Genomic DNA, 144,179 nt, shown 5'->3' with positions numbered 1-144,179 from the left:
CTTCCTTGCGGGATTTCAGGCAAGATGACCATACCCTCGAAATCACTTCTATCTTTGCTTGCTAGTTGCTCGCTCTATTGCTATGATGCGATACCTACCACTTGCTATATCATGCCTCCCATATTGCCATGTCAAGCCTCTAGCCCACCTTTCCTAGCAAACCGTTGTTTGGCTATGTTACCGCTTTGCTCAGCCACTCTTATAGCGTTGCTAGTTGCAGGTGAAGATTAAGTTTGTTCCATGTTGGAACATGGATATGTTGGGATATCACAATATCTCTTATTTAATTAATGCATCTATATACTTGGTAAAGGGTGGAAGGCTCGGCCTTATGCCTGGTGTTTTGTTCCACTCTTGTCGCCCTAGTTTTCGTCATACCGGTGTTATGTTCCTTGATTTTGCGTTCCTCACACGGTTGGGTGTTATGGGGACCCCTTGACAGTTCACTTTGAATAAAACTCCTCCAGCAAGGCCCAACCTTGGTTTTACCATTTGCCTCACCACCACCTACTTTTCCCTTGGGAGTCGCTCTCCCGAGGGTCATCTTTATTTTAACCCCCCGTCAGTGCTTGTCTAAATGTTGGTACGAACCGAGCTGCCTGCGGGGCCACCTCGGGGAAACTTGAGGTTTGGTTTTACTCGTATCTAGTCTCATCCGGTGTTGCCCTGAGAACGAGATACGTGCGACTCCTATCGGGATTGTCGGCACATCGGGTGGCTTTGCTGGTCTTGTTTTACCATTGTCGAAATGTCTTGTAACCGGGATTCCGAGTCTAATCGGGTCTTCTTGGGAGAAGAAATATCCTTCATTGACCGTGAGAGCTTGTGATGGGCTAAGTTGGGAAAACCTTGCAGGGTTTGAACTTTCGAAAGCCATGCCCACGGTTATGGGTAGATGGGAATTTGTTAATGCCCGGTTGTAGAGAACCTGACACTTTACTTAATTAAAATGCATCAACCGCGTGTGTAGCCGTGATGTTCTGTTTTCGGCGGAGTCCGGGAAGTGAACACGGTTCTTGTGTTATGCTTGAACGTAAGTAGTTTCAGGATCACTTCTTGATCACTTCTAGTTCATGACCGATGCATTGAAACTCTTCTCGCTCTTATTTGTGTATGTTAGCCACCATATATGCTAGTGCTTGCTGCAGCTCCACCTCACTACCCTTTCCTACCCATAAGCTTAAATAGTCTTGATCTCGCGGTTGTGAGTTTGCTGAGTCCTCGTGGCTCACAGATACTTCCAAACAGTTGCAGGTGCCGATGATACCAATGCACATGACACAACTGAGCTCAAGTGGGAGCTCGATGAAGATCTTGATCATTGTATTATTTCGTTTCCTGTTGATCAGTAGTGGAGCCCAGTTGGGACGATCGGGGATCTAGCATTTGGGGTTGTCTTCTTTTGTTTTGGTTCCGTAGTCGGACCTTGTTTGTAATTTGGATGATGTATGTTTAACTTGTATTTGTGTGAAGTGGCGATTGTAAGCCAACTCTTTATCCCTTTCTTATTCAGTACATGGGATGTGTGAAGATTACCCCTCTTGCGACAAGCCTACCATGCGGCCATGCCTCTAAGTCGTGCCCCGACATATGGGAGATATAGCCTCATTGTGGGTGTTACAAGTTGGTAATCAGAGCCTTCCCCGACTTAGGACCCCCCTACTTGATCGAATCGCCAGCGTTGTTGAGTCTAGAACAAAATGTTTTGAGTCTTAGGATTATATATATCGAAGGGTAGGATTCTTTTTACTCCTCAGTCCCTTCGTCGCTCTGGTGAGGCCTCCTGATGTAGAGTTTTGACTCTTCTCTCCTCAAATTTCATGAATTTTTTTTACGATCACGCGGGTATCTTGGAATCGTTCCAATGGTTTTGTGACGAGAACATTTTTCTTGGTGCCTCCTGACATTTAGGGGTTGTGGCAGTGTCCCGGGGAGTTGAGCTCCGAGGTGTTGTCGTCACAATTTTATCGTTGCAGTTCTAGAATACCTGAGTTCGTCGACATCGAAAATCTCTTTTCTGCAGTTGTTGGTGAGATAACCTCGACGCTACCCAGTACTGGGGAGGGAGTTCGGGAGTATTGCCATAACTCGTATAACGGATGCTTTTCGAAGATTGAGGTAAATGATTTCCGAAGGTTTCTTGGTTATGTGTTGAAGGATGGATACAGTTGGATGTAGGAATTGTTAGTTTGGGTGAGATATTATGCTTCCCCTGTATCCCCAACACCTGATTGCATAACCAGAAAGTTTCGGGAGTTTATAAGTGGAAATTCAAGTATATCGTAGGATATCCTCCCAATAGACACATGATACGACATGGGGTCTATCTTATGTTTGTTTCCGGCTTATTTTGCAAGCCAATCCTTTGTTTTGTTTTTCAGTTGTGGTATTCGAGTTTCTTCGAAGTCAAATGTGGATTCCATACCTTCTCTAAGCGGTGTTCTCATATTCCTATGTGAATACAGATCCTTCTTGTTCTTCGAGTTTGCCATCTCAATTTCTTCTGAACCGGTGTGTCTCTCTTCAATTGGATCCGATCTTTTTTCAACATCCGCAAGATCAACTCAAGTCTTCTGAACGTTGTTTGTTTGATCCGTTGCAAGTTGCCTTTGTTTTCCTGCCCTCCCACCCTTTTCCTTCAAGGACTAAGATTTCTTAATCAACTATCTATTTTATTCACACAAAGTCTCTTCATTCTTTTCCGTCAATGTTCTTACCCGGTGATTCTCACGAAGATACTAACGGAGCTTCAAGTTTATCATTCTTCATTATTTTCTTCTTTGGTGGATTCAAGTCAAGCTTTCTTGATCATTTACCTTCCTCATTTCAAATGTTTTCTCATGTCGGTGCATCTATTAATCATCCACCTCTTGCTATTCATGTTATCTGGAGTGCTGAAGACATCTCAGGAGACTCGTCTTTTCATTCAAGATCCTTTAACCTATTTCGGGGTTGTTATCTCATTCAAGCCATTTAATTCAACCAGCGCAATCTCTCTTTTAAATCGTTCAACGGTGTTTCCCTTGAGTGGGCCCTAACCCACAGGTCTTTTCCCAAGATCTTACCTGACTCTTCTATTTTCTCGGAGCTATTCTCAAATCTTCTAAAGTTTGATGTAAGAATGAATTATCGTCAGTCATATGTATTTCTCTAAGATCTGTCAAATTCTTTTCATCATTGGCTCAACCTCTTTGCTTTTGATTCTTCCGGAGTGTCTAAATAATTCATGGTGGTGTTTTTTTGACTATAAACAGTAGGGTAAAACCCCACTACAACTTTTATTAAAAAATAAAGGGAAAGAGCACAATGTCTTAAGGGCTTGAGGTAAGCCCAGAAAAGAGAAAGAAAGAAAGAAGGAAAGAAGAGAAAGAAGAGAGAAAAATAAGAACTAAAAAAACAGAAGAAAAAAAAGAGAGAAACTATCAAAAAAATCTATACTACCCCTATAATTACAAGATGGACTCTAACCAAGCTGAAAATTGTGGCAGTAACTTATTCTTCATCCTGAATTTCAATAACTTGAGCTCTTCCAAATAGATGTGTTTCCAACCCTGAAAAGAGGGATTAATATGTTCAAAGATCTTGTTGTTTCTAGATATCCAAATAGCCTAAGAACCTAGTATAATGATCTCCATGAAGAAAGGAAGCTGCAGTTTGTCTTTAAGGTCTTGAAATGCTTCCAACACTGACAGGTTGCTTGTTCTGGTTGGGCAAATGTAATCCCAACATTGTGCAGCAAAAGGGCAACTCCAAAAAAGATGATGTAAAGTCTCCTCCTGATGACAATTTCGAACAACACAGTTATAATCATCCAGCTCAAAGTTCTTTCTTCTTAGTAGATTCCTAGTATTAACTCTATCATGCAACAGTTGCCAGAAGAAAATTTTGTGTTTAGGTTGACATGAGCTTTTCCATATCCAACTGAAATGAGGTGGGGTTATCTTATATCCAATTAACACCTTATATGCTTTGATTGAGGAGTAAAATTCATTGCCCCATATGTAGCTCCATGTGTCCCTCAAATGCAAGTGCTCTGAGTTTCTCAAAGAGATGCAAATAGTTTCCATTTCAAGGAATTCCTCATATGCTTGGGTGGTCAGTGGTAGGTGAAATAACTCCTGGAGATACTCAATATGGATGACTTGATTGACAGTAATAGAGGTATTTCTGGCAAAAGTAATGAGGTGGTGAAATTTGTGTTTCATGACAAAGTCATGCCAACAATCAACCCAAAATAGAGAACTTTGACCATCTCCTACATTACATCCAGCAATTGCTTTGTATTGATCAATAAGAGCTAAATTTGACTTCCACCAGAAGGACCCCTCTTTGTTGTTGCCTGGCAAATTCCCAGTACTGTAGTATGTCTCCCAAACAAGATTTACCCAGGGAATATCATGTCTGTTGAAAAACTTATGAAGATTTTTCATGAGCAATGTCTTGTTGTGAGTGAAAATATCCATGACTCCTAAACTTCCTTGACTCTTGGGTCTACAAACAGTTTTCCATGCCACAAGTGCTGGTCTACGATCCCCCAAATCCGGGCTCCTCCATAGGCAATGTCTCAAATATTTAATGATCTGCTGCTTGATAGTAACAGGAACATCTAGGCAGCACATGAAGAAAATGGTTAATGAAGCAAGCACTGATTTTACCAATAGTAGTTTTCCTGCTTGTGTCATGAATGTAGATAATCCAACAAGTCTTTTGGCAATTCTTTGAACTAGTGGCAAACATTGCTCCACAGTTGGTTTGTAAATTCCTAGAGGTAATCCCAAGTATGTGAAAGGGAAGTGACCTCTGGAGCACTGCAATGTGTTTGTGAATATATCCACTCTGTCCTCTGCAACATTTATGGGCACCATGACTAACTTACCATAATTTACCTTTAAACCAGTGGCTGCAGCAAAAGTGTTGAGGAGTGCCTTAATACAAATGAGCTCTCTGGCATTAGCTTTCATAAAGACCAGGGTATCATCAGCATATTGCACTATTGGAAAATCAGGGCAAGAATTAACTTGAAGAGGGGGAGTTATAATCCCCAATCTCATAGCCTTATTAAAGATGGAATGAAGGAGGTCAACAGCCAGAACAAAAATCAAAGGTGAGTAAGGATCACCTTGTCTGACCCCTCTTTTGCAATAAAATTTCTTCCCAGGAACTCCATTGAGCATAACATCAGAAGAAGCAGATGTGAATATAAGATTCATCCAAGAAATCCATTTTCCCCCCAAACCTTTTGCTCTGAATATGTCAATGATGGCCTGATGTTCAATTGTATCAAAAGCTTTTTCAAAATCTAACTTGATCACCAACATCTCCTCTCTAGATTTGATGGTGGTGTTTCTCACCATCATTCTCGGATTTTGAAGACCGAAGAAGGATTTCTCCTAAATCTTATCCGTTCTCTCAAAGAGTCATGATTCTAGCTTGATGCCATCCTCTCATAATTGTTTTTGATTGTGAGAATTCTTTTCACCCATCTGAAGCATTTCATGAGTTGTTTCCAGTTCTTTCCTTCGAAGGCCATCTTTTCAAATGTTATTCATTCCAGCTTTTAGCTCTAGTTCTCCAAATCTTATCGGTGCATCGTTCAATTATTCTCTAATCAATTCAGGATCTCTTCGTTCACTTGCATCTAAATTCTCTCAAGTATCTTCGCTCATTTTCCAATTCCTCCTACTGATGTGTTTGTTTTCTTCGTTCATTTTCAATTCTTACGGTGGTTCGTTCAAGAGTTCTCTTCCTTCCTTATCATATCAATTCCTTCGTTCTTTCCAAATCCTACCAGTGGTTTGTTGAAGACCTTCCCAAGGTTGCGCTATATCTCTCTTAATATTTTCTACGAGAATAAGTAGTATGCCAAATCCGTTGCTTGTCATCAATTTAAATTGATGAAGGATACGCATAACATAATTCTTATTCTTGCTTCATCCAAATGATGGATTCTTTCTTCCGGAGTTTGTTCACGATGAGTAAAATTCTCGGTTCAAGTGCTTCATACTTTTCCCGGAGTTCCAAGATCTCTCAACTATATCACCACGAAGATCCATCTAAATCATTGCAAGGTTTCACCTTGTGTTTTCAACTTCTCTTTCTTTCTATCATCCTTGTTTACCGGAGTTCTTCATGGAGGCTCTACATGGTGGTTCATCAAGGATTCTTTTCAGTCTCCAATTGTTCTTCAAGATTTCTCTTGGAGCTAAGATCCGCCAAGCTTTACTCTAAAATAAACATGATGTTCAACACATGTCTTGTTTTGAGGAGTTCAAGTATTCTTCATCTTGCATTCCGAAGTGCAATTCGTTATACCTTATCATTTGAGGTGGTGTTATGTCACTCTTGACAATTTCCCTTCGCGTATCATGATTCAACAGTTGTCAAGAATGAGATAGTTAAACCCATCAATTTCTTCGAGCATGAGCTCTTCTCAATCCATCAATCTCTTCGTTGGAGTATTTTGGTTTAGATTTCACCAAAAGCCTTCCATTGGGAATGTTGCTATTGTGATGCTTATCAGTGATCCAATCTTCTCCTTCCTATCCCGGTGAAATAAGCTTCTTGTCTCCTTGTTGATATCAATCCAATCTTTTGTTTCCGTAGTAGCAGAATTTCGCCTCAATCTTGAGAAGTTCTCCATAAGCCCACTACAAGTTTATTCGTTTCGTTGTTGATTTTTTTCCAACAACTCCGTTATAACCTTCTTTGCAGGGATGCCTTCCAAGCTCAATTGTGGCAGAAGTTGTCATTTTCTTCTCCATTCTATTATTCCAATGATCTATCTTCTATTATTTTCTTCCGGAGGCTTTGTGATGTTCCTATTTTCAATCATCATCTCGAATTGCGAGGGTCGTGTTCTTTTCGTGCTTATCGTTTCAACCGGAGTGTCGTGTCCTCTTTTCAAGTATCCTCTCATCTTGCCTAGTTCATGTTCAATTCCTTCCATTTACAGTCGGAGTGTTGTCCAAATTATATCAATTTTATTCCTTCGCTATCTTGTTTTAACCGGAGTGGTTTCAATATCTATCTTGTCACTTAACCTCAAGGTTCTCGTGATGTTCCTTGTTCCACTTTCCTAACGGAGTGTTTTCAACTTCGTTCATCTTCATTGTATTCTTTCTTTCAATTTGTTCAACCTCACAAGGTTCTTTGGTTTCACTCATTGGTCAAAGAAGCAACTTAATTTCACCTCTTCCTTTTTCCGTTTCTCTCCAGTGCCATCCCTAGGATCTCGGGTCGAGATCCTCTTTTAGTGGTGGAGTGTTGTGACGCCCCGAGACCGTTGCGCCAGGTGTCTCCCGGTTGTTCGCCGTCGTTGCCATGTCATTTTCTCGCGTGTTGCATCTTGTCATGTCATCATGTGCATTGCATCATCATGTTTTCAAAACTTGCATCCGTCCGGGTTTCCCTAGTTCCGTCCGTTGTCCGTTCTGAGCCCAGACACACTCGCACGCGCCCGCGGCACGCCCAAAATATTATTTTATAAGTGGCCAGAAAATGTTCTCGGAATGGGTTGAAAGTTGGCATGCGGTGTTGTTATGTTGTCAGTAGGCCGCCTGCCAAGTTTCATCGCATTCGGAGTCCGTTTGACGCCCCAACGGATAACTATTGCGGCATTATAGTCGGTCTATCGTCGGACGTTTTCGGTCTCCGGAAACAGTCGTCGGGCCTCTCTCTCTTCTCTTATCTCAGCTCAATACCGTCTACACAGTCCGCTATCAATTGCCAGGCCCCGAAACCCGTCTTTGCACAGTGCATCGACCCCTCGCGTGTGTCCGAAACTTACCCGAACCCAACCCGGGTTGTCGGTACCGATGGATCCGGATCATCCCCAAACATCCCCTAATTATATTCGGTTTCTCTTTTGGACTCCCTAATCCATTTATTCCGGACCGCCCGATCGCAATCGGAGGATCCAAATCATCCCCCTTTCGTATATATATAGACCCCTACTCCATTTTTAGACCCAAACCCTAATTTCTAGGAGTTTTGTCCACATCGCCGCCGCCACCCGGTCTCGATCCACCTCAGGATCCCCTTCTCCTCGTTTTCCTCCACCCACCAACAAGAGCCCGAGCTCCTTCTCCCCGACCCCGAGCACCCAATCCACCCCCTCGCCGAACCTCCATGCAGCAGCCGCCTCCCCGTGCGCGTCTCCTGCATCTTCATCATCCAGCAGGCTCCTCCGCGTCTCCTACCCTCCTCTTGTGCCGCGATCCAGGGTGGATCGAGAGCAGCGCCGCCCGGCCCAGACCACCGTGCCGTCGGCTCGCTGTCAGCTCCTCCAGGCGCAGCCCCAAGCTCCTCCAGGCCGGCCCCTTCCCGCACTATCTTTATCCTTTTCCTTCCTTCCCTTTGTTTCTTCACTCTCTCTGACCTCCCCGCTCTCCCTCTCTTGTCCTGGATAGGAACGACGACGCCATGGTGCCCGGAGCCCGAGCTCGTCCGGCCCCACCGCCCAGATCCATCTCCTGCACCATGCAGCTCGGCGTCCCCATGCTCCTTGTCACAGGAACCCCCGTCAAGTCCCAAACCGCGCCATGGGCGCCTCTCCTGCTTCGGCCTCCAAGTCCCGTCGCGCCAAGTTCCGCTACCGACACCTCTTGCATCGCGCCTGTAGCCACAGTCTCCCTGCGCCTCGCCCTGCATCCCTGCTGCCGGAGCCTTGCCAAGTCCCCGCGTTGCTGACCCTACCGCTGCGCCGCCGTCAGACAGCAAGACCTGCCTATGCTTCGCTCGAACAGGGAGGAGGACGCCCCTGCCTCCGCTCGCTTGGTTCGCCCGCGCGTTGACCATGCCATCGCCTCATCATGCCGCCCCATCTAAGCCTTGCGCGTGGCCCAGATCTGTGCTGCTTCCCCCCGTCGGCCCAACACGCCTCCTCACCCAGTCGCGACCTGCCAGCTCCCCCACCGACCGGGCCTTGGCCATGGTGAGGCCCCAACGCCTCCTTTGTTTGTTTTTTCTCTTTTCTGTTGGCCCAACATGCAGCAGGTTCAGCACACCATGCGTTTTTTCTGTTCTGTGAATTTGCCTATTAATCCTGAGGAGAGCAATTTTGCAGAAAACCCCCTGCTGTTCATGCATATAATAACTCTCAAACCGTGCATCGGATTAAAATAAGTTATATATGAAAAATGCTTAGAATTTTGTCTAGTTTCATAATATCCAACTTTCATCCATGTTTAAAATGTTTAAACTTGCTGTTTGCATTAATTTGCCTATTGCCATGTTAAAATGCTTTATTCCATAACTAAATAACCGTAGCTCGGTTTTAAATAAACTTTATATGTAAATGGGGTAGAAAAATGCCTAGTTTAACTTGGTGCATTCATCTTGCATGTTTAACAACTCTAAAATATGGTTTAGGGCAGAACAGTACCAAACCTAAAATATGCACATGAGGAGTTTCCACACTTGTTGTTTGTTGTTCCGGCCTCATTTAAACTTGCCTAGATAGGTAGTTTTCATTTGCTTCACCTCTTGCCATGCTTAACAACATTTAATATTGTTGGGGTACCTAAATGGGAGAGAACTAAATAATTGATGTGGTGTTTCGTTAATATGCAACTCGTTGCATATTGAGATTGAGCTCCACTTAATTTGTAGTGTTGGTTGTGCATTTTGCCATGTCATGCCTCATTAAACCGGACATGCATCCTACTTGGTTGTGCATCATGCCATGTTTATGTGATGGTTGTTTACTATGTTGCTTGCTTCTTTCCGGGTTGCTTCTCTCGTTAGCTTCGGTTCCGTTCCGGAGTTGTGAGGATGTGTTCGACTACGTCCGTTTGTCTTCTTCATGGACTCGTTCTTCTTCCTTGCGGGATTTCAGGCAAGATGACCATACCCTCGAAATCACTTCTATCTTTGCTTGCTAGTTGCTCGCTCTATTGCTATGATGCAATACCTACCACTTGCTATATCATGCCTCCCATATTGCCATGTCAAGCCTCTAACCCGCCTTTCCTAGCAAACCGTTGTTTGGCTATGTTACCGCTTTGCCCAGCCACTCTTATAGCGTTGCTAGTTGCAGGTGAAGATTAAGTTTGTTCCATGTTGGAACATGGATATGTTGGGATATCACAATATCTCTTATTTAATTAATGCATCTATATACTTGGTAAAGGGTGGAAGGCTTGGCCTTATGCCTAGTGTTTTGTTCCACTCTTGCCGCCCTAGTTTCCGTCATACCGGTGTTATGTTCCTTGATTTTGCGTTCCTTACACGGTTGGGTGTTATGGGGACCCCTTGACAGTTCACTTTGAATAAAACTCCTCCAGCAAGGCCCAACCTTGGTTTTACCATTTGCCTCACCACCACCTACTTTTCCCTTGGGAGTCGCTCTCCCGAGGGTCATCTTTATTTTAACCCCCCCGACAGTGCTTGTCTAAGTGTTGGTCCGAACCGAGCTGCCTGCGGGGCCACCTCGGGGAAACTTGAGGTTTGGTTTTACTCGTAGCTAGTCTCATCTAGTGTTGCCCTGAGAACGAGATACGTGCGACTCCTATCAGGATTGTTGGCACATCGGGTGGCTTTGCTGGTCTTGTTTTACCATTGTCGAAATGTCTTGTAACCGGGATTCCGAGTCTGATCGGGTCTTCCTAGGAGAAGGAATATCCTTCGTTGACCGTGAGAGCTTGTGATGGGCTAAGTTGGGACACCCCTGTAGGGTTTGAACTTTCGAAAGTTGTGCCCGCGGTTATGGGCAGATGTGAATTTGTTAATGTCCGGTGGTAGAGAACTTGACTCTTGACTAAATTAAAATGCATCAACCGCATGTGTAGCCGTGACGGTCTCTTTCCGGCGGAGTCCGGGAAGTGAACACGGTTCTTGTGTTATGCTTGAACGTAAGTAGTTTCAGGATCACTTCTAGTTCACGACCGCTGTGTTGCTTCTCTTCTCGCTTTTATTTGCATATGTTAGCCACCATATATGCTAGTGCTTGCTGTAGCTCCACCACACTACCCTTTCCTACCCATAAGCTTAAATAGTCTTGATCTCGCGGGTGTGAGATTGCTGAGTCCTCGTGGCTCACAGATACTTCCAAACAGTTGCAAGTGCCGATGATACTAGTGCACATGACGCAACTGAGCTCAAGTGGGAGCTCGATGAAGATCTTGATCGTTGTATTATTTCGTTTCCTGTTGATCAGTAGTGGAGCCCAGTTGGGACAATCGGAGATCTAGCATTGGGGGTTGTCTTCTTTTGTTTTGGTTCCGTAGTCGGACCTTGTTTGTAATTTGGATGATGTATGTTTAACTTGTATTTGTGTGAAGTAGCGATTGTAAGCCTACTCTTTATCCCTTCCTTATTCAGTACATGGGATGTGTGAAGATTACCCCTCTTGCGACAAGCCTACCATGCGGCTATGCCTCTAAGTCGTGCCCCGACACGTGGGAGATATAGCCGCATTGTGGGTGTTACAAGACCGCACTCATCACACCATTCGGAGCCTTCTGTTACCTGACGATGACGTTCGACTTGAGGAATGCTGGCGGCACCTTTCAGCTTAGCATGCAGAAGTGCCTCCTCAAGCAACTCGGCAGGAACGCCCACGTCTATGTGGACAATATTGTGGTGAAGACGGAGAAGCGTGGTACCCTATTGGAAGATCTCAAGGAGACCTTTGAAAATCTGAGCCGGTTTCAGATCAAGCTCAACCTAGAGAAATGTGTGTTCGGAGTACCAGCCGGACAGCTCCTTGGCTTCTTGGTATCATAACGCGACATTGAGTGCAACCCTACTAAGATCAAAGCCATCGAGAGGATGGAAGTACCCACCCAACTATGAGATGTCCAAAAATTCACCGGCTACCTGGCATCCATCAGCCGCTTCATCAGTTGGTTGGGCGAGAAAGGCCTTCCCCTGTAGCAGCTCCTGAAGAAAACCACTCATTTCGAGTGGAATGACAAGGCAGATGAGGCCTTTCTCCAGCTCAAGAAGAAGCTGACCACGCCGCCTGTCCTGGCCGCGCCGGCTGCTAAGGAGCCCATGCTCCTCTACACCGCCGCCACCAGCCGGGTAGTCAGCACGGTCATGGTGGTCGAATGCAAGGAAGACGGCAAGGTTCTGCCGGTCCAGAGACCGGTATATTATTTGAGTGAAGTAATGTCGGCTTCCAAGCAGCACTACCCCCACTACGAGAAGATGTGCTACGATGTACACTTTACCGCCAAAAAATTAAAGCCATATTTTTCAAGAGCACCCTATAACGGTTGTCTGCACTGCTCCGCTTGCCAAGATCATAGGCAGCCGAGATGCTTCAGGCCGAGTGGAAAAATGGGCCATAGAGTTGGCCCCCACACCATCTTCTACCAGCCTCGCACCACCATCAAGTCCCAAGCACTAGCCGACTTCCTTGTCAACTGGGCCGAGACCCAGCACCTACCGCCAGCGCCGGACTCCACCCATTGGCGGATGCACTTTGACAGTTCGAAGATGCGCACCGGTTTGGGAGCCGACATCGTCCTCACCTCTCCCAAAGGCGACAAGCTCAGATACACATTGCAAATCCAGTTTGCCGCCTCCAACAATGTGGACGAGTATGAGGCACTAATACACGGACTCCGGCTTGCCAAAGAACTCGGCATTCACCGGATTCTGTGTTACGGTGACTCTGACTTGGTGGTCCAGCAGTCGTCTGGTGACTGGGACGCCAAGGATGCAAATATGGCAAGCTACCGCTTCCTCGTCCAGCAACTCATTGGATATTTTGAAGGGTGCGAATTCCTCCATGTGCCACAAAGCGATAACGAGCAAGCAGATGCTCTAGCGCGGATCGGCTCCACCCGGCAAGCCATACCAGCCGGCGTATCCCTCCAGCGACTCCTCAAGCCGTCAATCAAGCCCTCGCCAGAATCAGATTATATCTTCGTGTCGGCTTCTCCTGAAATAGTCGGATCCGGCTCCAAAATTTCAGCAGTCGGCCCAGGGACTTTGGCAGGCGGCCCGGGGACTGCAGCAGTCGCAACTGGCCCGGGGACTTTGGCAGTCAGCCCGGGGACTTCAACACCGCAGCAAGCGGCGGCCAATTCTAGCCCGCCACCTCCCAACCCAGCCGCCCCAGTGCAAGTGGTAGTATTCACAATGAAGGAAGTCTCAGCACCATCATGGGCTCAGCCCATCCTCAACTTTTTGGTGAACAAGGACATGCCAACCGATGAGATCTCGGCCCGATAGGTGCAACATCGGGCAGCAGCATACATCATCATCAACAGGGAATTCGTAAGGCGCAACGTCACTGGTGTATACCAGCGCTGCGTAGAGCCGGAAGAGGGCCAAGCAATCCTCAAAGATATCCACCAACGCGAGTGCGGCCACCACGCGGCCTCAAGATCACTTGTGGCCAAAGCCTTTCGCCATGGTTTCTTCTGGCGACTGCTTTAGAAGATGCCAAAGACTTGGTCAAGAAATGTAAGGGATGCCAGAAATTCAGTTCCAAGCAACACTTGCCGGCTTCTGCACTCAAGACTATTCCCCTTGCTTGGCCCTTTGCCGTCTAGGGACTGGACATCGCGGCGGCATGACTCATCTGCTTGTTGTCGTGGATAAATTTACCAAGTGGATAGAGGCAAAGCCAATCAAGAAGTTGAATGGTCCGACTGTTGTGACTTTCATTGCAGACATCACCACTCGGTACGGCATACCTCACAGCATCATCACCGACAATGGCACAAATTTTGCCAAGGGCACCTTGGCTCGTCTCTGTGCGACACAGGGCATCCGACTGGACTTAGCGTCCGTTGCCCACCCATAGTCAAACGGCCAAGTCGAACAAGCAAACAACCTCATCTTGACCGGAATCAAGCCCCGACTGGTCGAGCCTTTGTAGCGTTCGGCCGGCTGCTGGATCGATGAGCTGCCGGTCATCCTCTAGAGTCTGTGCACCACTCCGAACAAGTCAACCGGCTTCACCCCCTTCTTCCTCGTGTATGGTGCCGAGGCGGTCATCCCAACCGACATCGAGTTCGACTCACCTCGTGTCACCATGTACACCGAGGCGGAGGCCAAAGAAGCACGAGAAGACGGCGTCGACCTGCTGGAAGAGGGTCGGCTGTTGGCACTCAGCCGGTCCGCCATCTACCAGCAGGGTCTATGCTGCTACCACCGTCGGAAGGTCAAGCCGAGATCCTTCCAAGAGGGAGACCTTGTGCTCCGGCTGATCCAGCGAATAGCCGGCCAGCACAAGCTTTCGGCTCCTTGGGAGGGCCCTTTCATCATCAGTAAAGCCTTGGGCAATAACTCCTACTACCTGATCGATGCCCAGAAGCCCAGGCGCGCAAGAGGGACGATTCCGGCAAGGAAATAGAGCGCCCATGGAATGCAAACCTCCTTCGAAGATTTGACAGTTGAATGCAGTATGTGCCATGCTATCTTTTGTATTAAGTATGAAGATTTCGGGTCCCTCAAGGAGCACTCGGGGACTACCCTCTCCTTTATATATATGATAAGTATTATGCCTACAAAATGTGTTATTCCATTTTTTCGCTGAGGGAGTCCTGGACTAAGGGGTCCTCGGGCGTCCGACCTGTTAGCCATGGGCCGGACTGATGGGCTGTGAAGATACGAAGACCGAAGACTGCACCTGTGTCCGGATGGGACTCTCCTTGGCGTGGAAGGCAAGCTTGACTACCGGATATGTAGATTCCTTTCTTTGGAACCGACCTTATGTAACCCTAGATCCTCCCGGTGCCTATATAAACCGGAGGACTTAGTCCGAAGGAGGAGACTCATTATCATAGCCATACAAGCTAGACCTCTAGGGTTTAGCCATTACGATCTCGAGGTAGATCAACTCTTGTAATACTCGTATTCATCAATATCAATCAAGCAGGACGTAGGGTATTACCTCCATAGAGAGGGCCCAAACCTGGGTAAACATCGTGTCCCTTGTCTCCTGTTACCATCGACCTTAGACGCACAGTTCGGGACCCCCTACCCGAGATCCGCCGGTTTTGACACCGACATTGGTGCTTTCATTGAGAGTTCCACCGTGCCGTCGATAACAAGATCGATGTCTCATCTTGTTCTCAAGGATAATATCGCCACCGGAGGAACGCTGGCTCCAGGCCAAACCCTCCGGCTGGGCGGCTTTACCATGACCGCACGTTCGGTCATTAAGCCGACGATGACCTCTCGGGTCATCGAAAAACCCCTTCGTATTGACTTCGAACACTCCAAGCAGATGGATCCGGCGGAGCTTTCGTCCTTAAACGAGCTCCTAGATCGCATCACCGCCCTAGGGGTCGCTACAGACTACGATCAAATTGGGCTTAAACCCGACCAGAGAGAAATCAAATCTCCACCGATCACCCACCAGATAGTGGTAGTCGAGGAGCAAGTCGACAACTCTTCCTCCATTTTAAGGACAAACTATGTCCGGATCTCCAGTCGCTAAGAGCCGGACACATACCCGCGAGGTGAAGCGTCATGCCCTCCGAACATAGAATCGGACGACGGGCCTAAGAAATTAGTGGACATCCCGGAGCCCGATTTGCTAAGTTCAGAAGACTTCAGACTCCGGATCCAAAATTGGGGCAGGTAAATCCACCCACCCACCTGAATACAAGCACTCTCATGAGCATAAAATAGCAGTCTGAGGAAACGCTCCACCACTTCTGGGCCAGATTCCTTATCAAAAACAAGATTAAAGATTGCCACGACAAGGAAGCGATCTTAGTGTTCCGCAACAATTGCAGGGACGAAGGAATCCTCAACGCCATCAACCGCCGTCATATCCTACACTTCGCTGACTTGGCAACTATCGTACAGTAGTACAGTGCAATGGGAAGCGCCTGGAAAACTCAAGCAGCTCGTTGGGAATCATCAGTCCCCACTCAACCCCTTATTCAGGTGAAAAGGGCGCACCTTTGCAACATGACCGGTTCAATAGTAAAGAAATACAAGTCTAGTATGGGGTGCGGAACCGTTCTAGAAGGATGGCTCAATGGGCCATGCAAAAAACACGCAACACCGGATAACATACCAACACATAGCCTTAGAGCATGTTGGATACTCCGGCAAGTGTCCAAGAGCGGCAAGGATATCCTCACCAAGAATAACCCAGAACAACACCCCCAGAGGACAATGACCCCAAAGTACTGACGGTCTTCGAGACATTCGCCTCAAACAATAGGCGCAAAAGAGCGCTACGCGGGCTCGCCAAAGTCTGTCACATAGCAGCGATAAACCCTTGGAATGACAAGGCTATAACTTTTAATGCCTGCGATGAACCAAAATACAGGACAGTCCGAGCACCAGCCGCCTTGGTCCTCAGTCCAATCGTGGACGGCTTTCGGCTCATGAAGGTCCTCATGGACGGCGGCAGTGGACTAAACCTCATCTACGAAGATACACTCCACAAAATGGAAATGGACATGAGCCGCATTGAGCAAAGCAGCAAGACCTTCCGAGGAATTATTCCCAGTCGGGAGGCACGGTGTGCGGGAAAAATAACACTCGACATGGTATTCGGCACGCCAGAGAATTATCGTCTGAAGAAATAACCTTCCAAGTGGCCCCTTTCAACAGCGGATATCACGCCCTCTTAGGGCGAGATGCATTTACGCCCTTCCAAGCGGTACCCCATAGAGAATAAAATGGTATAATCACTCTAGTTAGTGATCCGGACATAGCACTCCGCGTCGAGAATAAACCGCGGCCGAAGAATTAACAGCGCTGCGCTCCATGGTGGACAGGGATGATGTGGTCCTACACAAATGACCCAAATCCACATCCTTCAAACCAGCAGAAGAAATAGTCAAATTCCAAGTCCATCCAATGGACCCCAAGAAGACAGCGTCCATCGGAGCACAATTAGACCCAATGGTTGACGCCGCGCTACGAGAGTTCCTGCGCGAGAATTGGGATATATTCGCCTGGCACCCTTCTCATATGCCAGGAATCCCACACGAGTTGGCCGAACACAGCCTCAATATATTAAAGGGATATAAACCGGTCAAGCAAACACTGCGGCGCTTTTCCAAACCCAAACATCAAGCTATGGGGGAGGAGCTAGCCAAGCTAATTGAGGCCAGATTCATCAGAGAAATAAAGCATCTGGACTGGCTGGCAAACCTGGTGATGGTACCGAAGAAGGACAAATCCTGGCGGTTGTGCGTCGATTTTAAAGACCTCAATAAAGCTTGCCCTAAGGATCCCTTCCCCCTCCCCCGCATTGATCAAATCATTGATGCTACCGCAGGACACGACTCACTGTGTTTCCTTGATGCATATTTCGGATACCATCAAATCAAAATGAAGGAGTCCGATCAAGCTGCAACAGCATTCATTACCCCATATGGGCCATTCTGCTTCAACACCATGCCCTTCGGGCTCAAGAACGTCGGCGCCACGTACCAATGCATGATTCAAACATGCATGGAGAAACAAATCGGCAAGACAGTTGAAGCTTATGTGGACGATGTCGTCATAAAAACTAGGCGCATCGAAACATTAATAGACGATTTACGTCTCACATTTGATAACCTCCGTGCGTATAACATTAAGCTCAATCCTGAAAAGTGCGTTTTTGGCGTCCCCACCGGAAAACTGCTGGGCTTCATCGTTTCCAACAGAGGAATTAAAGCAAATCCAGCCAAAATCCGAGCTCTGTCACAATTGGCTAAGCCAACAGACCTTAAACAAGTCCAAAAGCTCGCGGGTTGCGTGGCAGCTCTAAGCCGCTTTATCTTCAGATTGGGAGAAGAGGCACTGCCACTCTATCGCCTTCTACGGAGAACCGATCACTTCGAGTGGACGGATGCGGCAACAGCCGTACTGGAGAAAATAAAAACCCTTCTTGCGAGCAACCCAATCCTGGCCGCGCCAAACGTTGGTGAACCGATGTTGTTATACATATCGGCAACACATCAGGTGGTGAGCGTCATGCTCGTCGTTGAACGAGAACAGGACAGACACAAATTCCCGCTTCAGAAGCCAGTATACTACGTATCCACTGTCCTTACACCATGCAAATCCCGGTACCCCCATTATCAAAAGATAGCATACGCGGTCTTCATGGCATCCCGAAAGCTCCATCACTACTTCCAGGAGTGTTCGATCATGGTGGCTTCCGAAGTACCACTCAACGACATCATAAACAACCGCGATGCCATGGGCCGGATTGCCAAATGGGCCATTGAGCTCCTTCCATTTGATATTACATACAAACCACGTCGAGCTATTAAATCCCAAGTACTGGCTGACTTTGTCGCTGAATGGACGGAGGCCGAACTCCCTAAAGAGTACGGCGCATATTCCAATTGGGTTATGTATTTCGATGGCTCCAAAATGCTAGCAGGGCTAGGGGCGGGCGTCGTCTTAACGTCACCAACTGGAGACGTCATTCAGTACGTACTCCAAATACTATACACAGACTCGAACAATGCAGCCGAATACGAGGCCTTATTGCATGGTCTCCGGATGGCTGTCTCCATGGGCATACAACGCCTAGAAGTGCGTGGGGACTCAAACCTTGCAATATCTCAAATAAATGGAGACTTCGACGCCAAAGAACCAAAGGTGGTAGATTACCGTAATGCCGTCATAAAAATGCCGGCCCGGTTCGAGGGGCTCGAGTTCCACCATGTGGCTCGAGAAAGTAATCAGGAGGCGGACGTCCTTGCTTGTACCGGCGCTAAGCGTGACCCCGTTCCACCTAATATCTTTCTGGAAAGGCTTTTTAAGCCATTTGTGGTGTGGCAGGGGGAAAACGGCAACACTAGTCCGGATCCGAACATAACCCCAGATTCCGAAAACACCGACATCATCGGAGGCTCAGCCACCGAAATAACACCGTCGGCACATCTCATCATGGCAGTCATTGCCCCATGGACCGAACCCTTCCTGGCCTACCTTAATAGGAAGGAGCTTCCTAAGGACCAGAATGAGGCCCGCTGCATTGTCCGGCGTTCGAAGGCCTACAAGGTTCATGACGGAGATCTCTAAGAAAAGCGCTACCGGAGTTCTCCAAAGATGTATTTCCGAGGAAGAGGGGCGACAGCTCTTGGCCGAGATTCACGCCGGACTCGACGGTCACCACGCTGCATCTCGGGCCCTTGTTAGCAAGGCCTTCCATACAGGGTTTTATTGGCCAACGGCCCGAGCAGATGCACAGGACCTTGTCCAACATTGCGTCGGATGCCAACTCTTCGCCAACCAAAGCCATATGCCCCCACTGCCTTACAAATAATCCCCATCACTTGGCCTTTTGCGGTCTAGGGGCTCAATATGGTCAGACCCCTTAAAGGAGGAAGCCATAAGAGAAAGTATTTCCTGGTCATGGTGGATAAATTCACTAAGTGGATAGAGGCCAAACTAGTTAAAACGGCCGAAGCGGGTCCGGTAATAGATTTCATATCCGGTGTGGTACACCGTTATGGTGTCCCACACAGCATAATCACCGATAATGGCTCTAATTTCATAGCCGATGAAGTAAAAACCTAGTGCGCTAATCTAGGCATTAAGCTCGATTACGTCTCTGTCTATCACCCGCAGACAAAACGGTCAAGTCGAACGGGCTAATGGTCTTATTATGAGCATCATCAAACCTAGATAGTGCGTTCTTTAAAAGAATCAGACAAGCACTGGGTGGAGGAACTTGACTCCATACTCTGGGGGCTGCGGACCACACCCAACCACACTACTGTTTATACACCTTTCTTCATGGTGTACGGTGCAGAAGTAGTGTTACCCTGCGATATTATTCATGACTCACCTCGAGTGCGCATGTATGAAGAGAGAGAAGCCGAGCTTGATCGGCAGGACAGCTTAGATGCCCTGGAGGAGGAGCGCGACGTCGCAAAGCCCGTTCCGCATTTTATCAACAGCGGGCTTGCAGGTATCAAAGCAGAGAAGTACGGGCCAAGACTTATAACGTTGGTGAACTCGTTCTACGCCTGCCGGAGAAGAAAAAGGACAAACTCAAGCCCAAGTGGGAGGGTCCCTTCATCATTGATGAAGTCCTCACCGGAGGAGTGTACCGCCTGCGTGATGTGTCAGACAATCACCTGGAGCTGAACCCCTGGAAAACGGTTGGACTCCGACGATTTTATGCCTAGCGCCGAACTCTGTGTTCGTCTCCTTCCTCCTGTTATTAACGTTATTTTTTTCTCTCTCTTTTCATTTTTTATCTTTTTTCGTTTTGCTCTTTAGCCCTATGACTTTAGTACGGCTAGACCGTCCTCCCCTGATGCGTACATCTCCACATATGTACGTTCATTATACCTGGGGGCTTCTTGTGCAGAAGCTTGCTATTATCCTTTAAGCATCAAGCTCACCACATATGCGTTTTCCCATATGTACCTTTTCTTCGCCATTATATGCATCGATATGACTTAAGTTTTGGCCAAGCTGGGTTGCCTGGCTCCTGTGCTTATGCCCTACATTCCCGTTAGTTCGGCTAGGGCATAAAGGGAGCACCTCTGCGATTGTTACTGTTGGGTCATCCGGATGTGTACCTCAGACTGGGTGAAGCCGAAAGCTAGCGTTCTTAAGGGAATATTCGACCGGCGAATTAAAGATGTTTCCGCATTCACTCCATTGTGAAACCCCAGAAGTTACTTACTCTGCGATTTTTTCAATCACAGTTCGGACATGCACATTAAACGCATGCACACCCAGGGAAAGGAACCCTTAACGAAACTATTCTCTCTAGAAGATGTTTCTTACATAATGTAATATAACATAACTAGCCGGATACACATTGTCTGTTCAAGCAACTATGACCCCTACGCCTGGTTCCCATGCATATCCCGGTATATTCTACCGTTAGGGTATTCGGAAACACTCCGCACCTTCGGGTCCAGAGGTCGAAGCGAAAAGGTCAGCCATGACAATTGTTTTTATTATCCAGCTAGAAGGAAAGTACATAGTCACTCATGACTCAAAAACTTCCTCCTCTATACCGTCCAACAGGCGGTCTGATTTACAATCCTGTTGGCAGTATCTAGCAGCCACCTCTACTTGGCCATATACTAAACTAACGGGAATTTCTTCCCCATTTGACCCCAGCGGTCTGACCCGGGCCATTGATTCAGATCCAGCTTGGTATATCGTGTTTTTACCATGGCCCAGGCTTCTCGTGCACCCTCTCGGTAGGTTGATATCTTCCACAGTTGGATACGCCACCGCGCTCCCTTGAACAGCTCTAGAAGCTTATCCATACTCCCTGAAGGGGAGTCGGATGGCCATAAGGCCTTGGCTACACTCCGCATTGCCTGCCGAGCTTGCTCGTGCAACTGCGACAACCCTTGTAGAAGATCACTTGATGATCCGGACACCTCCTCTTCGGGACGGCCCGTTAATATACCTGCAATCACAGCTATATTAGCTACTTTTACTTCCAAACTGTTCTACGGTAAATACGACCACATACTGAATATGTCGCCTCGCAGTTTTTTGTTCTCCTTCACAGGGTATGCCAGCTGGGCCCGCACATCCTTAAGCTCTTCGCCCAGCTGGGTGTTTGCATCTTGGAGTTTGTTTTTCTCCTGTCTGACATGGGTCAAAACCCGCTCGCCTGCGGCCTGCAGTCTTTTCGACTCTTTTTCCTCCAATTGATCCAATGATCCTGTTATGAGATAAAACCACAGTGTTAACACAGTCGCTATGCAACAAATGTTTCTCGATGGAGGGAAATATCACCGGAGGACGCCGCTTTGGATTTTTCCAGTTCGACGGTCACTGCGTTCAACTACGTCTGACACTTTTCTAGCTCTTGGGCTAGCACGTCATTCTTCTTTGTCAGAACCTGGTCATGCAGCGATCCTCAAATCAGTTGTCCCAACTACTTTAAGTCTCGGGGGCTACTGGCATATGGTTATCATAGTCAGACGAAGTAAACTTACTTGCACATCTTTTAAATGTTGCTTTATGGCTCTGTTAAGCCCATCTCAAGCAGCTTGGATATATGCATCAGCCGAGCTGAAGGCGTTAAATGACTCTTCTAAAAAGCCAGGGTCTTGTAAAACGGCCCTGCGGCACAGATGATTCATGGCGCTCCCCACTTCCGAGTTGGTGACGGATACGTCATCTGAATCCTCGATCGAAGGACAGTCCGACGTCACCCCCGCATCAGACCCCGTCTTCACGGTAGGATCTGGATCCTTGCTGCGGGAAGTATGGCCGGTCGGACCCTCGGATATTGTCCGGCACACCTTTTTCCCGATACATGATAAACGGAAAGGTCACAGTTGGATGTGACTGCCAAGGTGCATATTTGCAAATTCATACCTCTTTGATGAAGGCTCGGCCGTATCTTCGTTTGCCTTCCTCTTCGAAGGCTTGCCTGGTGTGGGGGATGTTCTCTTCGGAGATGCCCCCGAGGCTGCATGGCGCGCCGAGTGCCTCCCCTTTTGAGCACATGACAGTGCGGTGGGTAAGGAGGAATGAGAAAACTATCTTGGAAAAGGTATCTCCAGATTACTTACATGTGAAGCAGGAAGGAGGCCGGGGTAATCGATGATGATGGGTACATATGTACCGTCATAGCTCATCTGATAGAATATTCCATCCTCGAGCTCCACAAATATGTCTGGATCTTCCTCATATCCGGGGTCAAGATCTCGGTTGCGATTCTCCGGCTGAGGGGTAGGGTCATGGATCCCCTCGACAGCCTTTCGCCATTCCTGTTATAAGCAGATAATATACTGCCTGTCAAGAATGATTCAGGGACAGGAGTAAAATAGTGGAGCTGAAGCTTACCTAGTTGGGAGGATTATACATGGAAAATCCGTCTCGATGTTGGAGATGGGTGAACTCCTCTTTCTCCCCTTTATACAGCTCGGCTAGTATTTTGGCCAGGGCGGCGGGGGTCTTCGGGCCCTTCCGACCATAGCGTGAGGCGCCGTCTTCCCCGTTATAATGCCACATGGGCATCCCTTTGTATTGGAGTGGCTGGACCCCCCGCTCTATAGAGGTTGCCATTACCTCGAATATTGACAATCCGGACTGGGCAAGCGTCTTAATCTTGCCCACCAGTAGGCTGATCTCTGCACTATCCTCTTCCTCAAGGCTTCGAGGATGCCAGCTATGGAGTTTATTCAGCAGGGCACTTGAAAACTCGGGGAGGCCCATACGGACTGGGTCGGGTAGAGCGACGTCGTCGATGTAGAACCATTCAGAAGGCCACTCTTCGGAAGATTTCTTCGGGGTGCCGGACATGAAGGAAATATGCCCTAGAGGCAATAATAAAGTTATTATTTATTTCCTTATATCATGATAAATGTTTATTATTCATGCTAGAATTGTATTAACCGGAAACATAATACATGTGTGAATACATAGTCAAACTTAGTGTCACTTGTATGCCTCTACTTGACTAGCTCGTTAATCAAAGATGGTTATGTTTCCTAACCATGAACAAGGTGTTGTTATTTGATTAACGAGGTCACATCATTAGTTGAATGATCTGATTGACATGACCCATTTCATTAGCTTAGCACCCGATCATTTAGTATGTTGCTATTGCTTTCTTCATGACTTATACATGTTCCTATGACTATGAGATTATGCAACTCCCGTTTACCGGAGGAACACTTTGTGTGCTACCAAACGTCACAACGTAACTGGGTGATTATAAAGGAGCTCTACAGGTGTCTCCAAAGGTAGATGTTGGGTTGGCGTATTTCGAGATTAGGATTTGTCACTCCGATTGTCGGAGAGGTATCTCTGGGCCCTCTCGGTAATGCACATCACATAAGCCTTGCAAGCATTGCAGCCAATGAGTTACTTGCAAGATGATGTATTACGGAGCGAGTAAAGAGACTTGCCGGTAACGAGATTGAACTAGGTATTGGATACTGACGATCGAATCTCGGGCAAGTAACATACCGATGACAAAGGGAACAACGTATGTTGTTATGCGGTCTGACCGATAAAGATCTTCGTAGAATATGTAGGAGCCAATATGGGCATCCAGGTCCCGCTATTGGTTATTGACCGGAGATGTGTCTCAGTCATGTCTGCATTATTCTCGAACCATAGGGTCCGCATGCTTAACGTAACAATGATAGTTATTATGATTTTATGCATTTTGATGTACCGAAGTTAGTTCGGAGTCTCGGATGTGATCACGGACATGACGAGGAGTCTCAAAATGGTCGAGACATAAAGATTGATATATTGGAAGCCTATGTTTGGATATCGGAAGTGTTCTGGGTGAAATCGGTATTTTATCGGAGTACCGGGAGGTTACCGGAACCCCCCGGGAGCTGTATGGGCCTTAATGGGCTTTAGTGGAAAGGAAAAGGGGCAGCCCAAGATGGGCCGCGCGCCTCCCCCCTCCCCTAGTCCTATTAGGACAAGGAGAGGTGGCCGGCCCTCCTCTCTCTCTTTCCCCCTTAGCGAATCCTACTCCAACTAGGATTGGGGGAGGAATCCTACTCCCAGAGGGAGTAGGACTCCCTTGGCGCGCCCTCCTTGGCCGGCCGGCCCCCTCCCCTTGGCTCCTTTATATACGAAGGCAGGGGACACCCCTAGACACACAAGTTGATCATTGAGATCGTTCCTTAGCCGTGTGCGGTGCCCCCTGCCACCATATTCCACCTCGATTATATTGTAGCAGTGCTTAGGGGAAGCCCTGCGACGGTAAAACATCAAGATCGTCACCACGCCGTCGTGCTGACGGAACTCCTCCCTGACGCTTTGCTGGATCGGAGCCCGGGGATCGTCATCGAGCTGTACGTGTGCTAAGAACTCGGAGGTGCCGGAGTAACGGTGCTTGGATCGGTCGGATCAGGAAGACGTACGACTACTTCCTCTACGTTGTGTCAACGCTTCCACAGTCGGTCTGCGTGGGTACGTAGACAACACTCTCCCCTCTCGTTGCTGTGCATCACCATGATCTTGCGTGTGCGTAGGAAAATTTTGAAATTACTATGTTTCCCAACAGTGGCATCCGAGCCTAGGTTTTATGTTTTGATGTTATATGCACGAGTAGAACACAAGTGAGTTGTGGGTGATATAAGTCATACTGCCTACCAGCATGTCATACTTTGGTTCGGCGGTATTGTTGGACGAGATGACCCGGACCAACATTACGCATACGCTTACGCGAGACCGGTTCCCCCGACGTGCTTTGCACATAGGTGGCTTGCGGCCGACTATCTCTCCAACTTTAGTTGAATCGAGTGTGGCTACGCCCGGTCCTTGCGAAGGTTAAAACGGAGTCTATTTGACAAACTATCGTTGTGGTTTTGATGCGTAGGTGAGATTGGTTCTTGCTTAAGCCCGTAGCAGCCACGTAAAACTTGCAACAACAAAGTAGAGGACATCTAACTTGTTTTTGCAGGGCATGTTGTGATGTGATATGGTCAAGGCATGATGATGAATTTTATTGTATGAGATGATCATGTTTTGTAACCGAGTTATCGGCAACTGGCAGGAGCCATATGGTTGTCGCTTTATTGTATGCAATGCAATCGCGATGTAATGCTTTACTTTATCACTAAGCGGTAGCGATAGTCATGGAAGCATAAGATTGGCGAGACAACAACGATGCTACGATGGAGATCAAGGTGTCGCGCCGGTGATGATGGTGATCATGACGGTGCTCAGGAGATGGAGATCACAAGCACAAGATGATGATGGCCATATCATATCACTTATATTGATTGCATGTGATGTTTATCTTTTTATGCATCTTATCTTGCTTTGATTGACGGTAGCATTATAAAATGATCTCTCACTAAATTATCAAGAAGTGTTCTCCCTGAGTATGCACCGTTGCCAAAGTTCGTCGTGCCCAGACACCACATGATGATCGGGTGTGATAAGCTCTACGTCCATCTACAATGGGTGCAAGCCAGTTTTGCACACGCAGAATACTCAGGTTAAACTTGACGAGCCTAGCATATGCAGATATGGCCTCGAAACACAGAGACCGAAAGGTCGAGCATGAATCATATAGTAGATATGATCAACATAACGATGTTCACCATTGAAAACTACTCCATCTCACGTGATGATCAGTTATGGTTTAGTTGATTTGGATCACGTGATCACTTAGAGGATTAGAGGGATGTCTATCTAAGTGGGAGTTCTTAAGTAATTTGACTAATTGAACTTAAACTTATCATGAACTTAGTACCTGATAGTATCTTGCTTGTTTATGTTGATTGTAGATAGATGCCTCGTGCTGTTGTTCCGTTGAATTTTAATGCGTTCCTTGAGAAAGCAAAGTTGAAAGATGATGGTAGCAATTACACGGACTGGGTCCGTAACTTGAGGATTATCCTCATTGCTGCTCAGAAGAATTACGTCCTGGAAGCACCGCTGGGTGCCAGGCCTGCTGCTGGAGCAACACCAGATGTTATGAACGTCTGGCAGAGCAAAGCTGATGACTACTCGATAGTTCAGTGTGCCATGCTTTACGGCTTAGAATCGGGACTTCAACGACGTTTTGAACGTCATGGAGCATATGAGATGTTCCAGGAGTTGAAGTTAATATTTCAAGCAAATGCCCGGATCGAGAGATATGAAGTCTCCAATAAGTTCTATAGCTGCAAGATGGAGGAGAACAGTTCTGTCAGTGAGCATATACTCAAAATGTCTGGGTATAATAATCACTTGATTCAGATGGGAGTTAATCTTCCAGATGTTTGCGTCATTGACAGAATTCTCCAATCACTGCCACCAAGCTACAAGAGCTTCGTGATGAACTATAATATGCAAGGGATGAACAAGACTATTCCCGAGCTCTTCGCAATGCTGAAAGCTATGGAGGTAGAAATCAAGAAGGAGCATCAAGTGTTGATGGTTAACAAGACCACTAGTTTCAAGAAAAAGGGCAAAGGGAAGAAGAAGGGGAACTTCAAGAAGAACGGCAAGCTAGTTGCTGCTCAGAAGAAGAAACCCAAGTCTGGACCTAAGCCTGAAACTGAGTGCTTCTACTGCAAGCAGACTGGTCACTGGAAGCGGAACTGCCCCAAGTATTTGGCGGATAAGAAGGATGGCAAGGTGAACAAAGGTATATGTGATATACATGTTATTGATGTGTACCTTACTAGAGCTCGCGGTAGCACCTGGGTATTTGATACTGGTTCTGTTGCTAATATTTGCAACTCGAAACAGGGACTACGGATTAAGCGAACACTGGCGAAGGACGAGGTGACGATGCGCGTGGGAAACGGTTCTAAAGTCAATGTGATCGCGGTCGGCACGCTACCTCTACATCTACCTTCGGGATTAATATTAGACCTAAATAATTGTTATTTGGTGCCAGCGTTGAGCATGAACATTATATCTGGATCTTGTTTGATGCGAGACGGTTATTCATTTAAATCAGAGAATAATGGTTGTTCTATTTATATGAGTAATATCTTTTATGGTCATGCACCTTTGAGGAGTGGTCTATTTTTGATGAATCTCGATAGTAGTAACACACATATTCATAATGTTGAAGCCAAAAGATGCAGAGTTGATAATGACAATGCAACTTATTTGTGGCACTGCCGTTTAGGTCATATCGGTATAAAGCGCATGAAGAAACTCCATACTGATGGACTTTTGGAACCACTTGATTATGAATCACTTGGTACTTGCGAACCGTGCCTCATGGGCAAGATGACTAAAACACCGTTCTCCGGTACTATGGAGAGAGCAACAGATTTGTTGGAGATCATACATACAGATGTATGTGGTCCGATGAATATTGAGGCTCGTGGCGGATATCGTTATTTTCTCACCTTCACAGATGACTTAAGCAGATATGGGTATATCTACTTAATGAAACATAAGTCTGAAACATTTGAAAAGTTCAAAGAATTTCAGAGTGAAGTTGAAAATCATTGTAGCAAGAAAATAAAGTTTCTACGATCTGATCGTGGAGGAGAATATTTGAGTTACGAGTTTGGTGTACATTTGAAAAATTGTGGAATAGTTTCGCAACTCACGCCACCCGGAACACCACAGCGCAATGGTGTTTCCGAACGTCGTAATCGTACTTTACTAGATATGGTGCGATCTATGATGTCTCTTACTGATTTACCGCTATCGTTTTGGGGTTATGCTTTAGAGACGGCCGCATTCACGTTAAATAGGGCACCATCAAAATCCGTTGAGACGACGCCTTATGAACTGTGGTTTGGCAAGAAACCAAAGTTGTCGTTTCTTAAAGTTTGGGGCTGCGATGCTTATGTGAAAAAGCTTCAACCTGATAAGCTCGAACCCAAATCAGAGAAATGTGTCTTCAAAGGATACCCAAAGGAGACTGTTGGGTACACCTTCTATCACAGATCCGAAGGCAAGACATTCGTTGCTAAGAATGGATCCTTTCTAGAGAAGGAGTTTCTCTCGAAAGAAGTGAGTGGGAGGAAAGTAGAACTTGACGAGGTAACTGTACCTGCTCCCTTATTGGAAAGTAGTACATCACAGAAAACTGTTTCTGCGACACCTATACCAACTAGTAAGGAAGCTAATGATGATGATCGAAACTTCAGGACAAGATACTACTGAACCTCGTAGATTAACCAGAGCGAGATCCGCATCAGAGTGGTACGGTAATCCTGTTCTGGAAATCATGCTGCTAGATCATGATGAACCTACAAACTATGAAGAAGCGACGGTGAGCCCAGATTCCGCAAAGTGGCTTGAAGCCATGAAATCTAAGATGGGATCCATGTATGAGAACAAAGTATGGACTTTGGTTGACTTGCCCGATGATCGGCAAGCAATTGAGAATAAATGGATCTTCAAGAAGAAGACTGACGCTGATGGTAATGTTACTGTCTACAAAGCTCGACTTGTCGCAAAAGGTTTTCGACAAGTTCAATGGGTTGACTATGATGAGATCTTCTCACCCGTAGCAATGCTTAAGTCTGTCCGAATCATGTTAGCAATTGCAGCATTTTATGATTATGAAATTTGGCAGATGGATGTCAAAACTGCATTCCTGAATGGATTTTTGGAAGAAGAGTTGTCAATCCAAAGGGAGCTAACAAAGTGTGCAAGCTCCAGCGATCCATTTATGGACTGGTGCAAGCCTCTCGGAGTTGGAATAAACGCTTTGATAGTGTGATCAAAGCATTTGGTTTTATACAGACTTTCGGTGAAGCCTGTATTTACAAGAAAGTGAGTGGGAGCTCTGTAGCATTTCTGATATTATATGTGGATGACATATTACTGATTGGAAATGATATAGAATTTCTGGATAGCATAAAGGGATACTTGAATAAGAGTTTTTCAATGAAAGACCTTGGTGAAGCTGCTTACATATTAGGCATAAAGATCTATAGAGATAGATCAAGACGTTTAATTGGACTTTCACAAAGCACATACCTTGACAAGATTTTGAAGAAGTTCAAAATGGATCAAGCAAAGAAAGGGTTCTTGCCTGTGTTACAAGGTGTGAAGTTGAGTCAGACTCAATGCCCGACCACTGCAGAAGATAGAGAGAAAATGAAAGATGTTCCCTATGCTTCAGCCATAGGCTCTATCATGTATGCGATGCTGTGTACCAGACCTGATGTGTACCTTGCTATAAGTTTAGCAGGGAGGTACCAAAGTAATCCAGGAGTGGATCACTGGATAGCGGTCAAGAACATCTTGAAATACCTTAAAAGGACTAAGGATATGTTTCTCATATATGGAGGTGACAAAGAGCTCACCGTAAAAGGTTACGTTGATGCAAGCTTTGACACTGATCCGGACGATTCTAAATCGCAAACCGGATACATGTTTACATTAAACGATGGAGCTGTCAGTTGGTGCAGTTCTAAACAAAGCGTCGTAGCGGGATCTACATGTGAAGCGGAGTACATAGCTGCTTCGGAAGCAGCGAATGAAGGAGTCTGGATGAAGGAGTTCATATCCGATCTAGGTGTCATACCTAGTGCATCGGGTCCAATGAAAATCTTTTGTGACAATACTGGTGCAATTGCCTTGGCAAAGGAATCCAGATTTCACAAGAGGACCAAGCACATCAAGAGACGCTTCAATTCCATCCGGGATCTAGTCCAGGTGGGAGACATAGAGATTTGCAAGATACATACGGATCTGAATGTTGTAGACCCGTTGACTAAGCCTCTTCCACGAGCAAAACATGATCAGCACCAAGGCTCCATGGGTGTTAGAATCATTACTTTGTAATCTAGATTATTGACTCTAGTGCAAGTGGGAGACTGAAGGAAATATTCCCTAGAGGCAATAATAAAGTTATTATTTATTTCCTTATATCATGATAAATGTTTATTATTCATGCTAGAATTGTATTAACCGGAAACATAATACATGTGTGAATACATAGTCAAACTTAGTGTCACTAGTATGCCTCTACTTGACTAGCTCGTTAATCAAAGATTGTTATGTTTCCTAACCATGAACAAGGTGTTGTTATTTGATTAACGAGGTCACATCATTAGTTGAATGATCTGATTGACATGACCCATTTCATTAGCTTAGCACCCGATCGTTTAGTATGTTGCTATTGCTTTCTTCATGACTTATACATGTTCCTATGACTATGAGATTATGCAACTCCCGTTTACCGGAGGAACACTTTGTGTGCTACCAAACGTCACAACGTAACTGGGTGATTATAAAGGAGCTCTACAGGTGTCTCCAAAGGTAGATGTTGGGTTGGCGTATTTCGAGATTAGGATTTGTCACTCCGATTGTCGGAGAGGTATCTCTGGGCCCTCTCAGTAATGCACATCACATAAGCCTTGCAAGCATTGCAGCCAATGAGTTAGTTGCGAGATGATGTATTACGGAACGAGTAAAGAGACTTGCCGGTAACGAGATTAAACTAGGTATTGGATACCGACGATCGAATCTCGGGCAAGTAACATACCATGACAAAGGGAACAACGTATGTTGTTATGCGGTCTGACCGATAAAGATCTTCGTAGAATATGTAGGAGCTAATATGGGCATCCAGGTCCCGCTATTGGTTATTGACCGGAGATGTGTCTCAGTCATGTCTGCATTATTCTCGAACCGTAGGGTCCGCACGCTTAACATAACAATGACAGTTATTATGAGTTTATGCATTTTGATGTACCGAAGTTAGTTCGGAGTCCCATATGTGATCACGGACATGACGAGGAGTCTCGAAATGGTCGAGACATAAAGATTGATATATTGGAAGCCTATGTTTGGATATCAGAAGTGTTCCGGGTGAAATCGGTATTTTACCGGAGTACCGGGAGGTTACCGGAACCCCCCGGGAGCTGTATGGGCCTTAATGGGCTTTAGTGGAAAGGAAAAGGGGCAGCCCAAGATGGGCCGCACGCCTCCCCCCTCCCCTAGTCCTATTAGGACAAGGAGAGGTGGCCGGCCCCCCTCTCTCTCTTTCCCCCTTGGCGCGCCCTCCTTGGCCGGCTGGCCCCCTCCCCTTGGCTCCTTTATATACGGAGGCAGGGGACACCCCTAGACACACAAGTTGATCATTGAGATCGTTCCTTAGCCGTGTGCGGTGCCCCCTGCCACCATATTCCACCTCGATTATATTGTAGCAGTGCTTAGGCGAAGCCCTGCGACGGTAGAACATCAAGATCGTCACCACGCCGTCGTGCTGACGGAACTCCTCCCTGACGCTTTGCTGGATCGGAGCCCGGGGACCGTCATCGAGTTGTACGTGTGCTAAGAACTCGGAGGTGCCGGAGTAACGGTGCTTGGATCGGTCGGATCGAGAAGACGTACGACTACTTCCTCTACGTTGTGTCAACGCTTCCGCAGTCGGTCTGCGTGGGTACGTAGACAACACTCTCCCCTCTCATTGCTGTGCATCACCATGATCTTGCATGTGCGTAGGAAAATTTTGAAATTACTACGTTTCCCAACAGGACATGTATCCGGTCCCGGCGATGCGCCACACTTCGGCGCCTCCCACTTCAAAAATTGACCCTCCTTGATTACAAGGGACGAGCGAGAACAGTCTTCTCCATAAATCAAAGTGGGCCTCACAGCTCAGGAATAGCTCGCGTAGAGCGACGTAACCCGCAATATGAAGGATAGAGGCGGGAGTGAGACTGTGCAGTTGGAGGCCATAATACTCTAGCAGTCCTCGGAGGAAGGGATGGATTGGAAATCCGACACCTCTTAATAAGAAGGGGACGAAGCACACTCGTTCTCCCGCGGACGGATTGGGGAAATCCTCCGCCTGAGTTTTGCCGTTGAAGGAGGCAAATCCTGCTCGAACAGGGACCAAGTCCGCGGGGGGAAGAAAGCCCTGTGTTTGCAGCTTTTCCAGTTGACTATGGGGTACGGAACATCTCTCCCAATCACCCTTTTTGGAGCCGTGGGGACAAGAGGAAGAGTAGGGAGCGCTAGCCATGTTGGGATGGTTCTTCTTAGCAAGCTCTGAGGATTTTTCATGGGGTGTGGAATGGATCTGAGATCTCTTCTCTTTAATGCACCGCCTTTGTGGTACGGTCGGGGTGGTATATGAAAAAATACCCTGACCTCTTGCATTCGCTCGACACGTGGAAACTGAAGTTGTTGATGCACAGAAGCTGAGGGGTACAACATTAAATGGAAAGCCAAACACACTACTCGGAAGTCGTCAGTGGAGGAACCCGCCTTGCAATGCCAAATATAATCTATATGTCGAACACCTCGTCATTGAAGACTCCTCAAGCGACTCCTCAAGCCTTCCATCAAGCCCTCACCAGAATCAGATTCTATCTTCGTGCCGGCTGCTCCTGAAACAGTCGAATCCGGCTCCAAAATTTCAGCAGGCGGCCCGGGGACTTCGGCAGGCGGCCCGGGGACTGCAGCAGTCGCACCTGGCCCGGGGACTTCAGATCTCGGCCCAGGAACTTCGGCAGTCGGCCCGGGGACTTCAATGATAACCCACAAGTATAGGGGATCGCAACAGCTTTCGAGGGTAGAGTATTCAACCCAAATTTATTGATTCGACACAAGGGGAGCCAAAGAATATTCTCAAGTATTAGCAGTTGAGTTGTCAATTCAACCACACCTGGAAACTTAGTATCTGCAGCAAAGTGTTTAGTAGCAAAGTAATATGATAGTGGTGGTAGCAGCAACAAAAGTAAAGACAGCAAAAGTAATATTTTTGGTATTTTGTAGTGATTGTAACAGTAGCAGCGGAAAAGTAAATAAGCATCTTCATCAAATAAATAACCCTCAAGAATAACAGGCATATTTTCATCATCACTATCATCATCGTATTCAGATTCAATAATTTCTCTTTCTCTAGCCCTAGCAATTTGTTCATCAAGAAATTCACTAAGGGGCACAGTAGTATCAGGCATAGAAGCAGTTTCATCATAAGTATCATGCATAGCAGAAGTGGCATCATTAATAACATGCGACATATCAGAACGAATAGCAGAAGCAGGTGTAGGTGTCGCAAACTTACTCATAACAGAAGGTGAATCAAGTGCTGAACTAGATGGCAGTTCCTTACCTCCCCTCGTAGTTGAGGGATAGATCTTGGTTTTTGGATCTCTCAAGTTCTTCATAGTGTCCAACAGATATAAATCCCAAGTGACTCAAAGAATAGAGCTATGCTCCCCGGCAACGGAGCCAGAAAAAGGTCTTGATAACCCACAAGTATAGGGGATCGCAACAGCTTTCGAGGGTAGAGTATTCAACCCAAATTTATTGATTCGACACAAGGGGAGCCAAAGAATATTCTCAAGTATTAGCAGCCGAGTTGTCAATTCAACCACACCTGGAAACTTAGTATTTGTAGCAAAGTGTTTAGTAGCAAAGTAATATGATAGTGGTGGTAGCAACAACAAAAGTAAAGACAGCAAAAGTAATATTTTTGGTATTTTGTAGTGATTGTAACAGTAGCAGCAGAAAAGTAAATAAGTGTAAACCAGTATATGGAAAACTCGTAGGCACCGGATCAGTGATGGATAATTATGCCGGATGCGGTTCATCATGTAACAGTCATAACATAGGGTGACACAGAACTAGCTCCAATTCATCAATGTAATGTAGGCATGTATTCTGTATATAGTCATACGTGCTTATGGAAAAGAACTTGCACGACATCTTTTGTCCTACCCTCCCGTGGCAGCTGGGTCCTATTGGAAACTAAGGGATATTAAGGCCTCCTTTTAATAGAGAACTGGAACAAAGCATTAGCACATAGTGAATACATGAACTCCTCAAACTATGGTCATCACCGGGAGTGGTCCCGATTATTGTCACTTCGGGGTTGCCGGATCATAACACATAGTAGGTGACTATAGACTTGCAAGATAGGATCAAGAACTCACGTATATTCATGAAAACATAATAGGTTCAGATCTGAAATCATGGCACTCGGGCCCTAGTGACAAGCATTAAGCATAACAAAGTCATAGAAATATCAATCTCAGAACATAATGGATACTAGGGATCAAACCCTAACAAAACTAACTCGATTACATGATAAATCTCATCCAACCCATCACCGTCCAGCAAGCCTATGATGGAATTACTCACGCACGGCGGTGAGCATCATGAAATTGGTGATGGAGGATGGTTGATGATGACGACGGCGACGAATCCCCCTCTCCGGAGCCCCGAACAGACTCCAGATCAGCCCTCCCAAGAGGTTTTAGGGCTTGGCGGCGGCTCCGTATCGTAAAACGCGATGATTTCTTCTCTCTGATTTTTTTCTCATCGAAAGCAAATATATAGAGTTGGAGTTGGCGTCAGAGGGTCAACAGGGGGCCCACGAGGTAGGGGGCGCGCCCTAGGGGGGGGGGGGCGCCCCCACCCTCGTGAGAAGGGTGTGGGCCCCCTGGTCTTCATATTTGGCGAGGATTTTTTAATATTTTTTCTAAGACCTCCCGTGGAGTTTCATGTCATTCCGAGAATATTTGTTTTCTGCACATAAAACAACACCATGGTAATTCTGCTGAAAATAGCGTCAGTCCGGGTTAGTTCCATTCAAATCATACAAGTTAGAGTCCAAAACAAGGGCAAAAGTGTTTGGAAAAGTAGATACGACGGAGACATATCAACTCCCCCAAGCTTAAACCCTTGCTTGTCCTCAAGCAATTCAGTTGACAAACTGAAAGAAAGAAAAACTTTTACAAACTCTGTTTGCTCTTGTTGTTGTAACTATGTCAAGCCAGCATTCAAGTTTTCAGCATAGATCATAACTAACCACATTTGCAATAATTCTCAGGTCTCATCATTACTCATATCAATATCATAATCAACTAGCAAGTCATAATAATAAATCTCGGATGACAACACTTTCTCAAAACAATCATAATATGATATAACAAGATGGTATCTCGCTAGCCCTTTCTGAGACCACAAAACATAAATGAAGAGGACCTTTAAAGATCAAGGACTGACTAGACATTGTAATTCATGGTAAAAGAGATCCAATCATAGTCATACCCAATATAGATTAATAGTGATGAATGAAAATGACGGCTGTGCTCTCCAGCTAGTGCTTTTTAATAAGAGGGTGATGACTCAGCATAAAAGTAAATGGATAGGCCCTTCGCAGAGGGAAACAGGGATTTGTAGAGGTACCGGAGCTCGATTTTGAAATAGAGATAAATTGTATTTTGAGCGGTATACTTTCATTGTCAACATAACAACTAAGAGATGGCGATATCTTCCATGCTAAACACATTATAGGCGGTTCCCAAATAGAATGGTAAAGTTTATACTCCCCCTCCACCAACAAGCATCAATCCATGGCTTGCTCGAAACAACAAGTGCCTCCAACATATATCAGGTCCCAGGGGGAGTTTTGTTTGCATTTAATTTGATTTAGTTTGCATAAAGCATGGGACTAGGCATCCTGGTGACCAGCCATTTTCTCATGAGTGAGGAGCGGAGTCCACTCCTCTTGAGAATAACCCACCTAACACGAAAGATAAGGACATCCTTTGTTGATACATGAGCTATTCGAGCATACAAAACAGAATGATTATTTGAAGGTTTAGAGTTTGGCACATACAAATTTACTTGGAACGACAGGTAGATACCGCATATAGGAAGGTATGGTGGTCTCATCTGGAATAACTTTGGGGTTTAAGGGATTGGATGCACAAGCAGTATTCCGGCTTAGTACAAGTGAAGGCTAGCAAAAGACTGGGAAGCGACCAACTAGAGAGTGACAACAACCATGTACATGCATTAAAATTAATAAACATTGGATGCAAGCATGAGTAGGATATAATCCACCATGAACATAAATATTGTGAAGGCTATGTTGATTTGTTTCAACTACATGCGTGAACATGTGCCAAGTCAAGTCACTTAAATCATTCAAAGGAGGATACCACCCCATCATACCACATCATAATCACCTCAATAGCATGTTGGCACACAAGGTAAACCATTATAACTCATAGCTAATCAAGCATGGCACAAGCAACTATGATCTCTAATTGTCATTGCAAACATGTTTACTCGTAATAAGCTGAATCAAGAACAACAGGCTCATCATATTTACAAAAACAAAATAGGTCGAGTTCATACCAGCTTTTCTCATCTCAGTCAGTCCATCATATATCATCATAATTGCCTTTCACTTGCACGACCGAACGGTGTGAATAATAATAAGAGTGCACGTGCATTGGACTAAGCTAGAATCTGCGAGCATTCAATAAACATGATAAGACAAGGCAATATGGGCTCTTTGGTTAATTCAACAATAATGCATATAAGAGCCACATCAACAATTTAATTATGGTCTTCTCCTACTGACCCCCAAAGAAAAGAAATAAAACTATTTACACGGGAAAGCTCCCAACAAGCAAAAGAAGAACGGGAAATATTTTTGGGTTTTCTTTTTAATTATTAATACTACAGCAGAAAAATAAACTACTACTAATTTTTTGGTTTTTCTTAAGGTTTACTAAACACACAAGAAGAAAGCAGGAAAAAGAAAATAAACTAGCATGGATATTACAATGAAACAGTATGACCACCGACATCTAGCAATGAGTGTGTGTTAACATAAATGTAATGTCGGTGAGAAATACATACTCCCCCAAGCTTAGGCTTTTGGCCTAAGTTGGTCTATGGCCACGGCTGGCCTGGCGGATATCCATAATAATAGTTGTTGGGGTCGTACTGTGATGAAGAGGAATAGTTGGGATCATACTGTGATGAAGAAGAAGACTCTGACTGCCACTGGCTGACAGTCATCTCTGGATCCCAAGAATAAACAGATTGTCGCGGAGGCTCATCTTGTGGTTCCTGTTCTGGCTCCTTGACTGGTGCAGGGTTCCGGTAGGCGTGAATAGCCGTCAACGGAACAAGGTACGTGCCTACAGTCAAATCAAACAAAGAAGGAGCAGGCAAGGTAATAGTCTCAGAATGATGTTTATTAAAGAACAATTGATATCTAAGCTCCCCTGCCCTATTTTTAACAATAAAATCATGTGCCACCATACTTTTATGATCTAGATAAACACGGGGTAGCAATTTTTCTTCCTTCTCGGCATGCCTAATAGGTATGTTAAAATGTGCTGCTAGGCGTGTGGCATAAATGCCTCCAAAGATGGGGCCCTTAGTACGGTTCATATTTAACCGTCTAGCAATAATACGACCCAAACTAAAAGTGTTATCACTATATAAACCTTGGAGCAGAATAATTAAATCAGGGATACTAAGGTTTCCAAAATTTCCGCGTCCAATTAAACAACGACTAGCAAATAATGCAAAGTAACGCAAAATAGGAAAATGTATGCTAGTGATTCGTGCATCAGAAACCTTCCTGGTTTCTCCTACAATGATATTATCAATAAACCCAGCCACATCATCATGATGTGGTTCTTCTGTCTTGCCATCAAAAGGGACTAAACAAATCCGACAGAAATCATAAAGTGACATCTCCTTAGGCTCATCATATAAATGAAATTCCACCGTAGGTGGTGAGTCCCTAGAATGAAAATGAAAGTTTTGCACAAAGGTATTTGTGAGTAAGAGATACTGATCGCATTGGTCGTGGAGGAAAGCGGTGAGGCCTGCATTGTGAGCCAATTCATGAAAATCTTCATAGATACCGGCTGCTCTCAAGAAATCTTCAGAAGGCCATTCACACACCCGAATCTCCGTGGTGCGTGGCAAATTATACTTAGGCTTAGGTGCCTTTTCCTTTGAGCTTTGGCTTGATGAGCCCCTCAATAATCTCCTCATCATTTTTCTGAAAGAATCTGAAATTTTTAGTAACTTCAAACAAAAATGAACCAACTTCAATAAAACTGATAGTAACTACTCCTACAAGTGCCTAGAGCCTATATCAAGCATTAGAACTACTTGGAACCATATAAATTTGACATGTAAGCTCAAGAACTTGGTCACCTATGCAGCACAAATTTGCAATGAATAAAGCACTAGAACAAAAACTAATTGGACCAATGGAGGAGTCACATACCAAGGAACAATCTCCCCAAGCAATTTTGCGAGAGGTGCTTCGAGCAAGGAGATCGAAAATCACAGCAAAAGTGGCTGGAACTCATGCTTGAGTTGGTTTTTCGGGTTTGTGTGAGACAGAGGAAGAATATGGGTGCTGGAATAAGTGGAGGAGGGCCACCATGGGCCCACGAGGTAGGGGGGCGTGCCCTATAGGGGGGCGCCCACCACCCTCGTGGCCAGGTGGCAGCTCCTCCCACGGTAATTTTTGCACAGTAAATCCTCAAATATTCCATCATATTAAATTGGCATGGCATTCTGAGGAATTTTATTTTTGGGATATTTTTATATTGCACAGATAGGTCAGGAAACAGACAGAAAAATACTATTTTTACTTTATTTAATATAAATAACAGAAAATATAGAGAGGGTACAGAAGTTTGTGCTTCTAGTTTCATCCATCTCATGCTCATCAAAAATAATCCACTAACAAGGTTGATCGAGTCTTGTTAACAAACTCATTCCGATAATCATGGAACCGGAGAAATTTCGAAAAACACTAAGTTACCTCAACGGGGATATGCACATCCCCAATAATAAGAATATCATATTTCTTATTCATAGTAGGAAGAGGAAATTCAAAACCTCCAAATATAATTGATGGAATTTTCCCAATAGAATTGATACTATGAACTTGAGGTTGTTTCCTCAGAAAGTGTACCGTATGCTCATTACCATTAACATGAAAAGTGACATTGCCTTTGTTGCAATCAATAACAGCCCCTGCAGTATTAAGAAAAGGTCTTCCAAGAATAATAGACATACTATCATCCTCGGGAATATCAAGTATAACAAAGTCCGTTAAAATAGTAACGTTTGCAACCACAACAGGCACATCCTCACAAATACCGGCAGGTATAGCAGTTGATTTATCAGCCATTTGCCAAGATATTTCGTTAGGTGTCAACTTATTCAAGTCAAGTCTACGATATAAAGAGAGAGGCATAAGACTAACACCGGCTACAAGATCACATAAAGCAGTTTTAATATAATTTCTTTTAATGGAGCAAGGTATAGTGGGTACTCCGGAGTCTCCAAGTTTCTTTGGTATTCCACCCTTAAAAGTATAATTAGCAAGCATGGTGGAAATCTCAGCTTCCAGTATCTTTCTTTTATTAGTAATGATATCTTTCATATATTTAGCATAAGGATTTGTTTTGAGCACATCAGTTAATCTCATACGCAAAAAGATAGGCCTAATCATTTCTGCAAAGCGCTCAAAATCCTCATCATCCTTTTTCTTGGATGGTTTCGGAGGAAAAGGCATGGGTCTCTGAACCCAAGGTTCCCTTTCTTTACCATGTTTCCTAGCAACAAAGTGTCTTTTATCATAACGTTTATTCTTTGATTGTGGGTTATCAAGATCAACATCGGGTTCAATTTCTACATCATTGTCATTACTAGGTTGAGCATCATCATGAACATTATCATTAATATTTTTACTAGGTTCATGTTCATTACCAGATTGTGTTTCGGCATCAGACATAGATATATCATTTGGATTATCAGGTGGTTCAGCAATAGGCTCACTAGAAGTTTGCACAGTTCTATCATTTTTCTTTTTCTTCTTTTTAGAAGAACTAGGAACATCAATATTATTTCTCTGAGAATCTTGCTCGATTCTCTTAGGGTGGCCTTCAGGATACAAAGGTTCCTGAGTCATTCTACCAGTTCTAGTAGCCACTCTAACAGCATAATCATTTTTCTTACTATTCATTTCGTCAAGCACTTCTTTTTGAGCTTTAAGTACTTGTTCTACTTGAGTGGTAACCATAGAAGCATGTTTGCTAATAAGTTTAAGTTCACCTTTAATATCAACCATATAATCACCCAAGCGTCTAACCATATAAGCATTTTCTTTTAATTGTCTACCAAAATAAGCATTGAAGATGTCTTGCTTAAACATAAAGTTATCAAACTCATCCAAGCACTGACTAGCAATTTTAGTAAGAGGGACTTCAGCTTTATCATATCTATAGAGAGAATTTACCTTTACTACCTGTGTCGGGATATCGGGATCAGGAGGTTCTTCAGTAAATAAATAATTGAGATCATATGTTTCTTCAACAGGCGGTATATTAAGACCATGTATTTCTTCAATAGGAGGTAAATTCTTAACGTCTTCAGCTTTAATACCTTTCTCTTTCATAGATTTCTTTGCCTCTTGCATATCTTTGGGACTGAGAAATAAAACACCTCTCTTCTTCGGAGTTGGTTCAGTAATTGGAGCAGGAGCTGGCTCAGGAGGTGCCCAATTATTTTCATTTGTGAACATATTATTCAATAGAATTTCAGCTTCATTCGGTGTTCTTTCCCTGAAAAGAGAACCAGCACAACTATCCAGGTAATCTCTGGAAGCATCGGTTAGTCCATTATAAAAGATATCAAGTATTTCAGGTTTCTTAAGAGGATGATTAGGCAAAGCATTAAGTAACTTGAGAAGCCTCCCCCAAGCTTGTGGGAGACTCTCTTCTTTAATTTGCACAAAGTTGTATATTTCCCTCAAAGCAGCTTGTTTCTTATGAGCAGGGAAATATTTAGCAGAGAAGTAATATATCATATCCTGGGGACTACGCACACAACCAGGATCAAGAAAATTAAACCATATCTTAGCATCGCCCTTTAATGAGAACGGAAATATTTTGAGTAAATAGAGGTAACGTGATCTCTCATTATTAGTGAACAGGGCAGCTATATCATTTAACTTAGTAAGATGTGCCACAACAGTTTCAGATTCATAGCCATAAAACGGATCAGATTCAACCAAAGTAATTATATCAGGATCAACAGAGAATTCATAATCTTTATCAGGAACACATATAGGTGAAGTAGCAAAAGCAGGATCGGGTTTCATTTTATCTCTAAGTGACTCTTTGTTCCATTTAATTAATAACCTCTTAAGCTCATATCTATCTCTGCAAGCTAAAATAGCTAAAGAAGCATCTTGATCAAATAAATAACCCTCAGGAATAACAGGCATATTTTCATCATCACTATCATCATCGTATTCAGATTCAATAATTTCTCTTTCTCTAGCCCTAGCAATTTGTTCATCAAGAAATTCACTAAGGGGCACAGTAGTATCAGGCATAGAAGCAGTTTCATCATAAGTATCATGCATAGCAGAAGTGGCATCATCAATAACATGTGACATATCAGATCGAATAGCAGAAGCAGGTGTAGGTGCCGCAAACTTACTCATAACAGAAGGTGAATCAAGTGCAGAACTAGATGGCAGTTCCTTACCTCCCCTCGTAGTTGAGGGATAGATCTTGGTTTTTGGATCTCTCAAGTTCTTCATAGTGTCCAACAGATATAAATCCCAAGTGACTCAAAGAATAGAGCTATGCTCCCCGGCAACGGTGCCAGAAAAAGGTCTTGATAACCCACAAGTATAGGGGATCGCAACAGCTTTCGAGGGTAGAGTATTCAACCCAAATTTATTGATTCGACACAAGGGGAGCCAAAGAATATTCTCAAGTATTAGCAGCTGAGTTGTCAATTCAACCACACCTGGAAACTTAGTATCTGTAGCAAAGTGTTTAGTAGCAAAGTAATATGATAGTGGTGGTAGCGGCAACAAAAGTAAAGACAACAAAAGTAATTTTTTTGGTATTTTGTAGTGATTGTAACAGTAGCAGCGGAAAAGTAAATAAGCGTAAACCAGTATATGGAAAACTCGTAGGCACCGGATCAGTGATGGATAATTATGCCAGATGCGGTTCATCATGTAACAGTCATAACATAGGATGACACAGAACTAGCTCCAATTCATCAATGTAATGTAGGCATGTATTCCGTATATAGTCATACGTGCTTATGGAAAAGAACTTGCATGACATCTTTTGTCCTACCCTCCCGTGGCAGCGGGGTCCTATTGGAAACTAAGGGATATTAAGGCCTCCTTTTAATAGAGAACTGGAACAAAGCATTAGCACATAGTGAATACATGAACTCCTCAAACTATGGTCATCACCGGGAGTGGTCCCGATTATTGTCACTTCGGGGTTGCCGGATCATAACACATAGTAGGTGACTATAGACTTGCAAGATAGGATCAAGAACTCACATATATTCATGAAAACATAATAGGTTCAGATCTGAAATCATGGCACTCGGGCCCTAGTGACAAGCATTAAGCATAGCAAAGTCATAGCAACATCAATCTCAGAACATAATGGATACTAGGGATCAAACCCTAACAAACTAACTCGATTACATGATAAATCTCATCCAACCCATCACCTCCAGCAAGCCTACGATGGAATTACTCACGCATGGCGGTGAGCATCATGAAATTGGTGATGGAGGATGGTTGATGATGACGACGGCGACGAATCCCCCTCTCCGGAAGCCCGAACAGACTCCAGATCAGCCCTCCCGAGAGGTTTTAGGGCTTGGCGGCGGCTCTGTATCGTAAAATGCGATGATTTCTTCTCTCTAATTTTTTTCTCAACGAAAGCAAATATATAGAGTTGGAGTTGGCATCGGACGGTTAACAGGGGGCCCACGAGGTAGGGGGCGTGCCCTGGGGGGGGGGGGCGCCCCCCACCCTCGTGAGAAGGGTGTGGGCCCCCTGGTCTTCATATTTGGCGAGGATTTTTTTATTTTTTCTGAGACCTCCCGTGGAGTTTGAGGTCATTCCGAGAATATTTGTTTTCTACACATAAAACAACACCATGGTAATTCTGCTGAAAACAACGTCAGTCTGGGTTAGTTCCATTCAAATCATACAAGTTAGAGTCCAAAACAAGGGCAAAAGTGTTTGGAAAAGTAGATACGACGGAGACGTATCAACTCCCCCAAGCTTAAACCCTTTATTGTCCTCAAGCAATTCAGTTGACAAACTGAAAGAAAGAAAGAAAAACTTTTACAAACTATGTTTGCTCTTGTTGTTGTAACTATGTCAAGCCAGCATTCAAGTTTTTAGCATAGACATAACTAACCACATTTGCAATAATTCTCAGGTCTCATCATTACTCATATCAATAGCATAATCAATTAGCAAGTCATAATAATAAATCTCGGATGACAACACTTTCTCAAAACAATCATAATATGATATAACAAGATGGTATCTCGCTAGCCCTTTCTGAGACCACGAAACATAAATGCAGAGCACCTTTAAAGATCAAGGACTGACTAGACATTGTAATTCATGGTAAAAGAGATCCAATCATAGTCATACCCAAGATAGATTAATAGTGATGAATGCAAATGACGGCTGTGCTCTCCAGCTAGTGCTCTTTAATAAGAGGGTGATGACTCAGCATAGAAGTAAATGGATAGGCCCTTCGCAGAGGGAAGCAGGGATTTGTAGAGGTGCCAGAGCTCGATTTTGAAATAGAGATAAATTGTATTTTGAGTGGTATACTTTCATTGTCAACATAACAACTAAGAGATGGCGATATGTTCTATGCTAAACACATTATAGGCGGTTCCCAAACAGAATTGTAAAGTTTATACTCCCCCAGTGCAAGTGGCAGTATTCACAATGAAGGAAGTCTCAGCACCATCATGGGCTCAGCCCATCCTCAACTTTCTGGTGAACAAGGAGCTGCCAACCGATGAGATCTCGGCCCAACAGGTGCAACGTCGGGCAGCAGCATACACCATCATCAGTAAGGAACTCGTAAGTTGCAACGTCACTGGTGTATACCAGCGCTGCATAGAGCTGGAAGAGGGCCAAGCAATCCTCAAAGATATCCACCAACGCGAGTGCGGCCACCACGCGGCCTCAAGATCACTTGTGGCCAAAGCCTTTTGCCATGGTTTCTTTTGGCCGCCTGCTTTAGAAGATGCCAAAGACTTTGTCAAGAAATGTAAGGGATGCCAGAAGTTCAGTTCCAAGCAACATTTTGCCGGCTTCTGTACTCAAGAATATTCCCCTTGCTTGGCCCTTTGCCGTCTGGGGACTGGACATGGTGGGACCATTCAGGATAGCATGCGGCAGCATGACTCATCTACTTGTTGCTGTGGATAAATTCACCAAGTGGATAGAGGCAAAGCCAATCAAGAAGTTGAATGGTCCGACTACTGTGACTTTCATTGCAGACATCACCACTCGATATGGCATACCTCACAGCATCATCACCGATAATGGCACAAATTTTGCCAGGGGCGCCTTGGCTCATTTCTGTGCGACACAGGGCATCCGACTGGACTTAGCGTCCGTTGCCCACCCATAGTCAAACGGCCAAGTCGAAAAACGAGCAAACAACCTCATCTTGACCGAAATCAAGCCCCGACTGGTCGAGCCTTTGGAGCGTTCGGCCGTCTGCTGGATCGATGAGCTGTCGGCCATCCTCTGGAGTCTGCTCACCACTCCAAACAAGTCAACCGGCTTCACCCCCTTCTTCCTCATGTATGGTGCCGAGGTGGTCATCCCAACCAACATCCAGTTTGGCTCACCTCGCGTCACCATGTACACCGAGGCGGAGGCCAAAGAAGCATGAGAAGATGGCTTCGACCTGCTGGAAGAGGGCCGGCTGTTGGCACTCAGCCGGTCTGCCATCTACTAGCAGGGTCTACGCCGCTACCACCGTCGGAAGGTCAAGCCGAGATCCTTCCAAGAGGGAGACCTTGTGCTCCGGCTGATCCAGCGAACAGCCGGCCAGCACAAGCTTTCGGCTCCTTGGGAGGGCCCTTTCATCATCAGCAAAGCCTTGGGCAATAACTCCTACTACCTGATCGATGCCCAGAAGCCCAGGGCGCGCAAGAGGGGCGATTCCGGCAAGGAAACAAAGTGCCCATGGAATGCAAACCTCCTTCAAAGATTTTACAGTTGAATGCAGTATGTGCAACACTATCTTTTGTATTAAGTATGAAGACTTCGGGTCCCTCGAGGAGCACTCGGGGACTACCCTCTCCTTTATCTATATGATAAGTATTATGCCTAAAAAAATTTTTATTCCATTTTTCTGCCGAGGGAGTCCTGGACTAAGGGGTCCTCGGGCGTCCGGCCTGTTAGCCATGTGCCGGACTGATGGGCTGTGAAGATACGAAGACCGAAGACTGCACCTATGTCCGGAGGGGACTCTCCTTGGCATGGAAGGCAAGCTTGGCTATCGGATATGTAGATTCCTTTCTTTGGAACCGACCTTATGTAACCCTAGATCCTCCCAGTGCCTATATAAACCAGAGGACTTAGTCCGGAGGAGGAGACTCATTATCATAGCCATACAAGCTAGACCTCTAGGGTTTTGTAATACGTCTCCAACGTATCTATAATTTTTGATTGTTCCATGCTATATTATATTCTGTTTTGCACATTATTGGGATTTATTATACACTTTTATATTATTTTGGGACTAACCTATTACCGGAGGCCCAGCCCAGAATTGCTGTTTTTTTCCTATTTTAGGGTTTCGCAGAAAAAGAATATCAAACGGAGTCCAAACGGAATGAAACCTTCGGGAACGTGATTTTCGGAACGAACATGATCCAGAGGACTTGGACCCTACGCCAAGACATCAACCAGGAGGCCACGAGGCAGGGGGCGCGCCTACCCCCTGGGCGCGCCCTCCACCCTCGTGGGCCCCTTGTTGCTCCACCGACGTACTCCTTCCTCCTATATATACCTACGTACCCCCAAACTACCATATACGGAGCCAAAACCCTAATTCCACCGCTGTTACTTTCTGTATCCACGGGATCCCATCTTGGGGCCTGTTCCAGAGCTCCACCGGAGGGGGCATCGATCACGGAGGGCTTCTACATCAACACCATAGCCCTTCCGATGAAGTGTGAGTAGTTTACCTCAGACCTACGGGTCCATAGTTATTAGCTAGATGGCTTCTTCTCTCTTTTTGGATCTCAATACAAAGTTACCCCCCTCTCTTGTGGAGATCTATTCGATGTAATCTTCTTTTGCGGTGTGTTTGTCGAGACCGATGAATTGTGGGTTTATGATCAAGTTTATCTATGAACAATATTTGAATCTTCTCTGAATTCTTTTATGTATGATTGGTAATCTTTGCAAGTCGCTTCTAATTATCAGTTTGGTTTGGCCTACTAGATTGATCTTTCTTGCAATGGGAGAAGTGCTTAGCTTTGGGTTCAATCTTGCGGTGTCCTTTCCTAGTGACAGTAGGGGAAGCAAGGCATGTATTGTATTGTTGCCATCGAGGATAACAAGATGGGTTTTATTTCATATTGCATGAGTTTATCCCTCTACATCATGTCATCTTGCTTAAAGTGTTACTCTGTTCTCCTAAACTTAATACTCTAGATGCATGCTGGATAGCGGTCGATGTGTGGAGTAATAGTAGTAGATGCAGGCAGGAGTCGGTCTACTTGTCTCGGACGTGATGCCTATATACATGATCATACCTAGATATTCTCATAACTATGCTCAATTTTGTCAATTGCTCAACAGTAATTTGTTTACCCACCATGAATACTTATGCTCTCAAGAGAAGCCACTAGTGAAACCTATGGCCCCCGGGTCTATCTTCCATCATATTAATCTTCCAATACTTAGTTATTTTTATTGCCTTTTATTTTACTTTGCATCTTTATCATAAAAATACCAAAAATATTATCTTATCATATCTATCATATCTCACTCTCGTAAGTGACCGTGTAGGGATTGACAACCCCTTATCGCGTTGGTTGCGAGGATTTATTTGTTTGTGTAGGTGCGAGGGACTCGTGCGTGGCCTCCTACTGGATTGATACATTGGTTCTCAAAAACTGAGGGAAATACTTACGCTACTTTGCTGCACCATCCTTTCCTCTTCAAGGGAAAACCAACGCAAGTGCTCAAGAGGTAGCAAGAAGGATTTCTGGCGCCGTTGCCAGGGAGGTCTACGTAAAAGTCAACACACCAAGTACCCATCACAAACCCTTATCTCCCGCATTACATTATTTGCCATTTGCCTCTCATTTTCCTCTCCCCCACTTCACCCTTGCCGTTTTATTTGCCTCTTCTTTTGTTTGCCTTCTTCTCGTATGTATCCTTGTTTGTGTTTCCATGTGCCTTCTATTTGCTTGCATCCTTGCTTGCTAAAAATCTATTGATATGGATCCACTTAAAGTGTTCTACTTAGATCATCTTCGATCCTTATGTGCTCGTGCTGAAACCCCAACTAGCCTAGTTGATGGGAAATCTTTAGATGAGCATGCTCATTTTGTGCGTCACCGTTTGTCTGAAAAAGGGAGACTATTATGGAATCAAATAAACAGATTGTTGTGTTATGCTTGGAATCTTTGTGAAATTTGTGATTTTACTTGTTTCTCTAAGAACCCTAAAAAACACCTCCCCTACCTATGTGAGTTTAATGATATTGAAATCTTATCTTCTTATGCAAAGGGTGTTTATAGTTACCACGAAATCGAACGAATTGAAGAATTTGTTACTTTTAAGGGTGCTTATGAAGTCGCTTCTTTGATTGAAAAGTATGATATTACTCTCTACGAATCTGAAAATTTTGACATACTTAAGTATTGCTATGAAAACCATGCTCATAATGTCTATGTCAAAGAATTTATTAAAAGAATGGCCGTTGCTTTGGAAGAAAATAATGATATGCATGAATCTATAGATAATTATGATTCCGATGATTTGATTGAAATATCCCTTGATGAACATGATGCTTGCTATTCTTGTGACCATGGTGCCAATATTTATGAAGATGAATTTGCTATGGTTGCTTATGTTAAACATGAGATCGTTGCTATTGCACCCATACGTGATAGTTCCTTCGATGAAAAGCATGATTGCAATGATGTTATTATAAATTCTCTTAATGTCAATTGTGTTAATGATATGCAAAACCCTAAGCTTGGGGATGCTAGTTTTGCTATGACTACTATTTGTTGCAATGATCATGATTGGGGTGATTCTTCTTTTGATCTTGAAAATTTATTTAAGCCCCATGATGAATATGAGATTGATAATAGTGTTTCCAATATTATTGAAAGTGGGTTTGGAAGAGTGTTAACTTTAGATCCCACATATTTGGAGAATGTTCAATCTTATGAAGTTTTTGATAAAAGTGGGTTTGGAGAGGTCATGACTTTAGTTAATGTTAATCCCACTATTTTGGAAGAGTGTCAACTTTGCATACATATGGATCATGTTAAGAATATGTTTTGTGATAGCCATATTGTTGAATTTGCTTATGATCCTACATGTAATTATTATGAGAGAGGAAAATATGGTTGTAGAAATTTTCATGTTACTAGATTACCTCTCGTTATGTTGAGATTGCTATTGTTTCTTTCCGCTTTCTTGCATATGCTAGTTTTTGCTTTCCTTGATAATTTGTTTTCCTATAAGATGCCTATGCACAAGAAGTATGTTAGACTTAGATGTGTTTGTCACGTGTTTTATGATGCTCTCTTTGTGCTTCAATTCTTGTCTTTCATGTGAGCATCATTGAAATATTATGCCTAGCTAGAGGCGTTAAACGATAACGCTTATTGGGAGGCAACCCAATTTTATTTTTATTCCTTGCTTTTTGATCCTGTTTAGTAATAAATAATTTATTTAGACTCTTTTTTGGTTGTGTTTTTTGTGTTTAATTAGTGTTTCTGCCAAGTAGAACCGTTGGGAAGACTTGGGAAAAGTCTTGTTAATCTTGCTGTAAAAAACAGAAACTTTAGCGCTCACGAGAACTGCTGCCATTTTTATTTGGAAAGTTCTATTTAGTTAATTATTTTTGCAGATGATTAATAGATAAATTCCTCACGTCCAGCTATTTATTTTAGAATTTTTGGGGTTCCAGATCTTGCGTTAGCTACAGATTACTACAGACTGTTCTGTTTTTGACAGATTCTGTTTTTCATGTGTTGTTTGCTTATTTTGATGAATCTATGGCTAGTAAAATAGTTTATAAACCATAGAGAAGTTGGAATACAGTAGGTTTAACACCAATATAAAAAAAGAATGAGTTCATTACATTACCTTGAAATGGTGTTTTGTTTTCTTTCGCTAACGGAGCTCACGAGATTTTCTACTTTAAGTTTTGTGTTGTGAAGTTTTCAAGTTTTGGGTAAAGATTTGATGGATTATGGAACAAGGAGTGGCAAGAGCCTAAGCTTGGGGATGCCCATGGCACCCCCAAGATAATCTAAGGACAACCAAAAGCCAAAGCTTGGGGATGCCCCGGAAGTCATCCCCTCTTTCGTCTACTTCTATCGATAACTTTACTTGGAGCTATATTTTTATTTACCACATGATATGTGTTTTGCTTGGAGTGTCTTGTATTATTTGAGTCTTTATTTGTTAGCTTTACACAATCATCCTTGCTTCACACACCTTTTTTAGAGATACACACATGCTTCGGAAATTATTAGAATACTCTATGTGCTTCACTTATATCTTTTGAGTTATATAGTTTTTGCTCTAGTGCTTCACTTATATCTTTTAGAGCATGGTGGTAGATTTGTTTTATATAAACCATTGTTCTCTCATGCTCCACTTAGATTATTTTGAGAATCCTACAAAACAGCATGGTAATTTGCTTTAATTATTTCAGGCATTCAAGATTAATAAATAAAATTTTCTTATGAGTGTGTTGAATACTATGAGAAGTTTGAAACTTGATAATTGTTTTGAGATATGGAGATGGTGATATTAGAGTCATGCTAGTTGAGTAGTTGTGAATTTGAGAAATGCTTGTGTTGAAGTTTGTGATTCCCGTATCATGCACGTATGGTGAACCGTTATGTTAAGAAGTCGGAGCATGATGTATTTATTGATTGTCCTCCTTATGAGTGGCGGTTGGGGACGAGCGATGGTCTTTTCCTACCAATCTATCCCCCTAGGAGCATGTGCGTAGTACTTTGCTTCGATAACTAATAGATTTTTGCAATAAGTATGTGAGTTCTTTATGACTGATGTTGAGTCCATGGATTATATGCACTCTCACTCTTCCACCATTGCTAGCCTCTCTAATACCGCGCACCTTTCGCCGATATCATACACCCACCATATACCTTCCTCAAAACAGCCACCATACCTACCTATCATGGCATTTCCATAGCCATTCCAAGATTTATTTCCATGCAACTTTCCACCGTTCCGTTTACTATGACACGCTCCATCATTATCATATTGCTTTGCATGATCATGTAGTTGACATTTTAGTTGTGGCAAAGCCACCGTTCATAATTCTTTCATATAAGTCACTCATGCATCATTGCTATCCCGGTACACCGCCGTAGGCATTCATATAGAGTCATACTTTGTTCCAGTATCGAGTTGTAACCATTGAGTTGTAAATAAATAGAAGTGTGATGATCATCATTCATAGAGTATTGTCCCAAATAAAAAAAGAAAGGCCAAAGAAAAAAAAGAAGGCCAAAAATAAATAAAAAAAAGGGGCAATACTACTATCCTTTTTCCACACTTGTGCTTCAAAGTAGCACCATGATCTTCATGATAGAGAGTCTCCTATGTTATCACTTTCATATACTAGTGGGAATTTTTCGTTATAGAACTTGGCTTGTATATTCCAACGATGGGCTTCCTCAAAATGCCCTAGGTCTTCGTGAGCAAGCAAGTTGGATGCACACCCACTTAGTTTCTTTTTGTTGAGCTTTCATATACTTATAGCTCTAGTGCATCCGTTGCATGGCAATCCCTACTCACTCACATTGATATCTATTGATGGGCATCTCCATAGCCCGTTGATACGCCTAGTTGATGTGAGACTATCTTCCCCCTTTTTTGTCTTCTCCACAACCACCATTCTATTCCACCTATAGTGCTATGTCCATGGCTCACACTCATGTATTGCGTGAAGATTGAAAAAGTTTGAGAACATTAAAAGTATGAAACAATTTCTTGGCTTGTCATCGGGGTTGTACATGATTTGAATACTTTGTGTGGTGAAGATGGAGCATAGCCAGACTATATGATTTTGTAGGGATAACTTTCTTTGGCCATGTTATTTTGAAGTGACATAATTGCTTAGTTAGTATGCTTGAAGTATTATTATTTCTATGTCAATATTAAACTTTTGTCTTGAATCTTTCGGATCTGAATATTCATACCACAATTAAGAGAATTACATTGAAATTATGCCAAGTAGCATTCCACATCAAAAATTCTATTTTTATCATTTACCTACTCGAGGACGAGCAGGAATTAAGCTTGGGGATGCTTGATACGTCTCCAACGTATCTATAATTTTTTATTGTTCCATGCTATATTATATTCTGTTTTGGACATTATTGGGCTTTATTATACACTTTTATATTATTTTTGGGACTAACCTATTAACCGGAGGCCCAACCCAGAATTGCTGTTTTTTTGCCTATTTTAGGGTTTCGCAGAAAAAGAATATCAAACGGAGTCCAAACGGAATGAAACCTTCGGGAACGTGATTTTCGGAACGAACATGATCCAGAGGACTTGGGCCCTACGTCAAGACATCAACCAGGAGGCCACGAGGTAGGGGGCGCGCCTACCCCCCTGGGCGCGCGCTCCACCCTTGTGGGCCCCCTGTTGCTCCACCGACGTACTCCTTCCTCCTATATATACCTACGTACCCCCAAACTACTAAATACAGAGCCAAAACCCTAATTCCACCACTGTAACTTTCTGTATCCACGAGATCCCATCTTGGGGCCTGTTCCGGAGCTCCGCCGGAGGGGGCATCGATCACGGAGGGCTTCTACATCAACACCATAGCCCTTCCGATGAAGTGTGAGTAGTTTACCTCAGACCTACGGGTCCATAGCTATTAGCTAGATGGCTTCTTCTCTCTTTTTGGATCTCAATACAAAGTTCTCCCCCTCTCTTGTGGAGATCTATTCGATGTAATCTTCTTTTGCGGCGTGTTTGTTGAGACCGATGAATTGTGGGTTTATGATCAAGTTTGTCTATGAACAATATTTGAATCTTCTCTGGATTCTTTTATGTATGATTGATTATCTTTGCAAGTCTCTTCAAATTATCAGTTTGGTTTGGCCTACTAGATTGATCTTTCTTGCAATGGGAGAAGTGCTTAGCTTTGGGTTCAATCTTGCGGTGTCCTTTCCCAGTGACAGTAGGTGCAGCAAGGCACGTATTGTATTGTTGCCATCGAGGATAACAAGATGGGGTTTATTTCATATTGCATGAGTTTATCCCTCTACATCATGTCATCTTGCTTAAAGCGTTACTCTATTCTCTTGAACTTAATACTCTAGATGCATGCTGGATAGCGGTTGATGTGTGGAGTAATAGTAGTAGATGCAGGCAGGAGTCGGTCTACTTGTCTCGGACGTGATGCCTATATACATGATCATACCTAGATATTCTCATAACTATGCTCAATTCTATCAATTGCTCAACAGTAATTTGTTTACCCACCGTGAATACTTATGCTCTCAAGAGAAGCCACTAGTGAAACCTATGGCCCCCAGGTCTATCTTCCATCATATTAATCTTCCAATACTTAGTTATTTTTATTGCCTTTTATTTTACTTTGCATCTTTATCATAAAAATACCAAAAATATTATCTTATCATATCTATCAGATCTCACTCTCGTAAGTGACCGTGTAGGGATTGACAACCCCTTATCGCATTGGTTGCGAGGATTTATTTGTTTGTGTAGGTGTGAGGGACTCGTGCGTGGCCTCCTATTGGATTGATACCTTGGTTCTCAAAAACTGAGGGAAATACTTACTCTACTTTGCTGCACCACCCTTTCCTCTTCAAGGGAAAACCAATGCAAGTGCTCAAGAGGTAGCATCTAGCCATTATGATCTCGAGGTAGATCAACTCTTGTAATACTCGTATTCATCAATATCAATCAAGCATGACGTAGGGTATTACCTCCATAGAGAGGGCCCGAACCTGGGTAAACATCGTGTCCCTTGTCTCCTGTTACCATCAACCTTAGACGCACAGTTCGGGACCCCCTATCCGAGATCCGCCGGTTTTGACACCGACATCCGCCTGAAACCGGGTTCGACTAGTCGGCCCGTGGGGCTTGCCGCCTTGTACTATGTCGGTGCTTCCTGCAGCCGGACAAGTAGTGTGTCGGCACCTACGCCCCCTCTTGCCATAAGGCACAGCTCGCAGAGCGGCTGTTTGCTTGGCAAGAGGTAAAGGCAAGAAATGGTGCCCACATGAAAAATGGCTAAGGACCAAAACATTGACATAGGACAAGCCGTCCCTTCGCATCACTAACCGACTAAACAGCCGGCCGGCCGGCTTCTTACTTAGCTTGAAACGTTCCAATCGATCAAAGTACTTGTCCTCCCACAATGGTGAAATACTTGACTAGGCTGCAATCCGCAGAGCGGCTAACCGGCTGGCAAGTAGGTACCAAGAGAGGGCGACAAGGAAAAAAAATCAAGGAATGGAGAAGCAAGAAAAGTTGGAACTCGGCCAAAGCACAGCTTGTGTGGAAAATAATTTACATATCAAAAGGCCCTCGGCCAACATTCAACATAGTTTGAATACACCCCGTGGGTGGAATTGTGCAAATTTACCAAAATTTTGTGGAAGAGACTACTAAGCAGGAAAATCTACGATAAATTTGCGGCCTAGACCAAGGGAGCAGCAGGCGAGTCTGGCAGGTTGGTGGAGTCGGGGGCGCCGGCTGGTGGGTCTCAGCTTTGCCGCTTTCAGCAACAGTCAGTGTTCTGGCACGCGGCTCTGTGCTAGAGGCGCGGTCGACTTGAGGCTGGCCGTCCGCTCCGATCTCCGGCGCGTCTTCTTCATCATCCTTGCCTTCCTCGTCTCCCCCCTCGTCGATGGAGGCCATTTCCTCCTCCAAGTCTTCGCCATCATCTAGGTTCAGACCGAACCATTCTGGCGGCGCTTCAGCATCGTTCTCGTTCAGCTCAGGGATGAAGTCGCCGGTCTTAGTGTACTCGGCGATCGCCGACGCACGAATGGTGAGGTCGCGCTCCACCGCCGCCATATCGGCTGCGGCTTCCAGCCGAAACGTGGCCAACTGGGCTAGATCTAGCCCAGGATACCACGCCTTGGCGAACTCCAAGGCCCGCCGCGCTCCTGCTCGGGCTGCGGAGCCCTTCCATGCCTCAAGACGACCGGGGGCCACTTCCAGCCAGTCGGTAGTCTGACTGGGGGTGCGTGGGGCTTGGCTATCTGGCCAGAGGGAGGCGATTGCCTGAGCCCCAGCGCGTTGCAGCCGGCAGAGCATCCAGTGGGCCGGCTGGAGGCGAGCCTGAATGCTGAGGAGCTACTCGACAAGGGTCCGAGGGGCATCGGCGGCAATCTTCATGCCACCCGCCCGTCGCTCCTCGTGGCAGGCTTCAATGGCCTCGTTGGCAGCGATGAAATGGCCAGGGAAGAAGTCCGCACAAGCAAAAAAAATAAGTCAGGAGTCAGAAGCAAGAGGCCGGCTCGCCTGACCGCCAACAGTCGAAAGAAGAGAAGAAAGCTCACCGTCGACTATGTCTTCAATCTGGCCATAACCAGCAGTCAGCGCCACCTCCATCTTGGCCCAACCCGAGCGCTCGGTCTCGAACTCGGCCAGGAGACGGGCCTCGTTGTCCTTCGCCTGCTTCAGGGCCGCCTTGTCAAGTTTCGCCTGGTCCGCCAACTGCTTGATCAGGCGGTCGTGCTCCTGGGCCGCCCTGTTGCATTCGTCATCCCTGGTGCACAGTGCGGTGTTGGCTTCGCCCAGTTTCTGCTGCAAGGCGGCGTTGGTTTCTGAAAAAAACAAGAGAGGAAAAATATCAACAATCAAGAAAAAAGAGACATAAATAGTTGCCGGGAAGAACCGGCCCGACTGCTCAGCAGTCGGCCCACACCTCAGGGACTACAGCCCGCGGGTGCGCTGACGCACCCCCGCGGAGAAAATAAGATGGAGTTCTTACTCCGGCTCTCTACCAAGTCGGCGGTCCGTCGGTCCAGCTCTCGGACATGAGCATTGAAGCTGGCCGCACAGATGTTATGATAGTCCTGCAATAAGGCAACAAAAAGGGAAGTCAGTCAGAAGCTCAGAACCCACTATGAAGTTCTAGGCCGCCTGCTCAGCAGCCGGCCCAGAACTCAGGGACTACACCCAGTGGTGTGCTGGCGCGCCCCCACCGAAGACTACAGAAAACCAAAAAGGAAGCAAGTCGCGTACCCGAACGGCGGCCCGCGTCTTCACAAATGCCTTCATGCATTGCGAGAGGGCGGCGGCTTCGGCTCTGAAGTCGGCCTGGACGTCCTGCGCCGCCTTGATCAAGGCGCTCGTCCCGCCTCCGTGCACGAACTCTGTCGGCGCGACGCTGGTGGCTTCGGCCTCGGGAGCCGATGAGCTGGCGCTCCCAATCTCCATCGGCCTCGGTGCCGATGTCACTTTATCCACACGGTGGCGCATTGGAGTGCGCACCGTGGGAGCCAACCCCACCACCTACTCGCCTCCGGCTGGTGGTTCCAATGGGGCAGCCGGCTAGGCGCCCTGCGCGTCTACAGTCGGCGGTTGCGGAGGCGCCTCTATCTCCGGCAAGACGACGTCGCTGCCATCCCTCTCCATGGCCGGCTGTTCGTCACCGGCTCCTCCATCCGGCACCGGGATATCTGATGCTGGCAGCGCGGAGCGTAGGGGGATGATAAGTTGGGGGTCCTGATGACGCGCGGCGTCCGCTGCCTGCTTCTTCGCTGCAGTGTCGGCTTGGGCCTTAGCCGCTGCATCCGCGTCCGCCTGCGCCGCCCTGGCGGTGGCCGCCTTGTCAGCCTCCACCTTCTTGGCAGCGGCTTCCTTCCCGCACCTCCCGTGCATTCCGTTCTCGCGCCTCCCGGAGGTCGGCGGCCGGGTCTATATGGGGGTATTTGTGGAGACCTCCGCCGTCCTAATGACGGAGGCTGAGGTCGACTGCTCAAGAGAGAGTGGGGCCCTGCTCAAAAGAAAAAATAAAAAGGAGATTCAGAAGGAATCGGCAAAGATAAAGAATAAAAGAAGACACAAGAAAGGTTAAGGCCTTACGCCGACACCATTGGAGACTGCTTGGGGGCCTTCTGGAACTTGGCTGCTTTTGCAGCGGCCTTGCGCCACTTGGTCGCAGCGGCCGTGTTCTTGGCTGTGGCGGCCGTATGCTTGGGCTTCTTGGGGTGGCTGCCGAAAAGAAGCCCGCCTCGGTGTTTAGGCCCGCCGCCCAGTGCCGTTGGTGCGGCTGAGGAACTTGGCCCCGCCTTGTGGGAAGGCGGAGGACGGCGAGGCACCTCCTCCTCCTCCTCCTCATCATCATCGTCCGGCCAATCCTCCACGCCACCTCTTCCTACGAAGCCGCCTGCCCCTCCACCGCCTGTGGCGTCGTCTTCCAGGGCGGCCGCCCCCAAGTCGGGGTCCGCCACATCGCTCACGTCCCCGGGCTGGTAGACGATGTCGGCATCCGGCTCGGAAGGGAGACCTGCATCACAGTCGGTCTGGTCAGTCGGCAAACCAGAGCCCGACAGAAGGGAAAAAGGAGAGTCAAGAGCTTACCATAGGAGGTGGGTTGGCGCGGGAGTATAGTTGCTTGCCGAATCGCCACCTCTCCTCATCGAGCTTGAGGTCCACTGAGGGAGTCCTAGATTAGAGGGTCTCCGGACAGCCGGACTATATCCTTTGGCCGGACTGTTGGACTATGAATATACAAGATTGAAGACTTCATCTTGTGTCCGGATGGGACTCTACTTGGCGTGGAAGGCAAGCTAGGCAGTACGGATATGGATATCTCCTCCTTTGTAACCGACCTTGTGTAACCCTAACCCTCTCCGGTGTCTATATAAACCGGAGGGTTTTAGTCCGTAGGACAACAACAATCATACCATAGGATAGCTTTTAGGGTTTAGCCTCTCCGATCTCGTGGTAGATCAACTCTTGTAATACCCATATCATCAAGAATAAATCAAGCAGGACGTAGGGTTTTACCTCCATCAAGAGGGCCCGAACCTGGGTAAAACATCGTGTCCCCTGCCTCCTGTTACCATCTGCCTTAGACGCACAGTTCGGGACCCCCTACCCGAGATCCACCGGTTTTGACACCGACATTGGTGCTTTCATTGAGAGTTCCTCTATGTCATCGCCGTTAGGCTTGATGGCTCCTACGATCATCGATAGTGATGCAGTCTAGGGTGAGACTTTTCTCCCCGGACAGATCTTTGTGTTCGGCGGCTTCGCACTATGGGCCAACTCGCTTGGCCATCTGGAGCAGATCGAAAGTTACGCTCCTGGCCAGCAGGTCAGGTTTGGAAGCTTAAACTACATGACCCATATCCGCGGAGACTTGATCTTCGATGGATTCGAGCCCCTGCCTTGTGCGCCGCGCGGTCATGATGAGTATGATTTAGCTCTGCCATGAGACCGTATTCAGGAGATCGCACCGGCAGCCACCCCGAGCCTTAATTCGGAGCCAGTTGCGCCATCCGTGGACGGGTGGATGGACCCCGTCACGGAGGCCGTATCCTCAGTGGCGATCGAGTCGAATATCGACCTTACCCTTCATGAGAGCCGTGTTGTCAAACTGCCGGATCCTTCTCCGGCCACGGACTCCGAACCGCCTGCGCCCGTTCCTAGCGAATCCGATTGGGCCCGACCATGGAGTTCACCTCCGTGGATATTTTTCAGCACTCGCCCTTTGGCGACATACTGAACTCATTAAGGTCTCTCTCCTTGTCAGGAGGATCCTAGCCGAACTATGTCCGGCAGGATTGGGATGCGGATGACGAAGAAATTCGCTGCCCACCCACCACCCACTTAGTAGCCATTGCCGATGACTTAACTGACATGCTAGACTTCGACTCCGAAGACATCGACGGTATGGACGACGATGCGGCAGACAAAGAGGAACCACTGCCCATAGGGCACTGGACAGCCACCTCATCATACGATATATACATGGTGGACACACCCAAAGAAGGCAATGGCGACGGAACAGCGGAGGATGACCCCTCCAAGAAGCAACCCAAGCGCCGACGTCAGCGGCGCCGCTCCAAGTCCTGCCAAAGAAAAAGTGGTGATACCGGCACAGGAGATAATAACACTCCGGATAGTGCCGAAGATGGCAACAACCCCCTCCAGCACAATTTAGGACAGGAGGATGGAGAGGCCAGCCCTCCAGAGAGAGCGGCAGATAGAGAGGCGGAGGATGATAATTACATGCCCCCCTCCGAAGACGAGGCAAGCCTCGACGATGACGAATTCATCGTGCCAGAGGATCCCGTCGAACAAGAGCGCTTCAAGTGCCGGCTTATAGCCACGGCAAATAGCCTTAACAAAAAGTAGCAATAGCTTCAAGCTAATAAAGATCTGCTAGATGGCAGATGGACTGAAGTCCTCGCGGCCGAGGAATATAAACTCAAACGCCCCTCCAAGAGTTACCCAAAATGTAGGTTGCTACCCCAACTGGAGGAAGAAGCGTATGACGCGGCTGATCGGCCACCTCATGGCCGCGATAGAGAGGCATTCCAGCCAAAAGCTCAGCCTGCACTCCGACGCCATTCAAATAAAAAGGCATGGGGAAATACGCTAGACCTGCGAGGCGTATTGGAGGACAAAGCAAAACATGCAAGATCGGTCTACGGATCATGAGGGCGCGCCACTATGCGAGACGATAAACGTCACGCCAGATACAGTAAAAGTAAATCCGGCAGGGCCGAACATAGCGGGCAAGACTCATTGGAGCTGCGTCGCAATATAGCCCAGTACAGAGGTGCCGCACACCCCTTATGCTTCACAGACGAAGTAATAGATCATCAAATGGGTTTCAAACCCGTAAATATAGAATCATACGACGGCACAATAGATCCTGCAGTATGGATCGAGGATTTCCTCCTGTATATCCACATGGCACGCGGTGATGATCTACACGCCATTAAATACATCCCACTCAAACTCAAAGGACCAGCTCGACATTGTCTCAATAGCTTGCCAGCAGAGTCCATTGGCTATTGGGAGGATCTGGAAGCTGCATTCCTCGACAACTTTCAGGGCACTTATGTGCGACCACCAGACGCCGATGACTTGAGCCACATAATTCAGCACCCAGAGGAATCGTCCAGGCAATTCTGGACACGGTTCCTAAGAAAGAAAAATCAAATCGTCGACTGTCCGGATGCAGAGGCTCTAGCAGCTTTCAAGCACAACATCCGCGACGAGTGGCTAGCCCGGCACCTTGGTCAGGAAAAGCCGAAATCTATGGCAGCCCTCACGACGCTCATGACCCGCTTTTGTGCGGGAGAAGACAGTTGGCTAGCTCGCAGTAACAACATATCAAAGAACCATGGTACTTCGGATACCAAGGACGGCGGTAGCAGGTCACGTCGCAACAAACATAAGCGCCGCATTAACAGCGACAATACCGAGGATACGACAGTCAATGCCGGATTCAAAGGCTCTAAACCTGGTCAGCGGAAAAAGCCATTCACAAGAAGCACTCCGGGCCCGTCCAGTTTGGACCATATACTCGATCGCTCGTGTCAAATACATGGCACCCCCGACAAGCCAGCCAACCACACCAATAGGGATTGTTGGGTGTTCAAGCAGGCCAACAAGTTAATTGCCGAAAACAAAGATAAAGGGCCACATAGCGATGACGAGGAGGAGCCCCGGTAGCCGAATACCGGAGGACAGAAGAGGTTCCCCCCACAAGTGCGGACGGTGAACATGATATACGCAACCCACATCCCCAAGAGGGAGTGGAAGCGTGCGCTCAGGGACGTAAATGCGTTGGAGCCAGTCGCCCCAAAGTTCAACCCATGGTTCTCCTATCCGATCACCTTCGATCACAGGGACCACCCCACTAGTATCCGTCATGGCGGATTCGCGCACTGGTCTTAGACCCAATTATTGATGGATTTCACCTCACTCGAGTCCTTATGGATGGCGGCAGCAGCCTGAACCTGCTTTACCAGGACACGGTGCGCAAAATGGGTATAGACTCCTCAAGGATCAAAACCACAAAAACGACCTTTAAAGGCGTCATACCAGGTGTAGAGGCCCATTGCACAGGCTCACTAAAACTGGAAGTGGTCTTCGGATCCCCGGATAACTTCCGAAGCGAAGAGTTAATCTTCGATATAGTCCCGTTCCGCAGTGGTTATCATGCACTGCTCGGGCGACCCGCATTTGCAAGATTCAATGCGGTACCGCATTATGCATACCTCAAGCTCAAGATGCCAGGACCTCAGGGGGTCATTACAGTTAATGAAAACACAGAGCGCTCTCTCCGAACGGAGGAGCACACTGCGTCCCTCGCAGCGGAATTGCAAAGCAGCCTCTTAAGGCAATCCACTAGTTCGGCGTTTAAGGACCCGAACACTTTCAAGCGCACCCGGAGTAATTGGCAACAGGACCGCCTGGCACGTTCCGAGCTCTCATAGCAATGCGACCCCCACCCCGTCCCAAGCCAAACGACGAAACTCGTGCCACACGTACATAATTACGCATTAAAAATACCATGGGCACATGACATTAATCTCTGGAAACCCTGTCCGGCAGCATGATTGCCGAACACATGATGCAACAACTAAGGAGGCAGAAAGCTACATCACACCACGGAACTCCCAGGTGGATTACGATAACGAGTGAAATACTTGCTTTAATATTATTCCTCAGCTTGCCCTTGGAGGGGACATTGTCCTACTTTTTTCTTATCGCACTACCTGTATCATTCTGCTCTAACGCACGTTTTTTAATAAACAATGCATTGCATTACGGCTTTTATTGCATTCTTCTTTTATATATATATGTTCATCATTAACACCTTGCAACCGTACACTTTAGTACGACCAATACACCAGGGGCTTAAGTACCCCACAATATGGTGTGAGAAGTCCGAACACTTTCACAAGTGCGGCACCCCGAACTTATAGCATTATATGCATCAGCTCCGAATCATGTCTTTGGTCAATAGTTGGGTTTGCCCGGCTCCCATGTTTTGGTACCTTATGTTCCGCTATATCGGCTAAGGTAGCACTGGGAGAACTACTGCGATTGTGCCCCGGTTCAGCTGGGCTAAGCACCTCAGTAGAGAAAGCTAAAACTGACTGTCATGATAAGGCGAGAGACCGGTCGCTGTTCGAGAGGTTTTCGAGTCCCTAAAGACTTATGCCGCTTAGAGCGAGGAGTCGGCCCTGTCCGGCTTAAGGCGTGTATCGCGCCCCGAGTTCGGCCTTCCGAACACTAGGGGCTTCGCCGAAATTTAAAATTATAGAATTCTATGGCTAAGTGAGAGTGATAAAGCATTATAGTCCGATTGCCTTGTTCGTTGTGCTGAGCACCTCCCTCGAAGGACCCAAAAATGGGAACAAGAGTGCTCAGGTTTATCCCGAACACCCCAGCACTCGTGGCATGGGGGCAGAAGCCGACGACTAGCCATCTCTCATATTTGATAAACAGCCGAACAGAAGGTAATATTTTAAATTCAAACAAGTGTTGCATAGCGCATATGAACAAGTTTTCATGAATATAGGATTACACGAGCGGGTTTACTCAAATATTGTATCTTTGGTACACTCGTCCACTATGAGACGGGCACCCTTTAGGACACCCTCATAGTACATCTCAGGGTGGCGATGCTCCTTGCCCGCCGGCGGGCCTTCCTTAATCAGCTTCACGGCATCCAGCTTGGCCCATTGCACCTTCACACGGGCGAAAGCCCGACGTGCACCTTCGATGCAGACAGACCGCTTGATGACTTCCAGCCGTGGGCAGGCATCCACAAGCCGCCTCACCAGGCCGAAGTAGCTGTTGGGAAGGACGTCGCCAGGCCACATCCGGACTATAAAGCCCTTCATGGCATGTTCGGCCACCTTGTGTAGCTCGACCAACTGCTTTAGCTGGTCGCTCCTGGGCACCGGGTGTTCGGCCCTAGTATACTGAGACCAGAACAACTTCTCCGTTGAGCTTCCCTCCTCGGCCTGGTAAAACTGTGCGGCATCCGACACGCTGCGGGGCAAATCTGCGAACGCTCCTGGAGAGCTCCGGATTTGGGTAAGTAACAAGTAATTTACTTTTACATGCTTGCTCTGCATAAAGAATGCCTTACCCGCCGCTATTTTCTTCATCGCCTCAATCTCCTGGAGGGCTTTTTAGGCTTCAGCCTTGGCATTTTTCACGCTTTCGAGGGCCGCGGCAAGCTCGGACTCTCGCGTCTTTGAGTCACGCTCCAACGCCTCATGCTTCGACACGAGAGCTTGGAGCTCTTGCTGCACCTCGCCCACCCGTGCCTCCTGCCTTTCCCGCTCGGTGCACTCCTTGGCCGCTTTGTCTTCAGCCTCGGATAGCGCTTGCTTCAGGGTCGCCACCTCGGTCGTGGCCCCTGGCAAATGGACGATGATCCTGTCATTTTGCAATCATGTCTTCTTTTATATATACATATCTATAGACAGGGTATTACTTACCCTTGTTTTCCTCGAGCTGCCTCTTGGCAAGGCCGAGCTCTTTCTTGGACCCCTCAAGGTCCTGCTTCAATGTGGCAACCTCCGCAGTCTGTGCGGCAGAGGCCAGCAGCGAAGCCTGCATACGCATATAGACATACTTATGTTAGACTCCTGCGATATTGTTTGATCCTCTATTCGGCTTTTCTTTGTGAACACCGAACAGAGCATCAGGGGATACTTTCTATGCGGTAATATTTTTCCTATATTTTAAGTACTTACCTCAAAGCTTGTTAGAAGGCTGACACAGGCTTCAGTCAGTCCGCTCTTAGCGGACTGAACCTTCTTGATCACCGCACTCATAATAGTGCGGTGCTCTTCGTCAATGGAAGCACCGCGAAGCGCTCCCAGCAGATTGTCCGGTGCCTCTAGATGGGCAGAGGTCACCGGCCCAGGCGTCTTGCCCCTCTTGGAAGGAGGCTGCCTGCCCGAGTCCGGAACCACTGGAGGTTCCGGCGCGGTGTTCGGCTGAGGGCCGAACTCGGAGGCCTCGGGGGCTTTGCTCCCCCTGCTCCTGGAGCCCGGAAGGTCGCTTTGAGGCGCCCCCGGGACTGTCTCCCCTCGACCCAGTGCCTCTTGAGACAACACCTCGGCGTTGTCCGTAGGGCAAGGGGAGGTGGCGATCGGAAGTGGATCGCTATCCATATCCGACGAGCCCAGGGAGCCGTCCGACGAGGATACGTCGATACAGGTTCGGGGCGGTCTGCACAATCATAATTCGGCGTTAGAACAAGCAGTGCGACAAAGGAATGCTATGAGTTACTCTGGTATCTGAATACTTACGACTTCGCCAGGGGCTTGGCCCTGAGCAGCCACTTGTCTTCGTCTTCGACAGCGATGGTGGAGTAGTCCGGAAGGAGAGTCCTTCCCTTCTTGGACCCTTCGCCCCCCTGGTAGGGGCGGCCTTCCTTTTCTTGTCTCCCCTGACTGGAGGGAGAACATCTTCATCTTCCTCCTCGTCTTCGGGGGAGGAGTGCATCACGGAGTTATCGGATGATAAGTCTGATAAACCCTGGCGTCGGGAACTCTTTCGGGTTCCCTTGGCCTTCTTGGTCTTCTCCGGCACCTTGTAAGGAGCCGGAGTCAGCATCTTCGTCAGGAGAGCATCCGCAGTGTCTTCGGGCAGAGGGGCCGGACAGTTAATCTACCCCGATGTCTCCACCCAGTCCTGTCATAGGCATGGAGCTCAGACCCCGCACATGGTTAAGCTGGGGGAAATAAATATCCTACCGGATGTGTAGAACTCACCGAATGCGCTTGGTGCTTCGCGCTTAGCCCGCGGTCCTCGATGAGGGAGCGAGGGACCTCGGCGCCCTTGAACAGCACCTTCCAGACGTCCTTGTGCACCGTGTCGAAGAGCTCACTCAGAGTCTGGTGCTGGGCCGGGTCGAACTCCCACAAGTTGAAGTCCCGTTGTTGGCACGGGAGGATCCGGCGGATGAGCATGACCTGGACTATGTTGACAAGCTTGAGCTTCTTGCTTGTCATGTTCAGGATACATTTCTAGAGTCCGTCCAGCTCCACCGATGAACCCCATGACAAGCCCTTCTCTTTCCAGGAAGTGAGCCGTGTAGGGAATCTGGATCGAAACTCGGGGGCAGCCACCCATTTGGTGTCGCGTGGCTCGGTGATGTAGAACCACTCCGATTGCCACCCCTTTATGGTCTCCACGAAGGAGCCTTCAAGCCATATAACGTTAGGCATCTTGCCCACCATGGCTCTGCCGCATTCTGCTTGTTGGCCGCCCACCACCTTTGGCTTGATATTGAAGGTCTTTAGCCATAGTCCGAAGTGGGGGCGGATGCGGAGGAAAGCCTCACAGACGATGATGAACGCCGAAATGTTGAGGATGAAGTTCGGAGCCAGATCATGGAAGTCTAGCCCGTAGTAGAACATGAGACCACAGACGAATGAATGAAGGGGAAACCCCAGTCCGCGGAGGAAGTGGTGAAGGAAAACTACCCTCTCATGAGGTTCTGGGGTAGGGACGATCCGCCCCGCAGCGGGCAGCCGATGCGCGATATTCGCGGCTAAGTATCCGGCTCCGCGCAGCTTTTTGATGTGTCCCTCCATAACGGAGGAAGCCATCCACTTGCCTCCGCTCCGGACATGTTTGGAGAAGGTTGAGGAGAAAGATGTGGGCTTGGGCGTTGGAGCTCGAGTGCGTGAGAATGGATGAGCAAGGAGGAAGAAGGCGTGGGTAGAAAAAGGTTAAACCTTATCCCTTTATAAGGGCGGACGAAGCTATGCGCCCCCACTAGCCTGGTAAAACTCGCTTATCCCCCAAGCGCCGTGATTGATGGCGCGGTTGGGTTACCCACGCCTGTATTTTGATGAGAATCCCGCAATAAGGGGGACACGATCTCTACTTCGACAAGACGTGTCAAGAAACAGCCTCGCGTTATGTGCGGGGCTGGTTAAAGAAAAACGGTTCGAATAATCGCCGAGCCATGGCATAATGTCATGTTGCCAAAACGTGTCAGCAGATTAGATTTGTGGAAATATTATTCTCTCTACGGTGGTATGTGGAACTTATTTTGCAGGGTCGGACACTATCCTTGTATTCAAATTCTTCCGTGATGTATTCGAAGGAGGAACCCGCCTTGCAATGCCGAAGATAACACTGCACGCCGGACTCATCGTCATTGAAGCCTGGTTCAGGGGCTACTGAGGGAGTCCTGGATTAGGGGGTCTCCGGACAGCCGGACTATATCCTTTGGCCGGACTGTTGGACTATGAAGATACAAGATTGAAGACTTCGTCTCGTGTCCGGATGGGACTCTACTTGGCGTGGAAGGCATGCTAGGCAGTACGGATATGGATATCTCCTCCTTTGTAACCGACCTTATGTAACCCTAACCCTCTCCGGTGTCTATATAAACCGGAGGGTTTTAGTCCGTAGGACAACAACAATCATACCATAGGCTAGCTTTTAGGGTTTAGCCTCTCCGATCTCGTGGTAGATCAACTCTTGTAATACCCATATCATCAAGAATAAATCAAGCAGGACGTAGGGTTTTACCTCCATCAAGAGGGCCCGAACCTGGGTAAAACATCATGTCCCCTGCCTCCTGTTACCATCCGCCTTAGACGCACAGTTCGGGACCCCCTACCCGAGATCCACCGGTTTTGACACCGACATCCACGATCTCATTCACCACAAGGGACACCTCTTCAGTCGGCATCTCCTTGGTGCACGTCCGGCACGGGTCGCGGTGCCCGCTCATGTGGCTCATCATGTGCGACCGGATTTGAAGCGGCAGGATCCGGCGCACCACAAAGGTGACCAGCAAGTCGGACGCCTTGAGGCCCTCCGACTCCGTCATCACCTTAAGGTGGGCGATGGCGGCGGAGGCATCTTCCTATAGCGGCTTCGGCTTGAAACCCTAGTTGACATGGGGCACGACAGGCAGACCTGCCACATAAGGCGGCAGGTTGATGAAGTCGCGCGCCGGGTCGACATTCTTCACATAGAAGTATGACTTCTGCCATAGCTTCACCGACTGGATCAGCTTGATGGCTGGGAAGACATTTCCAGGACCCGGACGCTGCACCGCGATGAAAGCTCCGCACTAGGCCGCCTCCTCCTTGGCGGCGGTGCCGAGCTTGGTGTAGAAGAAAGCTCCCCAGAGCTCGATGGTGGGAAGGACGCCAAGATACCCCTCGCATAGGGTAACGAAGGCCGACAACAGCACCACTGTGTTTGGTGTGAGGTGGTGCGGCTGGAGTCGGTAGAAGGCCAAGAAGGCGCGGAGGAAGTCGCTCGTCGATAGGCCGAAGCCGCGGAGGAAGTGCGAGCGAAAGATGACGCGCTCGCCCTCCTCCGGTGCCGACGAGATCTCCTTGGCGGGTGGCACGCGCACCTTAACACGGTCCATGGTGGGCAGCCGCCGTGTGTCGCAAAGGAACGTGAGGTGGTCATCATGGACGTTGGAGCCGTCCCAGTCGCCAGAGCGCTCCATGACGACTCGAGCTCGACGGAGGCAAAGGGGCGACGACGAGCGCGCGGACCCATGGTGGAGTAGAGAAAGGGCTAGAGAAGGAGAAGCTCGACGACGACAGCGAATTGCGGCAGCACTTTGGCGAGCGTGGAGTGCGGCAGCGGTGAGGAAGAAGAAAGAGTGAGGGGAGGGCGCGCGTGCCTCTGCCCCTCCCCTCCCCCCTACTTATAGCCCTCTAGCTGCGAAGCCGAGGGGGCGGGGCGTGGGATCGTGGGATTTACTATGCCCACGACCCCACGGCCCCGCACTTACCACGTCGTAATGGCGCATGGTAAAAGCGCGCGGGATCCCAACCGCCCGCCTCGGCCGCAGCAGATCCGCGCGCGTGCCGAGGCCTGGTAGTGGCGGACCCGGCCTGCTCATGCGTCCCATCGAGCGTGGGCTGGTAGGCCGGCCCGGCCAGCTAATACCGCGTGGCGCGCATGCGGCTTGCGACTAGTCTAGGCGCCTAGATAGCGCGTCGCGTGCCTCCCACCGTGACTATTCAAATTCCATCAGTCGGCCTGCCAGGCCCAGGGCGGCTCCTGGCAACCGGCGCTCCAGAAGACGGACCGTGCAAGCGACCAAGACTTTATGGAGTGGGAAGCTGCCGGGGCACCCCTCTTTGTCAGCCGCGGCGACCCGCCAGCTTCGGGGACTACTGTCGGAATTATTGGCCATGGGTGGCCTCATGTACCCCCCATGGCCTTCAAGACAACGGGGCCGACTACGCCCCTCAAGTCTCAAAGATTGATCGCCGCCTTCTTGTGGCCGGCTGGTCCAAGCGGCCGGCTGCATGAGGGGCCGACTCCTAGCAGGCGGCCCCCAACGCCCTCAAAGTCTGAGCCACCGTGAATGCAATGAGATGAGGCGTGGCTACTAAGAAGCCTGCCACCCTCGAATCTAGGGCGGGTCGTGGCTACAGTGCGCCTTACTGGCTGGTGATCTCCCGCACGATGCGACACTGTAGCCCTTCCGCCCATGACATCACCCAAGACAAAAGGGGCCCAGCTCCCACGACGGACTGTCGGTACGGCTCGCAGGCGGCGGGTCCTACCAACCTGTGGAAAGCCAGAAGGCGGCAAGCTCAGCCAGCCGGCTTGGGGGGAGGCCAGCTTCCGGCAGGCGGCCCTCCCCCTCTTAAGAGTTTGTGCACTATCAGCCGGGAGAAATAGGGAATGGCTACAGTGAACGACCGCCAGGCGGCGGGACTGTAGCCACGTCTCCCGCGACGAAGCAAGCATCATTAGAAGTACGGCTACAGTGATGAGCCGCCGGCAAGGCCCGCAAGCGGCGGGCGCGGCCTGTCGGCCGAGTACAAGACAGCCGACGGGGCCCACCAGTCGACGGGCCCCAGCTGCAAGCGGAGAAGCCGGCCACAAGAGACACTGACGGCCTGGACCTACACCCGGCCAGTTTACCATTGTACCCCTGGGGGTAGGCCTATATAAACCCCCCAGGGCACCCATGCAAAGGGTTCAGACCCTAGAGAAACACATACACGTAGAGAGGGAGTTGGGGCTAGCTTTGTTCTTCTTCCTCCTCTAGAGAAACAGCTCAAGAAGCAATCTTGTAGCCACTCTTATTGAATTAGTGATCATGCGGAGACCCCGCAGAGCAGGACTAGGGGTGTTGGCTCCTAGGAGAGCCCCGAACCTGGGTAAGATCCGCCGACATGCATGTCTTCGCCTCATCCCGTTTCCCGGCACCGGCGACGTCTTATTAACCCCCTCCATGATAAGCCATCCTTTGACATATGTCGCACGACACCCCCGACACTGGCCGGAGCCGGGCAAACGTTGTTGTAGTAGACAATTGGGAAGTCGTCGTGCTAAGGCCACATAGAACCAACACACCAGAACAGCAACCACCGCAAATGAAGAGTGTAGATCAAAATGATCCAACCTGAAGACACACAAAAGAAGACGAACGATGAACAGACCCGAGCAAATCCACCAAAGATAGATCCGCCGGAGACACACCTTCACACACCCACCGATGATGTTAGACGCATCACCAGAACGGGGGCTAGGCAAGGAGACCTTTATTCCATCTTCAGGGAGTCGCCGCCGTCTCGCCTTCCTGGTAGTCTGCACCCACTTCCTCAATATACTACTCCACCCACCTTAAAATAAGTGTCTTAACTTTGTACTAACTATAATACAAAATTGTATTAAGATTGAGACAGTTATTTTGGGACGGAGGGAGTATTAGTACAGATTGATCGGTTTTCTTTTTGGGTGAGATTGATTGGTTTTCTTTTTGGGTGAGATTGATTGGTTAATTTATACAAGGCATGAATGTCATTACACTGATGTTATTCGATTGATTTGCTACATGTGGGCCGTATTTTTCATCGCAAAAATGTATTTAGTAGTTCCAGAAATTGGGACAAAAGTGAAAATTGCTGCCTGCTAGGAGAACTATGCAACTATTTACTTGAAGTTTTTAATCTCGATGTCTTGCAAAAATGCTGAGTGGCTGGCGAAGCGAAGGGAGTTCACCGTTCCCAGTCCGTGGCACTGCCAACGGCCAACGTCAATATTGGAACTGTTCTACATGAGATTTATTTGTATATATCTTCTACTCACAATTATGGGCCACTGATCACTACCAGTTTGAGGTAACTCCACTAATTAACTTCGATGTCAATATTAGCCTGCAACTTAGCCACAAATGGCACAACTGTGAGGACGCTATGTTATCCTTCCTGCTTACTATTTTGGTGATCACAGGGCATATAGAGCGCACTCCTTTGTATACTTCTTTCACTGGGAAGTGAAGATTTATGTCTTTTAGTGTCATGAGCTGTATTTTGTTTGTTAAGAGAATATTAGAACGGGACTATTTGTTTGGACAAAAACAAATACAAACTATTGTAGTAAAAAAATACAAAAAAGCAACCCGCAAGATCTAAGTACTAACATGAAGTGTGTTCATGCATCAGTTTAACTTGGTGCAGAGAATATGTGTAAAATGTAAAGAGTTGTTTTCTCCGAACTTTTGCCACATTATGTTTGTTTAGACGTGTGTTGCATGTGCACGTTTACTAGTAACTAATGAGACCGCCATACCCGCGCAAGGATCTTTTTTTAGATCCAACAATGCATGTCTTTATTCGCAAAAAAAAAACAATGCAATATCTTTGCCCACTAAAAAAAAGATGCAATGATCTTTTTTCAACTATTCACCAGAAAACCAACCCAGCGATCACGTGCACCCTTTCGTGGACCGGCCCAATATTCGTATCCTAGGTAGAAAATCGATTCTTCCATTCGATCGCTAGGTCGACTGGCCCATGATTGACTGTTGACCATTGACCAAGGCCTGTTGACTGTTGACTTTTCAGAAAAACTTCGCAGGGAAAAAGTTCAAAATTTCAAACAAATCGTGGATTTAAAAAAAATCACTAAAAAAAGTAAGCAAAAATGAAAGTTCATGCATTTGAAAAAAGTTCATAAAAACTGAAAAAAGTTCCCTGAAATTCGGAAAAGCTCATGAATTTAAAAAAATTCACTTAAAAGAGTTATCAAAACTTAAAAAGGTTCATGGGTTTAAAAAAAGATCATGAAAATTTGAAAAAAGTTCATTAAAAAATAAGCAAAGCTGAAAAAAGTTCATGAAATTTGAAAAAAAATTCACAAAGTTTGAAAATTTGACATATTTGTGAAAAGTTCATGAATTTGAAAAGGTTAATGCATTTGAAAAAATCCAAAGAAGAGAAATGAAAAAAGGAAATGAAAAAACATAGTCGTCCTTTCAGTGCTACAATTTGACGCATAACGAAGAAGAAGAAGAAAAGAGTAAGTAAGCACGGAAGGTGAGTTGTCCGAGTTGGTTATAGTGGTTACTACTAAAGCGTGAGGTTTGGAGATCAATCTCATGGTACGTCCATATTTTAAGTTCGAAGAAACGAAAGAAAACATAAATGGATCGAGCCATAAAGGGGGTGTACGCCGATTTGCGAATAACGGAGTAACGGGTACTCTCGTCATCAAGCGTGTTGGGCACCTAAGGGTATGTTTGATAGATTACATGAATTTTGGGCACTTTGCATATGTGCCCCGACTCAGCCAGGCCGGTGAAAACAGGCAAAAAAACATATTCTGCAAATAGCTTGTTTGCGTGCATCCCTTCCGGCCCGACGGAGCAAAAGCACACATATGATATTTGGTTGCAAACCTATTCTAAGAGATACAAAGTGTTTTTGTTTGGTTATATGTAAGACATGTGGTTTGACAACCTTTTGTTGAAGTGGTGAGGTTGCCGGCCCAACATAGGCAACTAATAACACTCATATACTACCAAAGGTTGAAACACTACTGACCCCTCGTTACTGAACGACTAGATGAATGTCGTCGGGCTATTCTAGCAACTCAACACAGACCATTGGCCAATCAGAGATGATTGGTCAATTTTTGCTTTAGAAAAGAGATAACTTGTCAATTGGTTATACCTGACCCCAACTCATCACTGAATGGTTGTTATGTATTAGCTCATCTCTGATATTTTTTAGCACTGGTTGGTTCTTAGCGGTTGCGGCCGGTCAATGTTGTATGTTGTTTTTTGCATACCTCTTCGGACATAGAGGTGTTCCAAATTCATTTTACCACCACTCTGTCTCCTCTTGCATGTAAAAGTGGCTTGTCGGCATGCGCAACAACAATTCACATCCCCGCGTTATAAATTCCACCGACACCCTCCACAAATCCGAGCTCTTTCCCGTCGCCACTCATTTTTCCTAAACCGCGCCACAAACCATGGTGAGGCTACTCCTGACCCATCGTTTCATCTACTCGTTCTAGCACTTCCTGGTCGTCGTCATGTCAGATGATTCCTCAAATCGTACGAGGAAGACGGTGAGGAGACTTCTGGTTAGAGACATAGGAGGAGGAGGTAGATGGAGAGCATCCCCATGGCGGCGCGACGGTGCATGGCGGCGATGGCGTGGTGCCCCTCCAACCATGGGAGGAGGAACAGAACATCGCAGCCGAGGCGCAGTTCGCCGCTAAGAATGTTGATGCTATGGGCATCACCACCCTTATCGCCGACCACGCATGTGGAGGCGGAGCACCTCGTTGCCTAGGTGCAGCTCTCCGCCGACCGTCAGGCATCACATGTAACACCGAAGGGAGTGACTCCATTTTTCAAGAACCTCGATGAAACCGATCGGCGACGAAGAGCTGGTGCCCAACACTAGTAGAGAAATGGCTAGCCACAACTTTAGTTGGTGGCGCATTGATGTCTACTACACAACTTATTCTTGTAGACTCGTGTTGGGCCTCCAAGCGCAGAGTCTTGTACGACAGTAGCAATTTTCCCTCATGCGGATGACCTAAGGTTTATCAATCCGTGGGAGACGTAGGATGAATATGGTCTCTCTCAAACAAACCTGCAACCAAATACAAGAAATCTCTTGTGTCCTCAACACACCCAATACAATGGCAAATTGTATTGGTGCACTAGTTCGGCGAAGAGATGGTGATACAAGTGTAGTATGGGTAATAGATATAGGTTTTTGTAATCTGAAAAAAAACAGCAAGGTGGCAAGTGATAAAGCGGAGCACAAACGGTATTGCAATACTTGAAAAGAAGGCCTAGGGTTCATACTTTCACTAGTGCATTCTCTCAACAATGCTAACATAATTGAATTATATAACAATCCCTCAATGTGCGACAAAGAATCACTCCAAAGTTCTTATCAAGCAGAGAACATAAGATGAAATTGTTTGCAGGGTACGAAACCAACTCAAAGTTATCCTTTTCGATCAATTTATTGAGGTATTCCTATAAGTGTCACAAACAACCCTACAGTTCGTACTAAAATAACACCATATGATATGCATTAGCCAACTCTAATGTCACCTAGATACTCCAATGTCACCACAAGTATCTATGAGTTGATTACTCGATACGCACCAAACAACTTAGATTCATAATATTCAATCCAACACAAAGAACTTCAAAGAGTGCCCCAAGGTTTCTACCGGAGAAAGAAGGACGAAAACTTGCATCAACCCCTATGCATAGATTACCCCAATGTCACCGCGGGAATCCGCAAGTTGTTCACCAAAACTTATATCAAGTGAATCAATGGAACACCCCATTGTCACCACGGGTATCCACATGCAAGACATACATAGTGTGTTCTCAACTCCAAAATATTCAATCCATAATAGTGAAACCTCAAAAGTAAAAACTCAATTCATCACAACAAGATAGAGAGGGAGAAACACCATAAGATTCAACTATATTAACAAAGCTCGTGGTACATCAAGATCGTGCCAAATAAAGAACACAGGAGAGAGAGAGAGAGAGGGATCAAACACAAGGCTACTAGTACATACCCTCGGCCTCGAGGGTGAAGTACTCACACATCACCATGAGAACGAAGGAGAAGTTGCTGGTGATGGTGATGGAGGAGATGTCCCCAGCGGCGTTTCGGCGCCACTGAAGGAGAGGGGCAGGGGGCCCTCCTTCTTCTTCTTCCTTGGCCCTTCGAGGGGAGAGGGAGATCTCCCCTAGATTGGATCCCTATATTGCCTTTTGTTTCCACGACCGTGTTTCTGGCCGAAAACCGTTTGTTAAATTCCGGGAGATCCGTAACTTCGATTGGGCTGAAATTTCAACACGATTTTTGGGATATTATCTTTCTTGCGGCGGAAGAAGGGCATCAACCAACCTTCGAGGGGCCCACAAGCCACCAGGGCGCGCCTAGGGGGCTGGGCACGCCCTGGTGCCTCGTGGGGACCTCGAGCACCGTCTTTGCGTCGATTCTTCCTCCCAAAAATCACATATATATATATATATATTCCAAAATAAATCTTTGTAAATTTTTACCACGTTTGGACTTCGTTTGGTACGGTATTTATACGAAGCAAAAAACATGCAAAAAATAGAACCGACACTGGGCACTGGATCAATAAGTTAGTCCATAAAAATAATATAAAAGTGCACTAAAACCATATAAAACTCATGTAAATATAGCATGAATACTTGATAAATTATAGATACGTTGGAGATGTATCCAATGTATCACGCATGATGTCCTGCAAGTGCACATTGCTATGTAGCAATTTCATGATAAGTAAGGTTTGTCAATCCCACAGGGAGTGAATAGGTTGGCACCACAACCCCCGCAGTTGTGTTGTCACTAACACAACCATACTCACACCCATACTATAGTTCGGAAATAGCTCACTTAAGTAAGTAGCAAGGGAAAGATAAAAACAAAGAATTAAACTAAACTAGAGAGAACGGGAAATAAATACTAAACTATGCGGGAGAAATAAACTAAGAGAAGTATGTGATGTTTTAGATGAGAATGATGGCATCTAAGTACGGTCTCGTTCGGTACCGGCGCGGAATAGAGTTAGAGTTTGACGACTATGTCACGTTGTGACTAAGTCAGTACCTGCACTATGATATGTCTCCAATATATCTATAATTTATGAAGTATTCATGATATATTTACATGAGTTTTATGTGGTTTTGGTGCACTTTAATATTATTTTTATGGACTAACTCATTGATATAGTGCCCAGTGTCAGTTCCTTTTTTTTGCATGTTTTTTTCATAGAAATACCTTACCAAACAAAGTCCGAACGCGATAAAAAGTTATGGAGATTTATTTTGGAATATAAGTGATTTTTGGGAGGAAGAATCAATGCAAGACAGTGCTCGAGGGCCCCATGAGGCACCAGGATGCACCCTGGTCGCTTGTGGGCCCCTCGAAGATCGGTTGGTGCACTTATTTCGCCGCAAGAAAGATAATATCTGGGAAAAACTTGTGTTAAATTTTAAGCCCAATCGGGGCTACGGATCTCCGGGAATTTAAGAAACGGTTATTGGCCAAAAACAAGGTCATAGAAACAGAAGGTAACAGAGAGATCCAATATAGGGAGAGCTCCATCTCCCCCCAGAGGGCTAAGGAAGAAGGGGGAGGGGCCTGTTGGGGATATAACCCCATGGTATGACCCGGCCAGATCATGGCTGGGTTATCTAGTGGCGACTTGAAGAACAGATCATATGGGTCCCGATGACCAAGAGCTCTAGGCCCAGGAGAAAATTTGTAAAGTAGGCCGGCTCATGGCCCAGTGCTCGGGACACCGGCTCGATGAGGAGACAAAGGAAACTCCCTTAGTTGGGAAGTAAGATAAGTAGGAAACAGATTAGGGCACGGGTTGAACTACAACCCGAACTCTGTTGTAAGCCCAGGGCCTCGACCTGTTCATTGTATCCCTAAGAAGGGAGGTATTACTGTTGTTCCTAATGATAAAAACAAACTTATTCCACAAAGAATTGTCACTGGCTATAGAATGGTAATTGATTTTAGAAAATTAAATAAAGCAACTAGAAAAGATCATTACCCTCTGCCTTTTATTGATCAAATGTTGGAAAGATTATGTAAGCACACACACTTTTGTTTTCTTGATGGAAATTCTGGTTTTTCTCAAATACCTGTTTCACAACCTGATCAAGAGAAAACCATATTTACTTGCCCTTTTGGGACCTATGCGTATAGACGTGTGCCTTTTGGTTTATGCAATGCACCTACTACCTTTCAAAGATGTATGACTGCTATATTCTCTAATTTTTGTGAAAAGATTATTGAGGTTTTCATGGATGATTTTTTCGTTTACGTAACTTCTTTTGATGATTGCTTAAGCAACCTTGATCGAGTTTTGCAAAGATGTGAGAAAACTAATCTTGTCTTGAATTGGGAGAAGTGGCACTGTGGGAGTCCTGGATTAGGGGGTCTCCGGACAGCCGGACTATATCCTTTGGCTGGACTGTTGGACTGTGAAGATACAAGATTGAAGACTTTGTCCCGTGTCCAGATGGGACTTTCCTTGGCGTGGAAGGCAAGCTTGGCAATACAGATATGTAGATCTCCTCCCTTGTAACCGACCTTGTGTAACCCTAGCCCCCTCCGGTGTCTATATATACTGGAGGGTTTAGTCCGTAGGACAACATACAATCATACCATAGGCTAGCTTCTAGGGTTTAGCCACTACGATCTCGTGGTAGATCAAATCTTGTAATACTCATATCATCAAGAACAATCAAGCAGGACGTAGGGTATTACCTCCATCAAGAGGGCCCGAACCTGGGTAAACATCGTGTCCCCTGCCTCCTGTTACCATCCGCCTTGGACCCACAGTTCGGGACCCCTACCCGAGATCCGCTGGTTTTGACACCGACATTGGTGCTTTCATTGAGAGTTCCACTATGTCGTCATCATAAGGAGGGATGGCTCGTCTCATTGTCAAGGACAACATCACCTCTGGGGGAGCCCTGGCTGTAGGCCAAACTCTCCGACTAGGCGGCTTCGTCATGACTGCCCGCTCGGCCGCTGCGCCGACGATGACTTCTCGGGTCATCGAAAATAGCCTCCACATTGGCTCGAAATTCACCGAGCAGATGGATCCAATGGAGCTCTCCTCTTTGAACAAGCTCTTGGATCGCATCGCGGCTCTGGGAGTCGCTACGGACTATGATCGGATTGGGCTTAAACCCGACCAAAGGGAGATTAACTCTCCATCGATCACCCATCAGATAGCGGTGGTGGAGGAGCAATGCGGCGATCCTCCCTCTATCATGAGGACAAACTATGTCCGGATTCCTGAGCTCTCCGAGCTGGATACCCGCCCACGGGAGGACATCGCCCTAACCCTGAACCTAGAATCAGGCTGCATGCCGAACCTGCGGGGCAACATCCCAGAGCCCGAACTTCCAAGACCAGAAACTCCCCCGCCCCGGGGTCTCAGATTGGGTCAAGTTCTGGACTTAAATAAACCCACCCACCCAGATACAAACAATCTTTCCCACATTAGGCAAGAGCCCCAAGAGACAGTACATCACTATTGGGCCAGATTCCTCCTTGTAATGAACAAGGTCAAGGACTGTCGCGAGGAAGACACAATTTCGTTCTTTTGCAACAATTGCATGGACAAGGGAATCCTCAACGCCATAAGTCACCGGGACATAGCACACTTCGCTGACTTGGCGGTCATAGTACGGAAGTACCGTGCGATGGAAAGCGCGTGGAAAACCCAAACAAAATTTTGGGATAATCCGGCTCTGATGAAACCCCCAGTCCGAACTAAAAGGGTGCACTCTCATAAGTCGCCCAACTCAATTACAAAGAAGCAAAAGCCCACTATAGGGCGTGGAACCGTATTGGAGGGATGGCTAAACGGGCCCTGCAAAATTCATAGTACAGCGGATACCATACCAACACACAACCTTAGAGCATGCTGGGTACTCCGGCAGGTGGCCAAGAGCGGTGAGGATCTCCTCATCCAAAACACCTCAGAGCACCATCCCATGGATAACAATACAATATTGACAGTCTTTGAGACCTTCGCCTCAAATAACAGGCGTAAGCGAGCACTCCGCAGCTTCGCCGCAGTCTGCCACGTGGCAGCAATAAATCCATGGAGCGACACGACCATCACCTTCAATGCCAGCGACGAACCTAAATTTCGAACGGCCCGAGCACCAGCTGCCTTGGTCCTCAGTCCAATTGTGGACAGCTTTCGGCTCACTAAAGTGCTCATGGACGGCGGCGGCGGATTAAACCTCATTTATGAGGAGACTCTTCAAAAAATGGAAATAGACAGAAACCGCATTGAGCAAAGCAGCACGACCTTCCGAGGAATCATCCCTAGTCGGGAGGCACGTTGCGCTGGGAAAATCACACTAGATGTGGTATTCGGCACTCCAGAGAATTACAGGTCCGAAGACATTACATTCCAAGTGGCCTCGTTCAGTAACGGATACCACGCCCTTCTAGGGCAGGAGGCTTCCAAGCCATACCCCATTACGGGTACATGAAGCTCAAAATGCCCGGGCCCAATGGAATCATCACTCTAGCTAGTGATCCGGACATAGCACTCCACGCCGAGAACAAAACAGCCGCACTGGCCCTCGACGCATTATCCGAAGCCCTTGTGGCAGAGGAATTAACCACGTTGCGCTCCACAGTGGACAGGGACGACATGATACTAGACAAAAGATCCAAGTCCACTTCTTTTAAACCAGCGGATGAAATAGTCAAATTCCAAGTCCATCCAACGGACCCCACAAAAATAGCATCCATCGGGGCACAGTTAAACCCCGCTGTAGACGTCGCACTACGGGAGTTCCTGCGCGAGAATTGGGACATATTCGCCTGGCACCCTTCAGACATGCTAGGAGTCCCACGCAGGCTGGCCGAGCATAGCCTTAACACTCTAAAGGGATTCAAGCCGGTCAAGCAGACTCTTCGGCGTTTCTCCGAACCTAAGTGACAAGCCATGGGAGAGGAGCTAGCCAAGTTACTGGAGGCCGGATTCATTAGAGAAATAAAGCATCCGGACTGGCTAGCAAACCTGGTGATGGTACCAAAGAAGGACGAATCCTGGCGCCTATGCGTCGACTTCAAGGACCTTAATAAGGCTTGCCCAAAGGATCCCTTCCCCCTCCCTCGCATCGATCAAATCATCGACACTACCGCAGGACACGACTCATTGTGCTTCCTTGACGCATACTCCGGTTACCACCAAATTAAGATGGCGGAGTCCGATCAAGCCGCAACGACATTCATCACTCCATATGGCCCCTTCTGTTTTAACACAATGCCCTTAGGGCTCAAAAACGCCGGCGCAACATATCAGTGGATGATTCAGACATGTCTGGAAAAGCAGATTGGCAAAATAGTGGAGGCATACGTAGACAATGTGGTCGTTAAAACTAGACACGTCGACTCCTTAACGGAACGACTTGAGGCTCATGTTCGACAATCTCCGAACATACGACATTAGCTCAATCCGGAAAAATGCGTTTTCGGCGTACCCGCCGGAAAGCTCCTGGGCTTTATCATCTCCAGTAGAGGAATTGAAGCAAATCCGGCTAAAATCCGAGCTCTGTCGCAGTTGGCTATCCCAACTGACCTCAAGTAAATCCAGAAGTTAACTGGATGCGTGGCGGACTTAAGCCGCTTTATCTCCCGATTAGGAGAAAAGGCACTCCCCCTTTATCGCCTTCTTCGACGCACCGAACACTTCGAGTGGACGGACGCAGCCATGGCCGGATTGGAAGAAATAAAAGCCATCCTGGCCACCAACCCAATCTTGGTCGCGGCAAATGTCGGCGAACCAATGCTGTTATATATAACGGCAACTCACCAAGTTGTAAGCGCAGTGCTCGTCGTCGAACGAGAGACGGACGGACATAAATTCCCACTTCAAAAGCCAGTCTATTATGTGTCCACTGTCCTCACTCCATGCAAATCACGATACCCACATTATCAAAAGATAGCATACATGGTATTTATGGCATCCCGGAAATTACAACACTACTTTCAAGAGTGTTCAATCACGGTAGCCTTAGAAGTACCACTCAACGACATAATAAACAACCGCGATGCCACGGGCCGGATTGCCAAATGGGCTATCAAGCTCCTCCCGTTCGACATAACATATAGACCACGGCGAGCCATTAAGTCGCAAGTACTGGCCGATTTCGTCGCCGAATGGATAGAAGCCGAACTCCCTAAAGAGTACGGCGCATACTCCAATTGGATCATGCACTTTGATGGCTCTAAAATGCTGGCTGGTCTGGGGGCTGGCGTCGTCCTGACGTCCCCCACCGGAGATACAGTCCAATACGTACTCCAAATACTATATACAGACTCCAACAACGCAGCCGAATACGAGGCCCTATTACATGGTCTCCAGATGGCAGTTTCCATGGGCATTCAACGCCTGGAGGTGCATGGGGACTCGAACCTCGCAATATCTCAAATGAATGGAGACTTCGATGCCAAGGATCCAAAAATGGCGGCATATCGCAACGCCGTCCTCAAAATGTCAGCTCGGTTCGAGGGGCTTGAATTCCACCATGTGGCTCGGGAAAACAATCGAGCGGCAGATATCCTCGCCCGTATCGACACTAAGCGCGATCCTGTCCCACCTAACATCTTCTTGGAAAAAACTGTTTAAGCCATCCGTGGTATGGGAAGGGAACACCGGTAGCAATAGTCCGGACCCGGCCACATCGTCAGATACCGAACACTCTGACACAATCGGAGGCTCTGCCATCGAAATAACACCTTCAGCCCACGTGATAATGGCCGTCATCGCCCCGTGGACAGAACCATTCATAGCCTACCTAACCAGGCAGGAACTACCAGAGGACCAAAATGAGGCACGCTGCATAGTGCGGCGATCTAAAGCCTACAAGGTCCACGAGGGAGAGCTTTATAAGAAAAGCACTACCTGAGTCCTTCAAAGGTGCATCTCCGAAGAGGAAGGGCGGAAGCTTTTGGCAGAAATCCATGCTAGACTCGGAGGCCATCACGCTGCAGCCCGGGCCCTTGTAAGCAAGGCCTTCCGTACAATTTTCTATTGGCCGATGTCCCGAGCAGATGCACAACATCTGGTCCAACATTGCTTTGGTTGCCAGCTTTTTGCAAACCAAAGCCATATGCCGCCTACCGCTCTCCAAACAATCCCCATTACTTGGTCCTTTGCGGTCTGGGGGCTTGATATGGTTGGACCCCTTAAAGGGGGAACCCATAAGAAAAAAAATACTTACTGGTCATGGTGGATATATTCACCAAATGGATAGAAGCCAAACCTGTCAAAACGGCTGAATCCGGACCGGTGATAGACTTCATATCTGGGGTTGTACACCGTTACGGCATCCCCCACAGCATCATCACTGACAACGACACGAACTTTACAGCCGACGAGGTAAAACTTTGGTGCAGCAACATGGGCATCAAGCTCAATTATGCTTCTGTCTATCACCCGCAAACTAACGGTCAAGTCGAGTGAGCAAATGGTCTCATCATGAGCGGCATCAAACCCAGATTAGTGCGATCCTTAAAGGAATCAAACACACACTGGGTAGAGGAGCTCGACTCCGTACTATGGGGCTGCGGACCATGCCGAATTGCACTACCGGATACACACCATTTTTTATGGTGTACGACGCAGAGGCGGTTCTGCCTTGCGACATAATTCATGACTCACCTCGAGTACGCATGTACGAAGAAAAAGAGGCCGAGCTCAATCGGCAGGACAGTGTGGACGCCCTAGAGGAGGAGCGCGACGTGGCAAAAGACCGTTCCGCTTTCTATCAGCAACAGGCTCGAAGGTATCAAAGTAGAGAAGTACGGGCCAAAACCTATAACGTTGGTGAACTAGTTATACGCCTGCCGGAGAAGAAAAAGAACAAGCTCAAGCCCAAATGGGAAGGTCCCTTCATTATTGACCAGGTTCTAACCGGTGGAGCGTACCGTCTGCGGGATGCATTGGACACTCGACTCGAGCCAAACCCATGGAACGCAGCCAGACTCTGAAGATTCTATGCCTAGTGTCGGACTCTATGTTCGTCTCCTTACCTCCGTCAATTTTTTGCATATCAATTATCTGTCTTTTCTCTCTTTCTCTATTTTTATTCTCCTCAAGGCCTTAAAAGGCTAAACTTGTGTCTTGGTTACACAATCTTGACGCGCTAACCGCGCTCATTATACCTGGGGGCTTCTTATACAGAAGCTTAATATAACTATTTTTCCGGGCTTTATGCCCCACACATATGTTATTCTTCCGCATGTACCTTTTTTCGCCATTATATGCATCGATATGACTTAAGTTTTGGCCAAGCTAGGTTGCCTGGCTCTTGTATTTATGCCCTACGTTCCCGTTAATTCGGCTAGGGAATAAGGGGAGCACCTCTGCGATTTTTACTGTCGGGTCAGCCGGATGTGTACCTCAGACTGGGTGAAGCCGAAAGCTAGCGTTCTTACGGGAATATTCGGTCGGTGAACAAAAGATGACTTTTATTTAATTTGACACATGCCCCCAGATGTTTATAGCCTGCGTATCTTTTCGTAGTTCGGACATGCACATTAGGGCATGTGTACCCAGGGAAAGGAACCCTTAACGGAACTATTCTCCCTGGAAGATGTTTCTTACTATCCATGTAATATAACATAGCTAGTTGGGTACTTGTTTGTTCAAGCACTTATGACCCCTACGCCTTGTTTCCATGCATACCCCGGTTTTTACATAACCGAGTGGGTATTCGGATACACTCCGGACTATCGGGTCCAGAGGTCGAAGCGAAAAGGTCCGCCATAACAAATGATTTACAGTTCGGCTAGGGACATTATATATGTCACTTGAAGTACCCAATCACTAAGACTGATTAAATTCTTCTTCTATACCATCCAACAGGCTGTCTAGCCTACAATCCTGTTGGGAATACTTTGCGACTAATTCTATTTGGTCATACACCAAACTGATGGGGATCTCTTTCCCATTGGGCCCCACAGGTCCGACCTCGGCCATATGGTTTGGGTCAGCTTTAGTATATCGCGTCTTCACCATAGCCCAGGCTTCCCTTGCAACTTGTTAGCAGGCTGATATCTTCCATAATCAAAAGCGCCGCAGCGCTCCCTTGAGCTTCTCTATAAGCTCCCCCATGCCTCCTGGCGGGGACGCGTATGGCCACAAGGCTTGGGCAATACCGTGCATCACCTGCCGAACTTGTTCGTGCAGTTATGTGAGCTCCGGTAGAAGATCACCGCAGACCCGGGCATTGATATGTCTCCAACGTATCTATAATTTTTGATTGCTCCATGCTATATTATCTACTGTTTTAAGAAATATTGGGCTTTATTTTCCACTTTTATATTATTTTTGGGACTAACCTATTAACCGGAGGCCCAGCCGAGATTTGCTGTTTTATGCCTATTTCAGTGTTTCGAAGAAAAGGAATATCAAATGGAGTCGAAACGGAATGAAATCAACTTGAGAAGTTATTTTTGGAACGAAAGCCACCAGATAGACTTGGACTCCACGTCAGGAGATACGGGAGGTGCTCACGAGGGTGGGGGCGCGCCACCCCCCCCTAGGGCGCGCCCCCTGCCTCGTGGGGCCCCCGTGGCTCCTCCGACGTACTTCCTGCATGCATATATATCGTCGTACCCTAAAACTTCCAGAACGGAGATAGATCGGGAGTTCCACCGCCAGAAGCCTCCGTAGCCACCGAAAGCCAATCTAGACCCGTTCCGGCACCCTGCCGGAGGGGGCAATCCCTCTCCGGTGGCCATCTTCATCATCCCGGTGCTCTCCATGAGGAGGGAGTAGTTCTCCCTTGGGGCTGAGGGTATGTACCAGTAGCTATGTGTTTGATCTCTCTCTCTCTCTCGTGTTCTTGATTTGGCACGATCTTGATGTATCGCGAGCTTTGCTATTATAGTTGGATCTTATGTTTCTCCTCCCCCTCTTCTCTCTTGTAATCGACGAAGAGGCCCTAGAGCCCTCGCATTCAAAAAATAAGAAAGCCACACGGTTGGATAGACGGCCCCATAAAGCGGCAAGCGGCGCCGCACTTAAATCGGCATGCGACCCACCTAAGGATTCGCATAATGGCCCAGTTAGGTCCATTTATGGGCCAAGAAAGCAAGCTCTCGTAAGCAATGCAATAAAGCCATCATCAGAATCCGGCACACCCAAATACAGGGGCGCCGCACACCCCCTATGTTTCACCGATGAGGTCCTGGACTATGAATTTCTAGAGGGATTCAAACCCGTAAACATAGAGGCATATGATGGAACAACAGACCTTGGAGTCTGGATCGAGGATTATATCCTCCACATACACATGGCTAGAGAAGACGATCTCCACGCCATAAAATATTTACCCCTTAAGCTTAAAGGGCCAGCCCGGCATTGGCTTAAAAGCCTTCCTGAAAACACAATTTGAAGTTGGGAAGAGCTCGAGGATGCTTTCCGAGCAAATTTTCAAGGGACCTATGTCCGCCCTCCGGATGCAGACGATCTTAGTCACATAACTCAACAGTCCGGAGAATCAGCTCGGCAGCTCTGGAATAGATTCCTCACTAAAAAGAATCAGATAGTCGACTGTCCAGACGCCAAAGCCTTAGCAGCTTTCAGGCATAACGTCCGAGACGAATGGCTCACCAGACACCTCGGCCAAGAAAAGCCAAGAACAATGGTCGCACTAACAAGCCTCATGACCCGCTTTTGTGCAGGAGAGGACAGCTGGTTGGCAAGGTGCAGCCCCAGCGACCCAAGTACATCCGAAACTAGGATGGAAACGGAAAACCGCGATGCAACAAGGACCGTAGCCGGACTAAGGAAAAAAGTCCGAAGAGCACGGCAGTCAATGCCGGATTCAAAGGTTCACGACAAAATCAGACAAAACCACCCCTCCAGGATAACAGGGACGATCCATCCAACTTAAATAAAATCCTGGACAGGATATGTCAGATACACAGTACTCCCGGGAAGCCTGCTAACCATACCCACAGAGATTGTTGGGTTTTCAAACAATCCGGCAGATCAATGCCGAACACAAGGGGCTCGACACACCAAGCGAACCCGAGGACGAACCCCAAAAGCAGAGCACCAGGAAACAAAAGAACTTCCCACAAGAAGTAAAAACAGTGAACTTACTTCACATAACAAAACGTGCGGCGCCCATAAAGGTACGCACCACACGACCTATCCCCAAAGGGTCCCGCCACTGGTTGTCAAAACCAATCATCTTCGATCAGCTAGATTATTCTAGAAATACCAAGAATGCAGGCTGGACTGCCTTGATACTCGATCCAATAATTGGCGGACTCCGGTTTTCAAATGTCCTTATGGACGGCGGCAGTGGACTAAACCTGATATATCAGGATACAATCCATCACATGGGGATAAACCCAGCAAGAATCCGCCGCAGCAAAACCTCCTTTCAAGGGGTAACACCCGGTCCAGACACCCATTGTATGGGTTTTCTCCGGCTCGAAGTTATATTCGGCTCTGCCGATAACTTCCGCCGCGAAAAGCTGACCTTCCATATCGTCCCGTTCTCAAGTCGCTATCAAGCACTACTGGGACGCGAAGCTTTCGCCCGCTTTAACGCAATACCGCATTATGCATCTCTCACGCTTAAGATGCCCGGTCCACGAGGCATCATCTCTTTGAAGGGGAAGCACTAAAGTGCACCTCCCCAAGGGGAGGACTATGCGGCCGCTTTGACAGCCCCACAGTAAAATGGCCTCACCGGCCAAAAAACTTCGAAATAGGTCATTAAAGACCACGAACGCGGATAGACGAGTTCGAGACAAAATCATCATTGATGCAGGCTTAGTGGCCATATACCCCACTAGGGGCTCCATGCATATATAATAAGAGACAATAAAGCTCAATTTTATATATTTTACTTTATACTTTGTTTATTTTAAACTTTTGTTCGGCACGACCCATTTTCAACTCAGTTCCTCTCTTTTACAGATGAACGTCATGTGGCGCCCGTCCAGGATATGGCACAACGGAGACACAGGCGCAGACGTGCAGTAGGGACCCGTCCTAAATGATTCTTTTTAGATTAAGACCCTGCGTAAACCTTTTTACTGTCTCTTGTTGCTACACATCCCCTGGTTCTTTCTGACATAACCAAGGAGGAGGCTGGCGTCTTGGCATGTGGCCACGTCAGAATTTTTGCACGTACCTGGACACTAGGGGCTTTTTTAATAAAGAGTGTTGTTTCGCCCGCACTCATAAAGACCGAACACCTTAGGGAGTGTTCGGCGTCGCGAGTTTTGGCATTATATGCATCAACTCTGAATCATGTCTTTGGTCAAATGTTGGGTTGCCCGGCTCCTGAGTTCGGCTACCTTATGTTCCGCTCTATCGGCTAAGGTAGCACCAGGAGAACTACTGCGATTGTGCCCCGGTTCGGTCGGGCGAGCACCTCAGTAGAGAAAGCCGAAAACTGACTGTTGTGATGTAGCGTGAGACTGGTCAGCCACTCGATGACCCATCAGAATCTTTCGGATTCCTCCGCTTTAACGAAGGGCCGTTTCCCGGTCAGGCACATACGCGCCCCGAACTCGGGCGAGCGCAGTCGCCACCAAGGGGCTACCTAAATAGTCTCACTGTCAAGCTCCTATGGCTAAGTGAAAGTGTTAAAGCATTATAGTCCGGTTGCCTGGCCCGCTGCGCTATCACCTCCTTTGTAGGACCAAGACATTGGGTTAAGTGTGAAAATGCGTCTTCTGCGAGCACCCCCGCACTATGTGCGTGGGGGCTGAAGCCAACGACTGCCATCTTTCAGATTTTGTATATATATATATATATATATATATATATATATATATATATCTTAAAACAACCGCACAGGAGGTGTTCCCAATACTTGAAGGCACAAGTATAAAAAGGCCACTACTGTTTATCAAAATATTACTTTATAATTACATATGCTATCATAACATAGCATCTTTCGAGCACTGCGTCTCTATTACATGGGCGCCTTCAAGGACTTCCTGAAAATAGTGCTCGAAGGATACTCGGCTTTTGTCCAAATCTCGGGACGCAACAACGGTGGTCTCCATCTCTGCCCAGTATGTCTTGACACGGGCAAGAGCCATCCTTGCGCCCTCTATGCATGCTAACCTCTTCATTGCATTAATACGCGGCACCACGTCAAGGAATTGCTGCACCAAGCTGAAATAACTCTTCGGCTCCGATCTCCCCGGCCACAGATGACCCATGACGTACTTCATGGCGAGTCCAGACAACCTATTCAGTTCGGCCCATTGAGCCAAACGATCGTCCACTGCCAGTGGACACTCTGGATTGTGAAACTGTGACCAGAAAAGCTTTTCCACTTCGCGATCTTTCTGATCTCGAAAGTGTTCGGTCGCATCAGCAACACTCGCTGCCAAATCCAGATAGGTATCCTCCACACTCCACATCCGGTCCAACGGAGCAAACTTCAGATCGCAAAATTTCCTTCGCAGCATAAAGGGCTTTCCAGCTGCAATCTGTTCGGCCTGACGCAGCTCCTCCTTCGCAGCTCTCATCGTAGAGCGCGCGTCCTTGGCATTGGCAACGGCCTTCTCTAAGTCCGTCTATTTCGCCTGGTCTTCTTTCTCAAGAAGTCTGCAACGGTCTGCAGCACTCTTTAACTTTTCGGCCATATCGGCCATCTCTTCCTTGCTTCGGCAATGAGCAGCCTGTTCGACTCTCAGCTCTTCAAGGGCTTTCTTGGCAGCCGCATCACTTTCTCTGGCTTGTTCTTTAGCTCGGGCAAGTTCTTCCCTAAGACTCTCCACGGCAGTCGCACCATCTGCGTCAAGCACACACATCGTAAGACACTGGCATAAAACTCTTCTTACCTGATGCCGCCCGAGGAATTACATACCTTGAGCCTCATCAAGCTGCTTGTTGACAAGCGCGATGTCGGCATCTGCCACGTCCAGTTGCCGCTTTAGTTCGGCAAAATCATCAGTTCGGCTCGATTCCGGACACCCTGCCGCGTACATTCAAAGGCGACATCTTAGACCTGGGATTATGATCCTCCGCGTGCCGTCATTTCTTGATGAAGCGCAGAGTCTCAGGGGCTACTATCTACACAGGGCGCATCTTATTCATGCGCAACTGACAAAAGTGTACATTATCTAATGTACCTCAAAACCTGTCAGTAAACTTTTGACGGCCTCATGCAATCCGCTCTCTGCGGATGAGATCCTTTCAATCACCGTGCCCATCAATGCATGGTGCTCCTCCGAGATAGAAGCTCGCCCCAGCAGAATCTTTAGCTCCTCCGGCCGAGCACCAGACGGTACCGGACTTGTCCCATGACCTCTTTCGAAGGCCGGACGCGGAGAACCTCGGGGGGGCACATAGCTATCTTCCGCCCCTACCGGATTCGGAGAAACCCTCCGCGACGACACCTCAGGGTCGCCCGCCTCGCTAGGCGGCACGACAGGGGGAGGCGTCCCGCTCTCCATCATCTCCGGAAGGAGATCCCCCGAAGACGAGCTCTGCTGAGAAGGGCTGAAGTCCGAGCTACAAGGTAAAAATTCGGTTAATCTTCTCAGATACAAATCAAGGATTTCCCTCATCCCTCAAAAGGAAAATATTTCTCTACTTACGGCTCGCTGGAGGGCTGATCCCCTTAAGGGCGTAGTCCGGCCGAGGAACTCCCCGGCGTCGGACCCTCTGACGAGGATTCCCCCCCCCCCCGCCGCTTCGAGGCCATGGTTTCCGGGTAGTCAGAGGCGGCTCTCTTCTTCCGCTTAGGAAAGGAATTGTCGGTTCCTCCCTTCGGAGCAGCCTCCTTCGAGGAGGCCATAGTTTCCTTGTCCTCCCCCTTGCTTCCCTCCAAAGGCATTATCTCCAGCATCCTGACCAGCACAGGATCCGGCCTGGTTTCGGGTAGGGGAGCCGGACACCTGATCAGCTTTGCCTTCGCTATCCACTCCTGTTTAAAAGGACGGCTCTTTTAGGGGCAAGTTTATGACAATTATATGGATAGAAGGTCCGGGCACAAGGTTGCTTACTTGAGTATCCGGGCGATTGCAGCTTAGGCCTGCGTCCTCGGTTAAATCTGGACACATCTCTTGTGATCCGAAGAACAGTTTATACATCTCCGCGGGTGTTGCGCCCATGAAATTTTGGAGAGCTCGCGGTCCCTCTGGATTAAACTCCCACAGGCGAAGGGAGCGACGTTTGCCGGGCAATATTCGGCAAATCAGCATGACCTGCGTCACCTTGACCAGGCTGAGGTCTCCTTCCAAGAGATCCTTAATGCGGCCCTGTAACAAGGGAACGTCTTTGGGCAAACCCCAATCTAACCCTCTGTTGACCCATGACGCTAGCCGTGGTGGGGGACCCAAGCGAAAGGCAGGAGGCGCCACCCACTTGGTGCTCCGGGGAGCGGTGATATAAAACCACTCTCGTTGCCACAAGCCTAGCTCCTCTTGAAAAGATCCCTCGGGCCATGGAGCATCAGCATTTTTGCTTATAACAGCGCCTCCGCACTCTGCGTGCCGTCCCTTGATCATCTTCGGCTCCACTTTGAAGGTCTTGAGCCATAATCCAAAGTGAGGGGTAACACGGAGGAACGCTTCACACACGACAATAAACGAGGAGATATGGAGGATGGACTCCGGAGCTAAGTCATGGAATTCCAGCCCGTAATAAAACAGCAGTCCCCTCACAAAGGGATCCATTGGGAAGTCCAACCCCCAAAGGAAGTGAGACATGAACACCACACTCTCACCGGGCTGGGGACTGGGAATGACCTGCCCTTGAGCAGGCAACCTATGCGAAATTTCGCCGGTCAGAAACTTAGCCTCCCTCAACTTTAGTACGTCCTCCTCCGTGACGGAAGAGGGCGTCCACCGGCATTGAAGGTCAGAACCGGACATCATCGAAGGTCCGAAGCGCCTGGAATCTGGAGCCTAGGGTGTTGGAACTCGAGGCGACGGGCAAACTCGCTTGAGATCGAAAAAAGGAGTAAGGCCTTGGTCTCTTTATAAGAGGTTGAATACCAAGAGCCCTCCCAGTAACCATCCGGGACTTGTCTTTAATCGAGGAAACGTGCTAACGGGCACGGTTGGGTTACCCACGTCCGTATTGATGAGAATCCCGTAAAAGGGGTACACGATCTCTGCTTTGACAAGACGTGCCAAGGAAACCACCTCGCAAAACGTGTTGAGGTGGAAAAGTAAAAACGATTCGAGTAAAGGACTTGGCCGTAGTGTGATGACGCACTGCGGAATACGTCAGCAGATTTGATTTGTGTTAATATTATTCTCTCTATGGCAATATGTGGAAAACTTATTTTGCAGAGCCGGACACTACTCTTGGTGTTTACAATCTTCTATGAAGGACTTGGAGGAGGAACCCGCCTTGCAATGCCGAAGACAATCTGCGCGCCGGACTCGTCGTCATTGAAGCCTAGTTCAGGGGCTACTGAGGGAGTCCTGGATTAGGGGGTGTTCGGGTAGCCGGACTATACCTTCAGCCGGACTCCGGGACTATGAAGATACAAGATTGAAAACTTCGTCCCGTGTCCGGATGGGACTTTCCTTGGCGTGGAAGGCAAGCTTGGCGATGCGGATATTCAAGATCTCCTACCATTGTAACCGACTCTGTGTAACCCTAACCCTATCCGGTGTCTATATAAACCGAAGGGTTGTAGTCTGTAGGACATCAACTCCATATACAACAATCATACCATAGGCTAGCTTCTAGGGTTTAGCCTCCTTGATCTCGTGGTAGATCTACTCTTGTACTACCCATATCATCAATATTAATCAAGTAGGAGTAGGCTATTACCTCCATCGAGAGGGCCCGAACCTGGGTAAAAATATCGTGTCCCTTGTCTCCTGTTACCATCCGGCCTTGACGCACAGTTCGGGACCCCCTACCCGAGATCCGCCGGTTTTGACACCGACAGTGACCAACTTGCGGGTTCCGCCCATGAACCTATGCATAGGGGTTGGCACACGTTTTCGTCGTGATTCTCCGGTAGAACTTTGGGGCACTCTTTGAGGTCCTTTGTGTTGGTTAAATAGATGAATCTGAGATTGTGTGATGCATATCGTATAATCATGCCCACGGATACTTGAGGTGACATTGGAGTATCTAGGTGACATTAGGGTTTTGGTTGATTTGTATCTTAAGGTGTTATTCTAGTACGAACTCTAGGGCTGTTTGTGACACTTATAGGAATAGCCCAACGGATTGATTGGAAAGAATAACTTTGAGGTGGTTTCGTACCCTACCATAATCTCTTCATTTGTTCTCCGCTATTAGTGACTTTGGAGTGACTCTTTGTTGCATGTTGAGGGATAGTTATATGATCCAATTATGTTATTATTGTTGAGGGAACTTACACTAGCGAAAGTATGAACCCTAGGCCTTGTTTCCTACCATTGCAATACCGTTTACGCTCACTTTTATCATTTGCTACCTTGCTGTTTTATTATTTCAGACTACAAATACCTTTATCTACTATCCATATACCACTTGTTTCACCATCTCTTCGCCGAACTAGTGCACCTATACAATTTACCATTGTATTGGGTGTGTTGGGGACACAAGAGACTCTTTGTTATTTGGTTGCAAGGTTGCTTGAGAGAGACCATCTTCATCCTACGCCTCCTACGGATTGATAAACCTTAGGTCATGCACTTGAGGGAAATTTGCTACTATCCTACAAACCTCTGCACTTGGAGGCCCAACAACGTCTACAAGAAGAAGGTTGTGTAGTAGACATCAGGCATCTCCTTCGCGGGATGACCCGTCAGCATACCTGCAGACATAACTCTATTAGCCGGCTTCTTCGCCGAACTCCTTCAAAAGTTCATTCAAGCACTTACTAAAAATGTCGCGTCGAAGCCGCTTATTCTCCTTCATGGAGTCCGCAAGCTGGGCTCAGATGTCTTTCAGTTCCACGTCCAGCCGGATATTGGCGTCCTAGAGATTATTTTTCTCCTGCCTGACCTGCGTAAGCACGCGCTCGCCAGCATTTAGCTGTCGATTAGCGCATTGCGCATCCCCTGGCACGGCCTTCGGATCCACTCCGGGGTCATCTGCAACATCTAATGTTAGATTTGCATGCATGCCGCATACTATCTGGTACCTGTAACTCTTTGCAACGGAAGCAACTATTACCAGAGGGGGCCTTCTCGGACTCCTTCAACGCGGACACCGCGGCCTATAGCTGGGCTTTGCACTCTTCTAGCTCTTGAGACAATTGGGTATTCTTCTCTGTAATAACTTGCACAATTAATGATCCTTAAATCAGTTGTGTCAACTGTTTCAAGTCTTAGGGGCTACTGATATATATAATCGTCAGATTTTCCTACCCGTATATCCTTTACATACTGGTCCATGGCTCTGGCAAGACCATTTTGAGCAGCACGGATGTACGCGTCTCCTGAGTTGAAGGCATCGAACGCCTCTTGGGAGAAACAAGCGTCACGGAGTACGGCCCGGCGACGCCTGTGATTAATGGCGCTCTCCACTTTGGAATTTGTAGCGGATAGTCTGTCTGCATCCTATGTAGGAGGAGCATCCGGCGTCTGCCCTGTGTTAGCTTCCGCCTCTATGTCCGGCCCTGGAGCCCGACTGGTGGAGGCGTGATCGGCAGCCTCTCTGGATATAGTCCGGCGAGTGTTTTTCCTATTAGGGAACATGGACGTCATTATATTTTAAAGAAAGACGACAACCACGAAGCGAGGTTTTGTATCATACCTCTGCGCCGGCGTCTCAGTCCTGACCGCCTTCCTTGTTGGCCTACCCGGCTTCGGTGCCCCTTGTTGGCGAGTCACTGCGGGTTCGGCATGGCGTCCCGAATGCCCTCCCTGTAAAACACCATATGTGTACGGTAGGTGAAGTGCATAAAAGGGGATCCTTCTCGGAAGTTGGGACTCCGGTTTTCCCTTACCTGCGATGCAGGGAGTAGCCCAGGATAGTCGGCTATGATGGCCACCATGGCATCATTGCAGCTCAATTGATAGAACGTCCTGTCTATCAGCTCCACAAATATGTCCGGGTCCTCTTCAAGTCCGGGATCGAGGGCCCGGTCAAGGTCCTTCTGTTGTGGAGGCGGGCTGTTGACCTCCCTTACAGCTTTCCGCAGTTCCTGCCGTGAAATGGCAAGGTGAGTATTTTCGATGAAGAATGCGGGAAGGTTGGGAGTAAAGAGTGATAGCTCACCCAGCTTGGAGGGTTGTACATGGAGAATCCATCCCATGGCTTAATACGGATGAACTCTTCTTCCTCTCCCTTGAACAACTCAGACAGAATTTTTGCTAGAGCAGCAGATGAGTCCGTTCCCTTACGCCCGCAGCGGGTGGCATCATCTTCCCCATTAAAGCACCACAGGGAGTGCCCTCGATATTGAAGTGGTTGCACCCCCCGCATTATGCATATTGACATAACCTCAATTATCGTCAATCTTGATTGAGCCAGCACTTTAATCCGGTCCATCAGGTAAAGGACTTCTTTGTTATCTTCCTCCTGGGGGCTCTATGGGCTCCAGCTTCGGCGTTTCTTCAGAGGAGCATTGTGGAACTCGGGAAGACCCCTCCGAACAGGATCTGGAAGGGGGACATCCTCCATGTAAAACCACTCTGAAGGCCAGTCTTCGGATGTCTTCTTCGAGGTATCGGACAGGTATCCGGTCCCGGCGATGCGCCATATTTCGGTTCCGCTCACTTGATATAGTGACCCCTCCTGTGTACGGGGCACAAGGCAGAATAGCCTCTTCCACAGCTCGAAATGAGCCTCGCAGCCCAAAAACAGCTCGCAAAGGGCAACATAACCAGCGATGTGTAATATGGAAGCAGGGGTGAAATTATGCAACTGGAGGCCGTAAAACTATAGGAGCCCGCGGAGGAATGGATGGATTGGAAATCCAAGTCCCCTTAGTAAATATGGGACAAGGCATACCCGCTCCCCCTTGGAGGGTTGGGGAAGCTCTCTGCTTGCTCCCTGCCATTATAGGTAGCGGGCCCGGCTCGAACGGGGACCATATATGCTGGAGGGAGAAATCCATGGGTCTGCAACTCTACTAATTGGCTGTGCAGGACGGAACACTTCTCCTAGTCACCGGGCTTAGGGCGACGGGAGCGGGAAGAGGAGCTGCGGTGGCCGGCCATGTTGGAATGGATTTTTCCGAGCGCGCTCCAATGGATACTCGCCGTGGGAGGATGGTGTGGTTTGGATCTAAGAATCCCCGTCCCTTTAATAGACAGTTTATTTACATGGCTAGGGTAGCGAATGTAAAAATGACCTGGCTCCTCGCATTCGCTCGACATGTGGAAGATATCCCTTATTGGGCGTAGAAGCCAAGAAGTGCACCATTTATGGGGAGCCGGACACAACTCAGTGGATATTCAGAATTTGGAGAAGAACCTGCCTTGCAATGCCGAAGACAATCTGCGTGCCAGACTCATCTTCATTGAAGCCTGGTTCAGGGGCTACTGAGGGAGTCCTGGATTAGGGGGTCTCCGGACAGCCGGACTATATCCTTTGGCCGGACTGTTGGACTGTGAAGATACAAGATTGAAGACTTCGTCTCGTGTCCGGATGGGACTTTCCTTGGCGTGGAAGGCAAGCTTGGCAATACGGATATGTAGATCTCCTCCCTTGGAACCGACCTTGTGTAACCCTAGCCCCCTCCAGTGTCTATATAAACCGGAGGGTTTAGTCCATAGGACAACATACAATCATACCATATGCTAGCTTCTAGGGTTTAGCCTCTACGATCCCGTGGTAGATCAACTCTTGTAATACTCATATCATCAAGAACAATCAAGCAGGACGTAGGGTATTACCTCCATCAAGAGGGCCCGAACCTGGGTAAACATCGTGTCCCCTGCCTCCTGTTACCATCCGCCTTAGACGCATAGTTGGGGACCCCCTACCCGAGATCCGCCGGTTTTGACACCGACAGTCACTTTATGGTTAATGAAGGTATTGTCTTGGGGCATAAAATTTCTGAACGAGGTATTGAGGTGGACAAAGCCAAAGTTGATGCAATTGAGAAAATTCCATGTCCTAAAGATATTAAAGGTATTCATAGTTTCCTTGGTCATGCTGGTTTCTATAGGAGATTTATTAAAGACTTCTATAAATTTTCCAAGCACCTTTACAAAAGGATGTTCCCTTTGTTTTTGATGATGATTGTGTAGAATCCTTTGAAACACAACTTCCGCACATATTGTTCAACCACCTGATTGGAACTTGCCTTTTAAAATTATGTGTGATGTTAGTGATTATGATGTTGGTGTTGTTCTAGTACAAAGAGTCGATAAGAAATTAAATGTTATCCATTATGCTAGCAAAAATCTAGACAGTGCCCAAAGAAATTATGCCACTACCGAAAAAGAATTTTTAGCAGTTGTGTTTGCTTGTGATAAATTCATATCTTACATTGTTGATTCCAAAGTAATTGTTCACGCCGATCATGCTACTATAAAATATCTTATGGAAAAGAAAGATGCTAAACCTAGACTCATTAGGTGGGTTCTCTTGCTACAAGAATTCGATCTACATATCACTGATAGGAAAGGAGTTGAGAACCCCATAGAAAATAACTTGTCTAGGTTAGAAAATATTCTTGATGACCCACTACCTATTGATGATAGTTTTCCTGATGAACAACTAGCTGCAATAAATGTTTCTCATAATACTCCTTGGTATGCTGACTATGCTAATTATATTGTTGCTAAATATATACCACCTAGTTTTGAAGGAAATATGCCCTAGAGGCAATAATAAAGTTATTATTTTATATTTCCTTATACCATGATAAATGTTTATTATTCATGCTAGAATTGTATTAACCGGAAACTTGATACATGTGTGGATACATAGACAAAACACGGTGTCCCTAGTAAGCCTCTACTAGACTAGCTCATTAATCAAAGATGGTTAAGTTTCCTAACCATAGACATGTGTTGTCATTTGATGAATGGGATCACGTCATTAGGAGAATGATGTGATGGACAAGACCCATCCGTTAGCATAGCATATTGATCGTTTAGTTTTATTGCTATTACTTTCTTCATGTCAAATACATATTCCTTTGACTATGAGATTATGCGACTCCCGGATACCGGAGGAATACCTTGTGTGCTATCAAACGTCACAACGTAACTGGGTGATTATAAAGATGCTTTGAAGGTATCTCCGAAGGTGTTTGTTGGGTTTGCATAGATCGAGATTAGGATTTGTCACTCCGAGTACCGGAGAGGTATCTCTAGGCCCTCTCGGTAATGCACATCATAATAAGCCTTGCAAGCAATGTGACTAATAAGTTAATGATGGATGATGCATTATGGAACGAGTAAAGAGACTTGCCGGTAACGAGATTGAACTAGGTATGAAGATATCGACTACCGAATCTCGGGCAAGTAACATGATAACGGGAATAACGTATGTTGTCATTACGGTGCGACTGATAAGATCTTTGTAGAATATGTGGGAATCAATATGAGCATTCAGGTTCCGCTGTTGGTTATTGACCGGAGAGGTGTCTCGGTCTTGTCTACATAGTTCTCGAACCCGTAGGGTCTACACACTTAAGTTCGATGACGATTTTGTATCATATGAGTTATGTGATTTGGTAACCGAATGTTGTATGGAGTCCCGGATGAGATCATGGACACGACGAGGAGTCTCGAAATGGTCGATAGGTAAAGATTCATATATAGGACGATAGTATTTGGACACCAGAAGTGTTATGGTGGTACCAGGTACGTATCGGGTCACTGGAAGGGGTTCCGCGCACCCCCCCCCCGGCAAGCTATATGGGCCTAATGGGAAAAGAGTTGGATAGAGGGGCTGGTGCGCCCCCTATAGGCCGAATAGGAGGAGAAGGAAAGGAAGGGAAGGGAGAAGGAAAGGGGAGGATTCGGCCTCCCCATTTCCTTCCCCTCCTCCCTCTCTTTCCTCCCCCCTCCGATGGATATGGAAGGGGGAGGACGACTTGGAGGAGGCGCCCAAGTAGGATTACTCATACTTGGGGTGCCCCTTGCAGCCCCTCTCCCTCTCCCACCTATATATATATATATATGGGGGGGGCACCGCTTGAACACACAACATTGATTCCTAGCCATGTGCGGCGCCCCCTCCACAGTTTACGCCTCTGGTCATAATGCCGTAGTGCTTAGGCGAAGCCTTCGCGGATCACTTCACCATAACCGTCACCACGCCGTTGTGCTGACGAAAATCTCCCTCAACACTTTGCTGGATCAAGAGCTCGAGGGACGTCATCGAGGTGAACGTGTGCAGAACTCGGAGGTGTCGTATGTTCGGTGCTTGATCGGTCGGAATGAGAAGAAGTTTGACTACATCAACTGCGCTGTCAAACGCTTCTGCTTTCGGTCTATGAGGGTACATAGACACACTCTCCCCCTCTCGTTGATATGCATCACCAAGATAGATCTTGCGTGACCGTAGGAATTTTTTTGAAATTGCATGCTATGTTCCCCAACAGTGGCATCCTAGCCAGGTCTATGCGTAGATGATATGCACGGGTAGAACACAAAGAGTTGTGGGTGGTGATTGTCATACTGCTTACCACCAATGTCTTATTTTGATTTGGCGGTATTGTTGGATGAAGCGTCCTGGACCAACCTTACATGATCGCGTTCATGAGACCGGTTCCACCGACAGACATGCAACTAGTTTTGCATAAGGGTGACTGGCGGGTGTCTGTTTCTCCAACTTTAGTTGAATCGAATTTGACTGCGGCCGGTCCTTGTTGAAGGTTAAAACAACAAACTTGATAAATGTTGTGGTTTTGATGCGTAGGTAAGAACGGTTCTTGCTAGAAGCCCATAGCAGCCACGTAAAACTTGCAACAACAAAGTAGAGGACGTCTAACTTGTTTTTTGCAGGGCATGTTGTGATGTGATATGGTCAAGACATGATGTGATATATGTTATTGTATGAGATGATCATGTTTTGTAAAAGCTATCGGCAACTGGCAGGAGCCTTATGGTTGTCGCTTTATTGTATGAAATGCAAACGCCATGTAATTGCTTTACTTTATCACTATGCATTAGCAATAGTTGTAGAAGCAATAGTTGGTGAGACGACCACGACGCTATGATGGAGATCAAGCTGTCAAGCCGGTGATGATGGAGATCATGATGGTGCTTTGGAGATGGAGATCAAAGGTACAAGATGATGATAGCCATATCATGTCACATATTTTGATTGCATGTGATGTTTATCTTTTATGCATCTTATTTTGCTTAGTACGGCGGTAGCATTATAAGATGGTCCCTCACTAAAATTTCAAGGTATAAGTGTTCTCCCTGAGTATGCACCGTTGCAACAGTTCGTCGTGCTGAGACACCACATGATGATCGGGTGTGATAAGCTCTACGTTCACATACAACGGGTGCAAGATAGTTTTGCACATGCGGGATACTTGGGTTAAACTTGACGAGCCTAGCATGTACAGACATGGCCTCGGAACACTGGAGACCGAAAGGTCGAACGTGAATCATACAGTAGATATGATCAACATAGAGATGTTCACCATTGATGACTACTCCATCTCACGTGATGATCAAACATGGTTTAGTTGATTTGGATCACATATCATTTAGATGACTCGAGGGATGTCTATCTAAGTGGGAGTTGTTATGTAATTTGATTAATTGAACTTAATTTATCATGAACTTAGTCTTGATAGTATTTGCATATCTATGTTGTAATCAATAGCTCATGTATAGTTCCCCCTATTTTATTTTTGATATGTTCCTAGATAAAAACTATGTTGAAAGATGATAGTAGCAATGATGCCGACTGGGTCCGTGATCTGAGGATTATCCTCATTGCTGCATAGAAGAATTATGTCCTTGATGCACCGCTAGGTGACAGACCTATTACAGGAGCAGATGCAGATGTTATGAACATTTGACAAGCTTGGTATGATGACTACTTGATAGTTTAGTGCATCATGCTCTACGGCTTAGAACCGGGACATCAAAAATGTTTTGAACGCCATGGAGCATATGAGATGTTTCAAGATCTGAAAGTGATATTTCAGACTCATGCCCATGTTAAGAGGTATAAGACCTCTAACAAGTACTTTGCCTACAAGATGGAGGAGAATAGCTCAGCCAGTGAGCATGTGCTCAGAATGTCTGGGTACTACAATCGCTTGAATCAAGTGGGAGTTAATCTTCCAGATAAGATAGTGATTGACAGACTTCTCTAGTCACTATCACCAAGTTACTAGAACTTACTGATGAACTATAATATGCAAGGGATGACGAAAACGATTCCCAAGCTCTTCGCGATGCTGAAATTAGCGAAGTAGAAATCAAGAAATAACATCAAGTGTTGATGGTTAACAAGACCACTAGTTTCAAGAAAAAGGGCAAGGGAAAGAAGGGGAACTTAAAAAAGGAATGGCAAGCAAGTTGCCACTCCCGTGAAGAAGCCCAAAGCTAGACCTAAGCCTGAAACTGAGTGCATCTACTTCAAAGGGAATGGTCACTGGAAGCGGAACTACCCCAAATACTTGGCGGATAAGAAGGATGGCAAAGTGAACAAAGGTATATTTGATATACAAGTTATTGATGTGTACTTTACTAGTGTTCATAGTAGCCCCTGGGTATTTGATACCAGTTTAGTTGGTAAGATTAGTAACTCAAAATTGATATACAAGTTTAGTTGCAGAATGAACAGAGACTAGTTAAGAGCGAAGTGACGATGTGTGTTGGAAATGATTTCAAGATTGATACGATCACCATCGCACACTCCCTCTACCTTCGGGATTAGTATTAAACCTGAAATAAATGTTATTTGGTGTTTGTGTTGAGAATGAATATTATAAGATCATGTTTATTGCAATACGGTTATTCATTAAGTTAGAGAATAATTGTTGTCCTGTTTGCATGAATAAAACCTTCTATGGTCATACACCCGAGGTGAACGGTTTATTGAATCTCGATCGTAGTGATACACATATTCATACTATTGATGCCAAAAGATGCAAAGTTGATAATGATAGTGAACCATATTTGTGGCACTGCCGTTTAGGTCATATTGGTATAAAGAGCATGAAGAAACTCCATGCGGATGGATTTTTGGAATCACTTGATTATGAATCATTTGATACTTGCGAACCATGCCTCATGGGCAAGATGACTAAGACTCCGTTCTCCGGAACAATGGAGCGAACATGTATGCAATCTGATGAGTGTTGAGGCTCGCGACGGGTATCATTATTTTCTTACCTTCACAGATGATTTGAGCAGATATGGGTATATCTACTTAATGAAACACAAGTCCGAAACATTTGAAAAGTTCAAAGAATTTCAGAGTGAAGTGGAGAATCATCGTAACAAGAAAATAAAGTTTCTACAATCTTATCACGGAGGCGAATATTTAGGTTACAAGTTTGGCCTTCATTTAAAACAATGTGGAATAGTTTCACAACTCACGCCACGTGGAACACCACAGCGTAATGATGTGTCCGAATGTCGTAACTGTACTTTATTGGATATTGTGCGATCTATGATGTCTCTTGCTGATTTATCACTATCGTTTTGGGGTTATGCATTAGAGACAGTTGCATTCACGTTAAATAGGGCACCATCTAAATCCATTGAGACGACACTATATGAACTGTGGTTTGGCAAGAAACCTAAGCCGTCATTTCTTAAAGTTTGGGGTTGCGATTCTTATGTGAAAAAGTTTCATCCTGATAAAGCTCGAACCCAAATTCGAGAAGGGTGTCTTCATAGGATACCCAAAAAGAAACTATTGGGTACACCTTCTACCACAGATCCGAAGGCAAGATCTTTGTTGCTAAGAATGGATCCTTTCTATAGAAGGAGTTTCTCTCAAAAGAAGCGAGTGGGAGGAAAGTAGAACTTGATGAGGTAGTTGTACCTTCTCTCGAATTGGAAAGTAGCACATCAGTGAAATCCGTTCCCGTGATGCCTACACCATCCAGAGAGGAAGCTAATGATAATGATCATGAAACTTCGGATCAAGTTACTACTGGACCTCGTAGGTCGAACAGAGCACATTCTGTTGGAAATATGCCCTAGAGGCAATAATAAAATGGTTATTATTATATTTCCTTGTTCATGATAATTGTCCATTGTTCATGCTATAATTGTATTAACCGAAAACCGTAATACATGTGTGAATAAATAGATCACAACATGTCCCTAGTGAGCCTCTAGTTGACTAACTCGTTGGTCAATAGATGGTTGTGGTTTCCTAACCATGGACATTGGATGTCGTTGATAACGGGATCACATCATTAGGAGAATGATTGATGGACAAGACCCAATCCTAAGCATAGCACAAGATCATGTAGTTCTTTGCTAGAACTTTTCCAATGTCAAGTATCGTTTTCCTTAGACCATGAGATTGTGCAACTCCCGAATACCGTAGGAGTGCTTTGGGTGTATCAAACGTCACAACATAACTAGGTGACTATAAAGGTGCACTACAGGTATCTCCGAAAGTGTCTGTTGGGTTGGCACGAATCGAGACTGGGATTTGTCACTCCGTATGACAAAGAGGCATCTCTGGGCCCACTCGGTAATGCATCATCATAACGAGCTCAATATGAATAAGGAGTTAGCCATGGGATCATGCGTTACGGAATGAGTAAAGGGACTTGCCGGTGACGAGATTGAACGAGGTATGGGGATACCGACGATCGAATCTCGGGCAAGTAACATACTGGGCAAAGGTAACTGTATACGGGATTGATTGAAAATGGCATTGTGGTTCATCTGATGAGATCATCGTGGAACATGTGGGAGCCAACATGGGTATCCAGATCCTGCTGTTGGTTATTGGCCAGAGAGATGTCTTGGTCATATCTGCATGGTTCCCGAACCCATAGGGTCTACACACTTAAGGTTTGGTGATGCTAGAGTTGTTATGGGAAATAGTATGTGGTTACCAAAGGTTGTTCGGAGTCCTGGATGAGATCCCAGACGTCATGAGGAGTTCCAGAATGGTCCAGAGGTGAAGATTTATATATGGGAAGTCCAGTTTCAGTCGCCGGAATAGTTTTGGGGGTTATCGGTATTGTACCGGGACCATCGAAAGGTGTCCGGGGGTCCACCGGGTGGGGCCACCTGCCTCGGGGGACTTAATGGGATGAATATGGGAGGGAACCAGCCCCCTAGTGGGCTGGTGCACCTCCCCCCAAGGGCCCAAGGCACATAGGGTTGGAAACCCTAGGGGAGGGGGCACCTCCTACCTTGCTTGGGGGGCAAGTCTTCCCACTGGCCGCCGCCCCCCTTTAGATGCAACTAGGGGGGGCTCTTCCCTCCCCCTATAAATAGTGGGGGGTGGTAGGGCAGTTGCACCCCTTCCCTAGCGCAGCCCCTCCCTCCTCCTCCGCAGTGCTTAGCGAAGCTCTGCCGGAGAACCATGAACTCCACCGCCACCATGCTGTCGTGCTACCGGAGTTCTCCCTCAACTTATCCTCTCCCCTTGCTAGATCAAAAAGGAGGAGACGTCCCCAGGATGTACGTGTGTTGAACATGGAGGCGCCGTCCTTTCAACGCTTGGATCGGATCTTCCGCGATTTGAATCGCCGCGAGTACGACTCCATCAACCACGTTCTTGTAACGCTTCCGCTTAGCGATCTTAAAGGGTATGAAGATGCACTCCTTCTCTCTCATTGCTGTCATCTCCTAGATTGATCTTGGTGACACGTAGGAAATTTTTGAATTATTACTATGTTCCCCAACAATGGCATCATGAGCTAGGTCTATGCGTAGACTCCATGCACGAGTAGAACACAAAGTAGTTGTGGGCGATGATTTGTTCAATTTGCTTAACGTTACTAGTCTTATCTTGATTCGGCGGCATTGTGGGATGAAGTGGCCCGGACCGACCTTACACGTTCGCTTATGTGAGACTAATTCCACTGACTAACATGCACTTGATACATAAGGTGGCTAGCGGGTGTCTGTCTCTCCCACTTTAGTCGGATCAGATTTGATGAAGAGGGTCCTTATGAAGGGTAAATAGCAATTGGCATATCACCGTTGTGGCTTTTGCGTAGGTAAGAAACGTTCTTGCTAGAAACCCATATCAGCCACATAAAACATACAACAACAATTAGAGGACGTCTAACTTGTTTTTGCAGGGTATGCTATGTGATGTGATATGGCCAAAAGGATGTGATGAATGATATATGTGATGTATGAGATTGATCATGTTCTTGTAATAGGAATCACGACCTGCATGTCGATGAGTATGACAACCGGCAGGAGCCATAGGAGTTGTCTTAATTTATTGTATGACCTGCGAGTCAATGTAAACGCCATGTAATTACTTTACTTCATTGCTAACCGTTAGCCATAGTAGTAGAAGTAATAGTTGGCGAGACAACTTCATGAAGACACGATGATGGAGATCATGGTGTCATGCCGGTGATGAAGGTGATCATGCTACGCCTCGAAGATGGAGATCAAAGGCGCAAGATGATATTGGCCATATCATGTCACTTCATGATTTGCATGTGATGTTTGTCATGTTTACATCTTTTTTGCTTAGAACGACGGTAGCATAAATAAGATGACCCCTCACTAAAATTTCAAGAGATGTGTTCCCCCTAACTATGCACCGTTGCGAAGGTTCGTTGTTTCGAAGCACCACGTGATGATCGGGTATGATAGATTCTAACGTTCGCATACAACGGGTGTAAGCCAGATTTACACATGCGAAACACTTAGGTTGACTTGACGAGCCTAGCATGTACAGACATGGCCTCGGAACACAAGAGACTGAAAGGTCGAACATGAGTTGTATAGTAGATGCGATCAACATGGAGATGTTCATCGTTGATGACTAGTCCATCTCACGTGATGATCAGACACGGCCTAGTCGATTCGGATCATGTATCACTTAGATGACTGGAGGTATTTCTATCTGAGTGTGAGTTCATTAAATAATTTGATTAGATGAACTTAATTATCATGAACTTAGTCTAAAATATCTTTACAATATGTCTTGTAGATCAAATGGCCAACGCTAATGTTGCCCTCAACTTCAACGTGTTCCTGTAGAAAACCAAGCTGAAAGACGATGGTAGAAACTATACGGACTGGGTCCGTAACTTGAGGATCATCCTCATAGCTACCAAGAAAGCCTATGTGCTTGAAGCACTGCTAGGTGACGCACCCATTTTCCCAGCAACTCAAGACATTATGAATGCCTGGCAGTCGCGTAGTGATGATTACTCCCTGGTTCAGTGCGGCATGCTTTACAGCTTAGAACCCGGGATCCAAAAGTGTTTTGAGCAACACAGAGCATATGAGATGTTCCAAGAGCTGAAAATGGTTTTCCAAGCTCATGCCCGGGTCGAGATATGAATTCTCCGACAAGTTCTACAGTTGTAAGATGGAGGAAAACAGTTCTGTCAGTGAGCATATACTCAAAATGTCTGGGTTGCACAACTGCTTGTCTCAGATGGGAGTTAATCTTCCAGATGACTCAGTCATTGACAGGATCCTCCAGTCGCTTCCACCTAGCTACAAGAGCTTTGTGATGAACTACAACATGCAAGGGATGGAGAAGACGATTCCTGAGTTATATTCAATGCTGAAATCAGCGGAGGTGGAGATAAAAAAGGAACATCAAGTGTTGATGGTGAATAAGACCACTAGTTTCAAGAAAGGCAAGGGTAAGAAGAACTTCAAGAAGGACAACAAGGGAGTTGCCGAGAAGAAGCAAAAGAATGGACCCAAGCCTGAGAGTCAGTGCTTTTATTGTAAGGGAAATGGTCACTGGAAATAGAACTGCCCCAAGTACTTAGCAGATAAGAAGGCCGTCAACACCAAAGGTATATGTGTTATACATGTTATTGACGTGTACCTTACCAGCTCTCGTAGTAGCTCCTGGGTATTTGATACCGGTGCGGCTGCTCATATTTGTAACTCAAAACAGGAGCTACGAAATAAGCGGAGACTGGCAAAGGACGAGGTGACGATGTGCGTCAGGAATGGTTCCAACGTCGATGTGATCGCCGTCGGCATGCTACCTCTACATTTACCTACGAGGTTAGTTTTAAACCTCAATAATTGTTATTTAGTGCCAGCTTTGAGCATGAACATTGTATCTGGATCTCGTTTAATGCGAGATGGCTACTCATTTAAATCTGAGAATAATGGTTGTTCCATTTATATGAGAGATATGTTTTATGGTCATGCCTCGCCGGTCAATGGTTTATTTTAATTGAATCTCGAACGTGATGTTACACATATTCATTGTGTGAATGCCAAAAGATGTAAGGTTGATAATGATAGTCCCACATACTCGTGGCACTGCCGCCTTGGTCACATTGGTATCAAACGCATGAAGAAACTCCATGCAGATGGACTTTTGGAGTCTCTTGATTATGAATCATTTGACACGTGCGAACCATGCCTCATGGACAAAATGACCAAGACACCATTCTCCGGAACAATGGAGCGAGCAACCAACTTGTTGGAAATCATACATACTGATGTGTGCGGTCCAATGAGCGTTGAGGCTCGTGATGGCTATCGTTATGTTCTCACCCTCACTGACTTAACTAGATATGGGTATGTCTACTTAATGAAACACAAGTCTGAGACCTTTGAAAAGTTTAAGGAATTTCAGAGCGAGGTAGAGAATCAATGTGACAGGAAAATAAAGTTCCTATGATCATATCGTGGAGGAGAATATTTGAGTCACGAATTTGGCACACTCCTAAGAAAATGTGTGGAATTGTTTCACAACTCACGCTGTCGAGGATATACCCCGCGGTATGACCCGGCCGGAAGTATGACCTGGCCAGACTTGGCGATTCACTGGTGACCCGCCCTGACTTGGCGACTCACTAAGTGACCCGCCCGGATCTCTCCACTCACTGATGACCCGGCCGAGGCAGGTGACTCATTGATGACCCGGCCGGCGGGTCAGAGGAGCGACAAGACCCGGTGACCCAACAAGCAGTTCATGGAAGGCCAGCTCGTATTATGGTGGGCCGGCTTAAGATGAAAGGCATAAGGAATATTCTCCTACAAAGGAAGCAAGACTAGGACTCCACTTGTAATAGAGTAATCCTAATCCTAATAGGACTAGTCATGTAAGCCGCCCCTTCAACATATATAAGGAGGGGCAGGGCACCCCAAGAGGGACAAGTTTCACAAGTTTGATAAGTTAGGGTTAGACAAACAAGTCTATAGCTCTCGAGTTAGAGCACCCGTGTAATCGTGATCATCGTCATCAATATCAATGGAGCAGGATGTAGGCTTTTACCTCCACCGTGAGGGGCCGAACCTGGGTAAAAAAAACCTCGCGTCTCTCGTCCCTCTCAACCCCTCTCAAGCTACTACATAGATGTGTTGGCCTCACGACTAAGTACTCACACTACAGACATCCGCCGTGACAAATCCACAACAGTTGGCGCCCACCGTGGGGCAAGCGCACGGTGGTGATAAGTTTTTGAAGGGATCTTTTCTTAAGGATCGAGAAGTTCATAATTTTTTGGATGAAGAAAAGTTTTCAAAGGATCTGAGTCGTCGACAAGCAATCGGAATAGCGAGTACGAAATTAAGATTCTGAGGTTTTTAGGGTTGCGTGCTAAGCAGCCACTGCATGCGCCATGGAGACCCGCCAAGACTGAGACCGAAATTTCGATGGCCGCTTTGTGCGAGTTATCAAGGTCATCGTTCATCTGCTACAACTCATGGGCGAGAAGAAAGTTTTTTATTAACAAAATTTGAGATTGAGAAGATTGGGATTACACGTGCATCACCGCACGCATCGCTAAGCGGTCCATCGAGTCTGACTCTTTGTTGTGGTGTTTCCGCGTGTGACCAGGCAGTCTGTCCGGGTCGCCGAATCCTACTATTTTTCCCATAGCACGGAAGTTCGAGACCTATCTAGTTACGCTTCCATACAACTTTCACTGGTTAAAGTTTTAAAGGCGACATCAATTGACCAGGGGATTTGATAGATCACTGTTGCTTCTACTTGTTTGAAGGAATCCAAAAGACGATCTGCTACATGGTTGTAAGTAATATTATAGTGCTAGCTATTGTGTCACATGAAGCCATCTGTTTGTTAATCAAAGCAAAAGAAAAAAGGACATGTACGCGCTGCCGCGGAGCATCTGCGTGTGTACAATAGCAGCCACGGACTTGTCTCTGCCTTGTCCTCACCTCCATCAGCAGTGCGAGCCGCCTACCGCTACTAGGTCAACATCCGCGCCTTGAGTCCCTTTTAGCATTCTTGAGCCGCTCGGACTGCCCTCGCGGTGCGCGCCACTCAGACCGCTGCGAAGCTGGCCTCGGCCGCCCGCTGCCGCCTGCCTGCCTTCAAGACCTCCGTCTTCGCCTGCTTCAGACGTAGCCGGGCCAAACCGCCGCCCGCTGTGAGCCGCCTGTACTGCCGCCTCCGCTAAAGGCCCGTGGCCTCGCCTCGCTCTCCGCCCGTAGTGGCCCTGCTTGCGCCCCGCCGTGGCCAGTTCCACGTCGCCATTGCTCCGGACCAGGCTTTGCCCCGCGCGCCCTGCGCTGCGTCACGCCTCCGAAGCACTTGTGGCCAGCCGCCTCTCTTGTCGCGGCCGCCTTCGTTGTGACCTGCCACCGGCTGCTGCACTTCTGCTGAGCCACCTCCGACAAGTCACTACAGTTCCAGGGTCAAGTCACTTGAACTGCGGGCCCTGTTGAGTCGCCAGCCTCCACAAGTCACCCTGCGGCCTTGCTCCTCCGTCCCCGTCTTGCGCCGAGTCACGGGCAACTTCGCCACCACGGCCCCATGTTTTCGCCGTCTCTACCGTTCTGCTCCAACAACCACGCGTCTGAGCCACCGTGTTTGCCTCCTCGACCGCAGAGTTCAAGAACTTGCTGAAGGGACATGTTTGAAGAATTATGATTACATACGCTGCTGTCGAGGATGTTTGCCATTGCCTCGCCAGGTTCTTCATCCGTGTTGTCGGTCCGCCTTTCGCTTGAAACTGATGAGATAGTAACCCGCCGGCGCCCCTGTTGAGCCGCCGCTACTCCGTCTCTGTCATGATCCGTAGCCTTCAAGCCGGCATGTGCTACTGCTGAATCGCCGGTCCGAGTTACATCCGTCGGCTTACAATGGCTACGAGTCGCTGCCTAACCATCTCGGTTGTGAGCCACCATGGTTTTCCTCAAGCTACTAAGCCGCCCGATTCCTACTGAAAAGGATAAGAGGGACTACATTGAGAAGTTACCTACGGAGACTATTTACGGATCATCGGTCGTCAAAACATATCAGGTGATATTTATCTAAGTATATTTTTTTACACATATTACTTTTTATCAAAGAACAGTTTATCTTTGTCTTGGTCTGCAATAATGTTTATGCAAGACAATTATTCACTGCCAGAGTGATGGTTGAATCATAGGTATATAACTCGCGCCACCATTATCATGCGCTAGCATCTGGCCGTGTCATGATGTTCTACCAATATATGTGCAAACCGCCGTTTTTACGGCTCACTTTACATCAACATGACGTGGTTAACTCATCCGTCCGCACCGGTTACAATGCCATGGCCGACTCATCTGTCTGCTCCCGCAGCCGACTCGGTCGTGATTGATTTAAGCTTCACCATTGTGATCATCAACTCCATGGTGGATAATTACTGGCCTGACATATCAGGTCAAATCTATGCAGTATATTTTTATATTACATATTGCTTTCTTTAAAAGAGCAATTACTATGGCTTGCAAGTTCTTCAATGCAGGACAAGTTGTTTACAGCAAAAGGGACTATTATATCCTGAGTTGTTGAATGGCTCATGCCGGTTTGTATTATGGTCAAATATGAAGAATCTCAAGACAACTCCTCGAGTCATCTTAAGACTCGGGGGCTACAATGACATGACTCAGCAAATCTTGCCATTTCCAGCGGATTCAAGAACTCCAGGTCATTGGAGGGAAGATAACCCGGTCCCAGCGGTTACTGTCATATTAATGAAAATTTAAAGGGCGTTAGAAAATTTCCGGCTTAAAATGAAGGATTCCGGTTTAAAATCCGGTTCAAGGGAAATCCATCTCTCACAAAGCTTTGAAGCTCTTAATATCCGGCTTAACATGATGCGTGGTTCAAACATGGGTATCCTGCCTTACGGCTTAGCTTATTATGATCATTTGGGGGCTTCCTGCTCATCGAGCATAACTATCGGTACCCTCTTGATTGGCGCAATGCCAAAATTTATATGATCACTTGGGGGCTTCCTGCTCATCGAGCATAGCTGTCAGTACCCTCTTGATCGGCGCAATGCCAAAGTTCATGGGATCACTTGGGGGCTTCCTGCTCGTCGAGCATAGTTGTCGGTACCCACGTGATCGGCGCAAGGCCAAAAGGTTATATGGTCACTTGGGGGCTTCCTGTTCAAACATAGGTGTATTCACCAAAGAGAACATAGCCGTCGGTACCCTCTTGATCGGCTCAATGCCCCGTTTGTAAGTATGTCACTTGGGGGCTTCCTGTTCAAACATAAGGGTATTCGACCGAAGAGAACATAGCGTTACTACCCTCTTGACCAGGTTTGTTCAAACATAGGCGTATTCGACCAAAGAGAACAAACTCTGACCGAGTCGTCCTACCTGTAACACCAGTTGCTTCAACTCCATCGGGTCATCCTGATTGACCCGCCGAACTCTTAACGATCAGTCTTTACGACGTATTCGACCAAGATCTGAGCTCGATTATGGTTCAAACGGCGGCTTTTCATGCGAGAGTACGGTTTACAGAGTCAGATGGATCCAGGCATCATAAGCCGCCTTCCTTGAAACTTGGACAAATCGGCCCATGATACTGTTGCTCCGGCCCCGCGTACTCCTCATAAGTCTTTGAGCTAGACTAGACTTATCTAGGGTTCAAATGTCGATTGGACACACTGTGACTCAGGATCACGGCAGCACGAACAATCCAGTGGCGCTGGCTAGTTTCATTGAAGATGACACTTTACTTTGACAGTCTACAAAAGCCCTGAATTTCTTTTGATTTCTTATTCATATTTGAGTTTTTCACCGCTTTCTGGTTTTTTATAAGCCGGGCCCAGCTGCCCTGTTAACGGCTCATATTTGAAGCATACTTTGGGTCTTTGCAACCCGCCAGGATGGCAGACTCTAAGTCGCCAGTATATGATAATAGCCCAACTTGGCTGGATTTTCATGATGATATTGAATGATTGAGGTTTTCAAACCAGGTTATATTATTCAAATCTTTAATAGCCAACACGGCTGGATTTTTATTATGGTTATCAATAACCAATATTATGATTGAGGTTTTCAAAGTCGCTTCAAGCGCAATGGCTATTATTTATCAATGGATATGTTTTATTCTACAATGGAGGGAATAGTCCCGAGTCGCTGCAGGCTTATGACCCGGCACTTGGGGGCTACATTATTCAAACTGAGATTACATCAAATATACAAGTCCCATGTCACTGCCAGCATGCACCATGGAACTTGGGGGCTAATGCAAAGTCATTTTTTGCTCACTATATTGAAGACCCGACTCATCACATTGTAATGAGCCGGCCCTTGGGGGCTACACGTTGCTGCTCAACATGATCATATCTACAAAGTCCCTGCTCATTATTGCATAATGCCCCGGCCCTTGGGGGCTACACTGGTTGAAGTTTTCATGAGTATAAGGCAATTACAAGTCCCAGGCCGCTGCAAGCATGGCAACCCGGCACTTGGGGGCTACATATATGGAATATCCAGGTTTTTTACTAGCGACTGGGATGAACAACACAGATTTCTTCAAAGTGGTTATTTATATTGAAGTAAGTCTTAAGTCATCACTTTGCTCTGCTCAAGACTTGGGGGCTACAGGTGACACGGATATAAGGGAGAAATATTTTCAAATTCTTTGTTTTGAGCAAACCAGATTGACCCGACGTCACCGATCATTATGACCCGGTGTCACCGATCTTTGTGTTGATGTCACTTCATCCTGAAATGTTTCTATAAGTACACATGACTAGGGAAAAATTATAGTTACAACAATGAAGCAATCAAGACAGACTATTTTGTACATGGCAAAACAAGACTAACAATAATGTTACACGTCATGAAGCATAAGCAGGTGATATTTTAAAAAATTATAAAAATGATAGTCTATGCAGCCTGCATACAGAAATCTCTCTTAGCTTACCAGAGGAGCATGATGTTGGGGCCAAATCCAAAACACAAACAAGTTACAAATTTAGACAGCATGTTGCGTATAAGTAAGGAAGCAGTTGGGCATTCTGTAGCTCAAGTAAAGTCTTAGGGAGCATAATGAACAGCGAAGGGATTCATACAAACCTACTACAATAAGCAAAACTATGCAATCATTAGCCTAGTATAAACTAGATTGTGAGCCTCGTGCAGTAATAGGTTGTTAATAGACTTCAAAGCTTCAAGCACACCTCGCCAGAGTAATTAAATGGTAAGGCCTTTAATTATGTCAACTAATAGTTATACAAGTACCCAACATCAGGCATCATTGTTTGGGCATCTCATTAACTGAGGACAAATAAAGCAATTGAAAAAAGCAAATTAACTATGCCTAAAACAAACAAGGAATTGAACTGTTGAGTTGGATACAGTGACTTACCTTAACTGATTGAATAGGCTCGGGGCTGCTACTACTTCTCTTGCAAGGCTCCTTCCTAACATCTTGTACTTGGAAATCCTCAATCTTATCTTCATTGCACCCCCTCTGCAAGGTGACAGAAACTAGTTACTCGTCTCCTTGGAAGATAAATATACATACTTTCCAGTCTGTGAACAACACAAAAGGATGAGATTATAACAAAACAACACCACATTATGAAACATGCCACATCTCTTGCACTTGCACACAATGAAATGAGCATTTGCTATGTGTGCACTATGTAAAAACTAGGCATACCTTCGAACTGGATCTCTAGGTACTCTTGGAGAGCCTACTTTAGTGTACAGCCAAACCTTTATGTCACCTATGAGTTAGACAAGGCCCCACTACAACAGCCCTTAGTGTTAAATCATTGACAAGCTCTATTAGAGTGTTAGGTCAAGAACAACAAGTAATCAAAGCAAACAGTCCTGATATGGATGGCTGATGCAAACAAGCAATTAAACAAATGTGTGAGCAAATATTACATACTCATGGTCTCCAGCAGCTGCTCCACTGTGGTCCGTCCAACGCTCTACTCCGGCAGGCGCCGCACAACTACGGTTGATGCCACACTACAGCAGAAGGCACCTTATTCCCCTCCCCTCCTCCCAGGCCGTGGCCTTGAGGTGCTATTGAAGGATGAGCTCATCCAACAAGGTGAGGATCTCCTCTAATTTTTTGCCAAATTTTCATTCTCATCCACTATACGATGAATTGCTATGAGTTGCTTCTGCTGCTGCTATATGATGCATTGCTATGAGATGCTCCTACTGCTGCTATATGATGAATTGCTATGAGCTGTTGTTGCTATATGATGAATTGCTATGAGCTGCTGCTATATGATGAGTTGCTATAAGCTTCTCCTGCTGCTGCTATATGATGAATTGCTATGAGCTGCTCCTGCTGCTGCTATATGATGAATTGCTATGAGCTGCTCCTGCTGCTGCTATATGATGAATTGCTATGAGCGGCTCCTGCCGCTGCTATATGATGAATTGCTATGAGCTATTGCTGGTATATGATGAATTGCACACTGCTGCTGCTGTATGATGAGTTGCTATGAGTTGCTTCTGCTGCTATATGATGCTTTCAGGTGGTGCTGCTATATGATAATAACCGGCCACTTGAACCATCGAATTTCAATAAATAATTGTTCTTCATTTAAGTGTGGGTCATGCATTCTTCATTTAAATTAGGAAATGGGATCTCTATGGAAGACATTGACCAAAGTAGATTGTGCCAAGTAGACGGTATCTTTGTATTTACATTGTGAACAAATAGTGATGGTCTGTTTTCCTATCATATTAATTACTGCACTGGGGTCAATTTGTGATGTTTGCAAGTCAAATTAATTTTCATATGGGCAGCAAAATGACAAAATATAATGCAATCTAGACTTTTCACTGATCATACCAAAGATAAGCTGAAAATGAAGGCAATGAAAAGAACTGGTTGGCTTATTACCTGGAGCTTATATTCACATGTGCACAAAGGGATTATTGGTCGAAAATCCTAGAAAAGCACGCTGGCAGGCACAAAACAATACAAGAGAGAGAGAGACACTTACAAGATCATAGCAATGCCTCAGTCCAGGATCTTGGTTGGCCAAGCTGTTGGATCCAGAAGAAACATCATCCTTGTAGTTTTTGCCAGCTGCATAACAGGTAATAGCGACCTTTTAGTATATTTGAATTACATCGGGCAGGTGATGCTGGACGGGTTGAAAGGTGACAAGTACCTAGGCCGTGGCGGGTGCTTGGCATCTTGCCATACGGTGGGAATCAGGTTAGAAACGTCAAGGGTGATGAAGTTGCGCTGGTTGTTGGGGTCCGATAAGGAGATCTAGAACCGTCGAGTAGGGTGTTTGTGGAGCGGCTCTGGTAGGGTGGACTACGGTGTGGGTGAAGCAGATCTGTGGCCATGGACGAGGGCGTTGGTGAAGCTGCTCCGGTGGTTGGGTTAAGGATGGTGTCAACGATGCGGATATGCGGTTGTGGACGGGGCGTCAGAAGCTACTCCGATAGGTTGGATGAGGGTGCGACGAAGCGGACCTAAGGCCGTGGACTTGTGAGTTGGCAAAGCGGCCCCGGTAGGGTTGAGAATGGTATAGGCGAAGCTACTCCGGTAGGGTTGATGATGGTGTCAGCGAAGCGGCTCCGGTATGGTTGAGGAAGGTGTCGGCGCAGAGGATCAGAGGCCATCGACGGGGCCGTCGGTGGGGCGGCTCCGGGGGGTGTGGACGAAGCGTCTCCGATGGGGAGTACGAATGAGCAGCTGCAGATGCATTGCGGTTGACAAGAGTACCGGCAAAGCAGATCCGGCGCCGTGGACAAGGCCGACGCTGAATGGGTTGTGGTACAGTGGTGGATGAGCAGTCTACTTGTTTCTAGTGGAGGTGGGAGGGGTAGATGCGGCCGCAGAAGCAGATCCGGCGAGGTGGACGCCGCTGGCACTGAATGGGCTCTGGTACGCCAGTGGATGAGCAGTCCAGGGTTTCGAGAGGGGAGGGGTAGAAAGGTCGATGAAGTATGGACGGCGTCATGTAAGATGCTCTGGTGCTATGGAGTTAGTCGTTTTTGCGGGAGGGGGAGAGGAAATGGGGGTGCCATGTGGTGGGAGGAACCGGAAGTTACCAAAGCAACCATGACCTATTATGTAGATGAGGGTGGTATTGTAACTATTGTTCTCCGTGAACCAAGGATGAGGGTGGTGGAAATTTTAGAAGGAGGCGGGAGATTTTGCCGCCCGCGGGATCGTTCGTATCCAGTTTCAACTAATTTTGGACCGTGCTAGCGGGAAGGTCATGCGAGACTATGTACACGGGGCACACGTCAGCAGTTAATAACCGGTGTGAAGTCCACCGCAGAAAAAAAGATAATAACTCGGGATGATGCGTCGATAACTTGGACGTTCACACGGGCGCGACCAATCGTACGGGTGTAGAGGCGCATTCAAAAAAAAGGACCAAACTCTCAGCCTATGTATTTCTCGTGTAAATAGATAATTTAGTGCCATTGGTTATTTACTTTAAACATAATGCATTGACATGTTAGTGTCGAGGCGCACAAAAAGAAATGTGTAGGATCGAAAGTATGTCTAGAGGGGGGTGACTACTTGACCAAATGAAAATCTAGCCATTTCCCAATTTTAAGTCTTGACACATTTTAGCAACTTAGCACTAGTCAAGTAAACAACCTACACATGCAAGTCTAAGAGTATAGCAGCGGAATGTAAAACATTGCACATGAAGGTAAATGGAGGAGTTTGGAGGGAGCAAATGCAATGTAGGCACAAAGATTTTTGGGTGGTACCGATAGGTGGTGCTATCGTACATCCACGTTGATGGAGACTTCAACCCACAAAGGGTAACGATTGCGCGAGTCCACGGAGGGCTCCACCCATGAAGAGTCCACGAAGAAGCAACCTTGTCTATCCCACCATGGCCATCGCCCAAGAAGGACTTGCCTCACTAGGGTAGATCTTCACGAAGTAGGAGATCTCCTTGCCCGTACATACTCCTTGGTTCAACTTCACAATCTTGATGGAGGCTCCCAAGTGACACCTAACCAATCTAGGAGACACCACTCTCCAAAAGGTAATAGATGGTGTGTTGATGATGAACTCCTTGCTCTTGTGCTTCAAATGATAGTCTCCCCAACACTCGACTCTCTCTCACAGATTTGGATTTGGTGGAAAGATGATTTGAGTGGAAAGCAACTTGGAGATGGCTAGAAATCAAGATTTATGTGGTTGGAATGGAAGATCTTGATCTCAACACAAGTGTAGGTGGTTCTCTCTCAGAAAATGTAAGTTGGAAGTGTAGGCATGTTCTGATGGCTCTCTCATGAATGAAGAGTGGGTGGAGGGGTATATATAGCCTCCACACAAAATCTAACCGTTACACACAATTTACCAAACTCGGTGAGACCGAATGGTGAAACTTGGTCAGACCGATAAAGTTCAAAATGTGAACGTTAGGTTTTTCGGTGGGACCGACATGTTAACTCGATGGGACCGATTTCATTAGGGTTAGGGCATAACGTAATCTCGGTGAGACCGATTACACAAACTCGGTGGGACCGATTTTGGTAATAAGCTAACCAGAGAGTTGGTGAGGAAAACTCGGTGGGACCGATTCGCTCATCTCGGTTGGACCGAAACGTTACGAAGGGGAAACAACGAGTTTGCATTGCGAACTCGGTGGGACCAATCGCTCATCTCGATTAGACCAAAACGTTACGAAGGGAAACAGAGAGTTTGCAATCCCATCTCAGTGAGACCAGATCCCTATCGATGAGACCGAAGTGACTAGGGTTTTGTGGCAGTGGCTATGTCAACTAAACTCGGTGGTGCCGGATGGAAAGTTTCGGTGGGGCCGAGTTTGAATTTTGGTTTGGGACATATGTGGATATGAGAAAGTGGTTGAGGGTTTTAGAGCATATCACTAAGCATTTTGAGCAAGTAACCCATTAAGCAACACTTCAACTCCTTTTAATAGTATTGGCTTTTCCTATGGACTCAATGTGATCTTGGATCACTAAAAGGTAAAATGTAGATTCTTGAGCTTTAGAGCTTGATCCAATCTTTTGTCCTTAGCATTTTGAGGGGTCCACATTTCTAATCCATGCCATGCCAATCATTGATCTTTCCTGAAATATTTATCTTGAAATAGTATTAGCTCAATGAGCTATATGTTGTTAGGAATTACCAAAACCACCCAGGGATAGTTGCACGTTCAATCTCCCCCTCTTTGGTAATTGATGACAACATATAGATCAAAGCTTCGACAAATGATTATAAGATTGAAATACATCGCCGCTTTGAGAAGTATGTGATAAGCAAGAGCTCCCCCTATATTTGTGCATTATTTAAAATTTTCTTTTGAATGCAAATGCACAACTGATTAGGATCATGGGTTACTCTTACATGTCACATACATCTTGGTGGAGCGCTCAAAATGATATAACTTAAAAGCATGCACTCATCACCAAGCAAAGTGAATGATCATATAAGAAAATAGAGGATAATATATCCAAGCAAGCATTAATGTAGCATATGATCAATCACATGACCACACAAGTATCTCACACAAGGACATAAAGTATCTCACACAGGCACACAATAAAAAGTTCAACCAAAAGCAAAGAAGCAAAACACTCTCTCAAAGCCTATGATCTATACATATTTCTCCCCCTTTGGCAACAAGTTACCAAAAAGTTCAAATATGCATAGTGCTATGCGTCTCTCAGGCTTGGTCTTCGGGAGGTGGTCTAGAGAGAACTCCAAGGACAAAGGCATCCTTTGATGTAGTTGGAGCTAGTGGAGGTGGTACTGAGGTTGTAGCTGCTAGTGTTGATGTTGTTGCTCTTGTATCAGGTACATGCACTGCAGCAGACCTCTGTCCTCTAGGCACTCGCTGAAATGCATCAGTAGTTGCCTTCCCTCTCTTCTCTTCTGCTGCCTCCTGGAGCTGCTCAACTGCTGTTTGAATCTTAGTTACCTTTAGATCAAGATCATAAAATTTGGTTTCTATGATCCTCTCTAAGCTCTCCTGGTTTTGCGTCAGGGTGGCCAAACCCTTCTCAATCCTCAGTGTAGACTGGATCAGATATGCAAGTTGATCTTGCTTGCTCTTCAGGAAAACTTGAGATGCCTCTTCAACACTTGGCATCTTGGCAGCTTTCTCAGCCTTTGCTTTGGCTCTCTTCTCCTATGCTTGAGCTGATGATGGTTCCTCCTCATTCATCACTACAATGTTGTCTTCAAAATCAGGATATAAGGGTAGATGCTCCTTATCCAATAGATATGTTCCTGTGCCCATCTTGGAGTTGATGAGCTCCTGAATGTGTGGAGCATACCCACAGCTTCTCTTCTGGTCAGCAGTAGTCCTCTTGATTGTCTCTACAATCAGACTCATGACCTTGAACTTCTGAGGGACATCAAAAGCTGTAGCAGGTTGATACAATGCCTTCTGATCATCTTGTGATCTCCTGACTTGGGTATCAATGTGTGCCTTAGGATCCAGTTGATGGTAGGCAGACCAGACAACAAGTAATGTACTGATCCAAGCTTGTGAGTCTCCAAAGCTTTATTTGGGATCTCATTGTACATGTTTGCCATAGTGTTGTGGTCTTTCTTCTTCTTGGCATACACATCCAAGTCATCCTCATGTTCCTCTGGGGCATTTATCAGCTTGGCCCATTCTTCAACAGTGGACTGGTACCTAGTACCTTCAGACATCCATATGATCTTCCCATATGGGTAAAAGTGAGCAGTGGAGTAAAACTGCATGATCAGCTCATCATTCCATTTTGTGAGCTTCTGTCCAACAAAGTCATCTACTCCACATGCTTTGAAGTTGTCATATACTCTTGGGAAGTGATCTTCATTATCCTTGATGAATTCCCAATCAACCCATCTCATGTCACAAACAATGGGCTTCTTGTCAAGCAAAATAGTTTCATAGAAGTCTTGATGTTCTTTTGTGTGGAACTTGTAGTCAACTGCAATCCTTCTCCTCACAGCATAGGGATCAGACTGTCTCAACAATCTCAGTCCAACATCTTTTCTGATGTGCATGTCTTCAGCCACTGGATGAGTATCATTGTGGTCTGGGATCTTGGGTTTCAACTTTCTCAACACATGGGATTCATCATCCTCTTCTTCAGCTTCAGGCACTGGGGCCTTGTTCTTCTCTTCAGCGGGAATACTTTTGGTGTTCCTCTTGGGCTTAGTGGGCTTCTGAGCTTGAGATTTGGGAGCAGCTTTGGGCTTTGATGTTGCAGCCCCTAACTTAATTGCATCTCCCATAAGCTTCTGAGCTTTGGGTGCTGGAGCATTCTCTTCCTCTTCCTCTTCTTCTGCGGGATCCTTGAACATGGATGATCTCCCTAGAACTTTGGCAGTGGTCTTCTTGACCCTCTCCTTTCTCTTCTTGCCTTCTCCAGCCTCTTTGGGTTCAAGAGTGAACTCCATTGTCTCTTGAGTAGAAGCTCTGGCCTTTGACATAGGAATCCTTCTTGCTGGAGCCTTCTTATTCATCCCTGGCTTAACTGTAGCAGTTGTGCCATACTCCTTTTTCAGCACCTTCTTCTTGGAGCTTACTTCCTCCTTAGTAGCCACATAGTCCTCATCCTCTGAATCTGAAGTTCTCTTCTTCCTTGTTCTGGTGGCTTCCTTTGGCAAGTTACTTGGAGTGCTCCTGTTGCCATCATCAAAAGTGCTTGAGGGATTTGAACCCTCACTCAGCTACACATGTTCCTCAGACCTGTTCTGACTGTCACTCTGATCAGACATCTTTGCAAACTTACTGACAACAGACCCTGTGAATAGATGTAGATGAGGTAGAGTGGATCAGCTCACAAAGTGCAGAGTTTTTGCAAAACAGATGACTTAAAAACTTAGTTTTAGTTCTCCACAGAGAGCATTTCGGAGCTACCGATCTAATAAACTCGGTGATACCGAAGCAGCTTTTGGAACCTAAACTAGTGAACTCGGTCAGACCGAGTCACAGTTCGGTGGCACCGAGACTGCTAGGGTTTCACAGAGAATCGAACTCGGTCACACCGATTTGCAATTTTTGGTCAGACCAAAAATGCATGTGCGGTGGCCTAAGCCAAATCGGTGAGACCGATATCTACAATTCGGTCGGTCCGAGATGAGTCCGGCGGAGACCTAACCCTAAATTTTCAAATCAATTCTAATCTAAGGATGTTTTCTTCTGGACAGATTGTTTGCATACGTGGTAAGGATCATGGCAAAGTAATGTGCTACGAATCGGAGTTGGGAAATGGCACAAAGAGTCGAACTCATACCCTAGCTCGGCAGGAGTTCTCTACGGCGACAATGGCGGAGCAGAATTCCGTTGACAGCGACGGAGACCAGCAGCGGGAGGTCGCTGGCGGCGAGGAGACAATCTGGACACCCGAGGAGGCAGAGCAGGACATGCACGGGGTGAAGAGTTTTGGAGAAATTTCCAAAATTCAACCCGTGAGTATATATATCCTGACCCTGTCGGTGTGACCAAGTGGAACAACTCGGTGGCACCGAGATGCAGAATTGCGAGCGGTTACTGCAACTCGGTGTGACCGAAAAGTTCAAATCAGTTGCACCGAGATTGAAAACCTAGATCAACTTAGTGAACTCGGTGTGACCGAAGTGGATGACTCGGTCATACCAAAATGCACAAAGAGGTTTTGGAAGTTTAAGTCTATGACGAATTGGGGACTCCGAGTGCTCCTCACACAAAGTGGTTCGAATCTAACTTGATCAAACTTTGTGATGTAGCATGAATAGAGTTTGAGACGAGAAGAGCATAGATAGCTAGAGGAGGTTCTTAGGCATTCTTGTTCATCCACTTGGCAAAATAGAAAAATGCCAAACAATCAAAACTACAAGTGAATGTCCTCAAATGAGTAAAATATGCAACCAACATGCTCACACAATAAAATGGCAAATGAAATATGTGGCAGAGCATGCACAAACACTCTAGCATCTATCAACCAATTGGCGATGACTAGGTCATCTATATATGAGTATATTGACTGAGGAGTCAAATGAGAACATTTGATCGTAGATCATACTCATCGTTTAAGCATAAGTGTGGTTGCCACTTTTACATAAAGCATTGTTGTGTTCACACCATTAGAGTTGCTTTAGCTCATTTGATTAGAGTAAAGCTCCCCCTAGATGTGATATCCCCCATAAGAGGGATGAACTAACCTTGGGTTTTGTCGATGATGACTTCATGTAGGTGTTGAGGATGTAGATGCTCAATGTTGATGTAGATCATTTGGAGCAATCCATTGGAGCGAGTTGCACTTTCAATACCTACACGGGTTAGTCCCACAAGGAACAAACAAGGATATCCATAGACATAGAGTGATGTTCACATAGGTTGATGTCCATGAAAGCATTAGGTTACCTTGTCCCTTGTCTTACAAACAAGAGGGTTTGTGACTCCTTGAACTAGTGCAAGATATGGAAGTTGTTTGCACTTGTCCTTGCCAAAATGATATGAGTGAAGTATGTTGGCGGAGTCACCCTCAAGAACTCTCTAGTTCTTTTTCTTCGGGATCCACACCATCTTGATGGGAATCCTTGGAGTTGTAGTCGTACTTGATGAAGTAGAACTTGATGTAGTCTTTGGAACCCACTTGACCAAGGCTTTGGGAGCTTCCTCAAATGCATTAATCTCCTCTTGAAGCTTGTCCTTGCCTTTTTGCTTGTGGTCTTATGGTGGAAGATCATCTTGAGCTTGTGTTCCTTGGAAAGAAGTAGGATCATACTTCTCTTGTTGAGGAACAAACTTCGTCTTGGGGTATTGATCTTCTTCCCACTCAACTCCATTGGCATTGAACTTTCGTTCAAAACCAACACCTTGATTCTTCCGGTTTCTTCCTTGCTTGCGTACAATTTCCTCAAATTGCTTACTTCCGGCAAGGCTCTTGTAAACACCTTTCTCTATAATTCCCTTAAATAAGCTATTTTCTTGCTCAAGTGTAACTTGGCTAAGAGAATCATTAGTGATATCAAGAGAACTACTAGAAGCAAAATCATTGGTTTTGGCATGATTATTGTTACTACTAGAAGAAGAATTTTTCTTACTCTTCTTGCTAGATTTAACTTGTGGCATATAAGTAGACAAGAGTAAATGCTTGGCAATGTAAGAAGAACTTTTCTTGCGAAGATCATCATTGATCGCTTTTAAGAACCCATGCTCTTGCTCAAGGTTGAGCTTTTCGAAGCGTAACTTCTCATGAGTCTTTAAAAGCTCTCGATGATTTTCTGAGGTAGTTTCATGAGCTAACTTAAGAGTGTTTAGTTCTTTAGTTCGATGCTAAATCTCCTTCTTATCATGGTCATTCGTTTTATCTTGATTAGAATGATTAATAGCAAGTTCATCATAGTTTTCATCACTAGATTGTCAACAAGTAAATCATCATCACCTAGCAAGTCATCTTCATCACTATTGAAATCAACATACTCGGGGTGTGATACCTTTGGGCCTTTAGCCATGAAGCATCTTCCAATTACTTAATTTGGTAACTCAAATATGTCGTAGGAGTTGGTTGACACAAGTACTAGACCGACAACACCTTCATCTTGAGTATATTCGGAGTCGGAGTGATAACTTCTCTTGGAGTGATTGTCGGAGTCAGAGCCAGATACCCATTCACCAACGTGAGATTGATGTCTTCATTTTGTGTAGCTCCTTGATGATTTGTCCTTCCTTTCCGAATCCTTGCTTCTCCATGATGTTCTTCGTTCATAATGGTCATCTCTACTCCTTCTCTCTCTTGGTGGTGATTCTTCTCTTCTACTTCTTCTTTTGGGAGAATCTTCTCTTCTTTTGTAGGGAGCCATACACTCAATGGAGTACTGTCCGGGTCTTCCACAATTGTAGCAATTACGTTCACGACTTGAAGATGTTTTGTCATTGTAGGACCTTGACTTGGAACTTCTTTCCTTGCTTCTACTTTTGTAGAACTTGTTGAAATTCTTCATTGAAGGCTTGTTTCTCACTTGATGATGTGGGAGCATCACATGAGGCTTTGTAAGCACCACTTGACTTGTTGTGAAGCTCTTCCTTATCCTTGAGTGACATCTCATGAGCAACAATTCTTCCAGTGACTTCTATTGGCTTGAGATCTTTGTAATTGGGCATCATTTGGATCAATGTGCACAATGTATCATATTTTCCATCCAAGGCTCTTAGGATCTTCTTGATGATGAATATATCGGTCATCTTTTCACTTCCTAAGCCGGCAATCTCATTTGTGATGAGAGCAAGCCTAGAGTACATTTCAGCGACACCTTCACCATCCTTCATTTTAAATTTGTCAAGTTGACTTTGAAGCACATCCAATTTGGATTCCTTGACGGAGTCGGTACCTTTGTGCATATCAATCAAAGTATCCCAAATTTCCTTTGCGTTCTCAAGATGGCTGATTTTTTTTAATTCTTTGGGGCAAAATCCGTTGAAGAGAATATCACAAGCTTGAGCATTGTATTGCAGCATCTTCAACTCTTCCATGCTAGCTTCACGGTTCAGTTCTCTCCCATCAAAGAATTCACCTTGCAAGCCAATACACACAATATCCCAAACGGTGGGGTTATGTCCAAGAATATGCATTTTCATCTTATGCTTCCAACTAGCAAAATTTGTGCCATCAAAGTAAGGACCTCTACAGTGATAATTTCCCTTGCTAGACGCCATACTCTCCTAGGTTGTGAAACCAAGGCTATGATCACCAAACGCTATGGAAATCAAGGCAAATGGAGCTCTGATACCACTTGTAGGATCGAAAGTATGTCTAGAGGGGGGGTTGATTAGACTACTTGACCAAATAAAAATCTAGCCTTTTCTCAATTTTAAGTCTTGGCAGATTTTAGCAACTTAGCACTAGTCAAGTAAATAACCTACACGTGCAAGTCTAAGAGTATAGCAGCGGAATGTAAAACATTGCACATGAAGGTAAAGGGAGGAGTTTGGAGGGAGCAAACGCAATGTAGAAATGGAGATTTTTGGCGTGGTTCTGATAGGTGGTGCCATCGTACATCCACGTTGATGGAGACTTCAACCCACGGAGGGTAATGGTTGAGTGAGTCCACGGAGGGCTCCACCCATGAATGGTCCACGAAGAAGCAACCTTGTCTATCCCACCATGGCCATTGCCCATGAAGGACTTGCCTCACTAGGATAGATCTTCACGAAGTAGGCGACCTCCTTGCCCGTACAAACTCCTTGGTTCAACTCCACAATCTTGACTGAGGCTCCCAAGTGACACCTAACCAATCTAGGAGGCACCACTCTCCAAAAGGTAATATATGGTGTGTTGATGATGAAATCCTTGCTCTTGTGCTTCAAATGATAGTCTTCCCAACACTCAACTCTCTCACACAGATTTGGATTTGGTGGAAAGATGATTTGAGTGGAAAGCAACTTGGGGATGGCTAGAAATCAAGATTTATGTGGTTGGAATGGAAGATCTTGATCTCAACATAAGTGTAGGTGGTTCTCTCTCAGAAAATGTAAGTTGGAAGTGTAGTCATGTTCTGATGGCTCTCTCATGAATGAAGAGTGGGTGGAGGGGTATATATAGCCTCCACACAAAATCTAACTATTACACAAAATTTACCAAACTCGATGAGACCGAATCGTGAAACTCGGTCGGACTGATTCAGTTCAAAATGTGAACATTAGGTTTTTCGGTGGGACCGACATGTCAACTCGGTGGGACCGATTTCATTAGGGTTAGGGCATAACGTAATCTCGGTGAGACCGATTACACAAACTCGGTGGGACCGATTTTGGTAATAAGCGAAATAGGGAGTTGGTCAGGCATACTCGGTGGGACCGATTCGCTCATCTCGGTTGGACCGAAACGTTACGAAGGGGAAACAGAGAGTTTGCTTTGCGAACTCGGTGGGACCGATCGCTCATCTCGGTTAGACCGAAACGTTACGAAGGGAAACAAAGAGTTTGCAATCCCATCTCGGTGAGACTGAGATCCCTATCGGTGAGACCGAAGTGACTAGGGTTTTGTGGCAGTGGCTATGTCAACTAAACTCGGTGGCGCCGGATGGAAAGTTTCGGTGAGGCCGAGTTTGACTTTTGGTTTGGGACATATGTGGATATGAGAAAGTGGTTGAGGATTTTGGAGCATATCACTAAGCATTTTGAGCAAGTAACCCATTAAGCAACACCTCATCCCCTTTTAATAGTATTGGCTTTTCCTATGGACTCAATGTGATCTTGGATCACTAAAAGGTAAAATGTAGAGTCTTGAGCTTTAGAGCTTGAGCCAATCTTTTGTCCTTAGCATTTTGAGGGGTCCAAATTTCTAATCCATGCCATGCCAATCATTGAGCTTTCCTGAAATATTTATCTTGAAATAGTATTAGCTCAATGAGCTATATGTTGTTAGGAATTACCAAAACCACCCAGGGATAGTTTCACTTTCAAAATGGATATTATAGTCCCACAAAAGAAATGGATATTGTAGTCCGCTACTTAAAAGTGTTACCTCATATAATTACATAGCCTCCATTTCATAAATTGCGTACCCGTTGAATTCATATATGAATATTACATATATTATTTCATAATAGAACCTTAAATCATCCAAGACTAATGAATTTGAATGCAAGAGTAACAATGGTGCATGTACATGATAGCTACATTGGTTGTTTGAAGAAACATGACTGTAACTTTGGCATGCACAATTGAAAAGGTTTGTTTAGATAGAAAAGAATGTGATATGTGAGTGTCCAATATTTATAGCGTTGAATCGATATTGTACCTTCGGCCATGATACGAAGTAGATATTGATTTATGTTCAAGCGATGCACGTCCATGATCGCTAGATAGTGATACGTGAATGAATTGTGCAATCTATCTCACACACATACATATCTCATTTCCCCGTGGGCATCGGAATCACACACGCGCACTTCGTGTATTTCTCTCCCTCCGTCAAGGTTAGAATTCGTCTTTCTACCCCGTCCTACAAGTCTCTCACACAGAAACACACACACTCTCTCTCTCTGTCGGACATGCCCACCCCTTTAATTCCGCCCACCCACAGCCACTAATGTCTCAAAGTATAATTATGTCTCTCACACATATGCCTAAGGTTAACTCGAGTTTCGGAACCATATGAATACATACAATGGGATTCCAGCAGAGCACCTTTTATTTTGAGATTTCGCTCACTCTCTCTCTCTCTCTCTCTCACACACACACACACACAGACATGCGCACGCTTAGACATTGTTTCTCGCTTCATTTTTCCGGCACTTGCATGCACACCGTTTGTTTATCTCCGTGATGCTTTAAGTATGCCTCGCACACATGCTATCTACATATCCCTTAATATAGATATGTGTCACACAAACTCCTTCTCCCTACTAGCAAGATGCCCATGCGTTGCTCGAAACATCAAGATGCATTTGTATGAGTAGTTTATCTTGTGGGAGAAAAGGATGAACGAGGGAATGCCTTATTTGCAAATGTGGAGAGGGGTGTGGGTATCTTTTTGAAAAATTGCCATAGTTTCCTTCCTATCTGTCAGATATAAATCGGATGGCCTATATTGCAGGATGGCAGGAACACCATCGTCACCAACTCTGTTTTTTTATAAGAGTAGAGATATGTAAGTGTCACTGCCCCCTCCCCCACACCCCCCACACACACACTTCCTGACACCGAAGGAGTAGGATGACACCTCGATCTTGATACTAATCTACCGACTGGCTTGTCTCTCAAACACACACACACACACACACACACACACTACCCGACACCGAAGGAGTAGGGTGGCACCTCGATCTTGATAGTAATCTATCTAATCATCTTTCAAACACACACACACATACACACACACTCGCTAGTTGTGCCTCTGTGCCTACCGCGCACACTCTCGATACGTCTTTCTCTCCCTCCCCCTCCCCCAACCCCAACAATGACAGCAGAAGGGTGACAACTCGATCTAATCTTAATCTGTCAATTGGTTTGTCTCTCAGACATTGTGTCTATGTGCCTTGCTCATATGCACTTGATACGTCTTTTCGTCCGTAGCCCCCTCGATATGTAGAATTCTTGCGCGCGCACAGTTGTAGTGACGATGACGTTGAACCCAGTGTCCCTTGTTTTTACCGGCCTCATGTGATAGTTTTCACCCTGTTTTCTGTTAATTAACAAGGCAACCTTTTCTTTGTTACTACTAGTGAATCTGAAATCATTCGAGGCAGACATAAAATATATCACTTCAACCCAATTATCGCAATAACTATTTTAAAAGAAACTAGCTAGATGCCTGTGCGTTGCACGGAACATCAAGGTGCATTTGTATGAGTAGTTTATCATGTGAGAGACTAGCAAGATGCCCATGCGTTGCACGGAACATCAAGATGCATTTATATGAGTAGTTTATCTTGTGAGAGAAAAGGATGAACGAGAGAAGGCCTTATTTGCAAATGTGGAGAGGGGTGTGGGTACTTTTTGCAAAATTGCCATAGTTTCCTTCCTATCCGTCAGATATAAATCGGACGGCCTATATTGCAGGATGGCAGGCACACCATCAACACCAACTCTGTTTTTATAAGACTACAGAAGAGGATGAACGAGGAAAGGCCTTATTTGCAAACGTGGAGAGGGGTGTGGGTATCTTTTTGCAAAATTGCCATAGTTTCCTTCCTATCGTTAGATATAAATCTGACGGCCTATATTGCAGGATGGCACGGACACCATCATCACCAACTCTGTTTTCTACTCCCTCTGTTCCTAAATATTTGCCTTTTTAGATATTTCAACAAGTGACTACGTACGGAGCAAAATGAGTGAATCTACACTCTAAAATATGTCTATGTACACATCTGTATGTGGTAGTCCATTTGAAATCTAAAAAGACAAATATTTAGAAACAAATGGAGTATAATATAAGAGTAGACATGGAGATATATCTCCAGCATGGTCTACAACAAAAATGTGCTGGAGTGGTTAGCGCCGGATGCTCGCAACGCGATGACCTGAGTTCGAATTATGTCTTTAACTTTAGATTTTTTATATTATATATTATATATTATATATTATATATTATATATTATATATTATATATTACTTATTTAATATATACTTCTTTCGATACTGTACTGGCAGTGGAACCCACAGAGTACTTAGAATACAAGATTAAGGATGGACTTGTTTCTTTTTAATTTTCTATATGAAGTTGTAGCCACCCTACAAGTCACGTGCACACTGTACATACAATTAACTTTTTATAGAGGGAGAATCATACACGCAATTAATTCAAATGGATTGGATGACTCTAATATTTCCAGCATAAGAGCATCTCCAATGGCAGCCGACAAATTTCCTCCCGCTTCCTTCCGCGAAGGACGACATGAAACGCCAACGACATACATTTTCACAACTCTAACCAACTAGATGAAATTCGTGCAAACATGGACTATTTTCATATAAGCATGAAGGATTTCGTATAAAAAAGCAAGATCTTCATATAAACATGATGGATTTCATTACATTTACATGAGCTAAGCGGTGCTAACCCGGCTCTCTTGGTATAATTAATACTCCCTCTACTTGTCCTAGAAATGGATGTATCTAGACTTATTTTAGTTATAGATACATCCAATTTATCCATTCTTAGAACAAAAATTTCTCGCCATCCGGAGAGGGAGTACCTAATCTAAATGGCCGCCCGCGGATCCCTTTGTCTTCCTCATGTCCAGGAAGAGACTTGCGGGGTCGATGAAGGTCCTCAGAAGAGACGAAGCAGCAAAGAAACCACCTGAATGCGCATTCATCGCCTCGATGATGGCCTTCATGGGACCCAAGTGGTGGCGGCCTCCCGTGTTCTACTTCTCCTCGACAATGGCGGTGGACACGGAGAAGCTGGCCACCAACTCGTTGCTCTTCATGCACACGGCTTCTGTCTCTGCCTGCATGGCACTGCCGCAGGCACGGGAGGCGCGCCGACAGACACGGGAGGCGTGATCACCGCAAACACTGGTGGCACGGTACGACGCGGCAGCAATGACGCCCGTACCAGCGTGCTCGCCGCCGTGTCGGAATGGAGCAACTCACCACTCCTCATCGAGCTGAACTGGAGCGGCGAGTTGCTGAACCACGCGCCGGCTTGGGGCGGCAACTGGCTCCGTCGGTCCAAGCGAGGTTGGTGAAGCACCAAGCGGCCTCGCCCGTATCCGGAGGGCTCGGCGGGCCACCCAGCCGGGTAGTGTGCTGGAGAACGGCTCCTCGGAAGCCATCAGAAGAGTGGAGAAAATGGTGAAGGAGGAGATGGGGAGCGGCAGAGGGGTGCGATTCTTGCCCGTTGTCTGTCTGGCCTCGTTTAAATAGAGGGTGGAAGGTAGGAGCTTGGGCGGCGTCTGGCCTCATTTAAACTAAGGGCGGACGGGAGGAGCTCGGTCGGTGATTGCGTTTAATTCCGGCCCGCTCATGAACGAACGTGTGGCTGCAGTAGGTTTCTCGGTTTGCATGAGGGTTTAAGGGAGGGGTTTGATGGAGACGAGGAGGTTGTTCAGCCGGGCATGCAGCGGGCGGCGTGGTACTATTTGATTTGATAGTGGGCGGCGCAGTTCCCGATACGGCTTTAATGCGGACGAGGGAGGGGGTAGCGGTTCCCGAAATGTTGAACGGCCAATGACGCATCCTCCTTCAATTAGCATCGTGAATTCATGAGGGAAGTAATGGGAGGAGGACCAGGAAAAGAGGCTACACGATGTGAATGCAACGCAGTTTGCACTCATATAAAGGCGCCCCTCCATTCCAATGCATCTACCACATCGTACGCACCTAAGCATTTGCCTAAGCACCTACACTAAGCGCAAAAGTCCTCGCTCCAGACCTGAAAGCACAAGTGCTCCCTGGGTGATTTTGATAATTAATGACAACATATCTCTTGTTGGACTAATACTTTTACCTAGTATGTTTCAGACAAATTCAACAAATTAAGTGGCATGGACTAAAGGATGTGGAACCCCTTCAAGATGCTAAGGACAAAGGATTAGCTCAAGCTTCAAGATCAAGACTCTACATTTTCTATTTTAGTGATCCAAGATCACATTGAGTCTATAGGAAAAGCCAATACTATCAAGAGGGGATGAGGCGTTGCGTAATGGCTTGCTTGCTCAAAGTGCTTAGTGATATGCTCCAAAACCCTCAACTACCTTACCCACATCCACATATGACCTAAACCAAAAGTCAAACTCGGCCCCACCAATTCTTCTATCTGGCGCCACCGAGTTCAGATGTCATAGCCACTGCCACAAACCCTAGGCAAATCAGTTTCACCGATAGGGATCTCGGTCTCACCGAGATGGGATTGTAATCTCTCTGTGTATGTCCATTACCAAAATCGGTCGCACCGAGATTGAGCAATCGATACTACTGAGATTACAATGCAAACTTTCTGGTTAGCTTATTACCAAAATCGGTCCCACCGAGTTTGTGTAATCGGTCTCACCAAGTTTGCCTGACCAACTCTCTGGTTAGCTTATTACCAAAATTGGTCCAACCGAGTTTGTGTAATCGGTCTCACCGAGATTACGTTATGCCCTAACCCTAACCATATCGGTCCTACCGAGTTGCATCTCAATCCCACCGAAAATCCTAACGGTCACTAGGTTTGCAAAATTGGTCTGACCGAGTTTCTCAATTCGGTCTCACCGATATTGGTAAATTGCGTGTAACGGTTAGTTTTTGTGTGGAGGCTATATATACCCCTCCACCCACTCTTTATTCGTGGAGAGAGCCATCAGAACATACCTACACTTCCAATACACATTTTTTGAGAGAGAACCACCTACTCATGTGTTGAGGCCAAGATATTCCATTCCCACCATATGAATCTTGATCTCTAGCCTTCCCCAAGTTGCTTTCCACTCAAATATTCTTTCCACCAAATCCAAATCCCGTGAGAGAGAGTTGAGTGTTGGGAGACTATCATTTGAAGCACAAGAGCAAGGAGTTCATCATCAACACACCATTTGTTACTTCTTGGAGAGTGGTGTCTCCTAGATTGGCTAGGTGTCACTTGGGAGCCTCCGACAAGATTGTGGAGTTGAACCAAGGAGTTTGTAAGGGCAAGGAGATCGCCTACTTCGTGAAGATCTACCGCTAGTGAGGCAAGTCCTTCATGGGCGATGGCCATGATGGGATAGACAAGGTTGCTTCTTCATGGACCCTTCGTGGGTGGAGCCCTCCGTGGACTCACGCAACCATTACCCTTTGTGGGTTGAAGTCTCCATCAACGTGGATGTACGATAGCACCACCTATCGGAACCACGACAAAAACATCTGTGTCTCCAATTGCGTTTGAATTCTCCAAACCCTTCCCCTTACATTCTTGCAAGTTGCATGCTTTACTTTCCGCTACTCATATACTCTTTGCATGCTTGCTTGATATGTATTGTGTTTGTTAAACTTGTGCCAAAACTCCACTTCAACTTAAAGAAATTAAAAACTGCAACTTTTGGTACTTAGTGTCTAATCAACCCCCCCCCCCTCTAGACACCTCTTCTCGATCCTTTCAATTGGTATCAGAGCCAGGTTTCCATTGCCTTGGTTTAAACACCTTTGGAGGAAGATGGATGTGTCTACTTTGGGGAGTCTTAGACATAGAGTGCCTATTCTTGATGGAGAATATTTTCATGAGTGGAAAAATGAAATGCTTGAGATTTTCAATGAATATCACTTGAACAAGTACATTTCTAGCCCTTGTGCACCTCATATTGATCCCTTGCATCCCACACCCAAAGAGGATCTTGACATGATTCACAATCTTAGAACCATCAATCTTATCATAAGAGGATTGCCCAAAAATTTGATTGCTAGTTTGCCTACTCTTGATTGTGCCTATACTATATGGAAATTTCTTGAGGAACGATTTCCAGATTATTCCTTGAAAAATTTAGACGAAATTCACACTACTAGGAAAAGGCCTACTAATGGCGCACCAGTTTTGCCTACTAATGGCGCATCACTGGTGCGCCATTAGTATCACGCCACTAGTATTTATTACTAATGGCGCACCACTGGTGCGCCATTAGTATCTGGTATACTAATGGCGCACCACCCAGTGCGCCATTAGTATAGAACACCATGCGCCATTAGTATGCCTCCCAGGGGCCATATTTAACCATGTGCTTTGGCACACTAATGGCGCACTGTTTGGTGATGCACCATTAGTATACTTTGGCATAGTAATGACGCACTCTGTAGTGATGCGCCATTAGTATGAATATTAGGTTTTTTTTACTTTTCTGATTTTTGCACAGGTTACAAAATATATTATTTGACAGAATATAGACAGTAGCACACAGCAACAACAGATTCATCGAATACAATAGAAGATTAGTCTCCGAATACAATTCATCATAATAGTCTCCGAATTCAAAAGACCGAACAAAGATAAAACATTACAAGTCTCGAGACCGCGAGTATCGAGTTTGTCTTCACATTACAAGTCGATATCGATCATCTAAACTACCATCACATAGAAGAGAGTTGCGGTCATCACGATGAGCATCATCGCGATGAAACTGGTCTTCATCCGGTTCCTCCAACGCTCCCTCCTCTATCCCGCTAGATAGCGGGCGTATCTAGATTCCGCCTCCGCCCAAGTGGTGTACCCTTTGTAACTGTTACCGCTAAAACGGTGAACTTGTCTCGACACTCCTCCCAGTCGTTGTAGACTCCGGGAACCTTACCCTTGTACACGACATACGACGGCATCTCTATGCACAAGCCAAACAACAGACAATACATACATAAGCAATATATAAGTATGCAACAAAAGGATCGGAAGAGAAAAGGAAGACATTAATAGCACGATTCATGGTCCTACCAATAAATAGCATCGATTACATCTAAGTTGAACGACTGTTCAAACCAAAGAGACATACAAGTTCATTAAAGTTTAATTACAACATGAGCCAATCAATGTTTCAGAACTACACATAGCATCACTATTGTCGACTCGACTCATGGGACCGGAGCGTGGATGAAGCCGCCGTCTGTCGTGGTGGTCATGAAATCGCGGGCGTTGTCAGCCTGCATTTGTAGCGCTCCGTCTATCTCCCTGTTGGAAGGTTGATATCTGAGGTAGAACTGCCCCGAGGTATGAAGGACATCTTGATGGATGATGTCTGCAAACTCCGACTGGATGCGAAAGAATTCTTGTCTGATGTCCGCGTCCTGGATTGCCGACAAGCTCGCGGCCCAATCTTTGAGATTATTTGGTAGCAGAAGGTGATGATGGTCCCTTATGATCGCCCGCATGTGATGGAGGGCGTAGTAGGCATCCTTCTGACCGCCAGGCGGCTGCTTGACGCAGCAGAACGTCGTATTGTGGGCGAACACGTGCTTGCCGTACTTACGAACTGCCCTGGTGAAGGTGCCTCCAGATTTGGCGTAGCCGGGGAGAACATCATCAAGAACTTTCTTGATATTTGTGTAGTCTATCTTGGAGTTACGGTTCGGGTCGAAATACATGGCCATGGAATATTTCGGGCTTAAGAGGATGAGTGTGCAATGTGTGTCACTGCACAGAACACGGAATGTTAGAAAAAAAAAGAACGATCGAAATCTAAGAAATCATATGTTACGGGGCGGTTAAGGGATGACTTACTCGGGAAAGTAAGCCACAAGGAAGTTATCCTTATCTGGGTTTGCCAGAATGACGCCTTCAAGGTGTGAACTCGCGACTTGGTGGTCCCCAGCGCTGCTCAAGAGCTTGGCACGCATGTAGAAGGGGTCGACGATCACGATGTCCGGGGTCTTGTCTCTAATGATCCGCATCTCCATACTCAGCGAAAATAGCCGAATGAAGGTGTAGTGCAGCGGATGAAGGTTAAACATAGCAAACATGTCATCAAACCGCAGGACGATCGTACCCCCGATGTCACCATCCACAAAGCCCTTGCCCTCTGGCACCTTGGCCACGAAAACCGGGTATGCCACATCATTCTCTCTTAGACGCTGCTTCTCCAAAGAAAGAACACTGTCGTGCAGACTCCGCATAGCACCGGTTGCAGCATCGAGCATATTTGTCGGCAGCATCGCCCTACCCGCCACATTGTAACACCCCGGATATGATTTACCCAATATGTACTCCAACTCTTGCCGTTTCCGGCCTTAAGTTATTTTATTTTCTCGGGTTCGGGTTTTTGTCTCCGTGTGTTGTTATCGTTGTCATGCATCTCATATCATGTCATCATGCGCATTGCATTTGCATATGTGTTCATCTCATGCATTCGAGCATTTTCCCCGTTGTCCGTTTTGCATTTCGACGCTCCGTTCTCCTCCGGTGGTCATTTCTACCTTTCTTTCATGTGTGGGGATTAAACATTTCCGGATTGGACCGAGACTTGCCAAGCGGCCTTGGTTTACTACCGGTAGACCGCCTGTCAAGTTTCTTACCATTTGGACTTCGTTTGATGCTCCAACGGTTAACCGAGGGACCGAAAAGGCCTCGTGTGTGTTGCAGACCAACACCCCTCCATTTTGGCCCAAAACCCACCAAAACCTTCTCCATCATCTAGAGCGTTTGATCACGATCGCGTGGCCGAAAACCGCACCTCATTTGGACTCTCCTAGCTCCCTCTATGCCTATATAAACACCACCCTCCCGAAATTCGCGGTACCCCTCGTCCCTAACCCCCAGATCCACCACCTCGCGCCGCGCCAGACATGTCCGTGCCGGCCGGACATCGTCCTCCGCCCACCCGGACCTATCGCAGGGCGCCACGTGGCCTGTACGCCCACATCGCCGCCTCCACCCGCTGCCGGCCCGCTCGGCCCGGGGAGGGCCCCCGCGGCCCAGTCGCCGACCCCGCCGCCCGGTCTTCGTCCGCCGCCACCCGGCGCCTCTTCCCCGACCCCGGCCACTGCCGGACACCTCCGCCACCGCGCCGCCATTGCCGGGCCGCACCATCGCCCGCCACTGCCACCGAACCTCGCCGCCGCCACGGGAGCCTCGCCGGAGCCGCCTCCCCGCGCCTTCCTGCCTCCCCTCCGACCAGATCCGGGCAGGGACCGGCCTGATCCGGCCATCCCTCGACGACCCCGGCCACCACCTGCCTCGCCGGAGTGCGTGCGCCGCCGTCTCGGTTCGCGCGCCGAGGAACCCTAGATCTGGGAGGTTGTTTTTTTACAAGTCTTAGATATTTTTTGCTATGTTCATCACATCGTAACTCCTCATCCGTAACTCCGTTTTGGGCATATAGCATATCAAAATGTTCATCTCAGAGAGCACATCATTTCATCTCATTGCATCATTTTCATTTGAGTTCATCTTGATGCCCGAAATGCTGTTAGAAGGATGCTATTTGAGTTAATTGTCAGATCTGCTGCTCCAATTAGATATTTGTCATTTTTGCCATGATTATTGTGTGCATGATATGCCCCTGAGCTCTTCATGAGTTTTGTTATATGTTTTGCCTTCTATCCAAAGGTGCAACCCATGTATTTTTGTGATGTGTGTGATGACTAGCACAAGCTTGCAAAATGGAGCATTCGTTAATGCTGATTTCAGGGACAGCATTTCCACTAAGTCCTTGGACTGTTTATCTTATATTGCCATATGTTCATGTTGTTTCCTAGTGATCCGTGCCTCTTTTGAGGATGATCAATAAGGATGTTTTGTTAATCTTGTAGTTCTCTATCCATCCATTTCTTTGTTTGCAATTATGGAGCACCCTAGCTTGAGTCAATCGAGCTCTACTTTTGTCATTTCGTGAATCTGGGCAGATTGTCTACTTGTTAGCAATTTTGCCGAGGATGTTGTAGTTGATCCGTGCATGCTATGCTATTGTTCTTGCCATGTCTAGCTTGTATTTTGTGTATTCTTGATGGGTGTATGCTTAGTTGGTCTTGACTTGCTCTGTAGTGAGTGCATCGAGCACGTAAACACGCCTACTTGATATCTGTTTCAGCATGCTCCAGTTTTTCACTAAGTCTGTGATCTGATTATGTTTTTGCCATGTTCACATGCTTGCAATTGTATTTTCTGATCCCTTTTGGCTCAAGGTCACTAAGGGACTTTTGTTAAGCTCTTTGAGTAGCTCCATGCCATGCTTTACTTTGCCATGTTCAGGTCCTGTAACATATAGTTTTCATGCTCCAAAAAGTGCTATCTGATCTGAAATTCCAGACAAGTGTTAATTTCACTAAGTCTGAGATCTGTTTGCAAAATGCATTTTTGCCATGCTTGTTTGAACCTGTTAATGGATGAATTGGCCGTAGCTCAGTGCTAGTCTTTTGTTAATCATCATGAGTGGATCCCTGCCATGTATTTTGTTGCCATGTTTGGGTGTTGTAGCTTGTTCATCTCATTGCATCTAGATGGCTACTTGCTGTAAATCGCAGAACATGGCCATATTTGAATTGCTTGCCACTTCCAAACCGTAACTCCGATTCCGGTGATCTTTATATCGTTTTCAAGCGATTTCATCTCACCTTTCCAGTGGCACACTTGGATTTCCAAGTTGAGTCCAGTTTTGTTCATTCCTTGTCAAATCTTGCATACGCATCACATATCGCATCCCGCATAGCATACCATCCTTGCATCATATTGTTTGAACTTTGCACGTGGTTGATTGTGTCCTTGTTGCTTGTTTGTCTTGTTTGGGTAGAGCCGGGAGACGAGTTCGCTAACGAAGAGCCCGTTGAGTTTGCTTTCGGGGATCCAGTCAACTCTGACAACTTTGCAGGCAAGATGATCATACCCTCGAAATCACTACTATCTTTGCTATGCTAGATGCTCGCTCTTTTGCTATGCCTATGCTACGATGCCTACCACTTGCTTATCATGCCTCCCAAATTGCCATGTTAAACCTCTTACCCACCATGTCCTAGCAAACCGTTGATTGGCTATGTTACCGCTTTGCTCAGCCCCTCTTATATCGTTACTAGTTGCAGGTGAAGATTGGAGACCGTTCCTTGTTGGAACACTATTTACTTGTTGGGATATCATTATATTGCCATGTTATCTTAATGCATCTATATACTTGGTAAAGGGTGGAAGGCTCGGCCTCTCGCCTAGTGTTTTGTTCCACTCTTGCGGCCCTAGTTTCCGTCATATCGATGTTATGTTCCCGGATTTTGCGTTCCTTACGCGGTTGGGTTATAATGGGAACCCCTTGATAGTTCGCCTTGATTAAAGCTTTTCCAGCAATGCCCAACCTTGGTTTTACCATTTGCCACCTAGCCTCTTTTTTTCCCTTGGGTTTCCGGAGCCCGAGGGTCATCTTATTTAAACCCCCCCGGGCCAGTGCTCCTCTGAGTGTTGGTCCGAACCAGGCAGCCTACGGGGCCACCTCGGGGAAACTCGAGTGTTGGATTTACTCGTAGCTTGACCTATCTAAGTGTGCCCTGAGAACGAGATATGTGCAGCTCCTATCGGGATTTGTCGGCACATTCGGGCGGTGTTGCTGGATTTGTTTTAACTTGTCGAAGTGTCTTGAAGAACCGAGATACTGAGTCTGATCGGAACGTCTCGGGAGGAGGTCTATTCCTTCGTTGACCGTGAGAGCTTGTCATGGGCTAAGTTGGGACTCCCCTGCAGGGATTTGAACTTTCGAAAGCCATGCCCGCGGTTATGGGCAGATGGGAATTTGTTAATATCCGGTTGTAGATAACTTGAACTTTAACTTAATTAAAATGAATCAACAGTGTGAGTTACCGTGATGGTCTCTTCTTGGCGGAGTCCGGGAAGTGAACACGGTGTTGGAGTAATGCTTGCCGCAGGATGCCCTCTAGTTTCTCGCTCGCGCTTTGCCTCCTCTTCTCGCTCTCTTTTGCGAACAGGATAGCCACCATATATGCTAGTCGCTTGCTGTAGCTCCTCATATTTTCCTTGCCTTACCTATTAAGCTTAAATAGTCTTGATCGCGAGGGTGTGAGATTGCTGAGTCCCTGTGGCTCATAGATTACTTCCAAACCAGATGCAGGGCCTGATGATTCCGTTCCAGATGACGCGCTTGAGCTCAAGTGGGAGTTCGACGAGGACTCACGCCGATACTACGTGTCTTTCCCTGATGATCAGTAGTGGTGCCCAGTTGGGGTGATCGGGACCGTGTCGCATGTTGGGTTGTTCTTTTATTTTGGCGCCGTAGTCGGGCCATGAGTGTTTGAATGTTGTAATGCTATTTATGTACTTTGATTGACGTGGCGAGTGTAAGCCAACTATGTATCTCCCCTTTTATTATTTATATTACATGGGATGTTGTGATGATTGCCTAACTTGCGACATTGCTTTCAATGCGATTATGCCTCTAAGTCGTGCCTCGACACGTGGGAGCTATAGTCGCATCGAGGGCGTTATAAGTTGGTATCAGAGCCTTCCCCGACCTTAGGAGCCCCCATTGCTTGATCGTTTTTAGCAGATGTTGTTGAGTCTAGAAAAATGTTTTGAGTCATTTAGGAATTATATATCGGAGAGTTTAGGAATTCTTTTTACTCCCCAGACTCCTCATCGCTCTGGTAAGGCATCCTGACATAGAGTTTTGACTCTTCTCTTCTCAAATTTCACTAAAAAAAATTTAGGATCACGCGGGTATCTTGGAATTGTTCCGATGGTTTTGTGACGAGAACATTGTTCTTGGTGCCTCATGTCTTTAGGGGTTGTGGCAGTGTCCCGGGGAGTTGAGCTCCGAGGTGTTGTCGTCACAATTTTATCGTTGCAATTCTGGAATACCTGAGTTTAGTACGCCAACATCAAAAATCTCTTTTATGCAGTTCGTTGGTGAGATAACCTCAACGCCACCCAGTACTGGGGCAGGAGTTCGGGAGTATCGCCATAACTTGTATAACGGATGCTTTTCGAAGGTTGAGGTAGATGGTTTCCGAAGTTTTTCTCGGTTATGTGTTGAAGGATGGATACAGCTGGATGTAGGAATTGCTAGTTTTGGGTGAGATATTATGCTTCCCCTGTATCCCCAACACCTGATTGCATAACCGGAAAGGTTCGAGAGTTTCATGGGTGGGAATTATTTTAGCTCTAGTTCTTCTTCCACGGATATTTGGTTTGAGATTGGGATTTCTTACCGAGTATTCATTCTTGATCCGTACCTTGTTGATTTATTTCTCTACCTAAATTCTAAGTGGCTTCTCAATTTATGGATATGTGACCATTTCAATTGGAATGCATTCGAGCATTTTGTTCGGATGTGAAGACTATATGTTGCAATTTTCATTCCGTTGGATTCAGCTTCAATATTTGTCTATCAAGGTGCTAATGGATGTCAACCTCTTCAGGATGGCTCCTCCAACGCGCACGACTCCGAATCCTGATCCGCCACCACCTCCACCTCCTCCGGAGGCATGGCAAGCTGTGATGGCCGCAACCAATGCAAACACACAGTTGATCATGCAAATTCTTCAAGAGCGCAATCAAGTGAACCAAGGCAACCAAGGCAACAATCAGAATCACTTTGCTACACTCAACCAGTTCCTTGCTAATGGGCCAAAGACTTTCAGCAATTGTGTTGAGGCAACCGATGCTGACGATTGGCTTGTGGACTTGTGCAAGCATTTCGAGTGCAGTAACGTCAGGCCTGAGGACTTTGTCAAGTTCGCTTCCTTCCAACTCAAAGACCAAGCTGCAGAATGGTTCCAGCAGTACAAGGATTCCAGAGGAGGCCGTGTGATTACCTGGGGTGAATTCCGTCAAGATTTCAAAGCTCATCTTATCCCTCAGAGCGTGGTTGAAAGCAAGCGTGAGGAATTCCGCAACCTGAAGCAAGGCTCTTTGTCTGTCTATGACTACAACAAGTTGTTTCAGAAGCTCGCCCGCTTTGCTAAGCAGGACGTCCCTGATGAGAGAGCATGATTTACCAGTTCAGGGGTGGTCTCAGAGAAGAAATCCAGCTAACTCTTGTTCTCTTTGAGCCCTTGAGGTACGATGAGTTCTACAACATGGCATTGAAGCAAGAGGCCGCTCAACTGAGGTGTGATGCTTCCAAGAAGCGAGTCAGAGACACTACTCCTTCTTCCTCTACTCAAGTGGCCAAGCAGTAGAAGTATTGGCTTCCTCCTCCTCCGTTTCGTCAGCCGTATCAGAAGAGCAAAGGTGGCAGTGGATCTTCCCACCCACCCAACCCTGGCTTTCAGAACAAGACTTCGTCTCAAGCTCCAAGATCAAGTGCTCCGTATCACCGTCCGCTTTTAGAGGTCACGTGCAACAAGTGCCAACAGAAGGGTCACTATGCCAACAAATGCTTCAATCAGAGGCGTCTCCCTCCTCCTCCTCCTCCTGTGAGATCGGCAAGTACATCTGTGGTCAAGCATAACCCCAAGCATGCCAAGGTCAACTTGATGAACGCAGCTCAGGCAGAGGACTCGTCAGATGTCATCATGGGTAACCTTCCTGTTAATGATATTCCCGCAAGAGTTCTTTTTGACACTGGTGCATCGCATTGTTTCATGTCAAAGCCATTTTTTACCAAGCATGAGTTCGTTTCTTCTCATTTGGGTAAACAAATGGATATCGTTTCTCCTGGCAAACGTTTGAGTGCAAGTCTGGAGGTGCCAGATGTTACTATCACCTTGGGCGACTACAAGTTTCTTTCTTCCCCAATGGTTCTTGGTAACTCGGATATTGATCTTATTCTCGAGATGGATTGGCTTTCTAAGCACAAGGCTCAGCTTGATTGTGCAGCCAGGCAGATTCAATTGACTCATTCGTCTGAGGATGTAATTGTCTTTGCCGCTCGTGATGATACCATCCGTCTGTTTTCTCTCAACGAGAAGGGTGAACTGGATGCTATCTCGCAAATTCCAGTCGTTTGCGAATATCAAGACATCTTTCCAGAAGAGCTTCCAGGAATGCCTCTGCACCGGCCAGTTGAATTCGTCATCGATCTTGAGCCTGGCACGGAACCAGTGTGCAAGCATCCTTACAAGCTCGGACCTGAAGAGTTGAAGGAGCTGAAGAAGCAACTCGATATTCAAGAGAGAATGGGCCTCATCCGGCCTAGTTCTTCTCCGTGGGGTTGTGGTGTTCTTTTTGTGAAGAAGAAGGATGGAACGGACCGACTTTGTGTTGATTACCGTCCATTGAACAAGAAGACCATCAAGAACAAATACCCACTTCCCAACATCAACGAGCTGTTCGAACAACTCAAAGGTGCCCAAGTATTCTCCAAGCTTGATCTCTGTATGGGTTATCATCAGATTCGAATCCGTGAGCAAGATATTCCCAAGACGGCTTTCAGGACAAGCTATGGGTCATATGAATACACTGTCATGTCTTTTGGCCTCGTCAACGCTCCTCCGACTTTCTCTCGCATGATGAACTTCATATTCAACGCCTACACCAATGACTTCATTTTGGTCTATCTCGACGACATTCTGGTTTTCTCGAAGAACAAGGAAGATCATGCCAAGCACTTGCGTTTGGTACTCGATAAGCTCAGAGAACACAAGTTCTACGCCAAGTTCTCCAAGTGCGAATTTTGGCTTGATGAGGTTCTTTATCTTGGTCATATCATCTCTGCCAAGGGCATTGCGGTGAATCCTCAGAAGGTGTCTGCAATTGTGAATTGGGAACCTCCTCAGAACGTGAAGCAACTCCGTAGCTTCCTTGGTCTCGCAAGCTACTGTCAAAGATTCGTTGAAAACTTTTCTAAGATCGCGAAGCCTCTCTCAAATCTTCTCCAGAAGCACGTCAAGTACGTTTGGTCTCCGGAGTGTGACATTGCTTTCAACACTTTGAAAGAGAAATTGGTCACTGCTCCAGTTCTGACTCCGCCTGATGAATCCAAGTTGTACGAGGTCTTTTGTGATGCCTCTCTCCAAGGTCTTGGCGCAGTGTTGATGCAAGAGAAGAAAGTTGTGGCTTATACCTCTCGCCAGTCGAAGCCCAATGAGAAGAACTACCCCACTCATGATCTCGAGTTGGCGGCAGTTGTGCATGCTCTTTTGACTTGGAGACATCTCTTATTGGGAAGAAAAGTGGACATTTTCACTGACCATAAGAGTCTCAAGTACATCTTCACTCAGCCTAATCTCAACCTCAGACAAACTCGATGGGTTGAAATGATTCAAGAGTATAATCCGAGTATCGAGTATACTCCAGGCAAGGCCAATGTGATTGCTGACGCATTGAGCAGGAAGGCTTACTGCAACAGTCTTATTCTCAAGCCTTATCAACTCGAGCTTTGTGAAGCTTTCCGCAAACTTAATCGGTAGCATCGCCCTACCCGCCACATGCACCCTCCTCGAGATATCCTTAGGTGAAGGTGGCCCGTCCTGAGCATGGATCATACTCGATGTCGGCTGGCTCGCACCGGCGCCCTTTTTAGTCTGCCATTTCCGGCTCTTCTTCTTGATCTATTGTAATGGGACCGAGTTCTGCTCAAAGACCGCCTTCTTGAGCGTGTTGGGGCTGATAATATTTCGCACCTCAGCTATCTAAGGCTCGGTGAAGGCGGCAGCTAGAGGCGTCTCCTGAGAACTGAACGCCAGACGACGCCTGTTGCAACTGGGTTTCTCCGACGTACCAGCTAGATCGCGGTCGTCTTGGTTGGGTACTTGAGAAGGAGGCCCGCAGAACTCGTCATCGTACCCATGTTCGGCAAAGTACTTATCGACGTTGGTAAATGTACCATTGTCGTCGTCGTCCGGATCTTGTGCCATATGCATGTCCGGATCCTATGCCATAGGGATGCCCGGCATGTCCGGTAACGTTGCGGCATTCTTGCCATGGCTTGGCGCCGGCACGACTGGCGGTCTTGTCTATGGGGTGGTGTCCCCTGCCCCCAAACGAATCTGGCTCTTCGGCCAAAGCAGGGGCCAACTTACGCAGGCACTGAGGGTCATCTCATCTTCTTCGTCGTCCCCAGCGGGTCGAATCGGAGGTAACAGCTCGTCGCAGCCTGGCAGCACCCGAACCACTTCAACCCTATACATTGTGGGTGGCATCGGATTACCGTGGAACACGAGGTTGCCCGGTTGAACGATTCTACCATTGGTGGCATCGACCAACTCGCCGCCCACGAAGTGCAGGAGAGTGCAAGGAACGTCGGCGGCGCCCTGCGAAAACATGTAGGGCGTCCGGGATGCCCAGTCAAAGGCAAGGAGATGAAGTCATCGGCCGAGAGGCTTAGTTACCGTGATGCCGTCGAGCTCGGCTAATGTCGAGGCACCGCCAACGGCGGGCGTGCAACTGACGGAGGGGCCGCTTGATGGCAAGGTGCCGGCCGGCGTACACCCAGGTGCATTAAGCTCCAATGCCCATGCCGGCGCCGGAGACACGAATACCGCCTCCGCCGGAGACACCAATGGTGCTGCCGGAGACACCAATGGCGCCGCCTGCGCGCTGTGCGAGTTGCTGGCCGTGAAGCTGGGAACCGGGGGAGGCCCCTGTTGGCGGCCCGCAATCCACGTCGTCAGCCCATGAATCAACGTAGGTACCATGGCGTTGAGCTTCGTTCCCAGTTGTTTTTCCATTTGCTCTTGGACAAGCTCCGGAATCCGCGCCACTTGTGCCTTAAGTGCTTCAACCTCGCGCGACTAGCTTTCCGAGCTGGTCTTTTTCTCCTTTCGCCCACCAGCGGTATAGTATGGCGACCATTTTGTGGACAAGCCTTTGCCGGCCACACGACCAGCTGACGTCGGCTTATTGAGCTTATCCCTATTTTTCATTACGTTCAACGCCCTATTCAAAGGGGTGTCAAAAGGGGAGCTCTGAGACGACCCCGCGCTACTGTTTTCTTTGTCCTGTGGAAGGAACATGAACCATTTAGAAATATTGGGGATTAATTAGAATGCAACCATATGGAGCTAATTACGCGGGGGTGTATTCCTTACTAGAACAAGCTCAAGCTCCTTGGTCTTCGGATCCGTGGTAAGCTCCTTTGTTACCGGGTCCTCCTTGTACCGGGCCCTGAGAAAGTTCCTGGTCTGCTTGTCACTGCTGTATTTCTCGAAGCGGGGCGGTAGGCCTTGCTCGGCACGCTCCGCGTCCTCCTTGTCCCATACAGGCTCCGCCACTCTGTAACCGCCGGGACCGAGTTGGTGGACCCCTAAGTTCAACTGCCGCATTTCTTTCCCCCACTGACTTGATTCGGAGGTTGCGGGGCTCTCGCACTTGATCTTGAACTCCTTGTAGTCATCTTCGCTCATCAAAGGATATTTTGCCTTGATCTTGTCATAACTATCACCTTTATCAATCATTGCCTTCACCGTGCTTCTCCAAGTAGACAGGGCCGTGCTCATCTTCGTGAGGGCGGCATTGTTCACTTTATTCCCTGAGAGGCGTGTGTTTGCAAACTCAGCGGGGAACTTGTATCATTCGTGCAGCTTCGTGAAGAGTAGGCTGCGCAAATTCTCTCGGTCCTTATGCCTTAGGTTCTCGGTGTTGATCGAGACGGTGCTCCGGAGAATGCACCCGAGCTAAACCGAGTACCCCTTGACTACTTGTTTGGGTGTCGTCGGTTGCCCGTCGGAGTTCACTTCAGTAAATTCCTCCTTGACGGTGTCGAGCACGCTCGGGCGCCGGTCCTTCCGTTGCCTCTTCGGTTGGCTACCATCTGTGCGTGCGCCGCCATCATCAGTGGTGGCATCCTCGGCGGCGCCATCAGTGGTGTCATCCCCGACGCCAGTAGTGGTTGTGTAGTCAGGATCGGTGTCTTCCGCAGCGTCCTCATAGCGGTGAGGTTCTTCCTCCAACTCCTGGGATAGCTCCCAGAATGGCTTGCCGCCCGAACCGCCGGCCTCATCGTTGTGGGCCATGTTTCCCTCTAAATAGGAAAAAAGTTTGGTCAAAAAGTTGGTTATTATCAAGGAACAAGATCATGGTCTCATCATTTAGGGTTTGTCAAGGAACAAGATCAAGATCATGGCTTGTCGCCCGAACCGCCGGCCTCATCGTTCTTCCTCCACTTGGCACTAATCACTTGGCTCTATTGCCACCTATGTTGGGTTTATCATCTAGGGTTTATCGATGCTAAGGAGAATTCTAAGTTGGGCCTAATCACCCCGGCCCATGCATTAGTCGCAAGTACCCCATATGTCCTATTTTTACCAAAGTCATGATAAAATTCATGGAAAATTTCAGCATGACCTTTGCTGAAAATAGGACATATGGAGTACCCGAATTTGCCGGAACGGAAGTTAATCGACATTCCGGCAAACTCAAGGGCCTCTCGGGGTACCTGCAAATTCATCACGACACAATGGTCGGAGACAAAACCCAACAAACTAGCAAGATGATCATCATCTTTGCAAGTCATTACTTGTCAAATTCAGAAGAAGGAACAATTTATTTGTGACATAGTTGGCCCATACAGAAGAAGCAACACCCTGCACTAGCCTAAAAACAAGTGAAGTTTCACCCATATAAGAACAACTTTATAAAATCAGAGAAGTTGCTAAATTTTTTGTATCCTTCATATACACTGGAGTACAATGCTTTATAATGTTCCATCATCATTACAGAAAATTTACAATTGTCCATAACAGTTAACTACTAGGAGATTATTTAAGTTTTACATGCAGATTTTGACCAAAAAACACATGGTCTTTTTAACAGTTTTCAGTTTGGACAGAATACTGAAAACTACATTTATGTATCAACAACATCTTGTTTGCCCCCTTCAAGGGGCAGTTAGTTGGATAACCTTAGCAGCAAGTACAACAGCAGCAAGAAGAAACCAGCAGCAGCAGATAACAACACAACAACAGCAGAATAACAACAGCAGCAGTAGCAAGAATAAGAAGCAGGACTATAAGAGTCAGTACCATGTAGTATTTGCAATTCCATGCCTATTTAAGTTAATTTAATTATGGCCTGACCAAGCTGTTGAATATCTGCTTCTGCATCCCATTTTCAAAAACTGCCTTAAGTGAAAGGAGTAACTCATGCCTTGAGTACATGGGTCAAATACATGATTCCAGCTGCATGCAATACTTAAGTAATTAAGCGCCAAAAAATGGAAAAGGGCATACTGACACATTGCACATCATTGTGCAAAGAATATTGAGCCAGACATAATGTCT

This window comes from Triticum dicoccoides, chromosome 6A, assembly GCF_002162155.2.
Source record: "Triticum dicoccoides isolate Atlit2015 ecotype Zavitan chromosome 6A, WEW_v2.0, whole genome shotgun sequence".
Lineage (NCBI taxonomy): Eukaryota > Viridiplantae > Streptophyta > Magnoliopsida > Poales > Poaceae > Triticum > Triticum dicoccoides.
The sequence above is the reverse complement of the archived record's forward strand: the minus strand, read 5'-3'. Positions refer to the sequence as shown.